This window comes from Mustela nigripes, chromosome 2, assembly GCF_022355385.1.
Source record: "Mustela nigripes isolate SB6536 chromosome 2, MUSNIG.SB6536, whole genome shotgun sequence".
NCBI lineage: Eukaryota > Metazoa > Chordata > Mammalia > Carnivora > Mustelidae > Mustela > Mustela nigripes.
In genome coordinates, this window is record NC_081558.1 from 207,208,282 (window position 1) to 207,339,931 (window position 131,650).

Genomic DNA, 131,650 nt, shown 5'->3' on the forward strand with positions numbered 1-131,650 from the left:
GGTTAACACTGTTAATATCCAGGCTACTAGTTAACTGTTAACCTTCTGCTAGAACCTGTTGCATTCATGTTTTTATTAAAATGGGATACTCAACGATTTCACAACTGAGTTCATATCCAATCACATACTGTTTAAAGGCTGGCGTCAGGAAGCATATTTCTACCCGTTTTAACTGCTGCTTTCATGTCAGCACTAGTCGTCAGTTCGCGCACTCAGTCCTTTGCTGGAGGATAGTCAGAAGTCCAAGTTTCAGCTAACATGAGAAAACAGCCCCTAAGAAAACCTCTACTCGCCTCCTTCATTCTTCCCTTAGGAGAAACGACTAGACATGAAATGACTGATCGAACCTTTTTAAAGTTCTGATGTCTTTGGCCAGAGTGCATCGCCAAAACACGAACCGAAGTGCATCCCTGCCCCATTAGCAGGGTCCGGGAATAAGCCCAAATCACAGTCCTTTAAGGCTAGATGGCGGGGAGGCCTCAGGGGAATTCTGCAGAACTTCGAGCCCTGGCAGGAGCCGGCCACAAGCAGGAAAGGCAACTCGTCCACGGGGCTGCTTCCCCAGGGCAATGTGGCTCCCCGCACCGATCCAGGCTAACGACATAGAAGGTGACCAGCACCCACGCCCTATTCTTAAATGGTCCCCGGCAGTCACTGGAGAGAGCTCAGGTCTCCCACCCTGGGGGAGGTGAGGGAAGGCTGGAGATCTGACCGCACGGGGCCACAGGGATCACGCCGTTCCTCCAACAGCTCCCAGAGCTCCGCAGGGACAGCCCCCCACCTGCAGACAGGGCTCGAGCCCAGGGGATCGTGCGGAGCGACGGCCGTGTGCTAACTGCGGGCTAGGGCTGCCACTCTGTCTTACGGAAGCTCTGGATAAAATGCAAGTGGCCCTAACAGCCTGGCTCTAGGGGGACAGCCACCAGAAAGCGGCGCAGCTGGAACTCTTTAGCTCTGTTAGCGATGTGCTGGTAACACACAGCAAAGCTCCTGAAGTCATTAACCTTTAGTTCTTCAAACGCAGTTACTGAAGAAAGCCAGGCAGCCAGGCTACGAATCTGCGCAGGGTCTGGAACCAGAAAGCCTCCTTCGTGTGGGGGAGTCTCTGAAGCCTGCATCCCTCCTTCGTTCGGACATCGCTCGGCATTCCAGAGCGCAGAGCAGGAGTCCCTGGGCCACTCCGAGCTGCACTGACAGAAGCTTCGCTGCACGTGCACCCTTCAAACTCGTGCACGCAGCAACTGCAAAAGCCGCAACCTGGGCTTTTCAACCTGGGAAAAATGCTTTGCGGGAGACTTCCCGAAACCAGTCGCAATCAGGCTTTGCTACGAGACAAAGAGGCGCACGTACCTTTCAACTCCAGCACCTGCACTATCGTGCTGTCGTCGCCGGCGATAAGAAAGGAAAGAGCGAACTGAATGTAGGCCAGCCGGACGTCGGGCACGCCCTAGGGGACGAAGGAGACCGCCAGTCACCTGTGTATCCACACGCCGTCCCCCAAGGAAGCAGGGACTTGGCGGCTCACGCACCCTTCCCATCCCCATGAGAGTGAGGCCTCCAGGCTGGTGCCATCAAAAGGCTCAGAGTCTAAAACCAGGAGTGGCCCAGTCGGTTAAACGTCTGCTTTCGGCTTGGGTCATGATCCCGGAGTCCTGGGATCGAGTCCCACACGGGCCCCCGGCTCAGAGAGGGCTCTTCTTCTCCCTCTCCCTCTCCCTCTGTGTGCTCGCACACACACCCTCTCTCTCAAATAAATAAATAAAATCGTAAAAACCAGCAGTCACCTCTCTGTGGGAACCTGGGTTTTTTTTTTTTTTTCTTTTGCTCTTTTCCCTCCACCTTCTGGTCTACTTTTCTTGCTCTTTCAAGAAGCTTCTCAATACAGAAGTATGGAGCGCCTGGGTGGCTCAGTGGGTTAAGCATCAGACTCTTGATTTGGGCTCAGGTCCCGATCTCAGGGTTGTGAGATACAGCCCTCCACTGGGTTACACAGCAGGCGTGGCAGCTGCTTAAGATTCCCTCTCTCTCCCCCCTGCTCCTCCCCCTTCTCCCTCTCTCAAGAAAGATAAATGTCAAGAAATGGGCCGAAAGTACAGAAAAAAAATTTATTGAGATGTCTATCTGAAATACCGATATTCATCCACTATGCTTAAAAGCAACAGCATAATGGCTCACTGCTTAATACACACAGAAGTATGGTTAAGTATAATTGTGTTCCCTCCCCCCGGCATACATGACCACTTGTGGTTTATGGACCACTTTGGTATAGAGCAGAAGATTCTCAGCCCATCTAGATCCCATCGACTTCACTTGCCAGTGAAATCATACACACATTTTTGAAAATCCAGAGCCAACGGAAAGACCAGTGCTGCTTTTGCTGACGCCAGTGAGGTGGTGTCTGGGTTTTATCAGGTAGTATAAATTCACACCAAACACCAAAGCCCACATGCTGCCGTATTACAAACCCAGTGTGGCCTTCCCCGGACGGCCATCTGCAGGGTCCCGCAGGATGCAGCCATGCCCCAGGCCAGTGGGCATCCTTAAGGAGGGGCCACCAGCCGTGACCACTTCCCAACACTTCAAGGGAAGTGGCAGGGGCCATCCGATCAACTCCCCCTCCCAGTAATTTTAAGACGCACTGTGTCTCGTCATGTTTTCCATCCTGCTGGACGGTCAGGCGCGCTGCTCATCCGCAGTACCAGCACCAGCTCACACACTGGGGTCCGCCACTGCTTCAAACATACTCTCCTCCCCACTTTAGTTATTTCAAAGATACCTTAATTTGCTGCCAAGAAATAAGTTAATACCACGGAGAATGACTGTCCTGGATGCCTGGGAAAGATTAAGAAGTCTGCCTTCGAGATCATTCCATCCTGGTTAGTCGTGGCAGTGTAGTGGTGGTGGTGAGGAGGAGGAGACCCATGTCATTTACTGAGCACTTACTGTATGTCAGATACCAAATCAAAGGCTGACATGTGTGACTTCATTTACTCCTTACAACAGCTTGAGGGGGAGATGCCTTCTACACCCATTTCACAGATGAGGAAACAGAGGTTTAAAAAACTCATTCAAGGTCCCATAGCTACTAAGTGAGTATGTACTAGTATCAGAAAGTATGAAACAACTGTACAAACATAGTGCTTCACGCCCAACTTTATGTCGGACTACAGAGAAGTGCTTCCTTCTCGGAGCTTCCAGGCCATTTACACCTCGCTTGTTGTCAAGATGCAAGACCACACTTGGAAGCACTTAGGCTTCCACGTAAGTATTTAATTAATTCTCTCTCATTTTGTCAGGTGTATGATTTTCAGGGAGAAGAGAAAGGCCATGGGACCCACACTCTGCCACATGCGGATGGAGGCCTGGCACACTGACGGTACTCATGGGTCCCTACCTCTGTCCACGCCCCACTGTATTTCATCAAGGCCCAAGACGCTGGCTTGTTCCAAATACAACAAGAAGTCAAAACTATCCTCCCCATTCTGGGGACTTCCCTTGTGGACCTCCTCACAATACAGAGTTTGGGTACAGTGGTCACTAAAGTCTTGAAAATGAGCTGCATTTCCTCAGAATACCAGCAGCGTCTCAAAGCCTTTAAAAACTCACCAATACAATGTTGTTCAAACACCAATTATATTCAAGATGCCATGATCACAGGCCCAGACAGGACACTAAGATATTGTCTCTGTTCTCCAGAAGCTTAAAGTAACCACTGCTCCCAAGCTATCCAGATGTCACCTCCTTGAAAGAAACAGAGGTCAACTAATTCGAGCAGTTAACCTGCTGTCCTGATCTATGGACGCCTCGTGTTTCAGAAGAATGGGGAGATGCCAAAACTTGCCAGTAAGATTAAATTAGGTTCTGTGCTTTGCTAGCTAGTTAGAAAGGTTCCACAAGTTTGGGGTTTTGTTTGTTTTTGCTTTTTTTTTTTCCCTGTCCACTTAAGTACTAGAAGTCAGGGCTCTGGAATGCAGGTCCCAGTTATGTGCCATTTGAGATCTTTCTATCCTGCTTGTACATAGCAGTTGGGATTAGATGTCCTCGAGGGTCCCTCCAGCAATGTATTTTGAACTGACATGAAATGCAGTCCTCACCTCCGGTATCCATCTTGTATATCCCAGCCAACCCCAAATTTCAGGTTCCTGATACTGTGAAAAAACCAAGACCTCAAGACAGAGCACCTGCCGCACTCCAAGCAGCCACGGCCATGCCTCCTCCCCCTCCTCCCGGCCAGACAGCTCCTCACTGTCCCCTGGGCCTCCACCCTCCATCCCCAGCAAGCTCCATCAAAGGCAAGAGGGTCACACGCCTACTCCTCATTCCTACCCCGTGACTTCACAGTGCTATTATCCAGGAAGAAAGCATCCTGAAGTCTTTACGGCTTGTTCTGCAAAACAACGGTCTAAAATAGACCAAAACATATTTGGTAAAACTGCTCTTTGGCAAACAGTATAAACAGTGCTTTCTTTGGCTGCATGAAAAAGAACCATAATCCTCTCTCTTCTTGAGGCTTTAATAATTCCCTCTAAAATGTTAAAACACACTTATTAAAAAAAAGATCCTAGATATCAATCAGCTCCTTCAAAAACTAAATGGAATGAAAAAAAAAAAAAAAGCTGGGGGGTGTGGGGACAGAAAACTCAATGATATGAAAAAATTTAAAAAGAAACAGACCCACGAAACACAATATGTAGCCCTTGTTTGGATCCCGATTTGAACGACGAAGTCTAAAGACAGGAAGTTGGGGGGAAAACTGAGACCGAGCTGGGCGTTCAGAGATATTAACAGTGATGAACGGTATCCGGTATGGGGATGGTACTGTGGTTTTGTGTTTTAGAAGGTCGCTTTCTGTTAGAGACCCACACTGAAACACGCATGAGGGAATACGGTTCTCGTGTGGGATCTGCTCTGACTGCCTCGACTGCCCCCCAAACCAACCAACACATGGCAGAGGTAACTGTGTCTGCAGCTGGACGATGGGTATGTGGGGGTTCTCTGTGCCGCTAGTTTTTAATGTCCCTAACGAATGGGACATTGTCTAAAAATCATTCCCGGGGCACCTGGGTGGCTCAGTGGTTTAAGCCTCTGCCCTCGGCTCAGGTCATGATCTCAGGATCCTGGGATCGAGCCCCACAACGGGCTCTCTGCTCAGCAAGGAGCCTGCTTCCTCCCCTCTCTCTGCCTGCCTCTCTGCCTACTTGTGACCTCTATCAAATAAATAAAATCTTTAAAATAAATAAATAAATATTCCCAACAATGAAATATTTAATGTACACCCTAAAGTAAAAATACTTTCGTCCTGACAATAATTCCCATTTTACAGACCAAGGAGACGTAATATACAACTTGCCAAGAGGACCTTGCGGTGAAGCAGGCCCGCACAGCCTACAGCCGGTGCTCCTTCCCTCGTTGTGACTCCGACGTGGGTGGTCGGGGTCCTGACATATTTTACTCGCGGGGCTGAGCTGGCTGAGGTCAAGAGAGACGGGGTGGAAGCGGAAGGGGAATCGGATGGATAAGTACTGGCAGGCCGACTGCCAAGTGAGACCAAAGACCCATGACATCTGCCCTAGTGTGCAAACAGCACGCAAATTCTTTTTATGAGGAACGCATTTAACTGTCAGCAGCCGTTCCTCAATGAACGGAATCTGTTGACACACCCATAGTGTGTAAATAACTCCTGATAATAAAGACGAGTATCCATGAGACACTAAGACCTGGAATTTTTTCCTCAGAAGAACACCTTATTTGTCGTGCCGGGAAAACCCTAACTCCAGGCCTCACAGCCTCACAGAGCCAGGAAAGTCACCCGGCATCACTAGGATTCACTTCCAGTCTAGGGCCCGGCAGAGTGGAAACTTACTAACTTCCTGGGGAGAGACGGGACAGGGCGCGGGGGTAAATCACGCTAGGGGGCTTCTCCACCTCAGCAGACAGGCTGGCCGTCGGTCGGCTGGCTGTCGGTCTGCTGTCTGTGCTGAGGAAGGGGGGGTGGGAAAGGGGGCCGGCAGCGAGGCCTGAGACAACCTGCAGCCGGCACGCGGCCCCTCCCTCCGGCTTCCGAGTCCTCAAACTTGTGCTTTCCAAACCCAAGTGGAACTTCTGGAGCTACCCAGAAACTTCTTTTGTTAACAGCTCTCCTGAAAACCATTCCCACCTCCATTCTCTTTGGCAAATTCCAGCACCCAGTCATCAGACTTACTGACGGGAGATGCGGGAAACATTAAAAAGTTATAAATGTCCTCTTGGATGATGTCACTGGTTTAAACTTTCAAGGGATTTCTCCGAAGTGAACAGAATAGGAACAGGACTGGGATGCCCCACAGGGTCTACACCACAAGCACATGGAGATGATTTCCTTTACTCCGTGAAGACGCTCACAGGCCAAGCACCGCAAGGCTGAGCCCCCAGAGACACTGTCCTGAGATGTCCCTGTCGTTCAGGCTCTGCCATACATTTCTGCACACACTGGCCTCCTACTCCACCCACGTGGGGACCAAGGCCAGAGAAAGGACGACAAACAAACCACTGTGACCCTCCAAAGGGAAAAAGAAATACCCAGGAGGTACGAGATGCTCAGAACTCCTCACCTTGGAATCCCTCTTGGACGCCAGGGTGTACAAGGTCTTTTTATTCAGATCAAAATGGCTGCAGACGTCCCTGGCAGCCTCGGGACCCTGGGTCACCATGGCAGCCATCAGGTTCAGGCAGGCTCGGGCCATCCTGCAGAGGGACAAGGAAATCAGGCATATTAGAGACAGCAGAAGCACAAAATCAGCTGTGCTCCTGGTTGTGGGGTCTGCCATGCCCAAGCCAGAAAGAGAAAGGAAAGAGACATGCAGATGTGCTTTAAAAAAACAAAACCAAAAAGACAAAATTTTTAAAAATCTCCAAATAAAGCTTAAAAGCTGGCTGACAAGAATCCAAGAATACAAAATAGGACACAAAGAAGATGGCGGTTTCTCTCTGCAGCAAATCGTCCTATAACCGGGTGCCCCGCGGCTCATCCCCGCAAAGGCAGGGTGCAGGGGAAGACTTCTCTGCAGTGCGCATCTCCAACAGCAAGCTCTCTGCGGCCTTTCCATTCCACGGCCACCCGGCATCCGTGGCTTACTGCACACCACCACACTCCAGGCACTGTTCTAGGTGGTGGAAAACTGCACCTTCTTGAACAGTCAAGGCCCCCACCTGCACGCCCCTTTTATTCGAGTGGACAGAAGCAGACAGTCAACGGACGGACATGGAGCATTATGTCAAATGTCCAGCTGCACAAACAGACCTACAAACAGACACTTCTGTCCACAAACCGGCAGACAGAAAGGGACAGTGGACGGGGGAGGTGACGAAACAAGGACTCCCGGAGACGACGCCTGCTCACTGCAAAGTCCTGAAGTGGGGAGGGAGCGAGAGATCACCACAGAGAACCACCGAGCAGAAGGACGGGCAATGGAATGTCTGCAGTCACGGGTTCCCACGACAGCAAGGGGACAGCAGGGTAGGAGGGGGACGGACGCACAGGAGGAGTCGGCGACAGCGAGGGGCCGGTTGACAGGGGCAGCAGGGGCAGAGCCACCGCCCCGAGGGCCTCAGGAACCACTCAGCTCTGCTTTCCGAGTGGAGGGAAGGTCAAGTGCACTCCGGGACAACTGAACGCAGACCGCGCCCGTGGCCAGTCCTGCCGCAGAAGGGCAACTTACCTGTAGCCCGAGGCATACAGGGACTCGCAGATGAGCTTCATGTGACTGTTCATCAGCTTCTTCACGATGTTGGTCCCCACAACGTGAAAATGGGAAAGGTCGCTTGCTGTCCGCAACAGGATGGCCTCGAAAACCTGGAATATTAGTAGCATCTGCAAAGACAGAATTGAAACACTTACCAATCAGTTCCTTTGTTTTTTGCCTCGGTACCTATGTTCCTCTTGTCTTAGCCACAGACACTTTAAAACCTTCAACAGACCCTGAGCCAGAGGCGGGAAGGTGGCAGCTTAGCGGGCGGCTCTGAAGACCCCGGGCTCTGCAATCAGTCTAGCTCCCACAGTCCAGCTAAACAGAGACTTGCTCACTTACAATTATGCCAAATGAAATGAAAAGACAAAATTTCTACTCATGGCCAGGACTCACCACTTTGGGGATATTCAGGTCTACAGCCTTACAGCAATAACCCTGAGATTGTAACAAGTCCATAAACATCCCGAATTTTGAACCTCTTTGGAACCAGAAAACCACAGTCAACTCAGTATGTGTCTGCAACCACGACACACAGTTTCTGTTCCCTCTTTGTTAAAGCAAATCACTTCAAGGGGGTACCTGACCGACTCAGTCGGTACAGCGTGTGACTCCTGATCTTGGGCCTGCCAGTTTGAGCCCCACGTTGGGTGTAGAGATAACTTAAAAACAAACAATGTCAAAACCAAGTGCATTTGGAGTAAGAATCTAGGATCCTTCCTCCTGGTATCATTCACCAATAAGAAGGGAGAGCTTTCCACTAAAATGCTTTACAAAGTCATGGTGCAAAACTGAATGTATTCCTACAGCACAGGCACAGAGCACTGTCTTCTCTAGAAAGCTGGAAACGTCCTAGAAATTTCTATCACATCTCTCTCCCTCAAGCTTAACACAATAGTGGCATGAACTTTTCTCCTCTTCAGCAAGCCAGGTAAGGAAGAACCTACTTCACTTTCGGGTCGCTTCTCCCCACTCAGGAGCTGGAACATCTCGGCACACTCGACAGAAATCTTGATGTAGCCTTCCACAACGTCATACACGTCTTCTTGCGGCAGCTTCTTGGCAGCAGCGACAAACGCTTCCAAGGCTGAAATAAGAAGAATGTTCCAATTTAACAAGGACCATCTCCTGAGCAGCAATCACAAGCCAGAGGCGGACCCCTGGCAGGAGCATCCAGGCGACTGGAACTGCCCCTTACCGGGAGGGAGAACACAGCAGCGATGTGGAGACTGGAGACGGGGACGGCGAGGGCTCGGACTCGGCCTTTTCTCTATCCCCAGTGAGGGAACAGGCAACTGCTTTAGAGCCCAACCCTTCTCGATGCAGTGATCCTCCCCTGAACCTGCCATCCATCCGCTTCCGGGCACCCTCTGGGTCTTGACCAATCTAACCCTGAAGTTCTCTCCCCACCCCCTGGGGGTAAAATCAGAGAAGAGATCAAGAAAATGTGGAATATCTAGATCTATATGTAGATCTACTTACAATGGAATGTTATTCACCCTGAAAAGGGGGGAAATTCTGCCTTTTGCAACACGTAGGGACCTTTGAGAGCACTGAGCAAAATAACTTAGAGAAAAACAGATACTGGATGTTCTACCTATATGGGGAACCTAAAAGAGCCAAACTCATAGAAAAGCCAGCAGAAGGGCACGTAGGTGGCTCAGTCAGTTAAGTATCTGCCTTCAGCTCAGGTCATGGTCCCAGGGTCCTAGGATCAAGCCCGACGCTGGGCTCCTTGCTCAGTGGGGTGTTTCTACCTCTCCCTCTGCCCCTCCTTGTGCTGGTTCTCTCTCCCTCTCTGAAATTGACAAATAAAATCTTAAAAAAAAAAAAAGAAAGAAAGAAAAAGAAAAAGAGAGCAGAACAGTGGTTGCCAGGGGCTGAGTCAAAGGGTTCAAACTTCTAGCTATAAGATGAGTTAAGTTCCGGGGCACCTGGCTGATTCAGTAGGTAGAGCGTGTGACTTTTAATCTCGGGGTTGTGAGTTTGAGCCCCACATTGGGGGTAGAGTTTACTTATAAAAATAGTAAGATGAGTAAGTTCTGGGGATCTACTGTACAGCATGGCGACTATAATTAACAGTACTGTATCACATACTAGGAAGTTATTCAGAGCGTAGATCTTGAATGCTATCGCACACAAAAAACAGTAATTATGTGAGGGGATGGAGGTGTTGACTAAGCTTATCGTGGTAATCATTTCACAGTATACGGGTGTCAGCAGCCTACTGTATACCTTAAACTTCCATCAGTTATGTCAATAATATCTCAATAAAGCTGGGAAAAGAACAACACAAAAATAACAATGGATGCAAACAAAACCCTGACATCTGTCAATTCCTCTTTTCTGATCTTTCCAACAGGAGATCTCATCATAGGAAGTTATGAGAACATATCAACAGGGAAAGAGAATCCAAGATAGAGACCAGGTTCAAAGATAAATGCAACACACCCTCATTCAAAGGATTCACCACCTGTCCCCCTCTGACTTCAGTTTTGCCCCATCTTCCAACTACTTCTTCTGTACCCATCTCCTGTCAACCTGAGTTTCCTTGGGAAACCTATTAAAATGAAGCAACCGAAGGCCACGGAGCTCTCTGAGCAAAATCATGAATATGTACACGAATACAATCTTTTAAATAATTAAGCGTGTTCTTTCTTCTGCCACAAAAGTTCCAATCCCTGTTCCTACCCCATCCTACAACTCCACCGAAAAGCCACTGCCTCTGGGAAGACTTCTTTGATCTCCCCGATTAGGTCTGAGGTGGAGGACTGGTACTGAGAACTCTTCCTATGTGATTTTTTTTTTTTTTTTAAAGATTCTATTTATTGACAGAGAGAAAGAGAGATCACAAGCAGGCAGAGAGGCAGGTGTGGGGTGGGGGGAAGCAGGCTCCCTGCTGAGCAGACAGCCAGACGCAGGGATCGATCCCAGGACTCCGAGATCACAACCTGAGCTGAAGGCAGAGCCTAACCCACTGAGCCACCCAGGCGCCCCTTCTTATGTGATTTTATTTACTGACATCCATCTTCCCTACTGCACTACTCATATACTCCATAACTGAAGCACCTGTCTGACTTTTTACTCATCATTTTATCTCTACCCAGCAAATAACAGCCCCTAGTAAATAATGAATAAATAAATGAATGAAATGTAGAATTCTGAGCTAAAGCAGGTATCATCTTCATAGCACTGGCTGCCCCTTGCAGACATCAAATATTTAAAAGCAAAATGTACGGAAGACAAGTCATTAACTGGGGCTACTCTGGCCATCAGCTTAACCTGAGAGACACGCTTACTGTCTTATTCTGACCGAGTACCAGTGTCTCCCCATACTGGCATATTCGATTGCACTTTTAGTCCCTCCTCACCTACATTACTTCCTAATGGATTACAAGAAGCTGTGAAGAAGGGTGATCACACTTTTCAAAATGCGAAATTATAGAATCGGCTCCATCTTGGTCGCTAGTCCGATCCTGGTCAACTGACAAGTCCTTGTGGGGCTTCAGGCAGTAGCTTTACTTCGTGTCATCAGATCGGCGTGAGAGCTGGACGGTCATAGCTATAGAAAACAGCGCTGACGGCCGGAGAAGTAGCAAACGGCCTCACTGAGCAGCCCCGAGCTGACTCACAGTTGCGACTCGTAAGCAGTTTTAAGGACCGTCCGTTGGTGACGGTATTTGCTTCCCAGACAACTGCAATGAGAAAAGTCTTAGGGCCTGCTGGGGGGTGCTGCCTGGCCACGGGAGGCGTGCAGTCGCGTGGAACTGTCACAACCGAGCAAGGCGGCCTCTGGCCGTCCCTGACAGCCCAGGGTAAGGAAGTACCTGCAGCGCGCGGCCCTACAGCGGCCCCGGCCCCCGGGGCTCAGGAGGCCCGAGCGCCGCGGCCTCGGTTTTCCCGTCTGCAAACCAGGAGCACATGGGAACAGGTGCACATGGGAAGGCTGAGCCTGGCACCGGGCCGCGGCCGGGACCCGCCTCGCTCGCACGTGCTCCCCGCCCCGGCTGGCCCCGCACTCACCCGGCTCCGCGCCCTTCGGGTCCCGCAGCTGAGCCTTGAAGCGCACGCCCGTGAGCTCTTCGGAGCGGGCCCGCTTGGCTGCGCCCAAGCGGGGACCCGCGCCGTCCTGGCCGCTCGGGGCCTTCCTCTTGGGGACCCCCATGGCCGAGAGCGCAACGGCGCACCGGGATCCACACACACCGCGACCCGGCAAGGGACGCGCGGAAACCGATGCAGCGCCTCCCGGGGTCCCTGTCCACACGTGCGCCGGAAGAGGCGGGCCTTACGAGGGGGGCGGTGTCAGGGGCGGGGATGCAAGGGCCGGGACAGGCGGAAGGGGCGGGTACTGGGGCGGGGCCGGGCAGGTACTGGGGCGGGGAGGGGCGGGTACTGGGGCGGGGAGGGGCGGGGCCTGAGGGAAAGCCGGAAGCGGGTTCGCCGTAAAGGAGGTGGAGGTGACGCAGCCTCTGAGCTCCCAGTTTTCTCCAGTTTCTGGAGCCTCCGCCGGCTGGCTCGCTTCCTAGGACGGGCGGACACTCCCTGGCACTCCCACCCGGCCGCGGTGAGGAGGAGCCTCCAGCCCCCGCAGCCCCCCGAGGGTTCTCGGCAGTAGAGCCCCAGGGGCCCTCCATTCCCCGAGGGCGAGAGCTCCCGGGCGTCGCGGCTGCACACCAGGACCAGTTCTTGACCTGAGGGCGCCCTGACGCTGCCGGCACAAACACTTGCTTGACACGCAGTGGGTTTGGATGCTTTGCCCATGTGAGGCCCTGCGAGTTGGCCGGGAGGGTGGATGCCCCTGGCTAGGTACCGGGCGGTCTAGGGCGGAAGATCCTCCCTCGCGCACCCGGGCCGAGGGCCGTGCGGGTGCCCCTAACTCCGACCGCGCCCTGTGTCGCAGCCCGAACCAGATGGGTTTATGGTGGGGTGCAGCCTCCATCCCAGTCTTCCTCAAATGGGTGGGAGGACGTGAACCCTTCCGGCAAGCAGGTGCGGGGGACGCTTAACTTCTGGAAAACCCTTCTTGGACAGGACAGCGGCTTCCACACCCAAGTTCCCATCCTTGAAGTGGAGCCGGCAGATCCAGCCCTACCGAGTCTCCGGGGCTGTCCCCCGGCGCCCCACCCCCGCCCTAGCTGAGAAAGTGATGCAGTGTATGAAAAACTGCTTTGATGGGAAATAAAGCCCCGTGTTTTGTCAGCTGTCGATGACTTGAGAGCCGTATTAAATGCTTTGCAATAAAATAGAGGTTTAAATGAATGAGTAAAAACAGACTGGTCCATTTCTTAATATGGTTTCATCAATACTTGGTTATGTGTTTAAATAAATCATGAACCAGCTCATTAATTGAGTGACTTGGTGATTCCTGGAATTCTCCGTGAGGTTGTCTCCTAGTCTGAGGTAATAGGGTCCTGTGTTCTATAAACAGATGTGTAATGAACATCCATTAGTGTGGCCTGCTGCGGCCTGTTGGGATTTAGAATCTCTAACAGAAAAAGCCCCCGTGTTGACCCTGAACCTCAGACCCCGCAAGGTGAGGGAACCCGTGGAAATGCCTGTGTTGAGGGCAAGTCAGATGGAGTCCCAATGGCAGATTTGAGCTGATGTGGCGGTATTAAGAGACAACGATATGCTCAAAATTCAAGCTGTAAAGGGCAACACTCTAATCAGTAAAGAGAGACTTAACTCTTAATTGTCTGCATTGGTGCTCTTCTGTGGTTAATTGCCAACCACCAACTTCGTTTGCAACCAGGGTGACCCAAAGAGGCAGCAGGGAAAGAGATAAAACAATCAGAAGCCCTATATTCAGTTTCTGCCTGTGTGACCTTGGGCAAATCATCGTCTCTCTTTACAAAGACTAAGAGAGGGTGAGGGAGCGTGCCAGTATTACCCAGCTAATAATTGTTGGAAACACTCATCCAGTTTATCCTAACTCCAGTTACTGTCCTCAGTTTAAAAGCAAAAAAAAAAAAAAAAGGTTGCCCCAGTCCAATCCAGCCTTATCCAGAGATATGCCTGGTGAGGCATGGCTCAGGAACATGGCTAGATGCTTCAGACCAGCCTGATGCTGTGAATTATTGCCACCAGTTAGCTAACCCCACTCGTTCAGATACCAGGCTTACCGAACAACCTCCAGGTAGTGACATGGCTTTCTGTATTGAAGGCCTGCATGGAAAGAAAGGGCATTACTTGCCCCAAAGAACATTCTAGTCTACTGATGATAAACACCACTGTTGTCATGAGGTACTAGGCTGGTATCTACTCAGGACTCTTTGCACTTGCTGTTTTCCCTTAAATTCTGCCCGGACCTCACATGACTCATACTTTCATCTCATGTGGGCTCTTCCTACCCATGTCTCCCCTTCTTCTTATCCTCTTCTGTTTTCCTTTATTACCTTTAATACCAGCGGTGGTCTTAGATATTCACTTGTTTGTCAAGCTCCTTTATTAAAGCATACACTCTATAATGGCACAAAACAAAGTTCTGTGTGCTACTCTCACTACCTAGGACAGATGTGGTACATCATAAGGTTCAATAAATATTTATTGAATAAGTATATGTCTTGGTTAATGTTCAGCCTATTCTAAAAGTTTGTCTCTTGGATCAAAAAGCCTCAGGCTGTAGGATTTTGAGTCTACAACCTTGTGAACTGGCCCCTGGACTGTAGTGAATTAGCCAATGGAAGCGTCTGACCTCTAACAGCCCACCAATTCATCTCTAGTCACAACACTTCTTACTCACAACTGGTGTGTGTGTGTGTGTGTGTGTGTGTGTGTGTGTGTCTTCTATTTCAATCTTAGAAGTTTAATTTCAAATTCTGGAAAGGGGTAAAAGGAGAAACTGAATCAGAGCCCCTATCAAGTTCATATTAAAGCATGTTTATTGCAGACACTCAGAAGGTGAGCAGTAGACATTGCTGTACACAAGAAAAAGTTATCAAGATAGCTTACCCTGTATTATTTCATCTGGCTAAAAGCTTGCTAATGCATTCACGTAGAGAGGAGAGATATGGAATTTCTTCATTCTGATGCAAGTTTTTCTCTCTTTGGTGATGAGTGTTTTGGTGCAGTCCTTATTGGCATCAAGACAGTTCCATCATCGGCTTGCTTAGCAGTGAGCAAAATGAAGTATTTTTTCAAAGACAGCCACTTTGTCTCAGGTGAAGGACACTGTGTACATAAGCTAGAAAAGGTAAGTAAACCTAGAGTTTTTCAATTCAAGTCAACAAAACACCAATATCCACCAATATTTGCTGTGTGCTTTGCACTATACAACCAGCTGTAATAGATTGAAAAAAAAAAAGTGTAACACAGTATACCTACCCCCAAGGGACTTAAAGTATCACCGAGAACATGACACATCTGGTAAGTTCAACAGCAATAAAGAATTCAGCCATGAGCCCAAGATGATATATTCAAGAGCCTTCTGCTAATTGCAAATGAATTATTTGACAAATAGACACGTCACATTAGTATGATCCAGGTTTTATCACTGGGGGCTTCTTACTGAAATGACAATGAAGCAGAGAAGAAAACAGGAGCATAAAATTTGCCTTCTTTTCTTCTCTAAAGCAAAATTGAAGAAAAGTAGAAGATGTTGCCTTCTTGTCCAATATGGTATAAATGAGCTCGTCTTGATAAAAAACTGATATATATGAAGTTTGTCTTCTTGAATCTCCCAAGTCCAGTCTCTGCTTGCCTGCTTCCCCATGCCTGTCTGCCCAGCACCTTCTTGCTGCCGCCGTCCCCCCCCCCCCCCAGTCTTCCTAAAGCCCCAGCTGCAGCAGCTCGCCCATAGGTCATCTCCTTGGTAAACGCCCCTCTCTAGTATTCCTTTTTTCAGCTCCCTCCCTGTGCTAGTCCACCTTCATCCCTGTCCTTCCTCCATAACCTTCACCATTAAAAGTTGGAGAATAATAGCGATTTGTAGCCAACTTGTGAAAATATTTTTATACTTTAAAAGAGGACACCTGGAGATCTCAACCTCCAAAACGAATTGCTAGTAGTTGTGACATTGAATGGGAATGCGAGTGGGGGTGGGGAGACACGAAGAGGGCATGGGCCAGGAGGAGAGGAGCTTCTGACCCTGGTGCATGAATTTGCGTGTGAACTCCAGCCGTCATCCCATATGTTACATTTTGTAATTGGGGGACATGACTCAGTTTTTAAAAATAGACTTCCAAATCCATTTAGGAAAGATGCACTGATTCTACCAGGACGATACATACAATAGTCAAGTCCTCAATAAATATGTTGGTGACAAGGGTCTTAGACCAGACCACTCAAAGTACTAGGTTATTGAATTAACAGCCCTATTCTTTGAACAGCAAAATGTAGCAAAATTCATACCCAATTTAGACGGTAAAATATCAAATGATAAACTTTAAAGATATTATGAAAACCAGCCTACCTGTATCATTACACAGAAATATGAGAAAATATAGAAAATTTGAATCACAACACACTCAAATTGATAGGTAGTAATAGAACTTTATATCTACAGAGAATATGTGTTATTTTGAAATAATATGGAAGTCATAAAAATTGACCACATTCTAGGCTAAAAAGGAGGTCCCAATAAACTAAAAAAAAAAAAAAAAATCAACATTTACAGACCATGTCCTCTGAACACCAAGCACTAAAATGTAACCTCGATAATAAGAGGATAGGTTTTTTAAAACCCCATAAGGCTGGGGGTGTGGGAGGGAACTTTTACTAAGTAATCCTTGGGAAGCATATGAGAAGTTATGAAAGATTTGGAATGTAGCAAAATGAAAACTTTATACATCAAAGTCTGTGGGGCATAGTGCTAGAAGGAAAATTTATAGCTTAAAATACTTTTATCAGAAATCAAGAACAATTGGAAACAAATGAGCTAATAATTAATAATGCATGTTCAGATCAAGAACTTTTTCCAAGAACTGGAAAAAGTAGAACAGAAACAAGCCAAAGAAATAAGAAGGGAAAAGAAGCAAAAACAAGGAGGGAAATTGATTACAAAGAGAATGAAAAAACAACAGTAACAACAACAGCTAAAGAATATCCAGACTCCAAAAGCCGTTCATTCTTGTTTTTTTTTTTAAGTTTTTAATCTATCTATCTATTTATTTATTTATTTATTTGACAGACAGAGATCACAAGGAGGCAGAGAGGCAGGCAGAGAGTGAGAGAGAGGAGGAAGCAGGCTCCCTGCGAGCAGAGAGCTTGACTCGAGGCTCGATCCCAGGACCCTGGGACCACGACCTGAGTGGAAGGCAGAAGCTTTAACCCACTGAGCCACCCAGCCACCCAGGTGCCCCTGTTCTTGTTTTTTAGGTTAAGTAAACAAACCCATGGGAGGATTTTAAATAATAAAAAAATTATAAACAACTATTCTCAAAAACTTTCAAAACAAAAAGGAACAGATATATTTCTGGAAAAGGTCAAAAATACCAAAATTGGCACAAAAGGCACCAGAAAGTTTCAATAGAATTAATTAAACTAAATTAAATGACATTAAATAAAGGAAAATGATATTAAATAAAATGAATAAATAAATAAAAGAATTAAATTAAATTAAATGACATTGAATAAAATCACATGATAATCTAATTTTTCTCAAGGTACAGAAGATTTTTCAGGTAAATGGTAGCAATCTTTTAGGAAACAGATAATCTCTGTTTTACTCAGTTTGGTCCATAAAACAAGAGAGAAGGAAAGCATCCTAACATCTTGTATGAGGCTAATACAACTTAAATGCAATACTAGCTAAAGATAATACAGAGTAAGAAAATGATGGGCTTATTTCCCTTAGGGACATAAATGTGTGTAAATAAAATATTAGCTAACTGGAACCAACCCTGTTCTTTAAAAAAAACAAGAAATACAAGGATGGCTCTATGTCATTTACCACATTAATGAATTAAGGCAGAAAAGCCAATTATTATCTCAATAGATGGAAAAAACATTCGAAGGGTGCCTGGGTGGCTCAGTCAGTTAGGCATCTGCCTTCGGCTCAGGTCATGATCCTGGGGTCCTGAGATTGAGCCCTGTGCCGGGCTCCCCACTCATTGACGAGACTGCTTCTCCCTCTCCCTCTTTCCCTACCTCCCACTTCCCACTCGTGTTCTCTCTTTCTCTGAAATAACTAAATAAAATCTTTTAAAAAATACATTTGAAAAAACTCTATGATTTTTAAAATCCCCATAAAACTAGGAATAGAAAAATCTTCCTTAACTTGATAATCACTGTATGTACAGTAAGCCTGCAGCAACCATCATGTGTAATAGAAAAACTGTTGGTACACTTGAACTGTGACCGAGAACAATAGAAAAGCCGGGGATGCCCATGATCTGCGCTGCTATCTATTACTAAAGGTCTTGGGTAATGAGATGAGGTAAGAACAACCACAAAAATATGAAAGAATTAACAGAGATAAAACTGTCATCTACTTAGAAAATTCAACAGAAACACTAACTAGAATTGCACAAGGTTGTCAGAAGTGAGATCAAATTACCACCTCAGTGTCATCCCCTCTATTTTAGCAATAGCTATTGAAAAGTATAGTAGATGAATCACTAAACTCTACCTCTGAAACTAATAAGACACTACCTGCGAATTAATTGAATTTAAATGACAAATAAATGAAAATGCTCTTTAAAAAAAAAAAAACTAGTAGAAAACAGGACACCATTCACAAAGAGGGCAAAAACCACGGAATTATCTCAGAATTAAACTAAAAAAAACCACACAGCATGGTCAAGGAGAACACTGTGAAAGACTATCTAACTGAATGAAGAGCCATAATATGTTTATAGAAGAATGTCTTCACGTTATAAATCTTTAACTCTTCCTAAATTAAGCTATAAAACCTCTGCCATTTCAGTCAAATTAAGAAACTCAAAAAATCCTGATAACTTTGTATGGAAAAATAAAAGTCTGTGAATGATTAAGTCGAAAAGAATAATAGGGTCTTCCTTATCACGCACGAAGGTTTTAATGATCAAGGTTTTAATGATCAAATTATACTGGTGATGGTAACAGACCTGACAAATAGCCCAGGGGAACAGAAGACAGACTCAAAGAGCCATGTTATGGCAGTATAGATTAACAACTCCCAGACTGCTTTATGCACAACCTGGGGTTGAACAAATACGTAAATGGACGAGGGATAATGCAGGCCAGGCTTCCCACCGTTGGAGAGGAAAGTTACATACAACCAGGAAGGCTGGGGTAAAAAGAACCCTGTGGGACTGGATTGGAATTAGAGACATCAGTATGATCTCATGTTTAGCTGAGTATGAACAGAGATGGATAGATACAGATGTACGTGAACACATGTATTCTACCTCGGTTGGTTGGTACATATGCATACATTTCTTAGCTCTCTTCACTGATGGGACCTAAATGTAGGGGCACTCCAGTAGTAATTACCACACCTGGTGCCCAGATCTTGTTTTTTTGTTTTTGTTTTTGTTTTAAAGATTTTATTTATTTTTGCAAGAGAGAGAAGGAGAGAGAGGGTGCACACATGTGCACATGCACGCGCATGAGGGGGAGAGGCAGAGGGAGAAGCAGATACCTTTCACCCCCTACCCCAGCATTGAGCAGGGAGCCTGACATGGGACTGGATTCCAGGACCCCAGGATCACGACCTGAGCCAAAGGCAGATGCTCAACCGACTGAGCCACCCAGGTGCCCCTGATCTTGGTTTTTAATATCATTAGCAAATAAAAGGAGCCAGGACTCCCTGGAGAAGTGGCTGATTCTATGGCTGGGAGAGAGAGCACATGAAATGAGCCTGGAGCATCTCATAGCATCATAAAGTACAAAACACGGGAGAAAAAAATGGAGGGGAGGGGAGGAATAAATCAAAGGGACACAGGAACCAACCTGAAATAATTCCTAGTGGAATAATCTAAGTGACAAAATAATGAACATAGTATTAGATTATCATCTATGGTATAAAACAACTATACCTAAGTCTATACTGATATAAAAAATGATCGAATAAAGAAATGGGGGAGAAAATCTTCCTTACAAAGTAAGTTTCCTTACAAATCCTTCTTACAAAAATAATCCAAATAATATGTGTAGGTATTCCCTGCTCCAAGAAAGGGAGCTTAATTCATACACACAGCCCCACCAGTGGAGACTTAGTGCATAACTCCCAAAGATTAGATTAGGATAGAGGGAAATTGGTGAGTCATAGTGGAGAAACATGGCCAACACTACCTTAACTGAGTGGTCAAGTTTAACATCACCAGTGATAAGTTCCATTGCTATCATGTACCCTTGATGTGATAAATGAGAAGGACATCACCTTTGTAGTATCCTTTCCCCAAACCCTTAAGCTCAGCCCAATCACACGAAAGATGTCAGACAAACCCAAATTGAAGGACAGTCTAAAAAAATACATCACCTCTACCTTAAAACTGTCAAGATCATGACAAACAAAGAAAGACTTGGAAACTGTCACAGATCAGTTAAGACAGGGGAGACATGGCAATACAAAGCACTTCGATACCCTGGACTGGATCCTGGAACAGAAAAAGGACCTCGGGGCAAAAGCTGGTGAACTGCGAATCCAGCCTGGGCTTTACTTAGTAACAGAGTACCAATGAGATTTCTTAGTTTTAACAAATGTACCATATGAGCATGCAAAGTACAGATATTACAGGAAACTGGGTGATGATGTACAGAATCCCTCTCTTTTTTACTTTTTTGTAAGTCTGGAATATTCCATCCTAAAAAGTTTATTTGAAATGAAGATCTCTGCCTATATAGCAACTTGACGCACAAGAAACATGGCACTGCTATTTTGCGATGGGTTTGCCATCAGAACATGGGTGTTGTGAAAACCACTGCTGAAGCTAAGCCAGATGGGACAGGAAAGGTTCCTATCAACACCATCATCACTAGACACATAGATCAGGCAAGTCCACCCTACCAGTCATCTGATCGACATGTGAGGTAGGATCCACAAGAGAAGCATTGAAGAATTAAAGAGAGGCTTCTGAGATGGGAAAGGGGCCCTTCAAGGATGCCCTGGGGCTTGGGTATGCTTAAAGTTGAACAATAAGCTGGTATCACCATTGATATCTCTCCGTGGAAATTGGAGACCAGCAAGTATTACGTGACCAGCATTGATGCCCCAGGACATGGAGGCTTTATCAAAAACGTGATCATAGCACCTCTCAAGCTGGCTGTACTGTCCTAATTGTTGCTGCTGGCGTCGGTGCCTTTGAAGCAGGTATCTCGAGAATGGGCAGACCCAGGAGAACACCCTCTGGCTCGTACACACAACTAATTACTGATATTAACAAGAGGAATTTCTTCAGCCAGAAGAGGTATGTGGAAATCGTTAAGGAAGTCAGCACCTACATTTTAAAAAGTTGGCTACAACCCCGACACATTTTGTGCCAATTTCTGGTTGGAATGGTGACAACGTGCTGGAGCCAAGTGCTAGCACGCCTTGGTTCGAGGGATGGAAAGTCACCCGTAAAGATTGCAATGCCAGTGGGACCATGCTATGTGAAAATCCGCATGACATTCTGCCACGTCTCATCCAACCGGCAAGCCCTTTGGTCTGGCCCTCTGGGACATCCACAAAATTAGAGGTATTGGTGCTGTCCCTGTGGGCCAAGTGGCACCTGGTGTTCTCAGACCTGGCGTCATGGTCACCTTTGCTCCAGTCAACGTTATAACTGAAGTCAAGCGTGTTGAAATGTACCATGAAGTCCTGAGAGACTCTCCAGCTTTTCCTGGGGACACCGTGGGCTTCAATGCCAAGAATGCCCCCGTCAAAAATGTTCATCATGGCAACCTGTCTGGTGAGAGCAAAAATGACCCACCAAGGTAAGCAGCTGGTTGCATGGTTCAGGGGATTATCCAGAACCATCCAGACCAAATCAGTGCTGGCTATGCACCTGTGCTGGATTCTCACACAGCTCACACTGCTTGCCAAGTGTGCTGGGCTGAAAGAGATTGATTGCTGTCAGAGTGGGTGCGGGGCAGGCGGGGTGGCAAACTGGAAGATGGTCCCACTTTCTCGGAATCTGGTGATGCAGCCATTGTTAATATAGTTGCTGACAAACCCATGTGGGTTGAGCATTTCTCTGACTATTCTCCTCTGTGTTATTTTGCTGTTCCTGACGCGAGATAGAGAGTTGTTGTGGGTGTCATAGGAGCAGTGGCCAAGAAGGCTACAGGAACTGGTTAAGGTCACCAAGTCTGCCTAGAACACTCGGGAGGCTAAATAAATACTATCCCCGAATACTTACACAGCACTGCCCCACCCCTGTCCTAGTCAGTGGCGGAAGAATGGTCTCAATTAGCCATTTAAATTTAATTGTAGAAGACTGTTTAGTGATAATAATGTACCATAAAACCTCCAGAAGGAAGGGAGACTGTTTTGTGGACTGTGTGTGTGTGTGTATATGAGAGAGACAGCGGGAGAAGGAGAGGGAGTTTTAAGTAGTTTTTACAATCACTACTTTTTTTTTATTATTTTTTTAAGATTTCACCTATTTGCTTGACACAGAGAGAGAGAGCCCAAGTAGGCAGAGTGGCAGGCAGAGGGCAAGGGAGAAGCAAGCTCCTCACTGGGCAGGGAGCCTGATGCTGGGATCATGACTTGAGCCAAAGGCAGACACTTAATCGACTGAGTCACTCATGAACCCCTAGAATCAGCTCTCTTTAATGGAAACAACTGGACCAAAAATCTGTCACAGAATAAGGGGCACCAAAAAGCAAAAGGAAAAAGATGCTGCGGTAGATTGCAGAATATGGCCACAAATCCCTCCCGGCCCTGGTATGTATGCCCTTAGCAATGTGACTTTGTGCTTCCTCCCTCAGGAGGTGGAGGCATTTCTTCACATGCCCAGCAGGCTTCGGGATTTTGAAGTCTCCCAGCAGCTCAGTGCTGCAACACTGTCATCTCCTCCGCTCACACCCCCTCTCAGAGCATCCCTGGCTTGCTGGTTTAAATTGTGACAATGTTGCCCATTGGCATTATTTCCTTTACTGTCATTCGTCTTTATGTTTCAGTTTACCTCTTTTTGCATTTGTTAACATTGAATTACATCCCCAATGCCATTTAGGGATGTAATGTCATCCTCATTCCTGGATCACTAATTTCCAACCTAACTGTATTTTCAGAGGGGCTTATTTTGGGCAAATCACCCAGAGTGCAGGAAGATGGAATAGAATGACAAGCTAGTCACCATGAGTGCTCTGAAGATACCTATAGTGGGTCATGGTGATTCACGTGGACGGAGAAGGGCAGATGCTGAAAGATTAGGGAGAAGAACCATGGCAACCCATGAAGAAAGAACATTCTAGGTAGGAGCTACAGAAAATGCAAAGGCCCTGAGGCGGGAGGGTGATCAGAGAGCTCCAGAAACAGCACAGGGGCTGGTGTGCGTGCAATCAAGGTCAGCTGGAGAGTCAGGTGGGAACCACTCATGGAACCCTTGAACTAGCAAGGGGAGGTCTTCACTGTATTTGAATCCTCTGGGTTTGCAGTTCCCAAACTGGGGTTCCAAAGGACTGAGAACGCCACAGGAGACTCACGAGTTGGAATATTTTTATAAGTTAAAGGAAGTACAGCAATTCCTGACATCTGTTGCAAACTACTAACTCAAGGTAGCTCATGGTTTCAACATTAGGCTGTATTGCTTGTTTCCAAAATTCCTCAGAGACTTAGTCTCTCCCTAAACTCCTCCCAACTTGCAAGTATATCATGGGCCACTCTGCATGACCCCAGTGCAGCTCTTTCTGCCCGCAGGTCCTGTCCCCATGCTTTCATAAAACCATCTTTTTGCATCAAAGACGTCTCAAGAATTCTTCCTGGCTGTCGGCTTCAAACCCTAACATCTCTCCTACACCAGTTACATAAGAATACATTTAAAATACTTCCTTTCAGTAAACACATATTGTCTCCCAAACAATAAATTGTTGGAGCATAAATACTTTTTATTGAGTTTGGCTCTAGCTATTTAATCAACAGAGCAGTTCAGGCTTTTGTTCTTGTTTTTGTTTTGACACAGGGGTTCTGTGAAAAACCAATGAGGCATTAAGGGCACCATGAGCCAAGTTCTGCGACCTCTGCTCTGTGTCCTTAATCGGAACTCACTTTTGTTGATCCTGCATTCCTAACGACGGACTTTGAATTTTTTTTTCCTTTTGGTACACTCTCTCTTGGGAATGACCATTTAAATTTAAAAAAGTTTTTTTTTGGCGTACACCTGTATTCATAGAGACATTATTCGCCATAGCCAAGAGATGAAAGGGACCCAAGTGTCCATGGATAGACGGTGGGATAAACGAAATGTGATATATCCACTCAGTAGAATATCGTTCAACATCAGGAAGGAGGGACATTCTGACACCTGCTACGGCATAGCTGAATGTTGAGGACACTATTCTAAGTGAAATAAGCCAGTTACAAAAGGACAAATATTGTATGATTCCACTCATGGGAGGTACCGAGAGTCGACAAAGTCATAGACACGGAAGGTAGAATGGTGGTTGCCGGGGACCGAGCGGAGGGGAAATGGGGGGTTAGTGCTTAACATGTTTGAGGATGACAAAGTTCTGGAGGTGGATGGACGGAATGGTTGCATAACCATACAGGTGTGCTGAAGACCACTTAAGTCTGTGCTTAAAAATGGCTAGAATGGTAAATTTTACCTTATACATATTTGACCACAATAAAAAATTATTTTTGAAATTCATGGGCTCCTGTCACCATTACTGACCTAAGTTGAGATTCTCACCTACAGAGGGCGCCATTTGATAGATCCTCGGGGCATCTCCTGGCCTGGTGTGCAGGAGCTGGACCTTGGGAAGCTGTAGTGTTTCCCTTCCCCAGCGCCTCTGCAACAGTCCTGGGTCCCCCAGCCGAGCACTCACCTTCCTGAGGTTTTTGATGAAGGGTTTTTACCGCTGCTGACCAAAGGGAAACCATCTGAGCATGTGCGTGACCATTCCCTTTTCTTCTTTAGGAGAGAGACGAAGTCCCTAGAGGGGGTAAGGTAATGCGTACATACAACGGGCGGAATGTTACTCGGCCTTGAAAAAGAAGGAGACTCTGACACGTGCCACAACACGGATGCATCTTGAGGACGTTATGCTACGTGAAACAGGCCAGCCACAAAAGGACAGCTACACGGGCACGTAAGGTAGTCAAACTCATAAAGACAGAAAGTAGAATAGTGTTCGTGAGGTCCTGGAAGGAGGGGTGACTGGACAGCTCGTGTTTCAGTTTTGCAAGATGAAAAAGTTCTGGAGGTTGGCGTGGGGTTTGGCTGCCATTTTGGAGGAAAGCCAGGTGTCAAGAACTCGGGTGTATCACCGTGGGTTGGGGGACAGGGACCATTCTGGGCAGAGGGAGAGGGGGAGGAGGTGAGCCAGCTCTGAGGAGACTGACAAAGTGGAAAAGAGGTGGGGAGAAAAGAAGAATATTCAAGAACCAGGATCAGAGACGATGTTCTAGCCAGTTCACAGGAGAAAGAAAACAAAATATGGTATTAAAACCCATTCCAGTGTCCCATGAGGGGACCAGGGCCACTGTCATTGAGATGGATACGTTGGAAACTACTTTCATCCTTACCTAAGAAAGGAAAGTGTATTTGGTCACAGGGACAGTCCCAGTGGTTCAAATGGAAATCAAACACTGTCTTAGGCTTAATAAAAATAATACACTAACTCTCCCATGAAATGGCTATATTTATTTTCATGGCTCCCACCGATGAGGCTTCTACTCTGACTAGTCTTTTGGCTATATTAGCTCTAAACGGCACCACTATCCACACATAAGAGCTGGGATTCGAACAGCTGTGCCTGAGGTTAGACCGTGGGACCCATACAACTAGCCTTTGCCCTACGCTCTGCCAACCTGCAGGGCAAGCTTGGTTTTCAGAGCTATGCATGCTTCTTTCCAACATAGTACAGAGCTTCCTTCCATCAGCATGCTTTCCTTTCTGATAGCAGAGCTCTGGGTAGGAAGGGCGCCTGGGGCCCCCAGGGAAGGGACGAGAAGACAAGAGGGTGGGGAGGAGGGTGGGGGTCTCTGGTGCAAACTCGGGTCTCTCTCAGGCAGACCCAGCTTCCTGCAGTGTCTGCTGAAGGCAGCAGGGAGCAACCTTAGAGCTTCTGTGGGGACCCAGCACCTTCTAGTCTTGAGACGGAAGCGTGTACTCGCTTTCAGAAACAGAGCTCTGGGAATTTTCACTCTGGAATCTCCCATGGCTCAGAACTCAGTCATTCCCTGTGCTCCCAGAACCCACAGAAGCTTGCTTGCATTGCATTCTTCCTTTAGAAAGAGAAAGATATGGTTGGCATTGAAACAGACTGGTAGTCTATACATAAATGAATGAAACAATGCATTTGAGAGAACATCAAGGAAGGTCAAGGACTCGTATAGATTTAGCCCAATTTCCTGAAATCCTACATCTAATTTAAATAGGTCATGGACTTTTGGAGCCCAAAACGGACTTTACAGCCCAAGCTTTTCATTTTGCATGTGCAGAAACTGAGGGCAGGGAGGTCAAATGCTTCTGCGTGTGGCAGAGTGGACACTATTGCTGTTGATGCCTTTGACCTTGGACGGACTGCCATACAGACATCAGTCGGCATATTCTTAAAGTCCTCCTTCCATAGCCTTCAGGGCCAACATCCCCCACACAACCTTCCTAGTGCCTCCCCAGCCTTCAGTCCTCAGTGAGCAGGCTCTTTGCTTTTGATGTCACTCTTTGGTGCCAGCTCTATAAACAAACCACCGTTTGTTGCTTTCTAAAAATAAGCCTTTTTAGCTCTGGACAACATTCGGCTTCACTCTCATGGGCTGAAAGGTTGGTTTCTTTGAGGCTGACAAACGGTGACTTGTGTCTTCTGAGAATGGCTGCCGCCTGTCTTCGCTGAAAGGCCAGAACTTTACCTTGATGGCGTAGGAGACAGAGGTGAGGTGCAGGGCTGGAGTCCGAGCACGCAGCACAAAACACAGCCTCCAATACAGGCTTGGCTCTGCGGAAAGGGAAGGAGTCAGGGTCTCAAAAATGGAGGCGAAGAGGCAGGTCCCTTAGAGCTGGAAAGAATGGACAGGATTGCTTCAAAAGAGGACGGGGGAGGGGAAAAAGCATGGGATCAACCATGTCCTGCAAAGGATGTTTCTTACACAGAATGGGGGTGGCCAGTACAGAGGCACTTCTCACACCTGTGTGCAAGGACCACACAATGGTGCCACCCCACAGAAAAGAACGCTTTTACTCCATACCAGCAGCCCACTGGATTTCTTTGTCTTCGTTGTTTAAGAAAGCTTCAGATTCTGCCCCAAATGATGTGCAGGAGTTCGTGTGGTCAGTTTCCACGTCTGAGGTCTAGAGACAATTGTAGCATCACGGCCAGCTTCACGGGGACGTGAGCTTTGCCGTTGCTCCAGACCACATGCTCGAAGAGCCCACACTTGGCTCACAGGCTCTGCCGTCGCTCTCTTGAAATTCTTCATAATTTTTGGACAAGAAACCCCAAGTTTTTATGTTGCACTAGGCCAGCGAGAATGATGTAGCTGGATCCTAGGTAGTACCTGTCTCAAAGGGCCGCTGTGAAGAGTGACATTTCAGGAGCCCTCTTGCCGGACTTGGTGGGAAAGGTCATTCCTCTTCTGGACTCCACACTTCCAAGTCCCTTGGGTCCCCAACAAAGGAAAACCACTTACTGCCTATGCCCTCATTCCTCCCTCTCTAAATATTATAGTCAAACACCTCAACTCTGCGGCACCATAAAAACTCTATGGACAGGAAATGACCTACAGGAAATGAATACTACATTATAAATTTTCTGAAGTTGTAAAAACCTATAGAATTTGCCATTTTAAGGGTACAATTCAGTGGTGTTAATTACTTTCACCATGTTGGGCAACCATCTCCACTATCTATTTCCAGAACTTTTTCATTACCACAAACAACAGCTCTGGACCCATTAGGCACTAATTCTCCATTCTCCCTTCTTTTAGTAACCTCCAATTCACTTTTCATTTCCATGAATTTGCCTTTTCTAGATAGTTCATGTAAGTGGAATCATACGTGTTTATCATCTTGTGTCTGGCTTGTCCCACCTTGTACAATGTTTGGAGGAATCAGAAATCATTCCTGTTTATGGCTGAATACTAGTCCACATTTTGTTCATCTACTCATTGCCAATGGGTACTGGGGTTGCTCCTACCTTTGGGCTCTTGTGGAAAATGCTGCAGAAAATATTGTCTGACAAGTATCTGTTTGAGTCCCTGCTTTCACTTCTTTTGGGGATAAAATCCTGGACCCATATTTGACCCCTCCAGTCCAGGGACACTCAGCGGCCAGGCCAATCTTTCACCAACACACACCTGATCGCCTCACTCATCTCCTAACAACCTTTTGGTGGCTTAGGATAAAGATAGGAATGCTCCCAAGGACTTAGGGTAAGGATGCAAGTGCTCACCAAAGTCTCTGGATCCCTGAGCGCTGGCTGCCAACCTCTCCACCTCAGCATGTCCTGCCCTTTGATTTCTGCCCTGCCTACTCTAGACTTCTTTTTTATTTTAAGTAGGCTCCAAAGCAGGGCTTGAACTCAAGACCCTGAGATGGAGACCTGAGCTGAGATCAAGAGTCAGATGCTTAAACGGACTGAGACACCCAGGTGCCCCACAGGTGCCTTTCTCTACAATGTTCACCCTCCCAAACCCCTAGGTTTGGCTAGCTTTTTCTTGGCAAACTGTTCCCATATTTCCTATCCATCTTGCCTTGGAAACAAAACAAAATAACAAATGAAGAAACTAAAAATCAGAAACAGACTCATAAATACGGAGAACAAATTCGTGGTGGCCGGAAGAGAGGGGGCTGAGAGGATGAGGGAAGTAGGTGAAGGGGAGCTCAGTGGAGGGCTCAGTCAGCAGGGTGTCTGCCTTCGGTTCAGGTCACGATCCCTGGAACCGGGGATGGAGTCTCACAGTGGGCTCCTTGCTCAGCGGGGAGCCTGCTTCTCCCTCTGCCGGCTGCTCCCCCGGCTTGTGTGCTCGCTCTCTCTCTCTCTCTGACAAATAAATAAATAAAATCTTATTTTAAAAGATTTTATTTATTTATTTGACAGACAGAGATCACAAGTAGGCAGAGGCAGGCTAAGAGAGAGAGGGTATCAGGGCAGGGAGCCCGATGCGGGGCTCGATCCCAGGACCCTGAGATCAGGACCTGAGCTGAAAGCAGAGGCTTAACCCACTGAGCCACCGAGGTGCCCCTAAATAAAATCTTTAAAAAAATAAATAAAAGGTATAGACTTACAGTTATAAAATAAATCAGTCGTGGAGATGAAAAGGACAGTATGGGGAATATAGTCAATAATACTGTGACCACATGTGGTGACAGATGGGACTATACTTATTGTGACAAGCATTTGGTAATACAGAGAATTGTCCCATCGCTATGTTGTGCACCTGAAAATAACAAAACATAGTATGTCAACTATAAGCCAATAAAACAATTTTTACTATCGCTCAGCTCCCCCTCTCTTCTGCTCTGTGTCCCCTTTTAGTTTATGATTCTCCAGTCACTGTCCTCCTGTCTGTATTAATGACTAATATTTTTAAAAAGATTTTATTTATTTGACAGAGAGAGACAGCAAGAGAGAGAGAACACAAGCAGGGGGAGAGGGAGAGAGAGAAGCAGGCTTCCCACTGAGGGGTGAGCACAAGTAGGCAGAGAGGCAGGCAGAGAGAGAGAGGAGGAAACAGGCTCCCCGCTGAGCAGGGAGCCCAATGCGGGGCTCAATCCCAGGACCCTGGGATCATGACTTGAGCTGGAGGCAGAGGCTTAACGACTGAGCCACCCAGGTGCCCAATAATGACTAATATTGACCAAGCATTTACCAGCTCCAGACCTTGTCCTGGTCACGTGTATTAACTAAAGAGTCGCAAGCCTGAGACTTTATAGAGAAGGAAACCATGGGTGTGCATGGTCAGCAACAGAGCCCACACTGGCGCCTGGAAACAAGTTCATGCCTACACAACCTTAGCAGGAGGCCCCCTCCGGCCCCCAACCATGTGGGAGCCAGTTTCCCTGACTGCGCAAGCCCCCACATCCCCTAGCACTTACCAGTTCACACTGAAACCAGACAAGTGAATGGCTGGGACCCCAGCTACACCCGGGACCCGAGTTTTGAGCAAACAATACTTACTTACTCAGTGGCTCCTAGTGCTAGGCATCCTTACCTACATTCCCAGCCTCAGTTTCCCCAACCTAGAAAGTGCATACTAATACTTATGTCCAAAAGTAATTGAGAAGGTTGAGGGTTTTTTTTTTTTTTAAGATTAAAAAAATTAATATTCTCTACACCCAACATGGGCGGAAATTCACAACCTGGAAATCAAGAGTTGCACGTTCTACCAGCTGAGCCGGCCAGGCACCCGGAGAAGGTTGAGTATTTTTTTTTTAAAGATTTTATTTATTTGACAGACAGAGATCACAAGTAGGCAGAGAAGCAGGCAGAGAGAGAGGGGGAAGCAGGATCCCTGCTGAGCAGAGAGTCCGCTGCAGGGCTCAATCCCTGAGATCATGACCTGAACCAAAGGAAGAGGCTTAACCCACTGCACCACCCAAGCGCCCCAAGCTTGAGTATTTTAACACAGATTCTAAATCACTGTGCCCGGTAGAATGGGTCCCACTGAACAAGGACTGAGGTTTAGCCCTTGCCACCCCACCTGCAGACTGGGAGGAAGGGGACAGAAATACCAGTTCCTCCGACGGAGCGCCTGCTGCCGCACTGTGGGGTTCCAAGCGATCCAGCCCTCCTGGATCCTTGCGGCGCATCTCCTCGACGTTCCCACAGGTAGATCGGCGCGTCCGGGTTTTCCTGTCCCCACGCCTCCCGGCCGCCGCACTGTGCGGCGCTGGCAGTGCAGTTGGGAGCCGGCTGGGGCAGTGCGCCTGGTCCCGCCCTTGGGCCTCATTATCTACGTTTCCGCGTCAGGCCCGCCGAGAACTTGGCAGGGCCTCCCCGCGGTGTTCGGGAACACTTTGTGCCGAGCGCCCGCCGGCCCAGCCCTCCTCCCTGCCGCCGGCGCCGCCCGGCCGGGACGCTCGCGCAGTCCGCGGGGTTTGGGTCGCTGGGGCCCCCAGGTTCCCGCACCCCCGGGCTCAGCTACGAGCCCCCACGCGCTCCCACGCATTTGTCCTCTGTGTCCCCGAGCCCCGGCCACGTAGTCCGCTCCTCGCCCACGGGCTGGGCCTAGGTCACACCGCGCGTAATTGAGAGGTTTAGAAAGATGCGGTGGCCCATTTTAAAACAAAGCCCAATTATTAGCGCTCGGTGCTATTTATGCCGGGCCAGTGTCAAATCCTCCGAGCGCTGCTGGACAACCAGTACCCAAAGGAAACGTAGGAAGAGAAAGAAGAAAGAAACCGGCCCTGGAGCCATCTGACCCGCTTTGGAATCCCCCTCCCCAAACCCTTCTCCTTCCCGTCCTGGCTGCGTTAGCTTGGGCAAAGCTCGGGGCCTCAGTCTCTTCCTCCGTGAAATGGGGTAACTGCGTGCTTGGTGATTCTACACGAGGAGCGACGCAGGTCGCAGGGACGTCAGTGCTGGGGTCCTACACCTCCAGGACCCCACCTTCCCACGGCCCCTACCTCCGCCCGGCCCCGGGGGCTCTTGGGCTCAACGCGCGGCGCTGGCTCCAAAGTGCGTCACGGGCACCGGCCGCGCTCCTCCCGCAGCCAGGGCGAGGCTGGCGCCCGGCCAGCGCGGGCCGGGCCAGGGGTGCCGGGCCGTCTCCGGGGCGGGGACCCAGGAGTGAAAGGCGCTCAAGTTGCGCGGTCCTTGGTGCGCTGTTGGGGGCGCCCTCCGAGGCGGGCAGCTCGCCAGGGACCGGCCCCCGCAGCCGCCCGGCGCGCGAAGGCTGCACTTTCCCTTCGGCCCCCCTCGTTTCCTCTCGCGGGGAGGCAGCGGAGATTTCCTCTCGGGGAAACTACGCGGATCCTTCCCGGGGCTCCTCGCCCCGCCCCACTTCTCCGCCCCCTCCCCTTTGCTGGGGAGCCGGGGCTGGCCTGCACTGGGAAAAGGCTCTGGCAGCCTGAGCCGGGAGGTGGCGGGGGGCCGCGGAGCCGCAGGCCAACGACTCGCCCCGCCATGTGACGCTGCCCTCTGCCCAGGGACCCCCATCGCGCCCCGGGCCCGCGCCCGCTCTAGGTCGCGCCCGGCACCATGCTTCTGCCTGGACACGCGCGCCCGCCGCCCGCGCCGCAGCCCGCGCAGCATCCTGGACCCCGCAGGCAGGTAGAACCTCCCGGGCAGCTCCTGCGCCTCTTCTACTGCACTGTCCTGGTGTGTTCCAAAGAGATCGCTGCGCTCACGGACTTCTCCGGTAAGAAGCAACCTCCCTCGCCTTGCGTCCCGGGCGCCACAGTGCGCCCAGGTGAGCCCTCGGCTGGCGGCAGCCACCCGAGGGGGCACAGCCGGGTTGGACTGATATTGAGGCACGCTTATAGCCAGTTTTCTTGCCTGGTGTGAGCCTTTGGCATAGAGGTGGCTGCGTGTGGAGTGATGGCACAGGAGGTCCTCCCCTCCCCAAGGACGGGTGGGTAACCTATTGGGAGTTTCTCGCCCTGCTGTTTACCTCGTCAATTTCCCATCATCGGCTCCTGGCATCAGGGACCCGACTCTGACGGATACGTGTCCCCTGGAGGCTCCTAAACCCGGAGCCGCGCCCAGCGCTGTCCATTACACGTGCTGGTCCGCGGAGTTGCACTTGGTTTGCCACGCGCATGGTCCGGGTGCGCCCCAGCCAGCCTCCCGGGTGCCCATGTATGGAGACTAGCCCGAGGGACGTCTGACCTGAAGTCTGCGCCGGCAGGCAGGGAGGGCAGCCGGCCGGCAGGTCCGTGTGCCAGATGAGCAGAAGTTTGCAGAACAGAGACTGGGCGTGGGGGAGGGTCTTGACTTTACCGCCAAAAGGTACCAGCGCCCCCCTTCCCCCTCCAGTCCCAGTCTCCTTTACATAAAATAATGACTCCCTCCTCCCAGTAAGCGGTGAGGCTTTCCTTTGGGGAGAGAAACTCACACCAAAGCTCCCGTAGCTGATCTCAGTTCTGGGGTAGTAGGTGTGGCTCCACGAAGTGAGAGAAGTTTCTGGGTTGATGATGGCTGGAGGAGCCACATTCTTGTTTTAGCGCTGCACTTGCTTAACAGACCTGGGTCTCCCTCTGGTGAAGTTGGAGGCCTTCACCCTTTCCCAGCCCCTGCCCAGCCCAGGGGGCAACTCTGAACCCCACTCACCCCCTTCTCCAGGGATCTTCTGCCAAGCCCGAGCTTTTGCGGGCAGGGTCCTTTGCAATCTAATCATGGTAAATGGAGTCACTTCTCCCCCTGCTCTGCAGTAGACTGGTACGTGGCAGAGAACACTGGCAAACCAGGAGCTGAGCTGGGTTTCTAGTTTACTTACAGAGAATGTCATTGTTAGCTGAGAGTCCTTAGGTCAGAGGTTCTTTGCTTTGAATATTTAATATCAAGGCAGTGTTTCTACCTAGCAAAGGGAGCCAAGATATGCCTATTTGGCAAGCAAACTGCGGTCCTTAAAATTGAACACTGTGGGGTCAGAATGCTGCAGTAAATGTCCTAGGGAAATGCTTTTCAAGTGCTATTGACTTTTTTTTTTTTTTTTTTTGTAACAGAACTTTCTTGGCTGTTAGAAAAGTTCCATATTTGCTGATTTAAGCTATGGAAAGCAGTCCTGAATCTGCCACCCTCTAGCTCTGAATATTGTGGAGATAGCATTGAAAGCTGACAAACATTTTTTTTTTTTTCCAGTGACATCACTGCAACTGAACAAATATTGCTTTAGGTAAATTGCAGTGTAACCATTAGATTGTTTTCACAGATTATAGGCGCTTGGAGTTTGTTTCTTTAGTGAAACAGTTGCAGTGTTTGCTGCTCTCTGTAGGTTACCACCCAAGTTTGGAATTATCTGTATGTAGCGACTGTTCTAGAAGACGTGTTGGGGCTATCCAATAGGGATGCCACATCCTAAGCGAAATGGATATTTTGATACATGTTCTTCTAAATGACAGTAAATGATAAAAAGAGGTATTTTCTTCTGCTTTCTGTGTGAACCTGAATTCCCGGGTTTAAAACTCCCTGCACTGCTGGGAAATGGTGATTTGGCCAAGTTGTCCACAAGCAGCCTCCATTTTAATTCTGATCAGCCTTTCTCCTCAGGGATCTGAGGGCTAGGGAGAGAGTGTCAGGGAGCCTTTTTGGGAGAAGAAATAAAAAAAAATTTACATCCTCCCAAAGCACAGCCACGTTCAGGTTTAAATCTAAATGCTATATTGTGTGACATCGGGGAAACATTAGAGAAGGTTCAGAGAGAAAGATAGAGTCTTTTGAAGTTGATTGGTTTGACTCGAAACCTTTAAGGACCCCCTAACTCTGTGATATACAGCATTGAGAAAAATCCCCAAACTCCAGAGGTGACCATCTGAGGGTTCATTCGACTGCTTTAGTCAAAGCAGTGGATACTCATCATGTAATTCCAAAATCCCCTCCACCCGGCACCCTGGGGGCCTTAAAAACCCTGATGCTTGCTTTCCTGGGGACAGGTGGTCCTGCTCTTTTTTACAAACTGGGAGGCATTAGAAACCAGAGGTCTGTAAGGAGATAGTGCCCCCCGTTTCCCCACAGAGCCTTACAAGAATTGCCCAGCACTGGGGAGCAACCTTTGACAATGCAGATAGCACTTGTTTCCTCTAAACAAGGGAAACATCAAAAACTGAAGCTGGGAGGTTGGGGTGGGGGGAGCCCTTTGCCCTGGGAAGTAGGGGATGGAAGAAGGATGGTGTTTCCACATGAAAGAAAGTACCAGAATGTCAGGGGTCCCAGCCATTGTGTGTACAGTATAGGGCCTCCCAGATTAACAGAGCAGAGTTTTGGAAAGTTACTTCAGCCTTTCTCTTCTTTGCAACTCTTCCTTGAGCCTTTTCCTGGGGCTGTCAGCTGGTGTAGTTTTCCTGGGTCATTGATTTTTTTTTTTTTTTTTTTTTGCTTTGAGGATTCCAGCATCAGATCTCACTCTTAATAAGCCAGGGGCTGCATGGTGGCCTCCTCCTCCCCCTCCACGCTCGTGACTTGTGCTAATCACCTCCAAGCCTGCTGGGAAAAAGGCTTCCCAAACACCCCCTTCCCTCTCATCCCTGGAGATACTGAGATGCTGCCAGCAGCCACTGGAAGGCTATCATCACTGCATTAAAAACATATCCCAGGAAGACAAGAACAGTTCATGCAAAACCAGTGCCTATGATCCTTAATCCCATACTCAAATACACTTGGCTTTCAAAGGTTTTCCTTCTTGGGATGGAGTTCTGGTTTTTTGTTTTTTGTTTTTGTTTTTTTGTTTTTTGTTTTTACTTCATTCCCAAATCAGGGATTTGGCCAGAGAGGTCCAAATTGATCATTGATTTTTTTTTTTTTCAAACACAAGTGTAATGTCAGCATCATCTTTGTGCAAAGAAGAAGGCAGGGATGAGGTCCGAGAGGCGGGAGGGATGCCCTCTTGGTTTCCGGCCATAGAAAGCAAAGGAACTTCCACATTTTGTCCTGCTTTGAAGAGCCATGTTCCAGTGTGTCTCTCAGACTTATTTTGCTGAGTTCGGTTTCTCAGGTCTTGTTCATTTTGTTTTTTCTTGGTGACTTTTCTCCCCACGTCTCTCTGCTGAAGGCCGGCAGCAGCAGCGCTTGTCTCCTTGTGGAACCCCTTTCTTCCTTTTCTTTCTTCTCAAAGAAGTTCAGAGAGGTTGATGGGCTTGTTGAGAGGGACGGAGGGAGGGAAGGGGTGGAAAATTGTTCTAGCAGGCATAAGCCAATGTCCACACATTTGGTTTCACCCTGGGGCACACAATGGTGAATGTGGGAAGCAGAAGGGAAGGGAAATGAGACACCAGAAGAGCGGGACAGCCTTTAAGGTCTTCCTTGTACCAAACTGTCCCCAGACCTCGAAGATGGAAGGGGTTGTCTGGGCCGATGTCCTGCTCCCTCCCGAAGCAAACCAGTAACCCAAGCCAACAAGAAGTGGTGTTTGTTACCAGATCATTTGCAGCCCAGCAAATAAACCCAATCCTAGCTCCTTATTTCACTGGCCAAGAATTTTGGAATGTAGAAAAATGGTAAGTCAATCGCTCTTGAAGCCTCAGGGGTGGGAACCAGGTCCTGATGGAGGGGACACAGTTGTTCATTTAGGAGAGAACGAACCTTCCCGTTCTGCTCAGATAAGCAGTGGCTCTCCACCCTGGCAGCACAGGAGAATGGCTTCAGTCTGAACAAATGTGGGGAGGCTCAATCAGCACCCCAGGGCTTCTCGCGTAACCAGTCTGTGGGGGCCAGGCACTGGCATCATTTTGAAAGCTCCCAGGCAACTCAGGACAGCCAGAGTTGAGAACCACTGCTCTTATGTTCAGAGGGCAGGACTACCTCCCACGTGCATGGGTTCATTCAGGGTGTGCAGGCGTGACTGGGTGTCCCTCCACCCCTCCCCCAAGGCTCCCTACCAGGGAGACTGGGACTGTATTTTCCCAGCCACTCATATGTCTCTGCACCCCAGCACACACATACAGAGTTCAGCATTTGCTCGTGCCTTCGTCACATCGCCCTTTTGTTCAGGGACTATCTTTACTTGTCACCGATTTTATGGGATGAAAAGCCGGCTCATAACCAAAGAAAAACAAGCCCAATGTCTGAAGGGGTTGCCCAGCTGTCACAGAAGAAGAGAGATGAAGAGAGGCATCTGAAACTGCTAGTCTGTTTCCATGGGAAGTAACTACATTTGAAAAGTGTTCTGCAGGCTCTTTCCGTAGCAGGGAAGAGGAGTCTGGGCTTGCGTGTGACTCCATTATTGATGACTCTGCTCTCGCAGGCACTTTATTGGAAAGGGCAGCCTAACAGCAGTTTCGGGGAAGGGACAGAAAGGCAGGGAGTAAAAGTTAATTGAACACTGTGTTATCTGATTTCCAACTCATTGCAACCCCACGAAGTGAACATTAGCCTCACTTTCCAGATGGGAACCAAGCCCCAGAGGCGTTAGCTGACCTGCCCAAGACCACCCGGCTGGGACACAGAGCAGAGGCAGACTCTGACATGAACCTGGGGGAGGGGATGGCTTGGCTTGTGCGGGTGCTGGGTGGGGAGCAAGCCGGGGAGGGGGGCAGGTGTCACAGTCTGCCTACACTTTCTAGATAGTTCATGGAGTGATCACAGCTGCATCAGTTGCCCACTGAGTAGACTGACCTTGCCCCATTCTGCCCTTCAGTACCTCTTCCACCCAGTCCATCCAAAGTGGCTGCACACGAGGTGATCCAGCAGATGTAGGAGAAAAACTTCTGTTCATTCATACTGGCTTCTTTTCAATCTTAAAAAAAAAAAAAAGTCACATAAAAATCCACATTTGAACAGTACACAGTTTGTACATCTGTTGGAGATGTAGTCCCAAAATTTTTCTGCTAATGGCGTTCATGATATTAAGGATTTGGAGGTCACTGGTCTTAGGCAACCTGTTGACATCTTTAAAATTCTTGAAAAGGCACCACTTGGGGGTAATATGCTCTCCCATTACCTATCCCTGCTCCCTATCTTGCTGCCTATCCCAGCTCTACGCCTGCTAGTAAAATTGAGAGGCAGGATTTGAACCAACTAACTGGTTTCCAAAATCCATATGCTTGTCATTCCAGCTGAGTAATGGACCTAAAAGCTGAGGCGAGGGCTTTCTGAAGTTTTATGATACAAAGTCATTATTCTAATGAGGCTGGTGTGTTTTTATCATTCTGGAAGGAAACAGCTTTTCTTAGCAATACAAACCCTGCAGTCACCAAGATTTTAGTATTTGGTCGCCAGAATTTAGAAGGACTATCTCAGAGGGGAAGGGTGGCTGACCACGTGACTCTAGTCTGTTCTCTGAGTCTCTCCTCCTCGCTGGGGGTGCCTAATTCTGGAACCCATTAGCTGACCCCGATGTGTGCACCATCTCACTTAAGACTCTGGTCCAGCTGGGTGTGGCTTGCCTTAGCACAAGTGAGAGAAGTTGGTGAGTTGAAAATTCTATTAGTGTATCAAACACATTACAGCACCATGTGCCAGACACTGTTCTAAGAACTTTATGTTTATTATCCCATTTGATCCTCACCATCTGTGAAATGGATGCTATGATAATAAATTGAAGAAACTGATGCAAAGGAAAGTGAAGTAATTTAGGGAGATTTGAACCCAGGCAGCTCCTCTAATACAAAACAACATACAGTAGTTTAAAGCAATGCCATTTCTGTAATGTTTGTCTCCTAATCCACCAGACCCAAGTTTTTGCCAGGATATGTGGAAAATACCTATAAAGGTATTGTCCATGCCACATCCTTTCTAAAGGTTTTACTATACAGTCCCAAGGAACTGAATACAGAATAAGATCTGTAATCCATTTCTGGAAATATGATAGAACTGTTGATCTGTAATTATTTCTCCAGCAAAACATCTAGAGCTGCTGAGTGAAATATAACAGACAGCCTTTAAATGTTTGAGTGACTATATATAGGGGATACGCAGGGAACAAACATGAAGAGGGATCAGAGACCTGGAGAAGTTAGCTGGCACTGCCCCTGTGCTTACACTGGGACCTTCTGATCATCTTTACAACCAGTATTTAACAGGTGCATGAAGGCAAGAGATGTGGCATTAGACCAACGTAAAGTGAGAAGTTGGAATAAAGATCTTCCTATAAAACTGGGACCTGGAAGGGTTAAACATTCATTTAAAAAGTGGATGAGAAACAAATCAGTTTTCTTGCAAAGAAAACCAGCAAGAAAACTTGTCTCAGCCTGGGCTAAGGTTCGGAGAAAAAAATTAATCTCCCTCAAGAATATGTAATCACAAGTCTGCCTTTTCAAGAGTCTGGGTTTTAAGCTCACATTATCTTTACCAAGAAACCTCATTTGAGAATCTAACAAAATTGTCCAAGATTTGTTGTGCCTCAGGATACTTGGCAAAACACATACACACACACACACACACACACACACACACACACACACATCCTCCCTGCATAAAGACATCATCACAAGCTCCAGGAGATTCCAACTGATAAAATATTGCTGATTATGAATACACAATCCAAAATTACATTCTCTGAGCAACAGTCAGCAGTAAAAAGAATAGAGTTCTTAATAAATAACAGAGGAGAACTAAAACAGAAGAACAAATAAAAGAGCAAGTCTAAAACATGACTAAAGAATGAAAGGCTATAAATATTTGAAAAAGAAGAAAATATATCTGTTAGCTCTACTAATACTACTATACTAATGAAAATGTATTCATTGAAATTAAAGCTTAATGGATAGATCATATATTGCTGAAGAGAGAAACAATGAACTGGAACATAAAGCTGGGGAAATTATCTAGAATGCAGCAAAAAAGGTGAAGACATGGAAAACATGGAATGAATGTTCAACATACATTGGATCAGTATTCCAGAGAGAATAGGGAAATGAGGGAGTGGCAACACTCAAAGTGATAATATCTTGGAATCTGTTTTCAAGAATTAATGAAAGATTCAGATTGAAGCATCCCAAGCAAGATAAATAAAAATAAAATTATACCTATCATATTTAAACTATAAAATACTAAGACAAAAGTGACAGTCTTGGAAAAAATCATAGAAAGAGAGAGAGAGAAAATGTCATCTATAAAGTCTTTGCAACAACAATAGTGAAATCCAGAAGCCAAGGAAATATTTTTCCAGGTTTTGGAAAAACAAAACAGAACAGAACAAGTTGTCAGAGCAGAACTATATACCCAGCTAAACTATCAAGACAGAGTGTAGAGATTATAAAACATAAATTAAAAAAAGAAGAGCATGAAATCAGGCTGTGTTTACCACTGATAAACACTTACTGAAAGAACTCCCAGAGGATGTACTTTGTGGAGAAGGACACTGAGTCTAGAAGGAAGGACTGAGTTATAAAGAAAAAAATTGGTACAAAGGTTGGCACTTTACCTATATACCTTGCTCTGTCTTCCTTCTTGGAGAGTGCCATCTTCTTGCCTGGAGAGAGATTTCTCAAAGATATCTTGTCCTTTGAGCAGCCAAAGCCAAGGGACAGATTTTTTACTCAATTGATCTCTTCCACTGTCTTAGGACTTCCAGTCTGAGGTACCCAAGCTTGGTGCTCACGTGGCCATCAGTTCCACAGTGACTATACAACAGGAGTTTTCTGTCAAAGAACAGGAAATGTGCAAGTCTTTCCAGTACCAGATGCTGTGTGAGGTATGACACAGAGCTACCCTAAAGAGTCAGCCCTGTCCTGGGGAAGCTTCCTTCAGTGGGTTCATGCACAGAAAGGAACAAATAGCTTGAAGGGTGAATGGTAGATTCGGCAGGTGGCATTCTCCAAATGGTACCCACACTGCAGAGCATGGAACTGAGGATTTAGCTGTGTGCTCTTGAACCTACCAGACAATTCTGCCTGGGCATAAATTTTTCATTTCCATACCTGTATTTCTGGATACAGGTATCCAGAAATCCTATACCACTCGCTCACTCAGGCTCCCCCCTCCCCACCAAACTGAATTTCTCCTGGATTTATAAGCTAGGGAATGAAGTGATGTTTGGGGTTAGTTTTGACCGGAGGGCCAAGTTTTCCACACACAGAGAACCAGGCAACATTTAAATTCAAAACTCAGGCCACTGAATCTGAAATGTATGTTTGCAAACTGTCTGATTTCATGTCTGCCTCAGATGTCTCGTGAATACAAATCGCCTCATTTGGGGTCGGAGGAGCAGGGAGAAGGAAACCTAAGAATGATCTCCAAAACAAATCTTTAATTCGGATGAGTATAATAGAATGTAATCCCGTTTCAAGTCTGTCAGCATTCCTTTGATGATTACAAATGAGTCCCTTTTCCCCTGCAATGTGGGGGAATAATCTGGATAAAATAACCCTTTTTGTCTGCAAGAGCCAGTGTGATGCACACTCGTGACAGCCTACAGAGCAGCGTTTCAGGGTCTGGGAAGAGCACTGTGCCACCAAGTTCTTCCTTTCTTTCTCTGGGCTCAGAAGATTTTTCACTCTTTTTATGTGTACCAGCATCTGAAGTTCTCAGGTGTAGAAATCATAAACCATCCTAGTGTCCTCTGGGACAGAAGAGATCTGGGTCCCCAGCCCTGTCCCCTCTGCCTGTTTGTTGGGAAGCAGGTGGAAATGAGAAGACACCATCTCATCGAGAAGGCCAGCTTGTACGGCTTTTGAGAGATATGCTTTAGGGAACGCACACCATTTTATAGGCCCTTTTCTACTGGGAAAAAATAATGTACCTCAACCCCAGATCAGACTTACACACTTCTTTTTGTCAATTTATTAGTGACATTAAGGGGTAGGTGTTTTTAAAGACTCCTTCCTTCATTCTCCAAGGCCTGAACCACACAACACACCTTCCAGAGGTAGCAGGTGCTTTTTGGGCAGGTGAGACAGAATGCAAAGACGGCCCCGTCTGCAGCCTCAGGATGAAAAGTGGTCTCAATGGCCCAGAGCTATAGGACCCACTCTGTGGAACTGGTTATGGCACGCTGTGGAGAATTCCACTGGGCAGGTCTCGAGTGATTGTTCTGCGTCTTTAACTCCTGGAGTTCAAGTGTGAGCGCCTGTCTTCTGATTTACTTTTTTTTTTTTTTTTTTTTTTTTTAAAGCTAGATCCCCAGGATTTTATTTCTCCATAATTCTGTCTGTCTATCTATCTATCCATCTATGCATCTATCTGTCTGTCTATCTAGAAAGGGGGAGAGGTGATGGAGGGAGAGGAAGAAAGAGAATTTTAAGAATCTGAAGAGGGAGAGAGAGAATCTTAAGCACTGGGCTCGATCTCAGGACCCTGGGATCATGACCTGAGCCGAAATCAAGAGTCAGATGCTTAGCAGACTGAGCCACGCAGGCGCCCCCTCTCCAGAATTCTCTTTAAATAGTCATGACTCCCTATAGCCGTAAATCAGTGCTTTGAGCTAAAAGGCCTGCCCGTCTCAGACTTCTGAGTTAGTCTCTGGTTGGTTCAGGCATGTTATCTGGGGTTGTCAACCTTGACCCCCAATGCCATCTGGTCCTTCTAGTAGATGACTGTCTTTACCTGGTGAACACTCAGCTTGCCCTAATGTCTCCTCTAAACCAGCAGCTCTCGGTCCAGGGAGATTTCATCCCCTCCCTCCCAGGGATACTTGGCAATGTCTGGAGGTAATTTTATTTGCCACAACTAGTGGTGCTACCCGCATCTAGTGACGGGAGCCAGGGATGTTACTAAACTTCCCAGGACACTCAGACAGCCCCCCCCTACAAGGAATGACCCCGTCCTCATGCTGGACTTAAGGAACACGGGGCTGCACCAGCTGGTATGTCCCCATTTTATTTTCTACACATTCAGAATCTGATAAGGGTGGGGAAAATTCGTAGTAACTGAAGGTGAGTCTGGAAATCCTAGAAACACCTCTTTGGCACTCTTCTTCAAGGCCAGCTTGCCTCCTGCAGCCACCAAGAAGAGTCCAGTTCTTGAAAGCCAAGGAAATGGACATCCAGGCGCTGTGAGGGTCTCTCACAGCGGCCCGTGGCTCCCCAACCCTACCTCTAGGGAACTTGCCTGTGCCCCTGGCCCTTCTGCCCTCCTGATTTCCAGCTCACACATTGGCTATCATTACTGTCAAATTCAGTATCACTCGGGGGAGGTGTTCGGACTTGAAGTCGGCTGCTCACTCGCAGTACGGGGATGCGTTTGCAGCGCCTCCCAATTATTTCACCACTCAGCGGAGCAATCATGGGGGGTGGGGGGCACAGTCTGACTTGAATTTTTAAAAGAGAGAGTGAAAGTCGTGAAAACTGCTTTTGCTCGGCACCTCCCAGTGCCTCCTCCTCTTTTCCTCCTCCCCCACCCCTGCCCCCTCTCTCTCCCAGTGCTACCCTCACCCCTACCCTCCACTGCCCACCGGGTTCAGGAGGCTCCTGGCACATTCATACCCAAAGGACGTGTCTGTGAAACATTGTGTCCACGTCTCTGTGCTGCCTGTTACAATGTGTTACAGTGTTTCGAGATGTTTCTAAGAGCACTAATTGGGTGAGCAGTGTTATTCCAGAGCAACCCTGCTCAGTGCCGGTGCTGAATGTCATACCCTTCGCCGGGAGCACGTGAAGCCATGTGGACGTGGGGCTGAGCACCGCAGCAGCGCCCACGTGGGGTAGGAGGAACACCAGCAGATCTTTCTGAAATGACAACTGTCACTGCGGCTCAGAGGCCACCAGATCAAAGGTCACCCACTTTCAGACCTGACCCTCCCAGTCACTCCTCTTTCAGACAGGTTGGAACTCAAATCAAAATATCTTTCCTTCTGCCAAACACAGAAGATGTGGTAGAGTTTCCGAAAGGGTGAACGGGACCCCAGCAGGAATGGGTGTGCTGTATTTGTACAGTTTGGTGACTCAGTACATCTGAATCTCCAGGCATTTTAAGAGCTTTGTCCAAAAAAAAAAAAAAAAAAAAAGGTCTATTGTGTAGCTGTTGGCACTGAAGAAAATAGCAGGCCTGTCAGAACTCTGTTTCAGATTTAATTTTAAAGTGGGTGATGTAAGAACACTACTGTCCAACGGGAGGGCTTTGCTTTTTTCCTCCTTCCTACCTGTTTGTTGCGGTAGAACTAGAGTTTTTGAGAATCAGTTCACGTATGAAAATCAAAGCCCCTCCCCTTGACACCCTTTTTATAAAAAGGCATCATGTTCTGAAGCAAAGACCGGTATGTTTTTTAAATGAATATGGCTTCTTGCAATGAAAGTAAAAACATATTTGTGTTTATATATACATAGACACACCTGTACATACTTATATATGTGAAAGATTTTGACTATCCACCTAACTCTTTATGGGCATATGTGTTTTTTTTTTTTTCAGAGTATCCTCTTACAAGATCTTACTTTTCTTTTTTTCAATACAATTTTTGAAATGTAAGTCTAGAGTCATTATTGGTTTTCCCAAATGCCTCATGCATTTGATATTTACTTCTGGGTATTGATGTTACAAAAATAAGCAGGAAAACTATTAGGAAAAAGCTTTTTCCTAGTTGTTTCCTTCCCAGGACACTAAACAATGAATAGTAATTTTTATTAAAAAATACATATGTATTTTAACATAGAGGACATGTTTCATTCTCTCTCTCCCTGCCTTCTCTTGGCCATAGGGATCATATACTATATGTTAAAAAAAAAAAAAAGACAGAACCAAAGTATCATATTCAGCCCCAAGATTCACCTGAACAATGAATAGGTTGTAATTTTCTGAGCTCGGAAAGTTTTTCACAATGTTCTCAAGCATTCCCACCCATGTTATGGGAATGACTTTGTGTCCATATCAGTCTCTTGGGTCCTATACCCAGAACCACCAGACCTCAGCAAAAAGTCTGTTTTTTTCTTGCTGGTTTCCAGAAAAGTCCCTTCGGGACTTAGGGACCCGAAAAATCACTAAATTTAAGGGGTTTTTGTTTGTTTGTTTGTTTTCATTTTAAAACATGGAATTGTACACAACATGGATTGTACCAGACTGAGTCCAGGATAAAATCAGACCACGGAGAAGAAGACCCATCTCTGGAAACAGAACACAGATGCACCCACCTCAGCACTCCATGGCCCGAGGCCTGTGAGTGTGAGGAAGTCTTGAGCAGAGGGAATGTCTTAATTAATTACTGCTGTCCGTGTAGCTAAAACACATGCACACAGAAGCGAAGGGACTCTTATCCTTAGAAGGCAGTCGGTCAGTGACATGCAAACCAAACCCAAATGGAAGGGTTCCCTGGAATCTTGTGGAACCTTCTGGAATGCAGACTTGAGTTTTCTCTGTACTATTTATCTTTAGCACCTACATCTTCTCTTTCTGTAAGAAGCTAAAGCATGAGTGGGTGTGCACAAGATCCAATGAATTAATAGAAAGCTTTACTTTAAGGTGTCAAATTAAAAAAAGAATGCCAGATGTTTGTGGTTCAGTCTCATAGATTGGGCTAAAATCACAGTGTTGAGTGTTAGGACGTAAATTAATATAATTATCAATTTGTAGTTCAAGCCTCTGCGAGGAATGGACGTTACCTGACAGTATCTGTGCTTCAGTGGACTGTGCGGGCGAATCGGCTGGAATCACTGAATCCTGAGAACCACAGGGAAAAGTTTTAGCGGTTCTCACTGCGTGGCTTTTGGGGTCTGGGGCTGACGCTATCACGTACCAAACCCTTCCTCCTTTAGACCATCGTATAATTCTACCAGGATGACCCGTTGCAAAGGACAATAGAGAGATGTCAGAACAGAGCTGTGCAAGACAAGTATGGTGCGATACCCACATGTAATTCTAAATATTCTAGTAGCCATATTGGAAATAGTGAGAGAAAGAAGTGAAATGAATTTCTGTAGTAAATTGTTTTTAACCCAAAGTATCCAAAGCATCATCATTTCAACATTAGTAAATGTGTTACCAAAATTTTTTTTCCTACATTTATTTATTTGAGAGAGAGTGTGAGAGCACACAAGAGCGAGCCCAAGCAGGGGGAGAGGCAGAGAGAGAGGGAGAGGGAGAAGCAGACTCCCTGCTGAACCCACCCACCCGCTGACCTTGAGGCTCTGTCCTAGGACCCTGAGATCATGGCCTGAGCTGAAGGCAGATGCTTAACCGACGGAAACACCCAGATGCCCCAATACGTTCAAAATTGTTAATGAAACTTTCACAGTTCTTTTTGGCTCCTAAACACTTGGAAATCTGATGTGCCTATGACATAGCACATCTCAGTTCTGACCCTCGACGTCTCAAGTGCTCGGTAGCCGTGTGTGGCCAGGGCCGCCATCCTGAGCAGAGCAGTATTAGAAGGGCGCGGGTCTAGAGCAGGGCAGAGGTTGAGATCTGGGATCAGGACAGAACCTCAGGCCTTTCTTAGCACCTTCTTCCCATAGAGCCTCAGTCTGGCCTGCCTCATGAAAGGGCCGGTGTCGGGTGCCCAGGTGTCCTTTGGGAGCCCGGCCTCTCCCGCTTGCTCCCTGTCACTTGGCGGAGGACTAGTGTCCTCCTGCCTCCTCCAGCACCTTTCCTGAGAACCCTCTCAGACTCCAGTCCTTGCAAAGGGGGTGGGGAACTGGCAGGGAGTCACGAAAACTGTGATGGAACCTGCCAGCAATGCCAGAAGTCGGTCAACCCTCCTTACCCATTTCTTTTCCTGCCACCTGGATGTCGCAAGGATTTGGGTAAGCCCGCCTCAGGTCACTGGGGACCAGAGAGGCGAGTGTCATTGAATCATTTTGCCTCGAGGCAGCTGTTGGTCAAGTCTCATCCAGAAGGGAGAAAATGCAGGTCGAGCACCAGTAAGGGACTGGCCAGGATGCTTCCCAGCTTATTGGTGGCAGGACCAAGACTGCACCCAGGACCCTGCTCTGGTTTTGAATCACTGAGTTGCTCCCAGGATCAGCTCTCAGGGCACGCAGAGCTGAGGGGGCTCAGAGGAACCTCAGCTCAGAGCCCACACACCCCCATCTGACAATACCACAGGCTGTTGGTCATTCCTCTGGGCTGCTAGTGTCACCCTGGGGGCACTTTTCTGATGTATGAATGTCTGGAGCTTCGCCCCAGGCTGAATGAACGCACATCTCTGAGCTGGAACCTGGGCATCAATATTTTTAAATCTCCTGAGATGCCTCTGATGTATAGCCAAGGCGGAGACCGATGGGGAAGCACTGCACACTTTTTAATCCGTGTGTTTATTAAAGGTCAATTCCTTATTGTTATTTTTCCAGACACAGAACATTTGTGAGAATGGGACAGGGCCTTCCTTTACATTCTTCACTCAGATTCCCCAAATGTTGCCATTTTATCACCGTTGTTTTATTCCTTTCTATGTCACAAGCAAGATGTCCTTTACTCTTAAACCCTTCTGTGTGTCCCACAGGAACAGGGACTTACCTAACCGAGAACAGCGATCAAAATCAGGAGATGAAACCAACGAAATACTGTTTTCTAATCTACAGACTCATTCGGGTTTCACTGGTCGTCCCCATAACGTACGTTAGAGCAAAAGAAAATCCCAGCTCACTGCTCTTTTCAGCTGTCACGTCTCTATAGTGTCCTTGCGACCTGGGAACAGTCCTTCAGTCTTAATCTATCCCGATGCTAACGTTTGTGAAGATTCCAAGACAGTTCCGTTATAGGATGTCCTGAGTTTGGATCTGTCTGATGTTTCCTCTTGGTTTTATTCGCATGCATTTGTGCTGGACCGTCACCACTGTGACCTTGTGCTCCTAGGGCATCACACAGGGAGGAATGTGGTGTCCCGTCACTCACGATTCCGGAGTGAGCTTTGATGTCCGGTGGAGGTGGGCGTGGCGCTCTTGTAGATTACACATGCCCGCATCAGCCATACTCACACGGGTTCCTGGATCTTTCCATAGGCAGTGTGTCTAGCAAAGCTGTGGGGGTCTTCCGTGCAGGATAAGCAGGTCTTAGAGCAGGAGAAGGGGAAGACGGAAAGGTTCTGGAACCTGGAGCTTTGCCAAGGGGAAGAGCTCTAGAGAAGGCGGTGTGTCTCCTGGCATTGGGATGAGGTGATAGGACAGCATGGGGCAGGGAGGGGGGTTTGGATTAGGGAGGGAGGCACAGAGGAGAGACTGCTTGCCCCTGGCTTTGCTGAGAGCTGCCCTGTTGCCCCACAGATGACTTCCACGATTCCCTTCCCAACCCCCTGCCGATGTCAGAGTGCCGCTCACTCGCTTTCTAAGCTTTGACTCACCTCCGGCTCCCTCTGTCTTTTCCTTTGGGGTTGATGACTTCGAGATTCGTCCTAGAAATACCTTCTAGGAAGGTGATACCCAGCTTGACACCTCCAGTGACTCACTCTGTTACTACCTGTTGCTTATCTCGAGATCAGATGCAGGGACTCTCACCGCTTCTAAGAACATCAGCACTTGGTTAGTAGAAGTGCTTCACTTGGCAGCTGGCTCAGAAGACCTTTTTACTCCGCAGATAACACCTATTATTTATATAAATAAATTATCAAAATCTGGTTTTCTTTCTATGCACCTGTAGAGAACAGTGTATCGCCTGAAGTCGAGAGGGGCTGGTGTTTATTTCTGTCCACCTATGTCCCTGTCCCCCTGGGCAGTGCTGGGTGAGCCACGACAGTGAGTGACCTTCCCTCTCTGCTTTGTTGTGATTGTTTCTGCCCAGGGTTGTCTTTGGCTCATTACCAGAATGTGTCGTTCCTTTTTCTTTGTTCCCCCTCCTTGTTTCACATATTTACCTTCCCCGGGCAGCTGCGTGCTGCTCCAGAGACGTCACGTTGTCATGGAGATCGTGGCCACAACACGTGTGGGTTCCCCAAACTCAAGCTGCCCCTCGTTGGTCTCTTCCTCATAACTTTGAATAGAACAAGAACGAATGGAAGCAATTATGGTAAAGGGGAATGTTTGTGTAGCGTTGACTCTGGGGAGAGCACTCGGGGGCTGAATCATGTCCTCTCGCCCCTGCCCCTGGGAAGATGTGTCCGAGTCCTAACCCTGCTACCTCAGAACGGGACCTCCCTGGTAGAGAGTCTTTGTGGAAGTAATGGAGTTAAGACAAGGTTATGGGGGTGGGGGGGAGGCGATCTAATATGACCAGTGTCCTTGGAAAGAGGAAATCCAGAGATAGAGACATGAGCAAGGAGAATCCCATGTGAAGGTTACAGTGATGCCCCCCACAGGTCGAGGAAGGACTAGAAGCTGGGAGCACTTACTGAGCACTCCTCATAAGCGATCACTTCTGGGATCACTTCTCATGACCCTCATTGTATATGTGCCCTCCTGAGGCAAGGAGAGACTGGGCACTTGGCTCACAGCCACTCGAGCTAACAGAACCCCACTTGGGTCAACTCTCTAATATTTGCCCCTCCCCCACAGCCACCCTGAGCCTTTCCCTTCCTTCTGTGGCCCTTTCTGTCAGACTCCTTTCTGGAGCCTTCTTTGTTGCCTCACCTCTTGAATTCTTGAATGTCTGCGTGCCCCCTTCCCCCCACCCCCAACCACTGGCCCCTGCCCACGGTTCTTCTACCAGCCATTACCTGTGGCGTCAGCCACCACCTCCAGGGACCCTCCAGGAGTGTCCGCTCCGGGGCCCTCGGCCGGATGCCCATGGGTGCTGTGGAAAGACCCGCAGAGCCTGCATTCCAGAGCTGAGTTTCCCGGATGGACGTACCACCAGTTCCAAGCCTGGACTCATCGTCATGTCTTCCCTGTCCCTCATGCCACACACACACACACCCCAGGCTCCTCTTTCCTTGTCACCTGCCCCCACTCAATCTAGGACCAAAATCACTGTCGTTTCAGTCTGGACAAGCTGCATAGTTTGCAGGGCCTGGTGCAAAATGAACACGGGGGCCCCTTGCTCAGAAATCAGGGCGGATGTGCTAAAGGCACTGAAAGAGGAAGTCTTCTCCTTCCTTCTGTGGTCTCTCTCCTAACTTGTCATGGTGTTTGTATTTGCTCTCCACGCTGTCCTGAGGAAAGAAAATGAGCATTTGAAGTTATTAGTATGGATTTGCTGTTCATCTTCATGTGGGGTGAGGGAGGTTTTTTAAAAAGGTTTTTTATGTATTTTTAGAGAGACAGCTAGGTGGAGAGGGGTAGAGGGAGAGAGGGCGTCTCCAGCAGACTCTGCACTGAGCGTGGAGCCCGATATGGGGCTCGATCATACAACCCTGAGATCGTGATCTGAGCCGAAACCGAGAGTCAGACACTCAACCATCTGAGCCCCCTAGGTGCCGCAGGTGATGCCAGTTTTAAGCGCAGATCTAGGAGCACTGAGAGTATCTATGGAATTACAGAAATGACCCAACTCCTACCGCGCTCATGCACTGCACAGTCATTACCACTCTCTACCTTTGTCATATGGATGCAGAGGAAGGATTGAAAGGCCTCCCTACTTTCCCGGCCCTTCCCCCTCTCATCTCCAGCACAGGCGGTGAGCTCACACAGGAGGTAACACAAAGAAGGATGCATGTGACGGGGCTCCCTGGCCGTTCCTCATTCTCCCAGCGCCCTTGCCTCGTTCTTGGTTCAAAGCCAATTCTGATTCTCGCCGATGCTGTAGTGGCTCCCTGCTTGCCGTCCGCATCTCTGTTTACCACCCTAGGTGGCGTATGCCTTTCTGATGCTCCCCTTGGGTTTCCTGGCTGCATCACCATCGTGGGTCCACCAGAATTCTATGCTCAGGGCATTTCAATCACCACGAGAACGAGGCACAAAGGCACGGTGGCAGCTCATAGTGTGGCTCCTTTGCCCACGCATGTGCCCCATTGCCCTACGAAGCTTCGCTTACAAAACACAAGTTCAAAGGTTAAATTGTGAAGAATTTCAAGATGGTGACAGCGGAGTGTTAAACCAAGTGGGGAGCCCTTCTGAGCGTGGGGCTGTATGCAATGCTCGGGTTGTGCACCCGTGATGTTGACTCTGGTCTCAGCTGTTCTCACCCCATCTCCAAGACTTGCATTAATGCTCCCCGGCAGGATTGCAACCACCCTAATTTCATCATGGGTCTCTCCAATCCATCTAGCACAGACTTCTAGAAGGATTTCTCTGAACTATAGATCTGACCAGCATCACTCCTTTGCATCCAAGTCCGCAGTAGCTCCCGTCTGCCTTTAGGTGGAAGTTCAGACTCATTAGCAAGGCACCGCTTCCTTCTCCAGCCTTTGCCCTTGACCTCATACCCTGCACGCTGGTCGCTGGTCAGCTGTGCAGAATGTCTCCACAAGCCCTCTGAGCCTTCGCACATCTGCCCCTGGTGCCTGAGGCTTATGTTCACTTGGTTGGTTCCTGCTCTCTCTGCAGGTGTCACCTCCCACTTGGAAGCCTTCTGTCACCTGCTGGTTTTATTGCCCCTCTTTCTGCCCCCGGTGTTTTAAACACTCCCTGTGCTTCCTCTACCCCAGGATTAAGCATAATATTACAACAAAGTGTAGAGGGAGAAGTGGCAAGCAGTTCTTCCTTCATTCAGAGTCCTGGATTCAGGTTTAGTGGGGAGTCCCTTGGACCCAGAGAAGAGATTCCGGACCAGGAATTGGAGTGAAGCCTTATTCTGGCCCCATTACCAGCTGGCTGTGCCACCTCTTTGCACAGCCAGAAAAAAAAAAAACACTTCCCTGGCATCTCTGAGAGCCGGTATCAGGGTCATAAGAGCCAGGAGATGACAAGGATTTTTTTTTAAAGGTTGAAGATTTTTATAAAAACAGCAGGAATGAATATAATTATATTCTTTTAGAAATCAAAGACAAAGTCCTGCCACACTGAGATATGCTCTGAAGGCAATCCCAGAAAGTGATTCTGCATGTTTGAATTATACATGAACAGGAACCACTTGGGAGGCTAGCAATCACGTGGATATACAACTTTACTGTATCTCATGTATAAGATTGATTCATTTATTTGTGTGTGTGTGAGAGAGAGAGAGAGCATGCAAAAGCAGGGGGAGGGGCAGGCAGAGGAAGAGGGGGAAGGAGACCCCCACTGAACAAGGAGCCCGATGCGGAACTCGATCCCAGGACCCTGGGATCATGACCTGAGCTGAAGGTAGATGTTTAATGGACTGAGCCACCCAGGTGCCCCAGGACACTTGTGTTTTGTTTTTGTTTTTGTTTTAAAGATTTTGTTCATTTATTTGACAGAGATCACAAGTAGGCAGAGAGGCAGACAGAGAGAGAGGGGGAAGCAGGCTCCCTGTTGAGCAAAGAGCATGATGCGGGGCTCGATCCCAGGACCCCAAAATCATGACCTGAGCCAAAGGCAGAGGCTTAACCCACTGAGCCACCCAGGTGCCCCTAGGACACTTGTTTTTGATAAGAGAACTAAACCCAGAAGGCAAAGTGTCACCTCATGCTTCCTCAGCTGGGATGGTGCCTCTTGGGGACAAAAACGTTTTGAGCTGGGGAAGCGCTGCAACTGTTATTCTGGGAGTTACAAATAAATGTTAGTGTGTAGGTGAATTTGCAAATATGGAATCTGTGAATAATGAGGATCGGCTGCCTATACCACAGACCAGAGTCAGATTTGTCTTCAACCTAACCATCCAGAAGACGGCTAGGAGCCAACCACTAGGGAAGGACTCTGGGGGTGGGTAGAGAATAAAGGAGACCAGATGGGGCTCACAAGTGAGAGGCGTCCTCACTCAGCAGGTGCCTAAATGATTGTTTACAAAATTAGGTAACAGATTAAGAAGAGCAAAGCATACCAAGATGAGGACAGTCAGAAAAAATATATATGCAAAGGAGGGAGACAGAAGAGTGAATAAGCAGCTCCTGGCGGAATTAAGGAAATGTGGGCCCCCAGGGCGGTCTGGTGCTGGAGCCTGCTGGGGAGGTTTTAAACCTGCCCCAGGGAGGGGGAGTGGAGGGGGGAGCGTGCCAGGGACTCAATTAAGGATAAATACCAAGAGCAAGGCCAGGCGAGCCCAATTACTGTGTGGGCGCCCGTATTTCTTTGCAATTGTCCAGCCTCCCCTGTGTCTGTGAAATACAAAGGGAGAAATATGGTTACCTCCCCTGATTCTAAGGCGAAAGAAAGGGGAAGCCAAACGATCCTCTGAGATCCTCCACTGGTCCAGTGAGGAGGCTGTGAGGGACGGAGGGGTCACCCAGCCTGTTCCCAAACGCAGCGTCTGTGATACGCTGTTTACGTTGGTTTCAACTTTTAGAAACTTGCCTGCTCTGGTTTTGTTCCAGGGAACCAAACCCATTCACCAACCAACCCAAACAGCAAACCTGTTTTGCTTCTACATCTAATCGTTACAACCTTCCAAATGGCTTTCTGAGGTTCACAGCGCTACTCACCAAACACCATCACTTCTAAGGTGTAAGGGGGAAAAAAAGTTTCATTATTACAAGCAGTGAAATCACTCTATAATTTTCCAATTAACTGAATGAAGCACAAAATGCGTGCCCTGGAGTCTTTCCCTCGCCCTTGAACGGATCCCACGTCCCTTGATCGTCCTACACATTTCGGCAGTGGGCGGACAGGGGCTAGGCAATCTCAAGTTGAAAGACTCTTTACCAGACGGCAGGGAGGCAGCACCTGTCCATCCCCACGGCCGTGGGCTGGGTTGTGTGGGACGTTCTGGTTGGTCAGCTTCCCTGAGTATTTCTGAGAGCCTTTTGTTGTCCCTGGGGATAGAGCCGCTAATTTGGCCAATTCGGAGCAGGAAAGATCAAGTGTCGATTTCATATCTGAGTTTCAAGTGCTGGTTAAAGAGTTGCATTAAGTTATCAAATGCACTGCAGTCCCCCGCCTTAATCAGCAAGGAGCTCTGTCGTTTGGGGGTTCCTCTGCACCCCAAAGAAAAGGAAAACTATTCCGGTGCTTGAGGCCAGTGGGGGTCCATCCTAATCCAGACGGTCGCTCATTGGATAGCTTTCTGAGTTTAGTTCCTGGTTTCCAAAAAAGGCGTTCCTTTTTGTAGGATGTGAAACCTTTGGTGGAAAGCAGGAAGGAGCTCCTACCAGACCTGTTCAAAATAAAATAGTGAATGTAATCATAAGATTGTAATTCAAGTCCAACACAGCATGCTTGGAGTCATTTTTAATCAGTTGATTTGTACCCTTCTCTCTCTGTGTATATGTATATAAATATGTATGTGTATTATTGTCTATATATGCTATATGTATGCATATATGTATATATAATATAGTATATTACTGTGTTGTAAACTCAGGAGTAAGTTCTCCAGGGATCACTCCATCATGGTCATGGAAATTATATTTGGGAAGGCATATGAAATTAAAGGGTTTATTATACTCACGGGTCTTCCAGGAAAAAGGCATCGCGCCCCACAGGGAGCCACATGGGAGCAGTGCCCAGGGAGCAGCTCAACCAAGCCGGTGGGGAGCTGAGAGAGAGAGGACTTGAAGGCAAGTGCCTTTATTGTGGGTTAGTTGGAGTACATAAACAAAGACACGAGGCTTTTATCGATGTGTTTGAATGTGACTAGGTCATGGTCCTTTCCACACAGAAAAATCCACTTAAAAATATGTATATGATTCTAAAGGGGAAAGTCTGGGGCTTGATAAGTCACAGGGTAGGTGTGTAGAAAGAGAAAACAAAGGGGAATTAGGAGAGAAAATAATAAGATAGGAGATACTTGGGTAAGTGACTCCCAGAAACTAGCATTGGAAACAAGAATTCCAAGTCCCAGGACAACGCGAAAGTGGTCTGTGTATGTAGAAGCTGGTGACTGGGTGCCATGTGGCTCTCCTGTAAGACACAGGATGTTATTTCTCAAAGCAGAAAAGTCACCGAGCGAGCCAGGGAACATTGTCAATTTCCTCAACAAAAGTTCGCAGTCAGCTTCCAGATTTAATTTTTTCCCATATCTGATTAGAAATTTGAGAACATTTTAGTCAATACAATTTGAGATTCCTCTAAATGCTCTTGGAACAATAGCAAACAAGGGAAGTTTGTAGGTTCGATGTTTTCGAAAATAGTACTTTAGTTGGCTTTAAGAAAACCAAGCAGTGTTGTTCTCAAAGAGAATCACTCACTTTGTTGAGAAAAAAATTGTCAGAGACTGGATTTCAAGAATTTGTAGGCTGAGAAGTGGCTTATCAGAAGCCAGCAAATTTACCCAAATTAGCACTTAGCTGGCCCTTTTCAGGGATTGTTGCACTCATTTCTGCCAAAAATGCTTCCACAGCACCCTGAAACCTGAGGACCAGTAATTGATGGCATGAGAATCAATTGTTGAGCTCCTCCTTGGGGGCAATTTTATAGACTATGAAAGCAAACACTTTCTACTCTTTTACCAGATGTCTTTGTCCCAAGACCAAACCAAGATGGAGTTGGGAAGAAATGGATTTGGAGTACTCCTTGTCTTTGCCTTCTTTGGGGTCTCTCTTCCAGAGATTGGACTGTCTGTCTCTTTTCCTTCTGGTACACGCACGCTCTCCTCTGGGAAGAGAAATGACATGTTGACAACAATATAAGGTGACCTACTTATGCTGACTCTCATTACTTGGGCATCAACCCTCTAAAGTATGCATAACTCTCTGGTTTTAGAGCTAAGGTCTAAAGAGGTTCTACTCAACATCCTCAAGGAAGCATCTGATGTGAGCAGGTTCAGAGCCTGAATTCCTCTTGTCGTAGCCTGTGGCCACCACCTCTGTGCTTTGGAGCTTCTGATCCAGGCCCAGCACTCTCTGGAGTGGAGAACACACACCACCCCATGTGTGCACAGCCCCACACCCTTTCCCACCCCCATCAGTATATAGAAACAAGTATACTACCTGTCTGAGAACATTCCATCCAAGCCTACTAGTCTCTTCTCTCCACTTTTGCTAATGCAGTTTTTAGAAGTCAGTGGCATTGTGGGATGTGGTGACTAACTAATGAGACCTCTAGTCCCTTTTAACTCGTTAGTAATTTAACTCATTTTGATTGTAGCAAGGTCTTAACTCAGATGACTTCCCAGATGAGAACTGGAGGCCATGCGGAATGTTGTCAACAATACACATCACAAGCCAATGAGGTGTGTTTGGTGAAAGTTTTTGGTACTTCTCAAAGTCCTGCCAGCTTTCTACTTAACATAATACCAATTGAGAAAATGCTGGAGTATGAGACCAAGTAGTCTAGCTGCTAAAATAAACAATTTCCAAATCTTAGGGGACTAACGAAATAAAGGGTTAGTTCTTACTCGTGCTGTGCTCCAGTGTAATTTGGAAAAAGGGGAAGGCTATGCTCCATGCGGTCATTCAGGGACCCGATGCCTTCCATCTTGTGCCTCCCCCATCTTTTCTGGGTCCTCAGAGCTGTCCTTGTCCCTTCTGTCTTCCATATGTGACAGCAGATGGGGAGAGAGGGAGTAGAGGTCACACAATCTCAAGGGCCAGATCTGAAAGTGACAAACATCACTTCTGCCGCCTTTCCATTGGCCAGAACGTTCCACTGGCCCACACGATGGTAAGTGCGAGTGAGAAATATGCCCCTCCCCCATGCTCAGGAGAAAATATATGGTCCCTACCCCATCTAGACCCTCAGTTCACCTTCTGTCCTGCTCTATTCTCTTTTGGGACCAGGATCTAAGCTCATCACTTAAGTTCAGAGAGCTACCTTTGGAGGTCCCTAGCCTTTGTGATTCCCCCTCAAACACCCAAGACACACACTGATGGCTCTTGTTGTCTTCATAATTAACCTCCAGGTTCAACTTTCCTGTGCAAACCTGAGCCTAGAGAAACGAATTAAAGTGACTTTACTTTTTGATCTTAATGCTCTTGGGTGTGTGGTGCCCAGTCATGAGCCCTTCATCCATTGTGGGGCCTTTCCTGCACTCTTCAAGACTCTGACTCACTGCCCTAAAGCCTCGTGGACTGCCCCCTTGTTCCTGCTTTTGCCAATTCTCTAAACACACTCACAAACACAAAAGAAAAAAAAAAACTTTTCTGGAAAAGAACTTCAAACATGTAGAAACACCTTTGAATATTTGTGAATAAAAGGGTGTTGTCTCTTATCTAAAGCATTAATGGATTGGAGGGTTCTGCTCTATTAAGCAAGTGGAGGAGGGTAGCAGGGCCAGCAGAATTGAATTCTACCCTCTTCCCAGAAGGAAGATGGGGAAATTGGCCTCTCGTGATTAGGGGACTTTAGCATACGGATGTTGGGCCAGCAACTGATGTACTTGTATCCTGTGCTTAGAGTGACTCAGCATCAGCCCCTGGGAAACCTGGACTCTCGCGGAAGGGCTCTGACTTCAGAAAGGAAAGGAGGAAGAATTTGCAGCTTCTTTGGCCTGTTCTAAATCTTAGTAATATTGTAAACCTTAATTATTCTTTCAAGGTTTTGTTTTTGAGTAATCTTTACACCTCATGTGGGGCTCAGGCTTTGAGCCACGAGATCAAGAATCTCATGCTCCACTGACCGAGCCAGCCAGGTGTCCCATAAACCTTAATTATTTTGAAAAAGGAAAGAGAGAAGAAGAAGAGAGGAAGAGGTAGAAAGTAAGGGAAGGAAGGAAGATTTTCCTTTCTCCTCAAGCTGAGCAGTGACATTTCTGGACCATGAGGGTAGCTACTGGGCTATGTACTTGTCTCTGAATTGATTGTCTTACCATCACTGCTCAGAGCAGACAAGGCTGACAGGGAATACGGTTTGATTTGCAAGCCACCAAAGAGTTCTGTGTAAATTTGTGTTCTTCAATGTTTGCAGCACAATAACAATCCCCTCAGCTGGTGCTGTGGGTTATGGCTGATAAAAATGCTGGGCCGTTATATCATTTGATCGTCACCATAAAACACGAGGACACCAATGCTGAGAGGGGGTGGCAGTCACACACCTTAATCCCACTATGAGCCCTGTGCTTGGGCATCTCATTCTCTGCTCTGAGCCCCTCCCTCCTGTCCCCCAACCCTGCAGGATGATTCTGAAACCATATGGGATTCTGAAGTGCCTTCTGAAATCATGCAACTTAAATGCAGCTGTCAGCACTGACTGTGGTATATGAAACTCTGTTTCCTTAAGAATGATGTGCTTGGCTGGGTGGCTCAGTTGGTTAAGCAGCTGCCTTCAGCTCAGGTCATGATCCCAGGGTCCTGGGATCGAGTCCCACATCGGGCTCCTTGCTCAGCAGGGAGCCTGCTTCTCCCTCTGCCTCTGCCTGCCTCTCTGTCTGCCTGTGCTCGCTCGCTCTCTCTCCCTCTGTCTCTGACAAATAAATAAAATCTTTAAAAAAAAAAAAGAATGATGTGCTTGAGGAAGCCTGGGTGGTGCAGTCAGTTAAACACCTGACAGTTGGTTTTTGGCTCAGGTTGTGACCTCAGGGCCATGAACTCAGGGTCGTAAGATCGAGCCCCACATCAGGATCCATGCTCAGTGTGGAGTCTGCTTGGGATTCTCTCCCTCCCTCTCCCTCTTCCCCTCCTGCTGTGCTCTTTCAAATAAATAAATCTTAAAAAAAGAATGATGTGCTTAACAATAACACTCAGATGATTCATGCAAAAGAATAAGAAGGGAGGGCTGGTCAATTATGAGTCAGGGAATCTACCTCTCGTTTTTGATGTTTGACAGCTGCTGTACACATTGGCGTATCCAAAGTCCTACAGGGAAAGAACTGTGTTTGCCTTGTTTTAACCCATACACCCCAAGCTCATTTTGCTATAACATCTCCTTTCTCCCCTGCATAATGTTTCTTCCTCTTGTAGAACACTTCGGGAGACACATCCATGATTCCTTGAAAATCAGTCATTTACATTCTGGTCATTCTCAGGTCACTGGAATATTTCTGGATAAATGGGTTTTCCTTGTAAAGGTGATGGGGACAAGAATCTTAAGAGCGACTTCCCCTTGTCTTTCTGAAGACAGAGGAGAGCTGCTGTCACTCTTAGGAAGACTCCTTCCACATGAAATATCCATCCACATTTTATTTATTTATTTATTATTTATTTGACAGACAGAGATCACAAGTAGGCAGAGAGGCAGGCAGAGAGAGAGGAAGCAGGCTCCCTGCTGAGCAGAGAGCCCGATGCAGGGCTCGATCTCAGGACCCTGGGATCATGACCTGAGCTGAAGGCAGAGGCTTTAACCCACTGAGCCACCCAGGTGCCCCTATCCATATACATTTTAAAAAAGGAAAACATAAAGCCTTTATCTAAACTATTCTAAGATCTGCCCAATCCAACCAGGCCTTTCAAGATGATCTTTGAGGAAAGTCCTAGCCATAGCCATTGCTGTGGGAAATTCTGCTGGTACACAGAGTGGGGATTCATCAGGAGAGGATCTTGGAGTTAAACATAAGTTGCACCATGGCCCCTCAACCATGTGACGCTAACAAGGATCCACAGAATGAATGAATGAATGAATGAATGAAATTTTTTTTTTTTAAAAGGGATCCACAGAGCATTTCCAGCCCAAACCAGGCTTTAAGGACTGATTTCTTATCAGTTTGCTCTTCTGCCGTCCTTCAGGGCAGGAAATACTGGCCCACACATATAAAGTGTGACCCAGAGCCCTGGCTGAACCTAATAAGAAATTGAAATTAAGCATTTTTGACTGATCCAGCATGATGCAGCGTTTGATTGAGAGAGAACCATGAACAGGAAGCTACACTGATAGTCATTCTTTAAAAGGGATCTCATTTGAACCAGCCAAGAAACCAAGGTGTGCTAAGCGCTAGAGTCTGAATGTTAGTCTGAATTTTGGAGTCCCTCCAAAGTTCGTAGGCTGAGATCCTAACACCCAAAGATGATGCTATTAGGTGATTAGGTCATTGGGGTGGGGTCTTTATGAATGAGATTCCCTCATCCCATAATGTCTTATAAAAGATGTGCCACAGAGTTCCCTAGCCCCTGTGCCATGTGAGGACAAGGCAAGATGGCCCTAGCTCTGAACCAGGAAGAGGGACCTAACTAAAATGCAATCATGCTGGTACCTTGATCTTGGGCTTTCTGCCTCTAGAACTATGAGAAATGAATCTCCGTTGTTTATAAGCCACCTGATCTGTGGTGACTTGTTACAGCAGCTTGAGTGGACTAAAACACTAAGTAATGTATTGACTCTGCCCGACGCAATGGAAAGAGTATGTGCTCACAGCACACTTGAAAGATTGGGAGAGGGTCTTCTGTCATCTGCCTCTTGTTAGAGGTCAACCTTGGCGGACGGCTCCTGCTCCATCCCAGCTCCTGCCTTTATCCAGGGAGATGCCTGTTCCAGAGGTCGCCCTCATTTCCAGCAACCTTCCTTTCCATCCACTTCTCACACTCTCTTCCATGGCCATCTCTTGGACATTTCCATTGTCTGCAACTGCTCCACCTTGAAATCACTTGGGGCACAAGATCTTACCTCTCCAGCCTGCTGGGTTAGTTGCACCCAATCTCACCTTGTTGGGTCTCAGCACACCTCGATTCCCTTGGGCCTCCCCAGTACTCATTTCCTAGCTTGGAGCCCACACTCCAATACTGCAACCACCATCTTGCTAAGAGCACTTTTGAATGTGTTCAACATCAACTTACAGTAACAAATATAATTTACAAATGACATAGGGCTCATCTACATATGTATTTACACACAGAGATGCAAAGCTAGGTCTCTCCTAGCTTTAACTCGATCATAGTTACTTAAAAATCTGATCCCAGACATCAGTTCTTATAACTTTAGCCCCGTGTCTCTTCTCATCTTTACCAAGATGTCGCAAGAGTCTTCTGTATAAACTGTGCTGTTTCCTAGGGCTGCTGTGACAGATCACCACACACTTGGTGGCTCAAAACAGCAGAGATTTAGTTTCTTACAGCTCTGGAAATCAGAGATCTAAAATCAGGGTTCCCTTGTCTTTTTCATTTTCTGGAAACCACCTACATTCTTGGGCTCATAGCTGCATCACTCCCACCTCTGTTTCCACTGCCACATCTTTTTATCAACTTTGACCTTTTTAGGAGGACTTTGGTAACTATATGGAGCCTTTCAGATCCTCCAGGATCACCTTCCCATTTCCAGATTTCTAACTGAATCACAACCTCAGAGTCCCAGATTTCTTTTTTTTTTTTTTAAAGATTTATTTATTGGGGCGCCTGGGTGGCTCAGTGGGTTAAGCTGCTGCCTTCGGCTCAGGTCATGATCTCGGGGTCCTGGGATCGAGTCCCGCATCGGGCTCTCTGCTCGGCAGGGAGCCTGCTTCCCTCTCTCTCTCTCTCTGCCTGCCTCTCCATCTACTTGTGATTTCTCTCTGTCAAATAAATAAATAAAATCTTAAAAAAAAAAAAAGATTTATTTATTTATTTGACCGAGAGAGAGAGAGAGGGAGAGAGACAGAGATTACAAGTAGGACCCTGAGATCATGACCTGAGCTGAAGGCAGAGGCTTAACCCACTGAGCCACCCAGGCGCCCCCCCTTTCCAGATTTCTAACTTAATCACCACCTCAGAGTCCCTTTTACAATGAAAAGAAACATGTTTCTAGGCTCTAGGGATGGGGATCTGGGGACATCGGTGGGAGGGCACTATTCTGTCTACCTCAAGAGCCATCTGGGATTTCCTCAATTTCTACTTGCTTTTCAACATTTTCCAACCTGGCTAGTGTCCCGACTCAGCATCCCAAGTGTCTCTCAAAAGGCTCTTGATGTCGTCTGTGTTGCTGAAAACCAGGGGTAGTTCCAATTTGTCCTTCTTCCTGATGTCTTAGTAGCTTCTGACATTGTGGGCCAATCAGAATGAGGTGTGGGAGGCACCCTGAGGTATGAGGGCAAGTGGCCCGTCTTCATGAGGGCATCTTCCACCATTACTCTAGCGTACACCTGGCGTGGATGTGATCAGCTGTAGAACATGCTCCCACCACTGCCCTTGACCTATCAATCCTCCATAGGCTGCACAGTGTCTGGACTTTCTTCATTGGTTAAAAAGCTTTGGTCAGATAACTGTAGGTAAAGGGTTTTTTTCTAAACAGTTTTATTTACCCACCAAAAAGTGCACCTATCACAAACGTGTAGCTAGGTGAACTTTCACAAAGTAAAACATGTATCCACCCTTCGGATCGAAAAAAAGTTTTGCCAGCTCATCCTCCTGTCCCCTCCCTGTCACGAACCCCTCTCCTCCCAAAGGTAACACTCTTCTGGGGAAGCCTGGTGGTTTTTTTTCTTTTAAATAGACTTTCATTTGTCGAATAGTTTTAGGTGCATGACAAAATTGAATGGAAGATACAGAAAATTCCCAAATACCTGTAGTCCCTATGCAGGCACAGCCTCCCCCCTGCCCCCCTGCTCCACCCCTGCTATCAACATTCCCCATCAGAGTGGTAGCTGTATTACAATGGATGAACCTGCATTGACACATCATAACATGGACCGAAGTCCATAGTTCACCGTGGGCTCCCTCTTGGTGCTGTGTGTTCTGTAGGTTTTGACAATGTGTCATGACTTGTGTCCATCCCCAGAGGATTGTGCAGACTAGTTCTCTTGCCCTGAAGTCCTCTGTGCTCCCCCTGCTCATCCCTCCCTTCCCTCAATCCTCTGACCACCCCTGTCCTTTTTTTCACCATCACCATAGTTTTGCCTTTTCCGCAATGTCATGTCGCTGGACTTGTACGGTCTATAGCCTTCTCAGGCTGGCTTCTTTCACTTAATAATATGCATCGACATTTCCTCTGTGTCTTTTTTGCAGCTTCATAGCTACTTTTGTTTTAGTGTTGAGTAATATTCCATTGTCTGGACAAACACATAGGAACTGGACTGACTCTAGGGCAGATTTTACTGGCGGGCTATCTTCTTTGTACTTCCTGGTGTTAGAACTGACACACTGGCAGAAGAGCCCGGGAGGCCTCCAGAGGCCGTTCTCTGCAGTGAGCTTCTGCCTCCAGAACGTCGCTCTCAGAATACCAGTATGGCGCGCAGTGGGGCTCAGGTCACTGCAATGCACTCAGTCTTGTTTTGATGTAAATGACCCCGGGGAGATCAAGTTCTGCTCACAGGGGACAGACTGCATGACAAATAGAAGAAAAACAATGGCCCAAACAGCACAGGTTTCTTTTCCACCCATGTAACAGATTGTGGAGAAAGCTCAGAGAATCTTGTCCCTGAATCTGGAACCCAGGCCCCTTCAGTCTTGTGCCTCTGACACCCCCACAGCCTTCTCATTTCCTTCATCTAGTTAGAGTAGACTAGACTGTTGGACAAGCCATGACGCCGAAGTCATGCTCCCAGGATTAATTTAACATCTTAGTCGGCAGGTCACCCGGCGTGGTCCTGGTGAAGGATGTGGTAATGGATGGATGAGAAAGTTTTACTGATGAGTTTGAAGAGGTCCAGGGGTGGGGGTACCAGCCTGGGGAGTTTTGGGGTGGGTGCTGGCCTGGGGCAGCATCAGGGCGACTCTGAGTTCCTGGTGTGGCTCATAAAGGAGGCTGGAACTTTCGCAACTCATGGCTTTATCAAGGTCCGCCCGTGTGTCCTGCAGGAAGTTGCTGACCTGCCATCGGACCACCTAGGGGTCTCTGCCCAGCCTTTCTCAGTGGCTGGCGGGGAGCACGTTGAGAGTGAGGACATCGTTCCAACAAGCAGGACCCTGACTTACAGCCCCAGGGCCTGATGTCAGTTCTGCTGCTTGAGCTAGGGTCCACTTTTCCCAGGGAAACCAACTTCAGGGTAGCTGACTTCTTGCCTTCTTTCAAGGGTGGGAAGGAAAAAGGGAGTTGTGGTGAGAGACCTCGGGTCTGGGTTACATGTAGAGTAGGCACTCCCACTTTTCGTCTTCAAGTGGGCAAGTGTGACCATCCTATGGCAGATGTCACAGTCCCTTTCACTGTGACTTCCGGGCAAGGTCAGGGAGCTGCAGTGGGTGCCCTTTGCAGAAAAGCATGGTCAGAGAGGATTTTGAAAGTTCGTCAGGGAGGACTTCAGCGCAGGCCGTCTGTGTGGGAATAGGGGAGTTCTGAAATTGCCTTCCTCGGCAACCCCTCCACCCCCTCAGAGGCCACGGGCTGCCAAAGCTGGCTCCCACACACCTCACCAGAAAGTCCCTGGCTCTCTTCCCAGCTGCCTTGCAACTGACCTCATGAGGTGTGAGAAGGCGGAAAGGAATCTACATTTCAGATGAACCTTCCTTCCTCCTTTCTGAGAAGGGGTCCATGCCGCCAGAACCTGCCAGGCCACGCACACAGCTCCTCACAGCCCAAGGCTCTGTAGCTTGTCCAGCCTGCATGAGAAGTGGCCCGGGACCCTGGGATGAGGAGCTTGTGTTGGTTTTTTCAGGGCTGCTGTAACAAAGAACTGCAGGCTGGGATGGTTGAAAATAGCAGAAATTCACTCCCTGAGAGCTCTGGAGGTGAGGAGCCTCAGATAAAGGTGTGCCAGGGCCAGGCTGCCTCCGGAAGGTTCTACAGAAGAACATTTCCTTGCCTTTTCCAGCTCATGGTGGCTGCTAGCAATCCTGGGGTTCCTTGGCTTTTAGATGACTCCAGCCTTTACACGGCTGTCTTCCCTCTGTCTCTTCTCTTCCTGTAAGGACATCATCACACCTGTCAAGGACCAGCCTGCTCCATTATGACCCCATCTTAACTAATCACAACTGCAAGGATCCTATTTCCAAATAAGGGGGCACCTGAGGTTCCCAGTGAACATGAACTTGTGGTGGGACATCGTTCAACCGGTGACAGAGCCCCACCATCCACCCCTTCCCCTCCCTTCAGAGCAGGCCTTTAGCTTGTGCAGGCTACCCTGCCTTGCTTTTCTTTCCAGGGCCCAGGAGTGATGACCCCAAAATAAAATGGCATCCTGTCCTTCCGGGAAGGCACGGCCTAGCTAGAGGGAGATCAGAGAACCCAAATCTCTTCAGGGACAGGCATCTCCACGTCCAAGGGATACCCACTTGGGATTTTTTCCAGCTGCGTAGAAATGGTTCAGGATTTCTTGGCTCCTGGACAATCCCAAAGGGACCGAGACTTCTGAGCCTTCCTATGGGCCATTCCAGACCCAAGGTTTACAACCCAGATGGGAAAATTGGCTCCCTCTCCTTCAGCTTCACTTCGAGCCCGCTTTGGGGTCTTCTCCCTGGGAGCTGCTAAGGAAGCTCCGTCCCCCATCTTCCTGACTGACCAACCCCTTCTCTGGGGGGAGCCGAGGTCCTCCTTTTCAGAAAGCTGGGAAGGAGGGGTGAGTTCCTGGGCCTCTAGTAACCCAGCTGAATATTTTCCAGGTTATCTAACCAAACTCCTGCAAAACCACACCGCCTATGCCTGTGATGGGGACCATTTGAATCTACAGTGCCCTCGGCATTCTACGATAAGTGTCCAATCGGCATTTTATGGGCAAGATTATCAAATGTGTAGTGCCCAGCAGCCTGCCTCCCAGAGGGAAGACCACGTGGCCTGTGTGGCTCCCACCACATTGCAGGTACCGCCCTTTGTAGATGCTTTAAGATGATGCAACGGTTCTCTCTCCCTCCCTCTCCTCCTCCCGCCCTCCGTCTCCCCATCACTCTCTCTCTTTCTCTGTATAGATGCTTGTGATTACATAGTTCACTCACAGCAAACCTGATCCACGAAAACCTCAGTTCATACGAATCATCAATTTCACGGGTGAGCTATTTGCTTCTCAAAAGGATTCGTCACCAGACAAGTCTCAATGGAATTCCTCCTTCCTGGAGAGCTCCCTTAGCGCACGTGCAGCATGAATTAATCCAGAGGCATAGTCCCTACTGCGGTAAAGCCAAGTACAGTCCAGTTGGGCTTTGACCTCTGGGACCACCCTTCCCGGGGATCCCCCAGCAGAGAGGGAAAGCTGGGGATGCTTTAGTGGGAACCACAGGTCCCCGTGAGGCTGACGGCCAAGGTCATATCAACTTCTAGGAGAAGCACTGGAGGAAGGGAAACCTCAGTCACGGTCGTTCTTCACAAAATGGTCTTCTTCTCCAGTTGTAGATGAGGATGTTATTCTGGTTTTAAGCTACTTTGGGCAGCCTCTGCTGATTTGTTCTTCTGTTGGAGAGTACCAGGAATTTGCAGAGAGCACCTAACCTCCTCTTTCTCTTTCTTTCTTTCTTTCTTTCTTTCTTGTTGGCATTAAGGGAAAGATCTGGTATAGGAGGAGGTCAGAGCCAATATTTCAGTGGAGATTTTAGACTCCTCCTGGCTCTTTGATTTTTTTCAGCCACAAGAAATGTGGGCGAAAATAAATTGTTGAGGAAGACTAAGGAATAATGGAATTAGCATAAGGCTGTGTAGCTCTCCTTAAGGCCCAAAGAGAAGCCCAAAGAGTATGATAATGTAAGGATTTTTTTTATTTCTCCCACCACTTGTTGCTTCCATTCCAAGCATCTTAGTATCTGGGCAGTCATGTGGTTGGTAAAGGCACCTGCTGAGTAGCCAAAAGAATGTGTCTGAGTGACTTCCCAGAGGCCACATGTTGTTTCCGGAGACGAAGTTACTTTCCGTGTGTCCCCCACCACATTCTGTAGCCCTCGTGGCCTGTGCCCAGTCTTTACCCAACTTCCCTGCCCGCCCTGCCCTGGCGCCCGGGCCATCTGCTGCTCGCCCAGGTGCAGAAGACGAGCACTGGGACGGGGGTGCCTGTTCTGTGACGGAGCGACCTCCTGGCACCCTGAGCTCCCACGCACAGGCGCCGCCCTCCCCGCCCAGCATGGGTGCCTGGCTCTGCCAGGCAGGCCCGGGGGAAGAGGATGTTTCCAGAGCCAAGCAGACAAGTTAGCATTTGTGAACCCGGTTCTGATGTTGTGCAGAAGGTTTGTCTGCCAGAGGCGTCCCCGTGTGCTGCTCTTTCATCCGGAGATCAAGAGAGCCTCTATGTCGTGTCTTTTGACTGGGGCCTCGGAGCTGTGGCAAGGGGCTTCCTCTCCCTCGGAGGGAGGGTGCCCGATGTGGGAGACAACAGGTATCAACGTCCACCCAGAAGCCCCTCAGCGGATCTGGCCCATGGCTGAAGGTCACCAGGAAGGTTCCCCCCACCCCAATGCGGTTTTTAGCCAGGACACAGTTCGGGAACAGTCCTGCCTTGAGTCCCGCGCTGTGGCTGTGATACGGACACTGGAGACCCCCAGGGGCTGAGTCATTTCATGATGACCCTCGGCCACGAGAACGCGTCCCGTCGTCTGAGGGTCCCCAGGGTTTCCCCTGGACGTGTTTTCTGATTTCATACACGTCCGCTGGACCCCTTGAGGGACTACCTGGTAGGGCCGGCCTTCCCCACGGAGCTGCGCCATGCGCTACGAGGAGAGCACGGCGACTCAGACAGCCTCGTGACTGCGCCAAACTCAGTCCAATGGGAATAAGGAAATTCTTGGGAAATGTTCGCCGGACTTGGTGTCCTTTTAACAGACCCCGAGTGGAAGTCTTCTGTGACTGTCGTGGGCTCCGTTTGGAAATGGAAAAGGGACAGCGAGGTGCTAGGCTCCTCTGGGACCCCGTGAACGGTCCTCGGCGAGCTTCTCTGGACCAGGTTCATTCACAAAGGAGTGAGCTGCCCAGAAAAAAATTGAGAGCAAGAGACAGTTGAGGGAAAACGTCTAAGCCCAATGCTCACCAGCAACGCCTGAGCATTCCACAGAGAAAATCGCTCCAAAGGGAACACGTGGGGCCTGTGTCCTTGTCGTTGGCAAGGCTGGGAATCTGCTTTTCAGTTTTCCTCAGTTGGCCCGTGTTTGGGTTGGGTCTCCAAGGCGTCCCCCAAACACTGAGTAGTTCTCTGTGGTCTGTGCCCGGCTGTTTTCTGCGGCTGGAGAGCTCTGGCTGTGATTCCTGACCCCCACAGCGCTCTCGCAGCCCGCCTGGGGCGGGGGGGGGGGCCTCCGAGGCCCGTCTCACCCGCTCACTGAGCTTCTCAGATCCTGCCCACGTTTCCTGGGATCTCCGTGATGCGGCACTTTTGCCGAAACCGTGCACAGCACTTCCAGCGGAGACAGATGGGGGGGCTGGTCTTCCGATGGGGTCTGCCACGGGTGGGTCAGGTGTCTTGTTCTGGGAAGGACAGGGAGACGGGGAGCAGACCTGATCATGCCCGTAGGCAAGCTCTCGGCTTAGACCCAGCTCCGCGCAGCTCGAAGGTTCTTTGGGTGGACACCCAGGCCGGACAGACGGAGCCGAGAGCCGCCCGGGGGTGGGATCTCCCAGACACTGTGTGTGGTTTTCAAGCCTATCCCTTTTCTACCCCCTCCTTTTAGAAGGTGCTGGATGAATGCCAGAACCAGCGGGCCTGCCACCTCCTGGTCAATAGCCGTGTTTTCGGACCTGACCTTTGTCCAGGAAGCAGTAAATACCTCCTGGTCTCCTTTAAATGCCAGCCTAGTAAGTAACGTCTGAGGGGCACAGTGCGTTTCGGGTGTGGCTTCCCTGTTTCAGTCACAGCCTTCACAGGGGATCTCTGCCAGAGGGTGGTAGTCCCGCTTAGAGACTTGTTAATAGAGATGTCCTACCTGTTTTTGTAAGTTTATGTGTATTTGTGTGTGTGTGTGTGTGTGTGTGTGTGTGTGTGCACCCATATATCCACATGCATTCTTACAAACCCCTGAGTTTAAAAAATCCTTCTTGGTGTGGAAACCCCAGTTGTACCGTGCTACAGCTATCAGGGGTGGCAAGAGGCCTTCCCCCCAAACGAAGAGCCACTTCTCCTTTTCAGAGGAAGCCCACCGCCAGCTGCGGGACCCCTTGCTCTCACGAGAGGACACAGCTGCCCCCAGGCCCCTGGTTCCAGATCTCTATGAACTCGCCTCTTTGCTTTCACTAAAGCAGGGGCTCCGTACCCAGTGTCTCTTCCTCAAGGAGAAAGAATTTGGAAAGGTCTCTGGGGGGAGCAGCCTCCTCCACTCTGATTCTCGCCTTTCTCTCTCTGGTGACTTGTATCACCTGTAACGCATGTTAGTTTTGTGATCAACCCATTGCCAGACAAAAGGAACGGCTTTCTGGGGCGCAGGTCACACTTAGGGGCATGGCGGGTCAGCCCGAGAGAGGTCACAGGCAACGGCAGGGTTAGAGGCTCCCAGGAATCCTTGAAAAAACTTGTTGAAAAGAAAGCAACAGCGTTTCACTAAAGAATTATATACATGGCCATCCCAACACATCTTTTTTGGGTTTTTTGCCTTTTGTTCTCTGTGGGTTTCTGCCTCTGGAGCCCAGCAGCTTCCCATTGGCAGCCAGGGTGCCGGGGATCAGTGAGGCTTCGGGTCACACGTGTGTCGTGTGTGGTCTCCAGTGCGCACTTGCAGAGAAAGCAGGAGATCCTCTCAGCAAATATCCAGCTTTGCGTCTTTAACCCTTTCCTTGCTGGGGCGCGGACACCCCTGAAAGGCCCCTCTGGCTCTTCCCCCATACTGGGTGTTCAAACGCACGTTCACGCTCAGACACACATACACATCACCACACACTTATAGGGTACGCACAGTCGCTCGTACATACACAATAGCACACCTGTGTATACTGTCACATGCATAGACACTGTCGCACACATACTCGTGATCACGAAGACCCAAAGCAGACCCCAACTTTGCACTCCGACCGGCGTCTCCCCGGGAAGTCAGGAAGTCATGGCAACTCCTGCCTCACTCGGACACATCCCTTCTAGATCTCTGTGTCCTCAGCCATGTCCTTCCCATGGCTAAGTCTCCAAAGCAGCTGTCCTCGTCCTCCTTCCGTGGTGGGGAAGACAACCCCCTTTTAAAGTGGCCCTTGTTCACAATGTCAAGGATTGGAGAATCTGGGTGGTGGGAATATGCCCGTCTATTGTGATATTCTCTCACATTTTCTATACTTTGGAAGTTTTTTGTAATCAAAAGGTCCTTTTGGAGGACCAGCCTCTAAAAGAGGTAAAAAGGCCCTCGTGAGATTGGCAGAACTTTGACTCTAAGTCAGTGCCGGACCACAGCCTTATTCCCGCACCGAGCAAGTAGGTCTGATCGCTGATTTTGTTTCAGCAAAACACTTGCGGAGCCTCTGCTGTGCACAGGTGTCAGGCCAGCTGCTGGGTGGGAAGACTGCTCTCGGGTTTTGCAGAAGTTTCTTGGATGGGGTTCCGTGTGGGACAGCTCCCAACCTTCCTTCGTGTGGCACCATTTACTGCATCTTCACACAACTGCTTCCTTGTTGTCCTTTAGTTTCTAGCAACCGTCACCTTTCTCGGGAAAGACCAGACCTGTCTAAAAAACATCTCAGCGGGAGCCCTGCTGTCTTGGTACTGGGCAGGTCCATCTGGGGGAGTTGACCCCAGCAGGGGTGCAGAGAAGGCATTCCTGCACCTGGCAGGTGATGGTGGGGCTGAGGACGGCGGGTTGAGGGGCGAGCATAGAAGGAGCGCTCCCCGTGGAAGCCTGTGGCCAGAAGAAGCAGTGGGGGGGGGCAAGCAGGAGCACTGGCCGGGGAGCCATTGCAGGATCCCCGGGGCCCTGATGGCCAAGGAAGGAGGTGGATTCTTTCTTTAAACAGGGATGGTGTGCGGGTGCGGTTTTAAAATGGCCTCTGGTTGGCCTGTGTGGTAATAGATTAGGGGCAGAGCCCTTGTGTCTTAGTCTGTTCGAGCTAGTGTAACAAAATGCTGTAAACCGGAAGGCTTATAATCAACGGAAGTTCATTTCTTGTTGTTCTGGGGGCTGTGAAGACCAAGATCGAAGTGCTGGCCGATTTGGTATCTGCCGAGGGCCCCTTTCCTCCACCAGTGGTTGTCTTTTTGCTCTAACTACCTTGGCAGAAGGGATGAGAAATCTCTCTGGGGTCTCTCTCATGAAGGACACTAATCCCCTCGTGACCTAAGCCCCTCCCAAAGGCCCCACCCCCTAACACCGTCAAGTTGGGCATTAGGATTTCAACTTGAGTTGAAAGGGGACGCAGCGGTTCGGACCAGAGGACTTTGGGTAACGGAGACATCGGTGACCCGAGGTCCTGCAGGTTAGGAGACGCCCCTGCTGCTGCTGTGAGTGGGGAAGGAGGAAGAGAAGGGCCCCCACATGCTCCAGACTCTTTTTCTGCCACCCTCCTAGCCCGGAGGCCCTTTGTCTCTGGTGCCAGCCCGAACGTGACACGGACTGTTCGAAGGGGTACCCGGCTGCACCCGGGGCTGCGGGGACCCAGCCCTCATCCCAAGTGCCAACTATGTGCATCTCTCCCCGGCCCTGCCTGTGGGCAGTGAAACCTGCCACCGTGGGAGCCTTTACGCCGGGGAGCTGGGCCAACACCGCCTACCGGGGCTGGCCTGTTGGCTGGTCTGGGAGCTGTTTTACAGGGACACTGGCTTCATGAATCAAATGTCAAGTGAGGATAATGTACTGCCCGCACGGGGGTAAGGAGTGTGTGAGTACAGTGCTGTGTAGACGAAAACTACAGTGCGGCTTGTAAGAGGCTGAGCCTGGGCTTGTCATGCGGGTGCCCTCAGGGACCAGCGACCGTCATTCCAGGGGGCAGATTAAGTCCTTGCTGAGGATGGGAGTATCTGGAAGGCAGTGAGACACCAGGTGTTGGGGGCTGGGCTGGGGTCTGCCCCAGGTGCGGGCAAGAGCAGGACATACTGCCTGTAGAGAATTTAAAAACACATACACACACACACACACACACACATTAGAAGTGACTAAATCTCTGTATGTTGAGAACATCACCACGCGTGACCGTCCTAAGGAACATCAGTGATCGCACAGGTGACGCTGCTCACCCGCTTTGAAGGGCCCTGCGGATATGCAGGTGCATATCTGTGTTATTAAGGAGAACCTGCCTAGCCCCTGCTTGGCAGAATTGGGGGGGGTGGTGTCTTGCTACTGTTGTCCTTGAAGAAGAGTCCTGGCGGTTCTTCTGCCTGGGCTCCTGTCACTCTCCCCATCCACACCCATGAGGAAGCTTCTGGAAGGCTCCCCACCCACCCCCACCCCTGCCCCACCCCACCTTGTCTAATTTGAGGCCATCGAGCACTCTCACCCAGCTCTAAAACAAATTCTCTTTCTCTACCCAAAGTAGCAATTTGTAGCGGTCTCATTGTTTTTAGGACCCAGAAGTGTCACTCTTAGGTGACAGTGAATCAGCACATTCCTAAGGAACCCAGTGACTCAACATCACACAGGCTAACCCCAAGCTTGTAATGTGACACTCACAGGCCCCTCCATTCCAGGAGATGATTGGCCCGTAATCTGGGGACAGTATCACCAGAGGCCTTAGAGTAGGGGTGTTGTGTTTCTCTGGGTGAGTCTGGCCCGCGTGGAGAAACTCCGTTAGTGAATGGGCCTTAGTACTTCCGAGAGGCGGTGGCTGAGAAGTACACATCATGACAAGCCTTGAAAAATCTCTTCTAATTTTTAAAAATTCTGAGAAAGTGAGGAAGGAAGGGGGGAAGGAAAAGCAAAGCAAAGGACAAGAAAAAAGAAAAGAAAAGAAGCCAATCCTGTTGAAAAGGAAAGCTTCCAATTTGCTAGATTAGGCTTGGTTTTCATCCTTTTGGGCGAGCTTTGCCCCTGGAAGGCATTCTTAACATTCTTCAGTATTCTCCCAGGCAGATGGGGGCTTGGGCTCTCTTGGTGTGTCTACCCCGCGCCCTCTGTTCTGCATCAAAGGCCATCGTTCATTCTGGGCCTTTGAAGTAAGGCAGTATTTTGGTGTTGGTGGGATTTAGCATTTACTCGCCAAAAACACTGAAAACCTCACCCCAGTGCGGATGTGACTCACCAGAATCAAACCCTCCGATGTCAGGGTCAGACTCAGTGTCTTTTCTGTTTAGCAAAAGAAAACAAAGCTTTTCTTGGCTTTAGGTCCAGGGACCGGGTGAAGGGCATTCTAGACATCGCTTCGTCACCACTTAGATTTTCCCTCCTCTGTTAGTTCCTCGTGTGTTCAACCACAAGCATCAGCAACCCGGTTTCTGTTTCATGCCTTTCATTAATCTTGAGTGTTCCATCACCACAGATTAAGGGACTGTGCCACAATTTATCAACTGATGGTGTACTGAGATCCTGAATTTCCAATCTCAATCTGAAGTGAGATTTCCTCACTGTTCTTCTCCTCTTGGTGTAGAAAGGTGTGGGAATTCACACATTACAGAAAAAGGTAGACTTTACATTTGGGGATTATTTTCTTTCGTGTTTTAAGTTTGGGGCTTGAGCATCAGCGATGCCAGGATATGAAGTCCCATGGCCAGGCCACCGTTGCCCTAGTGTTTACCCCTTCTGACTTCCTGGAAGGCTTCTTGGGGGGTGATTTCAAATTGATTTGATTACAAGGCATAGTAAGGAAAAATTTCACATTTTGGCCCAGCACAACACACACACAACTCAAAAGATTTTTTTTTTAAATTATAAAATAGTGTTATTCCTTGTTTGCATGATGAACTTTGATGCTTTCTAAACTCTTCTTTGTTTTTTTTAAATTGCAGGTCACAAATGACTAAACTGATATCCTGAATAGAATAGAATAGAATAGGCCTCAAATCAGTTTGAAAAACTTTTGCTTGAGGTGTTTGAGGGATCTGGGTGGGAATGGCCTGCACCTTCCATCCAAAAACATGAGTGAGTCAGAGAAGTGACAGTGGGGGTTGGGGAGTGGTCATGGGGGGTAGTCATGGGGGATAGTCTTTGGGGGTGGCCATGGTAGTAGTGGTCATCGGGGTGGTCATGGGGATTGGTCATAGGGGTGGGAATGGAAAATGGCCACGGAGGGTGGTCATGAAGGAAGGTCATCGGGGTGGTCATGGGGCGTGGTCTTTGGGGGGTGGTCACAGTGGGAGTGGTCATGGGAGTGGTCATGGGGGATGGTCATGGAGATGGTCATGGGGGGTGGTCAAGGAGATGGTCATGGGGGTGGTCATGGGGAATGGCCATAAGAGGGGTAGCATTGGGCGGGACAGTCGCGGGAGAGTAGATATGGGGGCTGCTAGTTTTCTTTCCTCTTGACACTTTCTTCTTCCCCATCCCAGACAGTCCACGGCAGCCCGAGTAGCTCCTACGATTTAGCTCCTGTTGGCTTGTTTGGCTCCAAAATGTTCCCATTTGCTCTGCAGTTGCCATTTCAAAGTAGAAGAATCTAGGAGTAATAATACAGGATCTTTTCTTTTCCCTTACAAAATGTTAGGGAGGTGAGGAGAGGAGACCCACACGTGCAAACAAATGACCATGGTCTCCTTTGTGTTCTGCTTTGTTTTGATTTTGCAAAGTTTAAGGTAAGTGGCAGACTAGGAAAAGATACTCGTAATACCTAATAGAGGAAAGTTAGCATCCAGAACATACGAATCACTGCTGCAGCGTCTAAAAATCCAAAACACAACACACCAAGGATATGAAGAGGGGGTTTCCAAGAGAGTTGTTCTGAAGATTAGATTCACTGATACATTTAAAGATCTTAGAACAGGGCTTAATCCATAGGAGGAGCTCAGTAAATAGTAGCTTTTGTAATTTTTGAAATATCTTTATTGAGGTACGATTTACATAGCATAAATTTCACTGATGATAAGTGTGCCATTCAGTGATTTTCAGCAAATGGGCTAAGTCATGCCACCATCACCACGGTCCAGCTGTAGAACATTTTCATCATCTCAAAAATGTCCTGTGTTCATTGTTGTTGTTTCCCTGTGATCCCAAACCTCAGCCCCAATAGAACCACTCACCTACATTCTGTCTCTATGGCTTTGCCTTTCTGGAGATCTCAACAAAATAGAGTCATACAATACCTGATCCTTGGTGTCTGGAGTGTTAACAATGATTGCTTTTAAAAACCAAATCATCATGAAACAAGGTTATTAATGGAATGCTTTTCCAGTATGGTCTTTTAAAAAAAAACAATCAACTATATTTTCATCAGCAGTGCATGTACCATGTGAATGCTGTGTGACATTGCAAAGAGAAATGTTTCTGTGGTCGGTGAATGACACAGATGCACAGACCTTTCCCTAAATTCTTTGGGAACAAACCTGGTGTGGGTTGTCATATGGTAGCACAGACCACAGCAGCCAAGCCTCGTTTGCTCCTGGATCACCAGACTGGGGGCTGGAAGAAGGAACTCTTCATAAGACACATGCCCTGTTCTTTCCCTCTCCAAGCCAAGGAAATCATTTACTTTTACAACCTCTCTCTTTTTATATATGGAAATGGGGGTGCTAGGATATTAGGAAATCTGGTGGTGAGGTTTAATTGGGCTCTCTCCTGAAGTTTAATCTGCAATCAGGTAATTCCTGATCTTTACTCATGTGGGTCTAAGTCAACATTTGAGGAAAGGCTCCCTTCCATTAAGGAATGTGTGACCTCAAGTGGAGAGAGAGAGAGACATCCTTTATGGCCAGGCCCATCCCCAAACCGAGCCCAACGCGGCCAGTGAGCCCTGTCTTCCCCTATACTTGGCTCCTGTCTCCTCTGCCTTCCTCTTCCTGTCATTCCCACCTCTTCCTGCAGAGGGCTCTTATTCCAGGGTCAGACCCCACCCCCGGTGGGGCTGTTCCCACTGGCCTTCCCAGGAAGCAGCTCCAGGGGGTGGATGAGTGGCCAGGGGTTGGGCAGAACTCCCCCATTCCTCCTGAGAGAAGCTGATGGTGCCGTTAATTTTTTTTCTGCTTCAGATGAATTAAAAAACAAAACCATATGTGAAGACCAAGAGCTGAAACTGCACTGTCACCCTTCCAAGTTTCTCAACATCTACTCTGCGAGCTACGGCAGGAGGACCCAGGAGAGGGACACCTGCGCCTCCGAAGCAGAGTGGCTCCCCCCCTTTGGTATGTGGCTTCATGGGGCTATCTCATTCGGTGCCAAGGGGATTGGGACTCTGGCCAGTACCTGGATTAGAGGGAAAGCCAAGGGCAGGGAGGAACCCCAGGGGTGCCACCTCCTTCTGCCCCACATTCCCAAATTTGTCCATCGTTTAGTCATTTCACATCAAGTAGTTATTGAGTACCGACTGTATGCAGGGTCCTGTTCTATGGGTGGAAGAGTTGTCAGTGACCAACACAGGGTCTTCATGGAACCTCATGGAATTTCCAGCTGTGCACAAAGTGGTCGTGAGAGAATGAGCAAATGAAAGGAGTTCACTTGTTGTATTTCAGGTGCACTCAAGTGCTAAGGGGTAAAGCACACTGTGGAGGGGACATAGGGGAGGCCGGGGTGTGCTTCAGAGAGGCCCGGCATTGCAGGGTCACTGGTATGCTGAGCAGAGACTTAAAAGAGGAGGCCTGCGGATACCTGGGGATGGCATTTGGGTAGGGAGAAGAGCCTGGACCATAACTGGTTGTGTAGGGTTGTAGCAAGCTCAGGGAGTCATTCTTCTTAGGGGTCTGCAGTCTAGAGCCAAGAGGTGATGGCCGGGATGTGGGGCTGGAAGCTGCCCCCATCGAAGTCACCCGATGTTATGATTAGTCAGGGCTTCCCAGAGAAACAGAACCAACAGGACAGACATGCATACATTTGGAGAGATTGATGCTAAGGAATTGGCTTACATAGTGGTGGTGCTTGGCAGATCCAAAACCTGTACAGTGGGTTGGCAGTCTGGGAACCCAGGTAAGACTTGGTGTTCAGTCTTGAGTCTGAATTCTGTGAGATGGTAGGCTGGAAGCAGGCAGATTTTCTGTACTGCAGCCTGGAGGGAAATTCATTTTTCAGAAAACCTGTCTTTGCCCTTCAGGCCTTCAACTAATTGGTTGAGGCCCACCCCCATCAGGAAGAATAATCTGCTTTACTCAGAGTCTACTTTGCATATGAAATGTTAGTCCTATCTTTAAAATATCTTCACGACCACATCTAGACTGGTGATTCATCATAGCATCGCTGAACTGAGACATAAAATTAACCATCGTATATCCCAGTCTCCAGCAGAGAAGCAACCTGATCTCTACCCTCCATATTACCCAGGAGAACAGGCCCCAAGGGGACATAGCACAGAGAGCTGCACTTGATTCATCAAAATCTAAAGTGAGCTCCAAGGAGAGCACATGATGTGATGAGCACTGGGTGTTACATGCAACTAATAAATCATTAAACACTACCCCCAAAACTAATGATGTCCTATACGTTGGCCAATTGAATTTAAATTAAAAAAATAATAATAATAAATGAAAATAAAATGAGCTCCAAAATGTATTAAACTGCTATATTCACATGTGAAATTAAACATTAATTTTAAAAAGAAATTCGTATAAAACCAATATCTCAGATCTGGGAGGCGGGCGGTGGAGAACATAAAGTGACTGACTGTCCAGGCAAACTCTCACGCAAGACTAGAGAGAGAACAAAAACCAGTTCAAGAGGAACATGTGCCCCCGCCCCCGCCAAGGCCCCCAGCCCAGTGTTCTGGGAAGAAAGGCCCCTCGGCGGCTGATGGCAGAGGGTCCTCTAAGGGCAAAGAGAGGCCGAAGTGGGCATCTAGCTGCACTTGATTAGCTCTGGGCAGAGGATTCCTATTTAACGGGCTTGGCTGCCAAATGGGGCAGTGAGGTCCTTGTGGGCGTGGCTTCCCATTGTATGTCCTGGCACCACCCCACGCCCAACACCCTGGTGAATGACCTGGGAGTTCCTGACACTCCAGTCTCCCTCGCATGTAACCCTTGCGTGTTTTCAGAACATCTTCACCCACTCCTGCCTTGGTCCCACTACTGCATCAGCTCAGAGACCACTGCCTGGTCACTGCAGTCTCCCTGCTCCCCGGCTGGCCTTCCCCTCACCCCCAGGTGGCCAGAGGCATCCTTCTAAAGGGCTAGTGTGATCCCTGTTCTTCCAAACATCCTGCAAGGACACTTCTTATGATCTGGTCTCCTCGGCTGGGTAAGGGGCCCTTGGTGATCTGACCTATTTCTGCAAAAAAGGGGCTCTCCTTCTTGATACTGGGGTGGGGCGGCCCATTTCTCAAGCTTGTGAAATCTAACTGAGCCACCTGTGTTTGGGGAGGCGGCCCTAAGCCCCAACAGTTTCAGCCGTTGTTTTGAACAGAAGTCGGTCATCAAAGCAGACGGACAGGTACGCAGGCTGATTTATGTACCGTGGGTCGCGCTGCCTTAGGTTCCTGAGAAGCTGGGAGTGGGGCTGAGAGGGAAACGTAACCAGCCAAAGAAAATGTTAGCAGACATCATGGCTAAAGCGCAGGTTTCCATAGAGACTTCGAGGAATCCTTCGGTCAGCCAGCTGTGCCCGTGCCACGAATAACCCTTGTGGACGCGGGAAAGGTCTCTGAATGGAAGACCATGCCCCTTGCTCAGGGGTTCAGTTTGAAACGTCTGAGCCCCGGCAAAGTCTCCCGGCAGAAACCACCTGCTCGTCCCGCCCCCATCCCCTCGCATCCCTCAAGGTCAAGGGCTCCCGTCCCTCGCCCGTGGACTACGCGTAAGGCTGAGGGACAGGCTGTTCTCTGCATTCAGGAACGGCTGCCAAATGCCGGAGGGCGTCCTGCCCCTGTGCTCTGCAGGGGAGAGGCTTGCAGAGAAGAGGAGAGGCCCTTGGGAGGGCTTCTCATCCTCCGCTCACCCCCAGCCTCACGCGGAGGCCTGGACTGTGCCCGCCTTCCAGGTCAACATCAAGGCCAGACCCTTGCACGTGTGCCTACAGACCACTGGCTGCCCGTGCGGACGTATCCCCCCCATCTCGCCGAGTGCTGAAAACTCATTCCCTCCTCGGCCCCAGGGAGACTCTCCATAAGGTTTCAACCTGTGCTGAGCGTGTTCTGCCCCCCGAGCTCCCTTTCATCCCCCTCCTGTGAACACTTTACCATTACCTGCCTTTTGCCCAGCCGCCTCCTGCTGACTCGCCCGCACTGAGTACCTCTCACCGGCAGCTCTGGGCATCTCTAACCCGGACCACCCAGACCAGCCTGGCTGCTCAGCCTCCCTTCTCCCCGATTCCCTCCCTCAGTCCCTTCCTCACTTAGCAGCCGGAGAGAGATTATTAAAATAAGTCAGATCACAGCACCTGCGCGCCGTAACTAGAATCCACCCATTCTCCCACCTGCGGGTGTGTCCTCCCTTGGATGGGGCACTGCACACTCACTCATAGCCTGGGGTCTTTGCACAAGCTCTTCCCTTGGCCTGGAATGTTCTCACCCCACCATGCAGGAATCAAGTCAGGCATCCTTCTCAGACGGGGTTCCCGGGGCTCCCTGCCAGCGTGGGACCTTGTCTCTGCAGTGCCAAGCGGCACCCCTGTTGGAGTGTCTTCATATCACGGAAACCATCACTTACCTGCCTCGGGTCTCTTTCCCCAGGGGAGGGCAAGCGCTCATAGAGACGGTGTCTGTCTGCTCCCCGCAGAATTCCCAGCATCCCGAGCTGTGCCTGGCCCAGAGTGGGTGTCCACGTGAACCCTGACGTGCGTGAATGAATCAGAGCCCCTCCTAAGGGAAGTGTCCACACAGGGCTCCCACAGGTGCCAACCTGGTGTCGTCATGGCTTCCAACCCCACATGAGATGCTGGAAATCCGGACTCTTTTTTTTTTTTTTTTCTTTTAATGTGAAATGTTCCAACTTTTAAAACACTGTGTGAGCCAAACAAAACATGCCTCCGGGCCACATCCGGTCCCTGGGCTGCCAGTTACTAAGTTACTATGGCTTGGCCACATTCGCTTTGAAGAAGAGAAAAATTCATTCTCAACCCTGGGACCTGACATGCGCTTGGTGGGATGACCATCTAGGGCCGGGTGGTCAGGCCTCACCGCGGCCTCTGGAAGGTGATGGGTGTACCTTTCCTCGGGGATAAGCCGCCGTCTGGTGGAACTGAGAATTCTCCAGCCTCCACGCCTCCCTGGCAACACGCGTGGTGAGAGCCGGCTGGGCCCCAGCGAGGTCAGGAAGCACTGCTGAGCTGGGCTTTTGTTCCCAAATACGGAGAGGTCATTTCCAGTTCTTTCCTAAAGGTGACTAGTGGGATCCCTGTTAGTGTCCTGCACCAGAGCCCTAAGGACATTTAAGGGACATAAGAAGACAGTGCAGCCATAAATGTTACCCATCAAATGAGGAGCTTTTGCCTTCTCAGGGTCTCCTCCAAGTCCTGATGTCTGAGCGTAGGATTGTTTTTACATAATGGAAATTCTAATTCAAATGTATTCTAAGATACATTTGATTCACTTGATACATTTGATTCATACATCCATTTGATTCATACATTTGAAATGTAACTTTATACCCTGGGTGGTCTCCCACATGTCCAACCAAATGCCAACAATGCCAGTCATTTCTTCATATCTTGTTGAAGGGATGTAGCATAGCACGTAATTAACCATACCTCAGTGGCTGGCGTATTTTACTGCTTCTGATCTTCAAATATGCTAAGTGGTGTATGATGAACTTGTGCTCGTAGCATTTTCTTTCCTCCGGGTTGTTTCCTTGGGATAAATTCCCAGAAGTTTTATACTGAAAGAGGGTGTGGGCATGTTTACAATTCTTTAAGTGTATCCCCAGACTTCTTTCCAAAAACTTCTTGTTCCAATTCATGTGTGTAAACAGCGACGTACACTCCTGGGTTTCCTTGCAACTCTGGTAGAGGCATGTATGATTTTTCTTTGTGGTTCCAATTTAATAGATGTAAAACAGTCTTCTTATTTGCCTTTCTTTGTCTATGAATGGCTTTGAACATTTCCCATGTTTTTGTGGCTCTTGTATTTACACTCGCTCCCACTATCTCTCTAGCCTTTGTCCTTTTTTTTTTCCCCACTGGTGGGACCCTTATTATTATTTTTTTTCATAAATTTTAACATGACAGAGGAAAGATGTTAATCCTTGACATGCTTTTTCCTGCTGCCCGTCTCCCACCCCACAATATATTTTTTCCTGGACTTACAGTTTGGTTTTGTTATAGGCTGGTTTGTTGCTTTTTTGATTCTGTGTGCTTTGTACCCCGTCGGATGGGATCAAGAGGAAGGGGCTTCATGGCAGTGGGGAGGAAGACATCCCTGGTGGGGGTCAGGGCATCTGCACTTAACCTCACACCCGACTGTCATGTGTGACATCATCACGATCCCATGAGCTGCTTCAGGGCTGCCCTTGGCCTGACTGACGGTACCTACCCTAGTGGGACCCGAGCTCATGCCAGACATCCCAAAAGATATAAGGGGCCTCATTCCTGTCTGCAGCAAAGGCTTTGAGACCCCACCTGAAGGAGGGCGAGCAGAGCCTCCATTCTGTGCACAGTGCCCTAAGCTGGTCCCGTCTGGAATGCACCAGGCAGGCAAGGCCATGGTGAGACATTGGCTACATGCTACACGATGACCTTGGACTGTGCTTCCCAGCCTTTTCCTTCAGAAAATTCTATTTACATGGCACAGTGGCATGAAGGACGGCACTGCCCAACTCCAAATCCAATAGCTGGGGGGCATCGGGGGGCCTGAGGGAAATATCCAGCATACTTGCGCTCATTTACTTTGAAGTTGGGAAGTTCTACTCTGAGATGCACTTGGCCTCTGGGTGCAAAGCTAACCAACGCTGGGCTTCTCCTCAAGGCCTTCGACTCTCATTAACACTTTCCTCAAGGTCCTCTCAACGTATGCTCGAAGTTCACCCACATTTTGAGGAACTCTTTGTATGCCAGAAACTCACTTTTAAGTGTGAAAATATGCACTTGTTTTCTGTTGCTGTGGCAATATACCCTGAAATTTAATAGCTTAAAATATAAACAAATATTTATTCCCTCACAGTTTCTATGAAGCAGGAATTCTGGGGTGGTTTGGGTGGTGTTTATGACTTAGGGTCGCACGTGTTCTGGTGAGGTCTCAGATGGGACACTGGCTGGGGTGACAGTCACCTGAAGGCTGAGCTTCCAAGGTGGGTCTCTTATATGGCAGACTGAGTCGGTATTGTTGTTGGCGGAGATGGGGTCACATGGACTGGTTCACTGTGGGAGGAGGGTACACAAGGGCTATGAGTTCCAGAAACTGGTGATGACTAGGGATCATCTTGAAGGCTGTTAGGGGCTGAGTTCTGTGTCCCTAAATTTTATAGGCTAAAGTCCTAAACCCCAGCACCCCAAAATGCAACTGCATTTAAGGAGAGGGTCTTTAAAGAGGTGTTTAAGTCAGATTAAGGTCTGATGGGTGCTAATCCAATATAACTTGTGTCCTTATAAGAAGAGGAGGTTAGGACACAGACATACACAGAGGAAGACCATGTGAGGACACATGGTCTTGCCATCTGCAAGCCAAGGAGAAAGGCCTCAGAAGGTACAACCCTACTGTCATCTCAGGCTTCTGGCTTCCAGAACGGAATGGAAATACACTTCTGCTGTTTAAGCTCCCAAGGGGTGGTACTTGTTACAGCAGCTGTAGGAAACTAATACTTTGCAATAACCCTGAACTATGAAATAAAGGGGAAGACATGAAAGACCAATGACTAAGCTAGCTGTGAAGCCATCTTCAAAAAAGTGGTATCTTTTGGCCACATGAATTCAAACAAAGCTATATCTGCAGTCTTGTCTTGAGGGTGCTGACCCTTCAAAGACATGCCTGAAAGAGCTTCCAGCAGGTCAGTTCTATCAGAATCTATGTCTTGTCAAGTGTAAGGGAAAGGAATGTGTGAAAGTGACTGATCGCTGTTGGTCCCACATGGACACCAGTGAAACTACATCTTAACACAGGGCAGGGTGAGCCTTCCCACAGACCTGGGCATGAACTTCGGGGAGGTCTCCTGCCTGGGCGTCCATTGTGACGTGTCATTTCCTGCTGCAGTTACGTTTTCTGGGTGGGCTCCAGGGATCCTGCTGTTTCCTGAGAAACCACCCAGTGGGCCTCAAGGTCTGGGCTAAGGCCATCCCAAGGCCAAGTGTGGGTGGACCTCGACTTTCCAGCCAAAGATTAAGGTGCCAGGGGACCCGTGCTGCCAAGAGCAGCCTAATTATCCAAATAAACAGACGTTGTAAAGATTAATTAACTTCAGTTTCAGTGTTGAACAATAGCTTAAAAAAATAATTAAAGGGTGGAATATCATGTTATCAGATGGGTTGGGGGCGGAGGATGATTTGCCAGGAAGAGAGGGTGCAAATAAAATCAGCCTGAGAGGGAGATAATCACTTGCAAAGAAAGTCCTGGAAACAACCCAGAGCTCAGTGTCAACAAGGATATGGTCAGACCTAAGTCAGACCTGAATTACCTTGGGCCTCTTCCTGAAAACACACTGTGGGTTTCACTCTGACCAAGATAAACTCTTTTGCTTCCAGCGAACTCTAAGAGTGCAGAAGCACACCTCTCTAAATCACGCTCGCCGAAAGACCTCCTGGGTCAAAGAGGGTTGTGGGCTTATAGATGAAAAGGGTTTCTTTTTCCTTCCTCTGTTAGCCTGAAAGAATATGGTCAGGCACACATCCTAAGAAAATATAAGTTTTCTAGGGCAGTCATACAATTCTGCCGGGAGTATGAATCAGAAATTTTCTGGGTAACAGTTGGGCGGTGTGTATCAAAAGCCTTAATATTTTAAGCAGTCTTTGACAAAGCAATGTACTTCCAGGAATTCCTGTGGAAACTATCGTGCTCATGTGCAAATATTTAGCTCTAAGGATGCTCCACAAAGAACTGTTTCTATTTATTTATTTGAGAGAAAGAGAGCACGAGTTTGGGCGGGGGAGAGGCAGAAGGAGAGAGAGATCCTCCAATGGACTCCCCACTGAGCGTGGGCTCCACTTCAGGACCCTGAGATCAGGATACAAGCCAAAATCAAGAGTCAGATGCCTAACTGACCGAGTCACCCAGGTGCCCCACACCGAACTGCTTCTAATGTTCAAAACCGGAAATTATTTGAACAATGATTGCATTGTGTATTGTAAATAGAGCTGGCACATTCGTACAATGAAAAACTATGCAATTCTTTAAAATTATGTTCATGTTAAAATTTTGCAGATATACTAAATGGGAAAAAATAGCCTACAAAGTGATAAGTATATGACACCACTGAGGGGGAAGGACCTTCCCACACAGAAAAGTGGTGGAAGGAGGTTCCTTAAAGATTGATAGTTTTGTTTTGTTTTGTTTTGTTTCCGGATTTATAGGCATTTTTATTTTTCTAGTTTTGGCTTATCTGTGATTTTTGAGATTTGAACTACAAACACATATTTCCTTTGTAATAGAATAAACAATAGTTACATCAGACTTCTAAGAAAAATTTCATAATTCAGACCGTTACCTCTTCCCAATGCAGAAATCGTACATCCCATTCTCGGATCTCTTGACTGTGAATTCTGAAGGGTTTAGGGAAAGGCTAGGGGACCCTATAGACTTTTGGAAATGAAACGGCTGAGTCCCAAGATGTGAAATGTGTCAACTTAAAAGATGCCGGTGTATGCTCCACAGTTTACACTCTCCCAGCTGTGCTCAAGAGTTTCCATTGATCTGTGTCTTCTTCAACACTTGGGATAGTCAGTCTTCTTAATCTTCAACACTTGGGATAGTCAGTCTTAAGTTTTGCTGATCTATAAAGTGCAAAATATTATTTTCATCATGGTCTTAATCTGTATTTCCCTGATTTATATATCATATAAGCAAACTATTATATATAACTTATTGTAACATATCACATATATGATGAACAACCTGTGTCCCAGCAAAGCTTTGGGGACACCCCATCAGTTGATAGGCAAGTGTTGAGAACAGCCTGTCATGTTAGCTGTTGTTGTAAGTGAACGGAACTTTGTAAGGACTCTAAAATTCTCTCCTCTGTTCTCTGCTCTCCAAGTTCTAAATTCCTCCCCTTGTGTATTATTTTTTAAAGATTTTATTTATCTATTTATTTATTTGGTGGGGGAGGGGCAGAGGGAGAAGGAGACTCCCCGCTGACTCCCCGCTGAGCAATGAGCCCCACACTGGGCTCAGTCTTAGGACTCTGAGATCACGACCAGAGCCAAAAACCAAGAGTCAGAAACTCAACCAACTGAGCCCCCTGGCACCCCACCCCATATGTATTATTAAAATTGCTTCCAAGCTGAGTTTGGTTCCCTTCTGCTCCCGGGGCTTCCCATACACTGTCCCTAAAGGACAACAGCACGAGGCCATTTCTCTAGGCTGCGTGTCACTAGCAGAATAAAGTCTGCCTTTGGCTAAGCGTTCACAGGCAAACTCAGTCTCTCTCCAGGTTCCTTTTCCCTGCTCGTTCTCTGTGGCTTCCCCGTCCACATACCACTATTCCAGCTCATGGTCAGCCCCCTGGACTCCCCTTAAGTGACGCTACTTTGGTGTTTATGCCTTTCTGTCTTGCTCGTTTCTACCCAGTTACACACCTTCTCCCGTGACCAAGTCTCTCTAACCCCAGCGAGCCCGTCATCACCGTGAAGGTCCACACTCCTCTCTCCCGACACGGACCCTAGCACCCCTGTCCTCGCCTTGCACTGGCGACACTCACGCCCTGTTTCACGTGGCTGGACATCAGGTCCCACGTGTGGGTTTTGTCTGCAGCTCCAGCACACTCTGTGAAAGCAAGGTAGACTTCTTCTGACTTGTTTCTTATACAGCACTTAGCGCCTCTGCACCTCACCTCTGTACGTGTGAAATTCATATTGAATAATTGTGTTGGCGTTGTGCCAGGTGCTGAAGAACCTATCCTCGTGTTTATTTAGTTCATTTCATTCATCCATTCTTCAGTTATTTACTGGGTTTCTACACTGGGCCAGGATGTGGGCATTGATTACAAACCAGACAGAAAGAGTCGCTGTCCTCTCGGAGCTTGTGTTCACGCAGAGGAGATGCCTTCTCAAAGTAGACAAATAGGGGTGCCGGGGGGGCTCAGTTGGTTAAGGGTCTGACTCTTGATTTCAGGTCACGATCTCAGGGTCTTGAAATCAAGCCCCATATCTAGCTCTGCTCTGAGTGGGGATCCTGCTTAAGATTCTCTCTCTTCCTCAGGGCACCTGGGTGGCTCAGTCAGTTAAGCGTCTGCTTCTGAACTCAGGTCATGATCCCAGGGCCCTAGGATCAAGCCCGGCGTCAGGCTCCTGGCTCAGCGGGAAACCTGTTTCTCCCTCTCCCTTGGCTCCTCCCCTTACTCATGCTCTGTCTCATGCTCTCTCTCTAATAAATTAAAAAAAAAAATCTTAAAAAAGAAAAAGAGAGACTCTCTCTCTTCCTCTCCTTCTTACCATTTCCCTGCCCACTCATTCTATAAAAAAAAAAAAAAAAAAAAAAAAAGCAAATGAAGTATTTCAAGGCATGGTAAGGGGCATAAAAGAAATAGTCTTCATTCAGCGTTTTACATATTTACAAGGCCAGTTACATTATTTGCAGGGATTGGTACAAAATGAAAATGTAGGACCCCTTGCTCCAAAATATGTAAGAATTTCAAGACAGTAAGACCAGAGTGTCACAGCAAGCTCACGGCCCTGCTAGCACCTGTCCAGAAGCCCGCTCTGCCTATAGAGGACTTAGCCCATATGACTTATATGGCAAAGCATCCCGGGGACATTAATGAGACAGAAAATTTTCCGAGAAACTATGTCCATGAACTTGAAATCCAGCTCAGTGTATTTCCTTAACAGAAAATAGCAGAAGCCCCGTGGTTAGCCAGATACGGATGCAACCTGAAATTCTTGTTGGTGTTCCCTGCCTTTCAGACTGCCTGTCTTACTGGGCTTTGCAAGTATTATCCAGGAGGTGCTATGGGAAGCAGAGATGCAAAATCATGGTCAACGATCACCATTTCGGGAGCCCCTGTCCGCCAAGAGTGAAAAAATACCTCACTGTCACCTATGCCTGTGGTAAGAATATACACCCCCCCCTAACCTGCTCTAAGACCCACGTCTTTGGGAGGTGGTGATCATGGGAAAAGGCGTTTTCATGCAACAAACCATACTCCTGAAACAGTGTTGTCACCCCAGATATTCCAGAGTACTTTTTTTTCATCCTTTATTCCTGTCTAGGATGTTCACATTAAATAAGCAATACAAGTTCTTTGGTCACAGTTCGTTTTGAAAGCACTTTCAGCGATCAGATCGGCCACAAATGGGAAGAGGACAGAAAGTGCAAGCACATGGGAGAAGAGTGATTTTAATCTGGGTGCTTAGGAGGCTCTGAAATTTATGGGTATATGACGCAAGCTCGCAGAAGTATTGTTTGGCTCTCGCTTACCCTTGCAGTCTTGGTTTCAGGCTCTAAATGACTAACTCTCTATGCCGCCAACAGCCATATTATCTGCATACCCACCGCGGTGAGTCAACAGATCAAATGCTCACCCGAAAACAATTAAAAGTGTTACATGACAGCAGACTTGGTTTTCCCAGCATCTTCAAACAAGAAAATGCAACGCCTGGTCCATTAGAGTCCAATTTTACAGAGCTGCCTGAAAGTGAAAGGGCAGTACTGATTCTCGGAGGGTAGGGCAGGTTTCTGGTTTGTCAGCCTGACACGTTCGTTTTGAAATGATCATGGGAGCCAAGGGAGGGCGAAGAGAACCGTATCTGCAAAACCTGATGTGTGTGCTCCTGGAAACCCCTTCTCCCGCCAGATCTCCCCACCTTGTTCTTTGTGTAACAGCTTGAATGAGATATAATTCACAGGTCATCTGGTTCTCCTCCTAAGGCACACGAATCAGTGGTTTTAGAATTTTAGTTTATTCTCGGGATTTAATTTTGTTCACAGAATCATGCAACCATCGCCACAATTAACTTATGAACATTCTCATTATCCCCCAAAGAAACTCTGCCCCCTTAACTGTCACCCCCCCAATGCACCCCCGCTGCCCCACCCCAGGCCACCACCGATCTACTTTCTGTCTTGATGGATTTGCCTCTTGTACCTCTCATATAAATGGCATCATGCAGGAGGTAAGGGTTTTCTTTATTGTTTCGTTTTGTTTTTTTCGTGATTGGCGCCTCTTTACCTAGCGTGTTTGCAAGGTTCATCCATGCTGTGATCTAATCATCCTTTTTGTGATCTAATAATATTTCAGTGCATTCCCCAGCCTTTTATATGCTGAGACAAACATGTCCTCTGCGGTGTCAAAGCCGTAATTGGTACAATAAGGTGGCGGCATGAATGCATTTCCTCACTAACAGCAGCCACATGTGGACCGCAGGGAATGTGATGTGACTTTCCCTCTCAGCCTGTATTCCTGCTCCCATGCCGGAGCAGCTCTGGGGTTCCTCCAAGAAGCCACACAGAGCACCCTGCAGGTCTAGGAGCGTCTGGCCTCTCCAGCTGAGTGTTGAAGGAGGGTAGCCTGCAAACGAGGTGAATTTCCTGCTGTGCCTTCAAGGAGGAGCTCACAGCTCCCAGGGTGGAGGCTTTTCTTAGTGGAGAGAAAGTGGGCTCTTGGGGCCTGGAGGTCCTGCTCCGGTTCAAGCTGCTTCTCCCACGCCCATTCATTCAGTGCACTGAGGGCATGTGCTCAGCGTCCGTGGCACCTGGTGCCAAGAATTGGGTAGTTAAAAAAAAAAAAAAAAAGGGAGTATGGTTCTTGTCCTTGGCATTATCAGTTGAGGGCTAGAGAGGGCCACTTAAAAAATGAGGAGGTAAATCCGGGCAGCCCATGACAAGTCCCAAGTGGGGGGGGGGGGGGCGCGGAGCTGGTGAGGTCAAGGTGGCGTGAAATCGCCCAGGAGCAGCCAGGACCCGGTCCTGTGGGGTCCTGGGGGAAGGTGCCAGTGGAGGGCTCGCGGTGGGGGAGTCAGACCGCCGTGATGACTGGACTTTTAAGAGACCAGTCTGTGGGGCGTGGGGTGGGGAGCAGGCTGGAGTGGGCTGGGGGTGGGTGCCAGCTGGAACAAGAGCGAGTAAAAACCGGATGGATTTGATAAATAAATAAAATCTTTAAAAAAAAAAAAAAAGATGGATTTGAGAAAGGTTTGGAAAGCGGGAAATGCAGGAGACGCTGAGGACACCTGCCTGGGGGAAAGACTGGGGGCAGTGGGACGGGGGTGAAGGATGTTCAGTCTCGGGGCCTGTCTTCTCTGGCACGAGATGAGGTCCTCAGCCCCGAGGACGGGGAAGGGAAGGGGGTTTGAGAAGACAAGAGAAGGTATAAAGGAAGGGCTGCGGGGGGCGGAGGCTACTGCCAGAGTTCTCCGGGACACTGGTCCGCCTGCTGGTGTGGTTCTTCCCAGTGCGGCCAGCTGCTTGAGGGGTCCTCGAGGCTCACTGGTCAATGACAAGGAAGGGGGAGCATCGGGGTGCCCCCAGCTGAGTGATCACAGTGGTGGATAGAGGAATCCGAGCTGCAGCTAGGAGGGGCTTCGGGAAGAAGGGAGAGTGGGAGGGTCAGTGGAGGGTCCGGGTGAGGTTGAGGATGGCAGACGGAAGCACCGGCAAGTGTCAGTTGAGGACTGAAGGCTGAGGTCAGGAAGAGGGCTTGCAACTTGGTTTTGGGTGTGGGGCTGTGGAGGAAATGGGGCATGACAGTGTTCTCCCATCCCCCTAGGACAACGCCCCTTTGTCCAACAGTGTGGCCCCCAGGACTTATTCCAAAGAGGGGGCGGGTGCCTGGGACTGTGAGGCAAGTTCGTGCCTATCCGCCCCCACCCTCAACCCCCGTAGATGCTTTCTAATCACCTTCTAAGTGGTTGGCATTTTAAAAATATACTCTCCCCCTTAGGGGCGCCTGGGTGGCTCAGTGGGTTAAAGCCTCTGCTTTTGGCTCAGGCCATGATCCCACGGTCCTAGGATCAAGCCCCGCATCGGGCTCTCTGCTCCATGGAGAGCCTGCTTCCTCCTCTTTCTCTCTGCCTGCCTCTCTGCCTACTTGTGATCTCTGTCAAATAAATAGATAAAATCTTTAAAAATATATATATACTCTCCTCCACCCCCTGCCAGATGGCTCTTTACTCTGCAACCTGAATCATTAAAAAATGATTTGTAATGTCTGAATATTTTATAGGTCACCAAATGGGAATGCAGGGTTTTACATTTTTAAAAAATGTCTCCCAACCGATGTGGAAGTTGATATGAAGTCCGAGGTTGTCAATAATTCGTTTCTAAGCAAGTCAGTCTTAGTTAGCACTCTTTGGATATGAGTGTAAGAGCCAGTGTGAGCTAATTTAAGCCAAAAGGAGGTGGAGGGGGGTAGGGTCAAGCCATGGGAGCCAGGGCACAGAAGCAAGGCTTCAGCCTGAAGCTCCAAGGTCATGGTAAACCTCTGGCATCCCTCTTCTCTGCTTCTCCTGGCACTTCTGCTCCCTTATTCTCTCTCTTACTCTCGATCTTTCTCCTCCCGCACCCAGCCTCCCCGTGAGCCTGCTGGATGGCACATGGCCACTCCCACAGCCTCAGTGATTTTTATGTCCTGTTTCCAACGATTATGGAGACCTGCAGTCTGAAATCTTACTTCCAAATTTCTAACAAAAAGATACTTAATCGGCCCGGCTGGGGTCCGGTAGCCCTCCTCCCTTGATCAGCCCTGGGCAGAGACCATGTGATGTGATTATAGAGATGGCTTCCTAGGGAGGGGCCCGGCCAAACCCCCAAGTCAAGATGCTCTTACATAAGAGGCTCAGGAAAGATCACCCCAGAGACGTCTGTTCTAATACTCTGCTTCCTACTGCAGCGTCTGACCTGGATTTGCTCTTCCACCCAGAGACCTTGCTGTGCCCACACAGGGGTCAGGACACCCCACTCCATGGAGGGGAGGGAAGAGGGGCATTAGGGACAAGTACTGAACATCAAGCCCTGGACCCTCATTTCTATAGAAACACAGGCCACCCATCTCCAACATGACCCAGGCAGTGGGGCAGAGATGCCTCACCCTTAGGAACCCTGACTGCACCCTTTGCCAGGGGGTAGGGAAATGAGAGTGAGCAGTATGATCTCTGCTCGGAGACTTGAGGGACCAGGAGGGCTTCCTGGGGGAGGTGGCATTCGAGGCAAGTGAGACCAGTTGTGTAGGAGTCAGGAAACTGAAGGTGGGGGGAGGGAAGGCAGGCAGAAGGAACAGCACAGGCAAAGGGACGAGGTGAGCACCGCAGTAGGACTGGAGAGACCTACTCTCTCCAGTGAACGTAGGTCTTTCCAGGGGATGGGAGTTTAGGCTAGGCTTTTACCCAAGGGCGGGGAGCCCCTGGCAAGCTGTCTCAGGGGACATAATCAATTTGCATTTTAAAAAGAACACTCCTCCCTATTTTATAGAGCTTCGTTTAATCCTGGCTCTCTTCCCTGTGGGGTTTAGGCTGGGCAGAGAATTTCACCTCTCTGTGGAGCCCTGGGGTATGTTTCAGGCTGCGGGCCTTCTGCTCTTGGAACTGTAGGCAGCACATCTGGCTAATGTCGGACCACTCGGCCCAGAGCCCTTTGATGGGGCTGGGATGCTTTCCTTCGGTATTTATTAGTGCATTGCTAAATGAGGTCCCTCTCTGTGTTCCCTCCGAGTTTAACCCTTAGCCTCACTTCTTGATCATGCTGGATTTCAGATTTTCCTCCTCATAGGAGAAGCCAGACCTGGAAAACTCAGCCACTGTCCCCCTCACATGTGCAGGGAGGACTCGTCTCTGTGTCCGTAGCCACTAGCACTCAAGGGTCACCGGGACAGAGGCACAGCCAGCATTCCCACACCGATAATGCCTGAGAGGCAAGAGAGACGTGTGGACCTCCGCCTAGGGCCCTCACAGCTCCTCCCAGAAGCTGGGGCAGGCAGGCGGGTGCCAGGATGTGGGGACAGGCGGGATGGTGGCTCCAAGATTAGGGGCAAAGGGAGTAGGTGCCAGGATTAGGGGGCAGTGGGGAAGGGGGGTTATTAGGATTGGGGGCAGGAGGGAAGGGAGGTACCACAATTGGGGGACAGGAGGGATAGAAAATGTTAGAATTAGGGGTGGGAGGAGTAGGTGATGCAGGGTTTGGGGACAGCAAGATAGGGGTGTGCCTGGACTTACCAGCGCTGATGCAGTCTGGGCTCCTACTGAGCAGGAGGGCAAGTTAAGTAGAGATACCGTGTTTGTCTCTGACACGCAGAATCTTTTTGAGCCCTAAGTTCGACTTCTGGAGACTTCTTTCTTAAAGTCTGCCCTGACCCAACCTTGACACAGAAGATTTATTCAGGGGGGGAGGAAAAGAAGTCGAAGTGGGTACCCTGCCCAAAATTAGCGAATTGTGTTCTGTGGTTTTCCCTAAATAGACTCACAGGGATTGTCCAGGCGGAAATCATTTTGCCATCTTTATAATCCTTTATCCGGCTTCCAGAGGCTGAGTGTCCCTGGACAGCACAGCATCAGGGAAAGATCAAGGGCACCTGTGCACAAGACCAGGCATTGAGAGGCTACCCCTTCCGAGGGGATGGTCATCTCGGAGGCTCAGTTGTCCCATCTGCAGGAATGGGAATGATACACAGCTTCACGGGGCACCGGGGACCCTGCACAAGACACACTGTTTAAACGTGAGCCCAGGGTCCGATGTATTAAGAGCTCCATGAAGAATGGAGTGCTGGTGTTTTTATGATGTATCTAAAATGGAGAGAGGCGGGTTTGAAGGGCAGCCGTACGTAAGTCACACCCCACACCATCTTCATTCTTGAAACAAGGACACGCTAGAATCCGACAGGTGCATCGACACCTGTTATTTTCAAGTTCCTAAAGAGTCTCCCACTAGCAGGGCCATTTTCATGTAGGAAATGGGCAAGTTTCCTGATGTGAGCCTGTATCACACACGGCAGTTTAATGTCTTATAAGGGCCTGGTTGTTCCGCAAAGCTCGTCTAGACTGTCCTTCCTGTCTGAGCTCTTATTCCTTCCCGAACTGTAAAACCTCTAGCATTTGCAGTGAGCCCCCCTGTCTAAGGCTGTGTCTTGACAACAAGCCAAGAGACAGATGTCCAAGACATGCCACTCCTGCTAGGGAGGACTTACTCCTGCCAAGGAATCAGGGGCAAAATTCTCAGGGTGCAGCATGACCAAGAGGCTGTTTCATCAGAAAGCATTTTGTTGCAACACGGTTCAGCAATCTGGGGCACTCCTCTGCTCCCAGAATCAGCGGTGTGCCCACCATCAGCTGAGGGGCCCTCCTCAGGGTGCTTGGACAGCCTCCACTGCCTCCTGTCATCATCACCTTACAGCCCTGGATGTGACTCTCACTGCCAATGGGCACCAAGGCGCCAGGGTGTCCTGCGCACAGAAAAAGCACAATTGAGGAATGCTCTCTGGTTGTCGGTCCTGGGACATCCCTAAAAGAATTTAGTTGAACACTTTGAGAAAGAAAATGAGGTGTTCTTGCTGTGGAAGATGTCTTACCAGCTCTTTAAAAAAAAAAAAAAAAATCAGTGCAGTTGAACTTGCACAGTTTATGTTGGCTCCCTTCTGTTTCCTGTTGCCACTTCTCCCAGATACCAGCTGAGCCAAAGAACAAACAAAAATAAGCAATATTCTGCAGCAAAAATATTTGGTTTCCTCTCCCTTCTCCGGGCCTCGCTTGGCCCTCTGTGCGCTACCATCCTGTCCGCTCTCCCTGGGGCGTCTTGAGATGGGATGGTTTATTCTGAGGGTCAGTTCTGCAGACTCTCTGACCACCTTCCAACACAGTCTGTTATACTGCTCTCCTCTCGTGTTCCTCCTTCCCTTAAAATACTTAGAGCCGCATTCTTTCGTTCTTGCGTGCAGTCTTAGAATTCCCTTCAGGCTCATTAAGGAGGCAAGGACTCAGAGCGGTAGGTGAAAAGCAGAGTTGGAACCAGGCAAAGAGGTCTGTGGTGGATTCTGAGTCCATTGCAGACATTCTGCTTCACTACATGGAAGGGAAGTTCATGTTCAGAGCTACAGTGTAGTTTTTAATTTTTTTTTTTTTTTTTTTTGAGAGAGAGAGAGAGAGAGAAAGAGATCATGAGTGAGGGGGAAGACCAGAGGGGGAATGAATCCCAAGCTCCGACCCCGATGGGGGCTCGATCTCGTGACCCTGAGATCATAACCTGAGCCCATACCAAGAGTCAGGACTCCACCAACTGTGCCACCCAGGTGTCCCCCAAATTATCAGTGTTATTGAGCTGTGATTTCCATGCTCTAAGAATCACCCCCCCCTTTTTTTTGAATATCAAGCTTCCCACTCAGCAGGGAGCCCGACATGGGACTTGATCCCAGGACTGGGATCAAGACCTGAGCCAAAGGCAGATGCTTAAGCATCTGAGCCACCCAGGCGCCCCTAAGATTCACCCATTTTAAGCAAAAACGATTCAAGGAGTTCTAGTAAATTTACAGAGCTAGCCGCACGACAATCACCGTGCTCCAATTTTAAAACACATCCATGATCCCCAAAGTTCCCTGACACCCATTTGCAGTCAGTTCCCATCTCCACCCCTGATCCTTGGTAAGGTAAGGTAATAGAACTTACTTTCTATCTCTGTGCATTCACCTGTTCTGGATATTTCCTATTAATGGGATCATACCATGTGTCGTCTATTGTGTCTGGCTCCTTCGGCTGGTCATCAGGTTTTTGAGGCCCACCCAGGTTGTAGCAGATGTTAGGACTTTGGTTTTTGTTATGGCTAACTATTCTCTTGGGTATATACACCATAGCTTGTTTACTTGTTCTCCAAAATTTACCTTTCTGGGACATTTGATGGTCACATTGGTACCATTGGTATAGGTGTGTGAGTGTCTCTGACAAGTAGAGTGAGTAATTTATGTATTGATTTGAAAATGGATTTTTTTTTTTTGGTAACTTATCCACATGGCAGTTAAAAAGTTATATTAAGTGTACGAAGTTTTTAAAATATTTATTTTCTGGTTTTTAGTTCCCAAGAACATACTCTCAGCGATTGATCCAGCCGTCGCTAACGTAAAACCTTCTTTGAAGCAGAAAGATGGTGAACATGGTAATTTTTATGGCTTACTACCAGCATTTCTCTTTAAGTAAAGGTAAACAGCCCCATGTGACCATAGTTGGTTGCACACTGGTTGGAATGAAAGGGTATGTCAGGAGGTGAGCTGGAGTTCCCAGCTCTGACAATGGCAACTTGTCTCAGTGGATTGCAAATGGTGGCCAATATCTTGTTTTGTTTTACAAATTATAAGTGGATTAAATCTTCCTTCCATTCCCCTCTTATTTCGCAAGTGAAATATCACTTGAAAAAAAGAGATCGGCTCAGAAACAAATTTGGGGTTCCTGGATTCTATGATGAGCTTGTTGGAAAGATGACTCGAACCAGGAACCAAGCTGGACCTGAGGGTTTCCAACACATGCCCCCTCTGCCCTTGGGTTTTCACTGGGCTGTTGTGAGCAGGAGGGGGATGAACACTTTCATTTTCTTATCAAGTCTAAAATGGAATCAGATTCTTGGGGCTTCTGATGGAAACTGCAAAGTTTCTGTAGAACATCTAAGATATTATACTTTGTGTGTTCAAAGTTTGTTTTGCATTACTTTTATTACATTTGTGAGGTCTTTTGCTTCTAAGTATAAAAGTAAAGTATGCCTGACGTGGAAAATAGGAAAATAGCAAGAAAAAGAACTTGCCCCTAGACTCAAAGCTTAAACATAAGTATTGTTAATGTTCTGTTCTTCTAGTTCCCCCATACCTGCTCTCTCTCTCTGCCAGGCTCTGCATCTTCCAACCCCACTGCTCTTTCTAACAGGGCTCCCCCGGACCCCATTGTGTCCTGGCCCCCCGGCAGCGGAGACCCGAGAGCTCAGTGCCACCCTTCCTCCGACCTGTCTGACATCCCGTAGGGTCCCCAAAGCTCTGAGGCTGCACATCACAAGCTCCCTAAGCTCTATCACAACAATGTAACCAGGCATCTGAAACCAGACCTGCCCTGCATTTTGCTGACATTTCCAAAAAAAAGTAGCCCCACACAATCTCCCTCCATAACCTCCCTCCCTTCTTATCTATGGTCAACAGTGCAGACAGCAGCTCTGTGATTAGATAAGCCATTATTAAGCCTCCCAGAGGCAGGACGAATGGGAAAATCCATTGTCCCCTTCTGGACTGGAGTGGATGAGTGGCTCCTGAAGTTTGAACCAGCACATTTTAGAATTTCTAAATGCCTCTTATCACTTAATATTTTCAGACTATTTAGTAAATGCTCCTCCTGGCTTGGTCTTCTATAATTCAGTCAGAGGCCCACTTATTTGATTTCTATGACTTTTTATTTATTATAGCAGTCCTGGGTTGGGAGCAGAAGGCATACTGTGAACAGCTATGATTAATCGGTTTTGAATTTTTTTATGAAACAGGTGTAAACTTTGACCCAAGCAAACCGAGGGTTCTGAGGAAAGACGGCATTATTGTTAGCAACTCTCTGGCAGCATTTGCTTACATTAGAGGTAGGTCAATGAATCGAAGCTTCCTAGAATGCTAACGGCTTTACGGAAGTCTCACTAACAGATGCAACATTTAATTATAACACTCAGCTTGAAGAAAAATGACTTTAAGTTTGGCTCAGCACCTGCAGTCTTGCTATGATTTGGATACACAGAGGCTTGACCTCAGGTGCAGGGCCATCCAGACTACCCACAAGAGGACCATGTGGGGAGGAGGTGAACAGATAAAGTCACGCTGTTCAGGAGTTGGGCTCCATGAGTATTTACCATTTTTGAAAAGCAGGGACCCGAGGAATGCGCATTCCCCAGCTCTAAAATCTGGGAAGGGCAGAGGATTAGTGAATCCCACTCTTGGCTGGAAAAAAATGGAGTTTAAGGATCACCTAGCAAAGAAAACAGGTCAAGCCCTGTGAAGGCAGAGTCCCTTCCTGAGTCACCCCGTGGTACTTCTCACAGTTGCCAAGTTCTCCCTGATAATCTTCCCCTCGAGGATCAGTGGGACTCAGCCCTCCCTACCTGGCAGAGCAGAAACTCTCATCAGGGAGGGGATGGTGCCTGTCGTCTCTCATCACCCCCGTCTGCTCACCTTATGTTGACCGTATTTTGAAATATAGACTCTGCAAGTATCAGCAGTGCCCCCTGACTGTTCAGGAAGCCCCAGATCTCTGAGGCCTTTGGTTAAATTTGTATTAATATACGGCATTACGGTGTTACTCTTCAAGGCCTGCCGGGGCTGGGCTCTTTCAAGTAAGCCTTCCTCAGACGAAAATAAAGCTGGAAGGAAACAACCCAACACACGAGATACAGAGAACAGTCTTGGGATCCTGCACGGGTCCCTCGTGTTCCATCGTCTTGCTGCATCCATCGTCCTCCTGAATGTTTGTTGTATGCTTGTTAGTTTCCTCTAAGAATCTTCTGTCTCCAAACTACCCTCCCACTTCCACGTCTGGCTCTTCCTAATAATATGTATGAAGTCTTTCCCTCCCTTACATATAGAAGAAGAATGTGCTTGAAGTGGAAAACAGAGGAAAGAACCAAGAAATAGGACTCGCCCGTAGTCTCAAAGCTTAAACATAACTATTGTTAATATTCTGTTCTTCTGGTTCCCCCATACCTGCTCTCTCTCTGCCAGGCTCTGCATCTCCCAAGACCACTGCTCTTTCTAACAGGGCTCTGCCCAGCTCCCATGCATATCCTGGTCCCCCAGCAGTGGAGGCCCGAGAGCTCTTGTGCCACAGTTGTCAGAGTTAAGAGATGTAAGCATTTCTATTGTCGAAAATATCCCCATATTTTCAAAGTCCCTGGAGAGCCCCCTGGAGGACAGGCATCATGAAAATCCTTCAGGGAAATAATGATTAACTGGAGGCAATGATGACTTTGCTCGCTGGTCCGTGGCCATGATGGGCCTCATCACTTCCTCTCGACAACTGGGTTGGTCAGCTCCGGCCATCATGACAAGACACTAGGCTGGCATCTGGTAGCTTCAACAGCCGAAATTCATTTTCTCACAGTTCTGGAGGCTGGAAGTCCAAGGTCAAGATACTAGCAGCGTCTGTTTCTAGTGAGAGTTCTCTTCTCGGCTTGGAGACAGTTGCCTTCTCAAATGAGAGGGAGAAAGAAAGAGAAAGAGAGAGAGATTGATGGAGGAAGGGAGAGAGAGAGGAAGAGAGAAGGAGGAAGGAGGGGAGGGAGGAAAGGAGAGGGAGAGAAAAAGAATGTTCTCTGGCATCCCTTCTTATAAAGACATGGATCCTGTTGGATTAGGGCCCCACCCTTAATGACCTCATTCAACCTTAATTACTTCCTTCTAAGTCCTATCACCACATATTTTGGGGTAAGCCTCCAACACATGAGTCTGGGGGTGGGGGGGACACAATTTAGTCCATAGCAAAGACCCTGAACGAGAGGACTCTGATCCCCCATCTTGCACACAGGGAAGCGAAGGTTCAGAGGAACTGAGCCATTTGCCTGAGGCCACAGCATGGATATCAGCTGAGTCATGATCAGATTCAACAGATACAAGACCTCTGCTCTGGTTTCTCTGCACAGGAAGGATGCCCTTCAGGATGGTGAAGGACGGATGTTATCTGAATTACTCCCTTCCATCCTTGTCTACCATTTTGTACACTCATTACTCCCGGAAATCAAGGGATTTATTCATTAGCACCCATCTCTCTGCTGAACCTTAAGCATCATAGGAGCAGGTGTTTTTCCTCTTGTTGTCATGCCCCAGGGCCCAGGAGAGGCTGGCGCAGGACACACGCTCAGTTAGTAACTGACAAATGAGCAGATGATGAATCTTCATGTGGTGTCACAAGCTGTCCGGCTCCTTATTACTACCTCATATTTGCTATTTCTAGGCCCTCAATTTTAAAGAAATGTAAGGATGTTGTGGCCTTTATTTAGTTTTATTGAGGGTTGTTTAGGCACATCCATCCCCAAAAGGCACAGGGAGGAGGCCTGTTTGAAGGAGAAGTCACCAGTAGGAGCAGCTGGAGCTGCGAGTGAGGGGGGCAGCTTCTAGAAAATTCCACCGTATACTCTGTAGATTGGGTGACTCCAAAAGCACCTTCCCCCAGATCAAGCTGCAAGTGGCTTTGACACATTGGCACAGACCTATACACACAGGGCACAAGTCAGCTGGAAACCAAAACCCAGGGTCTTGTCCTGGGATGTTGGAGCACGGTATTGGTGGAACGGACGTGAGAATGTCCAGGAGTCCCTGATGAATGGTTTCTTTTTTGGCCATTTAACCGATCTATGAACCCTTCCCCAACAGTGAGGTTGGGACATAGTTTTAGGCATGTTTGGACTTTACTCTTCTCCTAACGGTATACACCTTGATCATTCTAGAATCTAGATCATGGGTTTGAAGAAGCCCATAGAAAAATTCTGAAATTAGAGAAACAGAAAGGGTGTGTGTGTGTGTGTGTGTGTGTGTGTGTGTGTGTGTTGGAGGTTTTAAGAAAGCAGTTTATTAGCTGGCTTAGCCATTGGGCCCCAGTAGACTGTGCCCAAGGAGCCTCATCTAGACAACCTTGCTCAGAAGCTGACTCTCGCTTCACCTAACTAGCATTTCAACGATATCTGCTTGTGTGTGCCCCACATCTGCTGGCAGGCATGCTTTTGGTGCCCAAATATTTACATTGCTTGCCTCTACTTCTGTCTTCAGCCCTCTGGAAGAGCTTGCTGTGGTCTGTCCGGGGCTAGGGTATCTGGGGTAACTGGGGTAGCTGGGGTCACACGTCAGGAAGCAGAGCTTCTCCTGAGATGTGGAGGCATCATTGTTCTCTATGGAAGGAATCCTAGGCGACCAGACGAACCCACACTGAAATAGAAGGATACTAGCACGTTCCAAAGTCAGAGTTACATGATCCCCTGTCAGGGAACATGACTGGAAATCAGCACCGCCTTGTCACATAGGTGTGGATTCTGCTGTGTTCCCACGGTCTCTAATCTTTGGTTCTCTCAGAAAGTTATTATTGCATCCGTAAGTGCTGTCGGACCAGAGTCCGGTCTCCTTTGTGCTCTCACCCAACAGCAGCAGGCCCCCAGGTGGTGGAACCCTGGCCCCGGCCTCTCGGTGTCTTATTTGGACCCGGTAAGCTGGAGCTGGAGCTTGTGCTGGCTCTAGACCAGAGATCTGAGGGTCAGAGGGCCTTAAAGGCTTTAGGCCATTGCGGAGAGACTCTTGCAGGCTTTTGTGCTAAAAGGCAGAGTAGAATAGTTGCCACACACACTGTACGACCCACAGAGCCTAAGGTACTCTGTACCTGGTCCTTTCCAGAGAAAGTCTGCCAGCTCCTGTTTTATATTTTGAGGGAGTTTGCTGGATTATTGTTTTCCAAAGAGGGAATGCTTAACCCCTCAAGGGTACATAACTAAAAAACGGGGAGAGTGATAGTCCTTTCTACGTAGGGTTAATGTAAGGATTAAACCAATTAAAGATTTAGACAAGAATATGTAGTACAAATTAGCATTGTTTGTATTTATATTATTATTTTCCTACAATCATTTGGATATTGGAAAATGTACCAGAACTTTTATTCATATTTAGTTTTTAATCTAAAGAAATTAAGTTTTGTTAACATCTACTGTTATTAGTACTTACATTCGTATGTATATATATATATTTTATATATGTTAATTTTTCATAATTTACTCCCAATAGTAAACAGCTTTATTGAGCATTTACTATGTGTCAGCGAAAGTTCCAAGAGCGTTACTGGAATTAACTATATAGCAGGAAGGTGTTATCAGCCCCATTTTACAGATGGGGAAACTGGAGCACAGAGGGGTTATGTAACTTGCCAAAAATCACACAGCTAATGAGTAGCAGATCAGAGTTTGCACTCAGCTTCTGAGTCCCCCTGCTATGTGTCCTCTCATGTGCATACCTATATTAACTATATATGCTCAAAAACTTTTTTTTCCTTAACCAAGGAGAGCACAGGATCAGTTAGGTGAGGATGGTCTCCAAGATCCCGCCTGGCAATGGCATTCTGCTTTAGCTGCCAGTTTGGGCAGACATCTGCTTCTGTGGGACTTTGGATTGGTGAAGACTGACAGCTCTTCCTGGGTCCTGACTTGTCCTTTCCCCCACAGCCCACCCAGAGAGAGCCGCGCTGCTGTTCGTGTCCAGCATCTGCATTGGTCTGGCACTCACATTGTGCGCCTTGGTCGTCAAAGTGTCCTGCACCAAGGACTTCAGGGAGCTGCAGCTGGCGAGGGAGCATCTGGTGCCAGAAAGTGACAAGGCTGAGGAAGACAGTGAGGATGAGGACGGGGAGGAGGACTCCTCTGACTCCGATTTTCCAGGAGAACGGTCTGGGTTCTGTAGGACTTCGTATCCTGTCTACAGTTCCATAGAGGCTGCAGAGCTGGCAGAAAGGATTGAGCGCAGGGAACAAATCATCCAGGAAATATGGATGAACAGTGGTTTGGACACTTCACTCCCAAGAAACATGGGCCAGTTCTACTGAGAAAGAGACGCGTCTTCATGTGACCACACTTTCTGAAGAGGGAAGGATCCAAAATGCCCCTCCAGTTCTGTTTCACTTGTACCTTCTATGAAGGAGTATTTGTCGTGTCATCCAATACTGGTGAAGCCAGAAGCCATTAAAGGGACATATCAAACAGTTTACAGCACATTTCAAAATAAAATAGGAGGGAAGTCTCTGTTTTCTGTATTTATTTACATTCATCTTTATACATTAACATACAGAGCACATCTACTGAGTGCTTAAAATGCCACAGGCTGCTCTAGCTGCTTTTTCTTGTATTAAGTCATTTAATCCCCACAACAGCGTCATGAGATAGCGCTGTCATCCCCATTTTACAGATGAGTACAAAGGAGGTCCCCTACACCCATAAAAAAAAGTGGACTGACATACAGGACAGCAGGCCTGAGTCTGGTGGTGGATTTTAACCACTCACATTATTTGTTTAGAACAGGGGTCAGCAAAGTTTTTCTTTAGGGGCAAGATAATATTTTAGGCAATGTGGTTCATGCCATGACTGCTCGACTCTGCCACTGCAGCTCACAGGTTGCCATCCACAGCTAATCCATTGTGAACGAACGGAGCTGTGTTTCAATAAAGCTTTATTGATAGACACTGGAATTTTGAATTTGAATTTCATTTTCATGTGTCGCATATTATTCTTTGTTTTTTATCCATCACTTCAAAATATAAAAACCTTTCTTGGCTCACAAAAATGGGGAGCAGGCATTTGCCTGATTTTGTAAATAATGTGTGGTCCACAAGGCCTAAAATACTCTCTTGCCCTTTAGAGAAAAAGTTTGCCAACTCCTGATTTAGAATTTAAAGCTGCAGAGCTTCTAGTGGTAAAAGTGATCAACCAGATCACCCAGCAATCCTTTGATCCAATGGAGTTATTTTCCTTTCAAACCACATCAGGGGAGAAGGGGGAAAAAAGGTAAGGAAACGGATTCCTAATGGGAAGACTGGTGAGGGGGTCCTTTGGACAGCTCCCCCTGATGGACAGGAGGCTTATAGCTGTGGAGTGGAATAAGATTTTTTCTTCTTTGTCCCAGTGAGACTCAGAGCATAAAAATGATGGTGTTATATCCATCTCACATGTCCGCTGTGAATGAACTCTTTGCCTTCTCTTATTTCTCCCGAAGGCCCTAGCTCTAAGCACCATCCCATTAGGCATTAGGGTTTGACATACGGGATTGGGAGAATACAAACATTAAGCATATAGCAGAGTTGAAATTCCCATAAAGTAAAACTAACCATCTCGAAGTGTACCGCCCAGTGACATACAGCATATTCACCATGCTGTGCAACCCCAGATTCTAGTTCCAAACCGTTTCAGCTCCTGAAAGTAAAAGCCCCTACCCTAAGGTGTCACTCCTCATCCTTCCCTCCCTCCAGCACTCCCCGTCCCCAGCAAATACCAATCTGCCTTTTGTCTGGCTTGACTTATTCTGAAAAGTTCATATAAATGGAATCACAGACTATGTAGCCTTTAGTGGCTGGCTTCTTTCGCTTAGCATCATGTCTTCAAGATTGGTGCATGTTGTAGTGTTTGTCAGCTCTCCATGCCTTCTCATGGCGGAGTAATACTCCATTGTATGAAGAGACTGCCTTCATGCATCTGGGTTGTGTCCACTCTTGGCTGCCGTGACTATGTGGCTATAAACATCCCTGTGCCGTATTTTATTTTATTTAAAGATTTTATTTGTTTGTTTGACAGAGATCACAAGCAGGCAGAGAGGCAGGCGGGATGGTGGGGGAGCAGGGTGCCCACCGAGCAGAGGGTCCGATGCAGGGCTCGATCCCAGGACCCTGAGATCATGACCTGAGCCGAAGGCAGAGGCTTTAACTCACTGAGCCACCCGGGTGCCCCTGGGTGCCCTATTTTAACAACAGTGAGTCTGCACACAAATTGAGTACCGCAGACTTGTCAAGAAATCCCATAGTTTCCACCCAACAGAGGGAAGGGAGGGGGAGTGAGTCAGAGTGACATCCCCTCTCTTACCCTCTACTTCTGCTAATTTCAAAATGAACCTCCCTGGGGCGCCTGGGTGGCTCAGTGGGTTAAGCCTCTGCCTTCGGCTCAGGTCATGATCCCATGGTTCCGGGATCGAGCCTGGCATCGGGCTCTCTGCTCAGCAAGAAGCCTGCTTTTTTATCTCTTTCTCTGCCTGCCTCTCTGCCTATTTGTGATCTCTGACAAATAAATAAATAAATAAAATCTTGAAAAAAAAAAAAAAAAAAAAGAACCTCCCTTACACTGACCCCCAAGAAGTGGGAGACTAGGGATTTTGGTCAAGAGAGGTATCTATGTACAGGTTGTGATGGTTTGGGCAGAGGCTAAAACTCCTTGGGATTTCCAGGTAACTGAGTCTTCTGTAATATAGGGTCCTGGGAGAGGTCCACAGGGCTGGGAGTGACATGTCTTAAATCTGTCATTAGAGAGAAATCTCTTCTAGGTCATGGCGGGGAATGAAATGAACACACGGCCTCACTGTCTAACTTTTTCACGAGAATTTTGTTCTGATCAGAGAGAACCCTGGTCCTTTCAGTTCACTGAGCCCAGCAAGGAACACTTTGGTATTGTCCCAGCTCTTGGAGCAGCCTGTCCCCACTGTCTCTGTATCTAGCTTTCAAGCAGCCCATCTTCTCTGGCTCCCTGAACGTAAACACTGTCCCTCTGATGATGGTCTTCTTGGGACTGTAGAGAGATGGCCACTGATGGTTTTTACTTTGCAGTTGGCGAAAGAGTTTTGCCCACGTGGACCTCAGTCGTAAAGCTTGGGTTGAATGACACAATGGGTTTTCCATTATCTGAGTCTTCCCCAACTCCCAGTCCTCACACATGTGCACACTCCTCCCAGGACCCCTGAGGAGGTATTGGAGGGCAGGCCCACAAAGGCGAGGGCCAATCTTTGGCCTGTGCAAATGTGGTGAGCTGTTTATTTGAATTTTCTGAGCCTCACAGAAGAATGCCATGTTCTTCTCATGGACAGAGCCTGAAGGATCCTGCTGAGAAAGTGTTTGGATGGGCACTGAGCCCAGGAGGAAGAGGACCAGACCAGATTTGGATGAAGGGTTGCTGATGAAGCATGGTGGTGGAGAAAGCTCCAGATTGGAAGTCACCCAGCGAGTGTGGGACGCACACGGCTGCCCCTCTTCGGCTTTGTGCATCTCTGGGCAACAGACATCCCTCTGTTTCCAAGCTGTGGGGTCCCAGAAGTCCCATGACAAGAAGCCAGCCCTCTGTGGGAGGTTTGCCCATGTCACTACCTCGGTTACTTGCTGCAAACACTGACTCTCCAGACATGAGCTGCCTGCTAGAAAATTCGGCCCTCCTGGATTTAGGGAGCTTCTTAGCAGGACCGCTGGTACGTTGTAGGTGCCAAGCATTTGGGGCCACTTCGGGGAGAAGCAGCACACACCCTGGCCCCAAGCAAGCACAGGGAAGCCCCGAAATCTGTCCCACAGCTGAGCCCACAAATGTGCAGTGCACAACGCTGTGCCTGCCCAGATCCCTGCACCAGGCAGCTCACAGTCGCCCTTTTCAGCAGAGAACTGGCCCTCATCATTTTTGTCTTAGTCTACTCAGGCTGCTATAACAAAATGCCAGAGGTGGGCAGCATAGAAACAACAGAAATTTCTCTCTCACAGTACTGGAGGCTGGAGCTCCACGCTCTGGGAGCCAGCATGGTCGGGTGGGGCCCCCTTCCTGGCTCAGGGCCAGCACCTTCTCACACGGGGGAAGGTCCAGGGGAACTCTCTGGAGCCCCTTTCATAAGGGCACAAATCCCATTTTTGAGAGCTCTATCCTCATGGCCTAATCACCACCCAAAGGCCTCCCCTCCTAATTCCACCATATCTGGGGGTTAGGATTTCTGCAAATGATTTATGGTTGTGGGGGAGACCCATTCATTCTGGATGGAGTGATTTCTTACGAGAATTTCTCCTGAGAGCACGCTTTTAACAAATCACTCACACAAGAATCTCCATCTCGGGAAACTGACCCCACTGCCCAGGGGTGCGTGGGGTGCGTGGGGCTCCTGTCCGTCCACACCGCAGTGTCACCAGCAGTGTCGGCAGGAACCAGGCCCAAAGGGTCATCAGGAACCCTTCCCGCAATCAGGTGTTGCCAGGAAAAGAGCCAGCCTCATATCTGGTAAGTCTTGGAAGGGGACCCTCATGGGAGCACTCTCTCACTCTGCCCCTGGCCTTCTGTGTGGACCTCAGAGACCAGCTTAGGCTCCAGGTTACCTGGGGAACCAAAGCCTGAGGCTGAGTCCTCCCTGGCGGGTGGGGGAGTGGAGTGAGTGCTCCTGCCCACACTGCCCACTGGGGACCTCCTGGAAAGCTCAGCTGCCCTGAAGCTTTCCCCCGACTCCCTGCCCTCACCTGGACACCAAAACACAGAGGCCAACCATAGTGGGCATGACTCTGTCCCAGATTCAGGGGTCCCCTCCTGCCCTTTTGCCTCCCAGCTTCTACTTTGATTTGGTCCTAGTTTGATCTCAGGGTGCCTCAGTTTCTTCATCCATAAAATGGCCATAATAACAACACCTCCTTCCTAGTGGTGTTGAGGGCTTCACGTGCTTCACATCCAGTAAGAAGAACAGTGAAGGTAAGTTTTTATCATTAATTACTCTTCCTCCTGAGTGGCAGCATCCAGTCCGGCCACGGCCGTGTCACTTAGCACTTAGGGGATCTGAGAGAATTCAAGGGCAAAGTAAGACCAAGTTGCTGAGGGAGAGGACCAGGCAACCCCCTTCAACCCTGCTACCGAGAAGACTTTCTAGAGGAGGGACAACTATCTGCAGACTCGGAGGAAGGTGTTCAGGCCAGAGCTTCCTTGGGTTCTCTGCCCAAGCCCACGGTGAAGGCTTCCATGCATGGACTTAAAAGGCCATGCCTGGTTCTGGCAGGGTAGTTATGAACCCGGAACTATAGTCATTGGGTTTTAAGAAGCCCATTGTAAGCCTGACCACCAGTGCAGAGTTGGCCAAACTCCATCCCAAGACTGGACGGTAGCCCAGGAGATTAAATCCTAAATAAATATTCCAACTAAATGCCTTGCCGACTGAAAGCCATACTGGTCTATAGTTGGAAATAAGGCAAGAAAGAGCCATGATAACATCAACCACACAAGGGAGAATTCAGGAAGTCTGCTAATAACCCGAGGTCACCACATCCTTTTTAGGAATTTCAAATCAGCAGGCACCTCCCGGGAAGGGGGGGGGGGCGTGTGCTTGCTCCCTGGGGAGTAAAGGAACTGGTGTCTAATCGCATTGCAGGTGTGGACCATCCAAGGCAATACTGTCCAGTATAGAGCCACTGGCCACACGTAGTTACGTAAGTTTAAATTTGAACCAGTTGATGAAATATAAAAGTCAGCTTTTCAGTTACACCAGTCATATTCTCAAGTGCTCAGGAGCCACGTGGCTCATGGCTACTGTCTTGGACAGTGTGGACCGTAGTGTTGGACGATGCTGAACGAGTAGGTCATTCAGAAACAGACACGAGCCCAACTCACAGCAATGAATGGAACATGTGTTTCCCTGAGCCTCACTGACCATGGGTGTCATCAGATCAAAATCCCAAGCACAGACATGTGGGATCCAAGGACCACCTATCCCACCCCCACTCACCTTCTGGAGATGACCCTACATCATCCCTGGTCTGCAGGCCTGAAGCCTCTGTTGCCCTGGTGTGCCTTGATGCACAAGCCCACAGCTGGAGCTCCAGCCCAACCATTGTGAGCTCCCACCACTGCAGAGCCACAGCCTCAGGCACGCTGGCCACCTCCCCTGCCCTGGCTACTTATCCTGGGACAGCTGCTGCCACCAGCACTTCCTTTGGGGACCATGGCTGCTACCAATTCCCCTTCCTCTGTCCCTTGGAAAGAATGGGGCTTGCCTAGCAGAGTGACCACCCCCGCCCCCATCCAGCAACCTCTCAGCACCGCCTAGGAACAGTCCAGAGAAATGTCAGGCCAGGCCTTTGAACCCTGTCCCCACTCCCCAGACCTTCCTGCAGGGTCACCATGACTCCACCACCTTCCGTCCCTCCTCTTCCTCTTGCTTCAGTATCTCACACCTCCACTGAACCCAGGAACAGAGCCGGCTCTTTCCTTTACGCTTCGGATGTCCTGGCTTCTCAAGACAGGGAGTAAGAATGACAGTAAGTGATCACAACAGAAGGGGTGGGAGCAAAGAGAGGATGGCGGAGGTGCTCAGCCTGGTCCTTAAAGAAGGAGCAGAACTTTGAAAGGTGAATCAAGGGGGGGAGGAGCAGAGATGAGCAGCAGTGATGGGCCAGGAGGTGGGGGCCAGAAGGGCATGTTTGGAAATGGAGAATAGTCAGAGCGGGGTCGGGCCGTGGGAAAACAGGCGAAAGGTGCAGGACACCCGGGGCTGGGTCTGTGCTCCAGACCAAGGGACTTGTTTGACACCTGGATGGCGTCACCTTCTCTGGGCAGCACCCTCCCCCTCCACCTCCCAGTGCAGAGAAGGGACTTGTCTCTTCAGCCCACACTCAGCCGGCGGGGCCTGGCCTCAGACCTTGGCCTTCTGACTCTTGGAACTGCAATTGCTCCTGATTTTAATGATCACTATTCAGTTACTTATAATATCGCCGAAAATACAAACGGCAGCTTAATTCTCTTGGAGAAATGAAAATGAACACACTTAGAACGCGAGCCTGGTGACGGACTCACGCGGGTGCTTTAAGATGTAATTAGTATCAAGCACCCGACAGATTATTCTCGTGGAGCCCCTTTTCGAAAGGTTTCCAATCTTTGCTTGAAGACTGCTCACAGCCTAATTGCATTTCAGCGTGGTCCAACAGAAAATCCAACTGCGCATTTATCTTGAGGTGAACAGGCCGCCTTCCTGCCTTTAAGCAAACTCTCTGGGATATCGTGAGCTCAGCCCACAGGACTCGGCAGAACAAAGAGAGGAAAGTTGGTCACTTCCTATTGGGGGTACATATGCATTCCCCGTACTTTCTCTGTTCCAACTCAGGACTCCATGGATTGAGTCCTTTCAAGAAAAGAAAAATAGACCTTGTCATTTCCTATTGTTTCAAAGACAGAATCCAGCCTGGGAAAGATTAAGGCAAGAGGAAGGGGGACTCATGTCCAGATGACTAAACACCAATCTGACCTGGAAAATGCTCGATTCGTTTCTGAGGAAGGGAGGGAGCTGCAATCAGAGGCTTGTGTAAAATCATGACGTGACTTCACTAAAAGAGAAAAAGGAAAGCGCTCCCGACTCGCTCACAATGAACGAGCAAGAGAATGTGTTACGAATCGATGAGGAATGTGCAGACCCAGTGAGTTGCCTCCCAGGTCTGAGCTCCCAAACTTCCTTCCTTAGACACTGACCTCTGACTGGAAACCCTCCGGACCCTGGGAGCGTGAGGTGTGTGCCGCCAGCGCAGGGCGGGTTGCGGGAACAAGCCAGGCTTGTCTCCGCGGAGGTTCCTGTTCCATCCGTCTTGCCTACATCTCTGTGCACATGAGCAAAGCTTCTTTTCTTACTGAAGATGTCTTGGGAAGAATTCCAGCTGTTCTGGGGAGAGGAATAATAAAGATGCATTGTATTGGGTGTTCAGACGAAGTGGATAGATCTCTATGTAGTGACACAAAAAATACTTGAAGTCCTATTATTAAGTGAAAAGGGCAAATTGTGAACAACAAAATAAAAAACATACATCATGGTTTTTACGTAAAAGACTCAAAATAAGACTGGTTTTTCTATATATGAGTAGAAATCAGTAGGTCTGTCCCTAACATTTGCAGGGTCTGAGAGAAGAAATCACATACCATAAAGCCAAATATTAAAATCAAGACAAAGAAGAAAACTTACATAAAATATGTAACTTCTTGGGGCGCCTGGGTGGCTCAGTGCGTTAAGCCTCTGCCTTCAGCTCTGGTCATGATGTCAGGATCCTGGGATTGAGCCCCGCATCGGGCTCTCTGCTCAGTGGGGAGCCTGCTTCCTCTCTCTCTCTTTCTCTCTGCCTACTTGTGATCTGTCTCTGTCAAATAAATAAATAAAATCTTTTTTTAAAAATATGCAACTTTTTCTACTTTGACAAATATACCTTTATAAGAATCTTGAAGACCAGATTCGAACTTAAAGTACTCAAACTCTTCAACGTTTGGTGTAGACAGGAGGTGGCCACACAGCGTCGGGCAGGGGGGTGGTAAACAGCCTTTGGCCCCTGGCCCAGCTTTCTCTTCACACCCCACCCCTGTTCCTCTCTGCGAAGGGCCTCACATGTGCATCCACCCATCCCCCCAAATAGCCACCACCACTTGACATGGCATGGGACCAGTGACATGCACGCCAGCATCAAGGACAGACTCTGAGAGATAGCTTTGTGGGCCCTGGAAGCAATGTTTTGCCCTGGACAGATGGATAATTGCCTTTCCTGTCCATCATCAAAGCAATTTTTAAATAATCTTAAATTGTTGGAGTACCCAGGTGGCTCAGTTAAGCATCTGCCTTTGGCTGAGGTCATGACCCCAGGGTCCTCGGATCATGTCCCACATCAGGCTCCTTGCTCAGCAGGGGGTCTGCTTCTCCCTCTGCCTGCTGCTTCCTTGCTTGTGGTCTCTCCCTCTCTCTGACAAATAAATAAGTAAAATACTTTTTTTAAAAAATGCAATTTTTAATATTCTTAAATTGTTGGGGTGCCTAGGTGGCTTAGTCAGTTAAGCATCTGCCATCAGCTCAGGTCATGATCTTGGGGTCCTGGGATCAAGCCCTGCATCAGGCTCCCTGCTTGGCAGAGAGTCTGCTTCTCCCTCTCCCTCTGCCCCTCTGCCCTGCTCATACTCTCTCTCTCTCTTTCAAATAAATAAGCATTATTTTCTCTCTACCTCTCTTGGAACATTAGCCAGGCACCAAGCCGGACACTTGGAATATAAAGAATAAGACAGATTCCTTCCCTTGGGAAGCTCACCATCCAGCAAGAGATGGTAGGTAAGTGTAACATAACATTTGAAAAATATGTGATAGAAAAATAATAATGATATAGGATGACCTTTCTTGGGTACTTACTCAGTACCAGGCACTGAGCTCAGCATTATACAGTGTTGTTCACCATTGAACCCTTCTGGGCTTGGGCTTTTTTTTTTTTTTTAAGATTTTATTTATTTATTTGACAGAGATCCTAAGTAGGCAGAGAGGCAGGCAGAGAGAAAGAGAGAGAGGAGGAGGCAGGCTCCCTGCTGAGCAGAGAGCCCGATGCGGGGCTCCATCCCAGGACCCTGGGATCATGATCTGAACTGAAGGCAGAGGCTTAACCCACTGAGCCACCCAGGAGCCCCTGGGCTTGGGCTTTTTGTGGAATTCTTAAATCACTAACTCAATGTCTTTACCCAAAATCTATTCAGATTTTCTATTTCTTTTTGAGTCAGTTTTAGTAGTTTGTGTCTTTGTTCAGTTCACCTAGGTTACCTCATTTGTTATGGTTTTGGTTTGCATGGTGTATCTTTTTTCATCTCTTACTTTTAATCTTTGTATCATTGAATAAAAAGTGTCTCCTGCAGACGGTATAGAATTAGATCATAGATTTTTTTTTTCCAGTCTGTCAGTCTCTGCCTTTTGGTTAAATGGTTTAATCCGTTCCCGTTTAATGTTATTAATGTGGTCGGATGCCCGCCGTTCTGCTTTATTTACGTTTTCTCTGTAGCTTCTAACTACTTTGTCACTCTCTTCCTCCTTCATACCTCTCGTCTTAAGTGGATATTTTCTACTGTACAGCTTTCATTTCCTTAATGAATTTAACTTTTGTTTTTGTTTTCTAAGTCCATTCCATGCCCAGGATGGAGCCCAACGTGGGCCTTGAACTCATGACCTGAGATCAAGACTTGAGCTGAGATCAAGTGTCAGAGGATTGACTGACTGAGCCATCCAGCCACCCCGTGCTTTCCCTAATGCATTCGCTGTGTATTTCTCACAATACACATCTTAACTTACCACAATCCACCTCATATTTACACGGACTTAACCCCACAAGGTTACAGAAAATGAATTCCATCCCCTACTCTCTTTCTGTGCTATCATTGTTACCCATATCACGTCTATATACACCCAACAATATATTGTTAAGTGTAATGTTATAAACCCAACTATACAGTATTATGGTCATTGCTTTATATACAATTAAGTCTTTTAAAAGACTAACGGAATAGGGGCGCCTGGGTGGCTCAGTGGGTTGGGCCTCTGCCTTCAGCTCAGGTCGTGATCTCAGGCTCCTAGGATCAAGTCCCACATCAGGCTCTCTGCTCAGTGGGGAGCCTGCTTCCTCCTCTCTCTCTCTCTCTGCCTACTTGTGATCTCTCTGTCAAATAAATAAATGAAATCTTAAAAAAAAAAAAAAAGGACTAATGGAATAAAGAATACAAATGCATTCACCAAGTTTTCTTAAGTGTTAACCTTCTTAATTACCATTTTTAATTGTCTTTATTTCTTCCTGTGGATTCAAGTTACAATCTGATGTCGCTTCCTTATTCCAAATATAGCTTCACTCCCACCTCCCTCTTTTATGTTTCTATTTACTTCTTTGCCCAGCATGTGGCCACCAAGGGGCTGAAAACTTGAAGGGGCCTAACCCTAACATGATGAGCTCAAAGACTTAGTAGCTCTTCCCCAGATTTCTACTGGTCTAAGTCAAGACTCAAGTGGAACTCAGAGACTCACCATGTCCAGTCAGCTTAATGGTTGGCACTAGAGAAAAGGAGGAAAGAAAATGAAATGTCTCTACTCTCTTGCAAAGAGATTTAGAAATCACCAGCCCACGGAAGTTTTTTCAGCCCATCATATGCAACATTTATAAGTATGAACTTCCTCTTCGCTCTCTCTCCTCCTCTGCTCGGCCCGTAGCACTTAATTCCAGAAGCACGTGTATTTACATTCTATGTTTCTAACATCGTGAGTCCTGAGGAGCCTAGCAAGGAGAGAGACCGAAAAGAATGTTGCTGCTTTATTGTAAGAGAGTTGTTGTCCATGGATGACCTGGGGTTATTTCCGGACAGTTAAATGGAAATCAGACAGGGACCCACCATCTGGCTATAATGGTTAATGAAAATATCAAGTTACTTTGCTTTAGGCTAGAATGATCTCAACCTAATGATCTCATACTGATAAGAAAGGCAATCAAAGAGTTACAGATGGCTTTAGTTAATAAAAAATATGCAAATAGGTAGATTACTCCTAACATTATTTGCCGAACTAACACTTTCAAAGTGTGGGGTCTATGGACAAGAGGAGAAATTAATAAGAAGGGTCCTGGTGATGAAGAAGTTGGGCACCCCTGACTGGTTTGTGTAAATCCTACCCCTGCACCCCACTTCTCTATCCCTCCATGACTACTTTTCACCTCTAGGCTCTGGGATCAAAGCTTACCTCCATGTTAATTTAAACTGACAAAAGATTTTTGTCATGACCAATTTTGGATCAGGAAGCATCTGCCATTCCCAGATTGTATGAAAGCCTCACAGCTCTGCAAAAGGTACTAAGCCCCCTGCTCTCCCAGACCCAGGACAGGGTGGCCTCTTTCTCATTCCTTCTTCCTTTGCCTGAGGCTGTGTCCACCTACCCTTCTATCAGTTCCTTCTTGGTTCATTCATTCTACAAATGTCCTGTACTTGGCCCAGGGCACTGTGGAAAGCCCTGGAAACACAGTGGTGATCAAAGTGTGGTGTCTGCCTTTAGGGAGTCCACGTTCTGGTCAGGGAGACAGACATTACACAAACAGACGCTATAAAAAAAATACAACTCCCAACTGTGAAGAGAAGATGCACACTAGGAGAGGGGTGTAGAGAGATGCCCCCCCCCCCCCAGGGAAAGCATCCTGAAGAGAACATTTGAACCGGGCTCAATTCCAACCCCTACCCATCCACATGACTCGGTTAAGGGAGTCTGGCCCTCCACCAGCTCAGAGAGGAAAGTCACCCTCTGCTCTGAACCTCAGCTCTCCATAGGAAGGAAGGCACAGCTCATATAGAGGTCAGAGTCTGATCCTGGGCTCCTGGCCTTGGAAGCTGATTCCCTCCTGAAGAGTTGCAGAGTCTACAGCCCCAGCCCAGCACGGCCGCACTGATTAACTGATTAATCACTCCAGATCCTCACTGGGAGACCACACACGCGCAGGCTGGGGAGGGGGCCCGCAGTGGGATCGGAGCTGGAGATTCACCTGCAACCAGGGAAGGCAGCCCGGGGAAGTGAGGTTTAGACCTGGTCCACTCAGCCTGGGCTCCTTTCAAGCTGGGGCCTCAGGACGTCATGGGAGTGGTGGTGGGGGGGACCAGAGCTGTCCCCCTCGCCAGCAGCACGTGGCTCTTCTGTTTCACATCAGGTTGACTTAGGAAGGTTGGCACTGTCCTTCTGGGCCTATCAGTCATGTTCATCTGTCAGGCCTGGTTACCTGCTCCCGTCGTTAAAGCCCAGGCAACGCCCTGTGCCCTGGGGTTCCCTCCCTCCTGTTCACTCCTCGGTAAAGGGGCCCTCCTGAAGGGTTCCAAAGTGAACGTGCCTTCTGCTTCCTGTCGGGGCCCCAATGTCCCAGTGCCTGGGGATTCATCCCCATCCCGTGCCCACTTCCCAGTACTGGGATTGTGCTGGGCTCCTCCTTCAAGGCCAGGGGGTTCCCCAGAGAGGAAGGGAACACGTCCTTAAATTCTGAATCCTAGGTGCCTCTCTCGTCTTCCCTTAGCCTTAGCCTTGTTTTCCCTCTCTGTCCCACCTGTCTGGGGCCCTGTCCCAAGTCCCTGCTGACCGACGGGCTCCCCTGTTGATGCCCGGATCTCCCGGCTCGTCCCTTGCTGCTCCGTCCTGTGCACCTGTGCTTCCGGCCCTTGTGCGTCCGTTGCGGCTGGGTGTTCGTGCCATCGGCCTGATGAAATGTGCTCCTTTCCCGGACTTCTAATCCTGGGGTTTGTGAACTCTTGGGAAAACCATGTGGCTCTTCCAGAGGTCCACAAACCCCCTGAAAGCCCAAACAAAAGTTTGTGGATCTGAAAGCGTGCCTCTTTCTGGCTTTCTCCAGGACTGAAATAGGCATCGAAGGAGATCATAGAAAGGGCATCTTTGACCATTGACAATGGCCGTGCCACCTGCTAAGTGCTCCACAAAGACGAGGTATCATCATCACAGCAGGTTGGGAGAAGTTAAAGTGTGTCTCTCTGTGTGAACAGTGTTTGGGAAACTCTTCTTGGGGTGGGCCACGAGGTGGGTGTGGCATGTGTGTGGGCACTGAGCCAGGGCTCTAATCGTTAGAATAAGGGGGGACTCTAGCTTCTGGGAGGTCACAGGGAACGGGCCGTCCTTAGAGGTGCGAGTCTGGTTAGAGAATGGTGTCGTTTCTGGAAGAGAGTGTACATGGGTGCAACCGGGGGAAAAAAAGAAGAGACCCACAAGGTTGAGGATGTGAATATAAGAGAATATTTGCTCTTATCCAGGAAGCAACCATAAAAGCAAAATAGAAACATTTGCCGTGAGGGGCCTTTTTGTTCATTGGTCACAATTGGCGTCAAGCCGTCTTTGAGACTTTTCTTCACCACATGAGAGGGAAAGCACTGCCTGTGGTTCCTACTGTAGGGATTTGGTGGTGAGTTAAACAGTGTCCCTTCGGGGTGCCTGGGTGGCTCAGTCAGTTAAGCGTCTGCTTTTGGCTCGGGTCATGATCCCAGAGTCCTGGGACTGAGCCCCATGTCAGGGTCCCTGCTAGGCGGGGAGCCTGCTTCTCCCTCTGCATCTTCTTCTACCATTCCCCTTCCTCCTTGTGCTCTCTGGCTCGCTCTGTCTCTGCCAAATAAATAAAAATAAAATCTTTGAAAAATAAAAATAAACAGTGTCCCTTTCTTCCACTCCTGACCACCTGGAACCTCAGAAGGTGAACTTATTTGGAAACAGGGTCTTTGTGGATACAATTAATTAAGATGAGGTCATACTGGATTAGGGTGGGTTCTAGGGTTGGGACGCCAGTGACTGGGGTCTTTCTGAGAAGAGAAGATATAGAGAAGTACGTAGGGGGAGAAAGGCCATGTGAAGGCGGAGACAGGCCCTGGAGTGCTGTACTTATAAACCAAGAAATGCCAAGGATTTCCGGGAGCCAAGAAGCAAGGAAGGGTTCTCCCCATCAACCTTTGGAGGGATTTGGCCTGCCAGCACCTCGATTGCAGACTTCTGGCTCCTAGAACAGTGAGAGAATGGATTTGTTGTTTTAAGCCATCCAGTTTGTGTTAATTTGTTACAGTGGCTGCTGGAGGCTAATACGGATTGATTCCACAGCAGCTCAAGGGGAACTAATGTAGACCAAGCAAGACTAGTCACCGGCAGGAAGCAGATGGGACATTCAAGCTGGGATAACTCCAGGAAGTTTACTTACAAAGGGTGAGCAGCTGAGCCCTGTTCTGTGCCACGCACCATGCTGGGCTGGGGTACACAACCAGTGATCAGGTAGAAAAAGTCCTGATTTGTAGCATTTGTAGATGTCCATGGTATAAATACTCCCTCTATGGCCAACGCAAGCTGCCAGTGTAGGATCCCCGGCACAGTGGGGAAGACAGGCTCCACAGCACCCCGCCATCCTGCTTTCCCCTCCCAGACACGGCAGGGGTAAATTACATCAAGAGTATGGATAATGATAAAGTAAGGTGAAATGACTAGGAAGTGATACATTTGGATGTTACCATCTTTGCGTCTAACCTAATCTATTGAACAGTTAGCTGACATGATTTAATCTTTAATGGTGGCTGTGTTTAACAACCAGCTTGCAACATTGCTGAAATGTTTAACAGTTAGCTCTCACAAGCAGGTGTCTGCACGCAGCTGGCTGGAAGGAGACCAGCTGTGGAAGAGACACTCAACAAATATAACCGCCCCATTGTGGGGCTTGCCATGAGGCAATCTGGCCCTGTTGGACTTGGGAAGATCCTCTTGGAACATCTCCAGTTCTGGTGGCCGCAAAGTGGCCTGAAGAAGAGAGATCACAGAGCACTCTTGGGATTCAGTTCCGAACTAGACCAGGGCAGCAGGGTCAGTGAAGGATGGTATGTCAGTGATGCGCAGCCACACCAGCTTGTGTCTGGGATCTCTCGGGATGCCTGCTGATCCTCAGGGGCGGGGGGCTAGCACAGGAGACAGGAGAAGGTGAGGGTTGGACAGTCTCCAAAATAATTGTCCAGGAGACACCAGCCAGGACTTACACGTGGGTAAAGGACTGGGTTGGGGAGGGGATGAGGACACACTCTAGGGTCACCACCTGTGGCAGTCAGCATTTCCCTGCTCCAAGCTTAGCACTGGGGGAGATTGGGGGGACTGTGGAGGCTGGTTATGCTGGGCACCAGCCTTGCCTCCTGACATCTCTCTCTCATTCTCCCCCAGGCGGGCATACACATGCTCCTCTTCATGCCTTTGCCATGACAGTTCTGTCCAGTGCAAGAGCCACTGATTCATTGGGTCATTGGAAGGAGACCATCACTAGTTGAGGTCATTCCTCAGGAAGGAGGCCATCACTAGGAATATTAACATGACGAAGGCAGAGTCTGCCGTCCAGCTGCCTACCCTTGTCTAGCATGAGGCCTGCATCCTCTGTCTAATTCTGGGACTCACTGAAGCCTTTGTTGTCACACAGCTCTGCCCTGGTTCCCACTCACTGCTTTATCTGTCCTGAAGGTGACAGGTGATTCTCGGTTCTAGAACCCAGGCTGGGACCTGAGGCCTTATCTCTTGAGGCTTCTAAAATCCCTGCACTTGGCATTGCATACAGTTCTTGATGTCAATGTTGCCTCTTGATACAGGGGCATGATGACATTGAATTGACAGGGACGCTGGGTCATCTGGGCTGGGTTGAGTAGGGTTATATGAGCACTTCTTTTATCTACAGAAATCTCAACTCGGGGGACCAACCACCCCAGTTCCTTGTGGGGATGGAGGGGTTTTCTGCAACACGGGACTCTCAGTGCTAAAACCAGGGTGCAGGCTGGCACCCGGGATGGGTGGTCCCCTGCATTTGCCCCCCTTCTGACCATGCAGGGTTGAATCCTGAGGCCAGCGAGGATAGAAATCTCAGATCACTATAAACAGCCACCGGGTTCTAAATCTCACTTTCCCTAAATCCGTGTCCCTGAGAAATATTATAGCATTTTATAAGAGATGTTGAAAAATAGCCATTCATTTCTAAATCCTTCTTTTCAGTCACTTTTAATATTCTTTTTTTTAAAGAAAGAAAGAGAAAAGGCTTTTGGGGACTAAAACATCACCTACTTGGATGAAACCCAAAGGTGAATAGTTATTTCAGCAAAATTCATTCAGGGTCTTGAAAGTCAAGTGTGTGAATATAAAATACACCTGTTGAGTCTCAAATAATGCCCTTTTCTGCTCTTGGATGGCTGAACTGCCAAATGTCAGGTTGACATATTCAGTGCTCCCAGGAATGTGACTCTGGGCGGTGGGGCGGGGGGAGCGTGGTGGTTATAGAGCCAGCAGGCTCCTCGGGGTCTGGTCAGCCAAACGGGGGTTCCAAGAGGGTTCAGTCCATTGGCCTCACCCTGTTGAGGCTCCCATATTATTCCATGGGGCTCTTCCCGCTCATGGGGGTCTGCTGAAACTCTCCTGCCCAGCGATGGTTACCCTTTGAGCCTGCCCTGATCCTAACAGGGGGACCTCACAAGATGCTTCCATGGGGTGGGAGTGGAGGTAGGGAGGGTCTATCAACACCTTCAAATACCGGCCGTCAATGCTCAACCAGAGCACCGTGTCCTCCCTCCCACAGACGTTATCCTGCTCAGAGCTGCAGAAACCGTGCTGGGGAGTGAGTGAGGGGAAGAGGAGAGCTGGGGAACCAGCCCTGAGCTTCCCGACATTTCCAGGTGGGATGGCCAAGCCCAGCAAGGCAGGACTCTTGTGCAGGTGACTGACCCCAACGCAGGGCTTCTCTCCTACACTGTGGACAAGAGCCCCACCAGAGCAGGTTCAAGAGAAAACGGGAGGGACGGCAGGTGTGGACAACTCTCTACAGCAGTAAAGGATGGCACTGAAGGGAGGCAAGAGTTAGAGAGGATGGCAAGTCAAGAAAGGATTATTTAGGGGCGCCTGGGTGGCTCAGTGGGTTAAAGCCTTGGCCTTTGGCTTAGGTCATGATCCCAGGGTCCTGGGATCGAGCCCCACATCCGGCTCTCTCCTCCATGGGGAGCCTGCTTCCTCCTCTCTCTCTCTCTGCCTGCCTCTCTCTGCCTACTTGTGATCTCTGTCTGTCAAATAAATAAATAAAATCTTTTTTTTAAAAAAAGGATTTTTTAATGTGACATTTATTTATTTACTATGTAAATGAGATCATATTTACATATTTTTGGCAAGCAATTTTCTTTGGGCAACCAAATGCTGCAACTGTCTTCCCATTTTATTTACCATACTACTACAACTGAGTTTTAAACTTTTTTCCTTCTTTTAAAACACACACGACAGGGAAATTTGCCATTTTAAGCATTTTCTAGTGTACAGTTCGGTGGCATAAAGTATATTCCCATTGTTGTGCAAACGTCACCACCATCCATCTCCAGGACTCTTCTCATCTTGCAAAACTGGAACTCCGTCCACATCAAACAGTCTCCCTTCCTCAGTCCCTGACAGTGACCATCCTGCTTTCTGTCTCTGATTTCAACTACCATAAATACCTCACATGAGTGGAATTGTACAATGTTTGTCCTTCTGTGACTGGCTTATTTCACTGAGCATGATGTGGTTAGGGTCCGTCTGTGTAAGTAGCAAGTGTCCAAGTCCCCCGCCTTCCAAGGCTGAGCAACATTCCATTGTCTGCATAGACCACATTTTGTTTACCCAGTCATCTGTCAGAGGGCATTTCTGTTGCCTGCCACCTTTTGGCTACATTGTGAATCATGGGTGTATGTGTATCACTGTGTATCAGCTGGTTCTGTGTTTTAGGAAGAAGGGACTTCAAAAGGTACAAGAGAGCCTGCAGGGAAAGCAGGACAACATCCCACCCCTGCCTCCCTCTAGTTTGAACCTCACGTGGCCACTATTAACAGTGTCTAGCGAACCTTCCACAAACGTTCTTTGATATATAAGCATACGTGTATTTCTTTCTTTTGAAATAAACAGAAGAGTACAGACACTGTTTTATACCTGAGTTTTTCTCTGAGTCGGTACATAGATTGTGGCCTCTCTCCTCTTAACGGTTGCAGGGAATCCCACTGTGCAGGTGGACAGTAGTTCACTCATCCGGTCTTTTTTGATGGACGTTCAAGATGTCACCAGCATCTCATCATCACAGTGTTGCCCAGCATGGCAGACTGAGTGGTGTCCACCCAGATGTCAGAGATCCTGTTTCCTGGAACCTGAGAATATTACTCGATATGGGGGAAAGTTCTTGTGGGTGTGATTAGATTAGGCTTCTTGAGACTGGGAGAGAGTGCTGGTTTCTCTGGGTGTGATCACAAACGTACTTAGAAGGACACATACAGAAGAGAAAGCCTACACATGGCGAAAGGGATATGGAGATGGAGGAAAGGGCTGGAATGCCAGCAGCCCCCAGAGGCTGCAAGAGGCGCAGAAGGATTCCCTCCAGAGCCTTCACGTGGCCCTGCCGACCCCTTGCAGCAGGTCCACCGATGCTAATTTTGGACTTCTGGCCTCCAGAACTGAGAGAGAATAAATTTCTGTTGTCAAAGTCAGTAAGTTTGTGGTCATTTGAATCCACAGCCAGGGGAAGTCAATATATGAGATATGTCCTTAAAATGTAAATACACGTATTTGTGAATATAACCACAATAAAAATTGCTAGAAGTGAGGTTATGAGGTCAAAGGGTACACAATCTTGTTAAATGGGATAGATTGTTAGTAGGATGCCCTCGATTCCATTGTCCTACTTCTCGCTCCCGCTGCTACAAACAAGATTGCCCGCCCCTGTGTCCTCCTCTGGGGGCTGCTGCCCGTTCCCCTCCTGGGCTCACATGCATCCTGCAGACAAGTGAAGTCCCAAGTCTAGCTCAGGCCTACAGAATGTGAACAGAAGTGAAGTGCGTCACATTCAGAGTAATTTAGTAAAGGGTGTGTACCCCCTCTTTTTTTTTTTTTTTTTTGCCAGCTGGAAGCCAGTTTCCAGGTCCCACGGAACTCCAGAGACCACAGGAGGGAGGGAAGCTGAGCCCCTGAATCACCAAACAGAGCAATACTGTCCACCCTCCAGAAACATCCGTATAGGACTCTTACACAAGGCAGAAATATCTTCCTACGGTAATAAACCTCTGAAATGTTGGTGTTTGTTACATTACCCTAACTCATACACCATGACACCATTTTTTACATAAAACACCAGATCTGTTTTTCCTGAGCACACACTTGGCAAGTGTTGCTCACAGACCTCAGACTTGAGTATGACATTAGCTGCTCTTTATTCCTTATCATGCTGAGAAGGTATCCTTCATTTCATGGGTTACCAAGAGCTGTTTTTGTTTCTTTTATCAAGAATGGGTATCAATTTATCAAATTCCCTTATAGTATTTGTGGAATTAATAAGCTTTTCCCCCTTTGACCTATTAAGACACTATATCCCATTACTATTTCCTAAGGTTGAAATAGCCACACGTTCCTAAAAGCCATGAATATGGCTACGGAAATACCATGGATATGGTAGTTTTTACAGGCTGCTGAATGCAAAAGAATCATCAGAACAAAACAATAGATTGGCGAATTCTTTAAACATGACTTTTTAATTTGTAAATTTTAAATTTCAGTTGAGGGAGCAAAAAGACAGAGGAGAACTTCTGACAGTCAATTTCATTATGTGAAGCAAGAGGATTTGTTTGAAGAGGGGACAATTGCTCCATGTTTATTTATGAATGGGACAATGCTGTGGGAGAGGAAGCTGGAAGCAGTGTGTCCTTGCAGGGGACAGAACTACATGAACAGGGCCCAAGATGGCCTTGGCTGGAGCCTGGGCAGCTTGTCCCTGAAATGGGGGACAGGTGCCCAGTGGTTGGGGGGGGCAACGTGCAGCATCTCTGAGACTGGCCAGTCTCCTGTTTGCTCGGTGAGTCAGGAAGCAGGGGAGCATGGGGGGCGGACTGGAGATCTGGTGACAGTTGGCTTGATGCTGGTGTTGAAGAGAAAAGCTCCAGGACCAGGGGTGTCTGGCCCTCTCCCCATGACCTTGATTGTGGGGTTCTGTCCACCATGCTAAGCTGGAATGTTGTTCTAACGATGCTTGGGGTTTTGCTAATCGCATCTGCCAAACACAATGCCGTTTGGGAGCTGACTGGGCCCGTGGGTGGTTTAGAGGTATTCCGAGGTCGATAAGGCGTGACCCAGATAAGGGGACAGCAAAAAACTTCACTTCTTGTGAAGTTCCTCATTCGACAACTTTCTACTGAAATTTAACCTTGTGGCAGGAATGTTGAGACCCCAGCCAGACCCAGGTTTCAGGATCGAGGCCGTGATATGCCTCGTCCGTCATTTCCCTACATTCAGGAAAGCTCAGCTGCCACTGGGCTTCTGAAGGGTTTGACGATGTTCAAATGAGGTCTCCGTAAGCTGTGAATAGTAACAGGAATGTTCGGAACTCTTTCTCTGTGATGCGCTAAATGTTTTTTTAAGATTATTTATTTATTTATTTATTTGATAGAAATCACAAGTAGGCAGAGAGGCAGGCAGAGGGGGAGGGGGAAGCAGGCTCCCCGCTGAGCAGAGAGCCCGATGCGGGACTCGATCCCAGGGCCCTGAGATCATGACCAGAGCCAAAGGCAGAGGCTTTAACCCACTGAGCCACCCAGGCGCCCCTACTAAATGCTTTTATAAGGAGTATTTCGTTTCATCTACATAACAACCTCATTTTACAGATGAGGAAACTCAGGCCCACAGAGTTAAATTAACTGGCTCAGATCTCACAGCTGCCTGTTGGTTGCATCGGGATTTGAACACGAGTCTATAGTCCCTAGTCTTCATCCAAAGCACCAAAAATGCTTAAACTGACTCAGGTTTGGTGCATAAGGGGTGCTGTTCAAGGCCCCAACTCCAGAGCTTCAAAGACTTTTTCTTAGATTCAGGAATTCCTCCCTAACCCCCCTCCCACCAGAGGAAGCGTTGGGCCACCAGCCCCTCCTCCTCTGCTCCTCTCTCAGGGCTAAAGGGTTGGCTGATGCTGGCAGTGGCAATGGATCATTTCAAGACAGGCCCCAGAAAGTACTCAGTAGAGGAAAAAGAGAAGGTTGCCAGATGAGATGTTGATTCGGGAACAATAAGTGATTCCCACATTTGTCAATCGGACGGTCTGGCACCACGGCCTCTGGCTCATTTCTCCTTTAAAGAGTGGAACTCAGGAAGACACTCAGAAGTGTTCCCTGGTTTTTCTCTGGCAGGCGGGGGCCCTTCAGGCTGTTGACATCCCGGCTCAAGGCATGGGCTCAGTCCCTCAATCCCCTGTGGATTGTCCACAGCCCTAGGCAACTTTATCAACTCTGATTTTGCTTTTTCTTCTTTACACTGTTGGGCATTGCAGAAATGGGGCGTAATTGCCGTGAGAGAACATGTGTATCACCACACCAATTACACTGGGTTCATCTCTAAGTAGCCCAGGCCCGAAATAGTATCTCAACCAGTAGAATAACATACACAGGCAGTCCTGAGTTGTATGGGGGCCCATGGTCTCACGGACCCAGACTCCTTTTTCTTTTCTTTTCTTTTCTTTTATTTATTTATTTATTTATTTATTTATTTTTGCAGGGAGGGGAAGAGGGAGAGGGAGAACGAGCCTCAAGCAGACTCTTCACTGAGCATGAAGCCCAAGGCAGGGCTCAATCTCATGACCCTGAGATCATGACCTGAACCAAAGCCAAGAGCAGGATGCTTAACTGACTGCACCATCCAGGTGCCCCGACCCAGGCTCCTTCTATCTTGTTGCTCTGCCACATGTAGCTTTCTTTTACAAGGTCATCTCATAGTCCAACATGACTGCTGGAGTCCAGCCATTACATATGCCTTCCGGGAGTCAGAAAGGAGAAAAGAGAAGAGGAAGCAGTCACTTTAAAAGAGATGTCCCAGGGGCGCCTGGGTGACTCAGTTAGTTAAGCGTCTGACTCTTGATTTCAGCACAGGTCATAATACCAGGGTTGTAAGATTGAGCCCTGTGTCAAGCTCCACACTGGGCTCTGCTCCTCCACTCCCCCTCCAACAGACAGATGGATAGATAGATAGAAAGACAGACAGACAGGTAACAGAGATGTCCCGGGATTACTCTCCTCCTTTTACTTTAATGTCCTTGTCCAGGGTTTGATCCTGTGGCTCCCCCTAGCTGTAATATAGGCTAGGAATGTGGTGTTTTAGTTAGTAGCCCTGTGTTCAGCTTTTCAACTCAGGGAAGGGAAAGAATCACTATTTGGAGGCCGGTAGATGGCTTTGTTATGGTCATCCTACTGAATTGTAACAAAGAAGGTCCAGAACCCTCAGCAGTGACGGCCACAGGGAAGACGGGCAGTTCCATGGGGTACATCCTTCAAGGGAAGGATGGAGCTCTCCATGTCACCGAGGTGTGGCACCGAGTAATGGCTACCTGGCCCAGGTCACTCAGCGGATGGGGTTTGAGCACCTGCTGTGACCCAGGCCTGGCCTTTCCCACCAGATGAGGAGCTTGAACCGAACTGTGAAGTCAGGGGGAGCCCAAGAGATGCCCCCGACGCGTGGGGCTCATGGCGGGATGTAGACAGAACTGCAGTGGAGAGAAATGATGGCGGCTGTCCACTCTGGAGACCACGACATACAATAAGACCCAAGTTGCCTTCTCAGTCACCCAAAACAAATGATACTTAGTACAGTTTTCAGTGACTGGTGTGCTTTATTACCATTCTTTAAACATTGGCATTTGAGTGACAGTAGATCCAGAGTGAGTATAATATTTGATTACGGGAGCCCTTTGAGGGGTGCCTGGAGATCCCAGGTGGTTGAGCATCTGACTCTTGATTTTGGCTCAGGTCGATCTCAGGGTCGTGGAATCGAGCCCCATGTCAGGCTCCGTGCTGGGCGTGGAGCCTGCTTAAGATTCTCTCTCTCCCTCTGTCCTCAGGCACCTGTATGGGGAATGTCTTTGGTTGGGATCCCTAGAAGCAGAATCTCAGAAACCCCCGCCTCCGTCCCTCTCCCTCTCTTAAAAAATAGAGGGGCCCCTTGAGACTTCTATGCTTCTCCACTGCTGGTCCCCTGCCTTGATGCAGCCCAGGGAGGGACACCCAGGGGAGCCCAGCAGATAAGCTGGTGTGAGATGGAAGCCTCACCTCTGACCCCAGTTTGATCACTTCTGGGGGAGCTACTCCTCTGGAGTAGGTGGTTCTCCAAATCCAAGGACCCCCGGGTCGGCCCAGAACAGGCTTCTGTCCCCTCCGATGTCGCTCAGCTCACACATATTCTTGAGAGTCAGCTGGTCTCCAGGGATCGAATGTCTGTCACTGAGACAAAATCCTGAGACACTGCTTAACGGGGCTGTGTTTGTATCCAAGGAAGTGCTACATTTCCCACAGCTTTATATAAACTTCCTCTCATTAGAACAGCCCAGAACGCATCTGCATCTGCGTTCACAGGCTGTGAGCGCTGCTTTGAGATTCTAAACTTAGCAGCATCTTCTCTCCTTGGTTCCCCAAATATGGGTTCAGACAGAGGCTGTGCTCTGGGAGGCAGAATGTCTAGTCACTGCGCGCCAGGCTTCCCTCCCCGCCCCCAGCAGTGTGACCAGGAGGAGGGGTGTGGGCGGGGCCGTGGGGCAGGGCTCAGGTCCCGCTGTGGGGAATGGCATCCAAGAAGCGCCCCCCCCCAATGCCAGGGGAGGGACAGGTGTGCAGGCATCCCCCCACGAATCCCGTCCTGAGGGAGAGGATGTGCCCTTCAGCACTGGGCAGAGGCAGGGAGCAGATCTGAGGCCCACGATCTCGCCGGGACCCCCCAGAGCGCCACTGTTCTCCAGCGGCCTGCACCTTCCTATACTTTTCTTCCATCCTCTTGCCTTAAAAGGTAGGCTTTAAGACGACGAGGGGGCAGTGAGGCCATTGGATCAGGAGACAACGACCACTGAGGAGCTTGTGACTCAGTTCCCCGGAGGAGGGGACACCCAGGCGCCACGCAGGGCCACTCGGGAAGCAGAGGGGCTGGGCAGGAGGCAGAGGAAGTCAGAGGAAAGGCAGGCAAGAGCCTTCACCATGGTTTAGCAGGAAGGTATGGGGGTGAGGGGGCAGGCAGTCTGCGGGCTGGTTTGGGGAACTTGAGCAGGTACCAATGTATAGGGCTGTCCCCGGGCATGGTTAGGACAGGGGACAAGTGGCCTGGAGTGTCAGAAGCCAGTAAAGGAGGCAGTTGGGGCGTGAGCTCTGGACTGGCTGGTTTGCCTAGAAAAGGTGGGCTCCCAGCTGTGTTGTTGGCTCTCTCTGGGAATCGGCTCCTCCTGGCAGGGCCCCTCCCTCTGTGGTGGGCGAGGCCCACATGTCAAAGTGTCAGAAACGCAGGGAGGCACCAAATTTCAATTTTGACCGGGTCAGATCTGGATCCAGTGCTCCTTCCTTCCACGGAGGCAGCAATCACGGTTTTGCACACCTGCTGTCCGTGGACCTCGGGTGTTGGATAAGAGACCGTGTTCCATGCTATCACTGCCCCTACTGGTTTGTCTTGCTTCAAGACCAGCACCCTCGGCAGCCCGGAGGTTGGGGACGGCAAGCGTGAAGATGTCCGATGTCTGTGCCCCCTCTCCTCCTTACCAGCAGAACTCCAGTTTCGTCCAAGGTGGCGGTTTTCCCGGCTGAAACACTGACCCCTCCGCCCTCCTTCCCAGCTGACGTGCATGAAGCAATCGGTCCCCAACGATGAGACTCGAAGGAAAGTCGCCCGGGGGGGTGGTAGGAGGGGCACACACCAGGGGCGCCCACGCTGTGGCCTCTTGCCTTTTCTCTCTCCTCCGTCCTTCTGCTGGAGACACAAGTGCGGTCCTCCGAGGCACAACAGCCATCTTGCACCACGAAGGAGACAGCTGCAGGCCACTGGTGGCGGCGATGGCGCGGGAAAGCCAGGAGGAGCCTGGGTCCGCGGTGGGTCATGCTGTCCTAGCGGACGAGGTGGGCAATGCTGTTAGACCCATTGCACAGAGCAGCAAACTGAGGCTTGTCGGGTTAATAAACGACCCAAGATCTTGCAGATCTTAGATGACAGAGCCTGCTGCGGGCTGAACTGTGCGCTCTCCGAATTCAGACATGGAAACCCCCGCCCTCCTAGTACCTTTGACTGGGAGCGCGTTTGGAAATAAGATCAACTGAGGTCGCTGGGGTGGGCCGGTCTCCTCAGCCCATCAGTACCCCGTGCTGTGGTTGGACAAGCCCTCATGGCTCGGACTACGATTGCAAGATGTCTTTGGGCAGCGCTCATCGGAAAACTTGGAAATAAAGGTTTATTGCTTACAGGACCTGGAATTTTCACATCGCCCCTGGGGACCACGCAGTGAGGTCTCAGGGAGAGATCAAGTGAGCGAGGTCGAGCACAGGCCTGGGGATCTGCTTTTAGTGGGGGTGAGGGGAGAGGCTGGGGTTTTGAGAGTTCATTCTCTACGGGTGATTATAAGAGCGGGAATTTAAATATATACATGTATTATATAAATATATATTATGTAAATATGTAATATTTAAAAATATATTTACATAGAGTATAAGTATAAATATAAAATGCAAGAGTGGGAATTTAAAGGGTGGAAAGAGAAAAAAACCAAGAGGCGCCAATGGTCAGTCATCTTCATCAACCCAGATCTCGAAAGCAAAGGAGGCCAGCGGGTGGGAAGGGGGCTCTGGAGCTCGTCCGCGGCCCCCGGGTGTGTACGGAGAGGCCCCTTGGAAGTAGGCGTCTCCGTGATCAAGTCGTAAGTCCGGCATTTGCGATGCAAACAGGAGAAAGCCCTGGTGCTGAGGGCGGGGCTCTAACCCAACGGGACCCTCGTCCTTGTCAGAACAGGAAGGGACCCCAGGGATGGGTGAACAGGGAGGGAAGGTGGCCAGGGGCGAGCCAGTGAGAGAGGCCGCAGGGGGAACCCCTCAGCTGACACCTGGATCTCGGACCCTGGGCCTCCAGAACCGTTGAGAACGTAAATGTTGAAGCCCCTGCCTCGGTGCCATTTTGTTATGGCCGCTGGAGCCGGTGACCCTGGCGTCCCAATTCACGCTCTGATCTGAAGCCGTGCTCAGGTGGTCCCCGCCGCCACCCGGCTTCTTGGGTTTCCTGCCATCTGTGCCCCGGGCTCCTCTGCAACCCCCTGGTCGGAGAGGGGAGGGGATGTGTGTCCCCCCACTTGCTGTGGCCCTTGGCTGGGGTGGAAACCACCTTGGTCTTCCCTCAAGAGATCTGTGGGGTTTTGACTCCCCTTGAGCTACTCAAGTGAGGCCCCCCCCTGCTTCCTTGTCTGAACTTAACTCCTCAACCACATCCTTCAAATCCAACCTTGCCAAGAACAGAACCATCCCAGGGGTGTTTCTGGAAGCATATCTATGATGCCAGAGAAACGTGGCAGGATGCAAATCCTCTGGATGTAGGGGTTTGCGGTTTACAGTGAGTTTACAGTGAGCATCAATAGGAAGTTGAATTTTGTCAAATGTCTTCTTAGAGTTTGTGGCCATGATCATGTGATTTCTCTCCCAGTTTCCCATGTCTGGAAATAAAACCCATTTGGCCATGATATCTTTGACATGCTCGGGGATTCGCTTTTGCTTCTTTTTTACTCAAAAATGTTTGCATCCATATTTATGGGTGACAGACGACGGTCTTTGTCAGTTCTGCTATCATATTATATTAGCTCCACAGAAGTAACTCAGAAGCTCTCCTTCCTTTTCTGTGTTCTGGGGTGGTTCATGAGGTTTTGTGATTCACTGGTCTTTAAAGTTTTCCTAGCGTCCCTTGGTGATTTTTGTGTGTGCAGATTTTGAGTTTTCTGTCTTTGTTCTATGAAAGTTCTCTGCATATACATTCTATCTCGGCTTGGGTTGATTTTGGTACACTTTACTTTCCTAGAAGTGTATCCATCCCATCCAAGTTTTTAGATTTATTTGCTTAAACTAGTGCAAAATATTATCTTTTGGGGGGCGAGGCTACATTCAAAGCAACCTCAGTCAGTCCCCTGACTCCATGTGCAAAGCCGAGCACGTGCCCCACAGGGCGGTGCCCCTTTGCACACCTGATGACTCCTGGCCTCGAGCTCTGGCTCAACCACTCACAAGGCTTCAGTCTCAAGTTTGAGCCTTGACCATTGCGACAAGGGGAGATGCTCGGGGCCCAGGGGCGGGAAATGCGAAGATAAAAGGAAATGTCATCAGGTCAACGTCCAACAGAACAAACCTCCCACAGCCAGGCCTGAACTAGCAGCAAGGGAATCGCCGCGAACACGGGAGCGGGCAGAAGTGACCTGTCATCTCGTTTTCAAAAATTCTTCTGTTTAATTCTTTTTCTCTTGTCACTTTCTTACTTTATGTATGGGGGGGGTGTGTTTTATTTTTTATTTATTTATTTTTAGTTATGTCAGCTAATAGTTTTCTAGTTTTGTTGATTTTTCAAATTATCAGTTTTAATGATTTAGCATTCTTTTTCAACTCATTACATTTCTGCTTCGACCTCCATTAATTCCTGCCTTCTGCTTTCTTTGTTTACTTTGTCGATCTTCTGGTAGTTCTTTATTTAGATGTTTAATTGATTGACTTTTATGTTTATGGTTTCTGATATTTAGTGCTAGACATTCTTCTAGATCCTATTGTAGTGCAATCACAGAAGTTCTGTTCTGTTCCTCTTTCATATCATTATTTTCTAGAAACTGTACAGCTTTGGAATATCTCTTTTCTCCCAAGAGAGTAGCTTAATGTATGTGTTTGATTTCCAGGAAGAAGGGCCTATCAGTGGGTGGGATGTTAGTGTGAATTTCTAGTTTGTTTGCACTATGATCAGAGAATATTGTTTGTAGTATTTATATTTTGGGGTTTTTTTTTTTTTTTTGATGTTTTCTTTGTGATTCTTCTATGTGCAAAGCTGCTAACTTTTTAAAAAAGATTTTATTTATTGATTTGAGAGAGACAGCACACGAGCAGGGGCAGGAGCAAACAGATTTTGCTGTTTGCAGAGGGAGAGGGACAAACAGACTTTGCACTGAGCACAGAGCCTGACATGGGGCTCGATCCCCTGACCCCGAGATCATGACCCGAGCAGAAATCAAGAGCCGGATGCTTAACCAACTGAGCCACCCAGGTGGCCCTGTTAAAACTTTTTTTTATAAAAAAAAAAGTTACAGATGAAGTGAAGTGATCACTGAGAATTTCTTTAGAAGACTTCAGTGTGGGCCACTGGAAGGACAGAGTGCAAAGCACTGATTCGCAAAGCTCTGAGTTTTTGGAGTTGAGTGGGGGGTACTTGATAGTTCACCATGGTTTTTTGTTTTTTGTTTTTTTTGTTTTTTTGTACTTTCCCAATAAATTTCAATTTTCATGATAAAAAAATATAATACCCTCTCCCTGAAGGATGGTTTTTTGGTAAAGACTTTATTTATTTATTTGACAGAGAGAGACACAGCGAGAGAGGGAACACAAGCAGGGGTAGGGGCAGAGGGAGAAGCAGACTCCCTGCCAAGCAGGTGCCCAATGTGGGCCTTGATCCCAGGAGGGCAAGGCTGTGGGGTCTAACAGGCGACTATGCCCAGATGCGCGGTCAGTGAGGGGCCTTAGGAAGACAGGACCGGAACTCAGCGGGAGGGAGGGGTGGTCTAAAGGCACAATTATCATGCAGCACGTTGAACGTTGCAGGGTCCAAAGGGGGCTCCAGGGCCCCAGACTTTCTCAGGTGGAGGGTGCCCCATCCCGCAGTTGGGAGATACATTCCTGGGGTTGGGGTGGGGTGGGGGCTACACACCCAGCTCCAGACGCCCCGCCAGAAGCTTCCCAGGGACACTTCTCTTTTCCTTTTTCCTTTACCTGCCAGGTTTGTACAAAGTCTGCTTGCTCTTCTATTTGGTAGAATTTCTGTGGCCCTTTTGAGACCCACAAAACCGTGCAGAAGCCTCCCAGAAGAGGAAGAATGTGCGTGCCACACTGGGAGCCGTGCTGGGTGGCGCGGCTTCAGTATGATGCTGCTTGTCCTCTTAAAAACGTCGATGATCTCTTAGGGTGTGCTCTGTGTTGGAGCAGAATTTCCCCGACTCTGCCCATGGTTCCCCTCCTAACATGAACTTCGGATCGTGTGACTGCCTCCCCAGTCAAGAAGCCTTTGCGAGTGGCCTTCTCTGAGGAAGTCCACAGGCCCCAAGTCAGGCTGTAACAGTGGCAGACACACTGGGCCATAAACGTCTGGCCCTCCGTGAGGCCCAGAGCCTGACCAGGATCTCCATCCTGCAACGGGAAATCCCACGTTCAGCCAGAGTGTGTGGAAGCAGGTGCACCCCTCAGGCAAAACCAGCCCCCAATCGGTGCTGACCCTTAGAGCCTTGTCACTGACCGTGAGGCACAAACGTGTTAAGAATTAGCATCCCCGTCCCCTGACTCCCGGCCCAGTGCTCCCTGTATCCATGAGGGTAAAGGCAAAGCCGCGCTCAGATGAAGAGAGAAGGCACTGTCCCTCCGTGTGTCCTCACTGACATCATCTTTAGGAAGTGTCACGATACTTGCCTCTGGGGGGTGGGGGGAGCACTAAAATCCGACTAAAACAGTGCCTTGCCTCCCAAGCTCCTGCCCTGCTACTGTGATGAGCAGCAGTCCCAGCGGGGGATGGTGTGGCCCCGGGCAGGGACATCGCGGAGTAGAGACAGAAGCCATGTCTCAGCCTCACTTGGGCCGAGGAAGTGAGGGGACAATTGGAAAGTTGTGTTATGTAACCGATGCTTCAACTGAGAAAAATATGATACATTGCAAATATTTAAATCTATCATTTAAAAAAATTTTTTTCTATACTGCCTTTGTTAACTGTGGTATGTGAGACACATTTGAATTTTGGCTCCCAAGGGAAAACCCGCAGGCTGGCTGTCAGCCTCACGGATATTACCTTCTCAGGTTGCTGTGAGAGCACCGAGAGCCTGGGCTAAATGTGGGGTTCCCTGGAAGGGGTTTTGGTGACAATAACTTTCTTCTTTTGGAAAAAGAGCAGCCTCTCCTTTAAAGAAATGCTCCCTACCTGAAGATTTTTTAAGTAGGCTCCACACCCAATGTGGGGCTCGAACTCACAACCCTGAGATCAAGCATCGCATGTTCTATTGACTGAGCCAGCCAGGCCCCCCACCTTACTTGAAGATTTTACTTTAAAAAAAAAAAAAAAATATATATATATATATATATATATATATAAAATTTAAAGTTTTAAAAATCCCGAACATGTTAGCATTCTAATAGTGTTTTTTGATTTTATAAATTATATAAAATCAACCTTATTTAGTATTTAAATTTATATTTTAACCGTGGCAGTACATTCTGAGGCATTCCCCGAAATGTAGTCCACTTTGAAAGAAAGAAAAGATGCCTGACACCTCAGTCTAGGTTTCTAAGTGTTTCTGCAGGGACAGGGATACACACGCTCTGAAATGCTGTTTTTTCCAAACACGAGGCTTTAAGCCGGGTAGCTTTCCTGTCCTTCCCCTCTATCTCAGCTCAGGGCGAATCTTCCCGTGTAGACAGCTTAGGTGAAATTTTCACAGGCCAAATCAGCTTTGCTAATTGTCAGTTCGTGACATTGCTTTTCTACCTATGTTCGCCAATAGGGGCCAGGGGCGTTCCTATAGCATAAAGCTATTAATATCCTATATTCAATAATGTAAATCTTATTTACTTCTCCAGGCAAAATCAAGAGCTATCCCACTCAGAAACTCTCATCAGTTCAATGTAAATTGCCTCTAGAAACGCCCAGAGTTTTCCAGCCTGGACACAGTTGCCAGAAAAGGTGGACATCTGCTCCTGTGAGCTGAGTTCATTTTGTGAAGGTCTAGTAGTTAAACTCAAAGCAGCCCTCCGGTTTGCAGTTTTGCTTTGCATATCAATGCCTTTGATTGTTTTATCTTCCTCTCTTTTATTTTACAACATAAGTGATTTAGTCATACCACAGCATTTGGAGGGAAAGGAGCTGAGGGTACTCTGTATTTTGCAAATTTGTCGCTAAACCCACAGTTGCTCTGAGCCTGTGGGATCCATTCCAGCACAATGCAAATGGGATAACAAGACATGAGAACCCACAAGAATAATGCCGCTATTGTGTCTGCCCACTGTGTGTGGGGGACGTGGGGGGTGGTGGACGTTGGGGGGCCGCAGGCAGGCAGGGAGGGGGAAAGAGGCCCGTGGGCGTGTATCAGACCGTAGTCCTGT

The 131,650-nt window shown here is 48.4% G+C and overlaps 3 protein-coding genes across 13 annotated transcripts in view; 1 reads left to right on the top strand and 2 right to left on the bottom strand.

Moving 5' to 3' along the window:
• The window catches only part of URB1 (URB1 ribosome biogenesis homolog), a 68,190-nt gene extending 56,203 nt beyond the window's left edge, over positions 1–11,987 (bottom strand). The window contains exons 1-5 of the mRNA XM_059392258.1: positions 11,748–11,987; positions 8,672–8,811; positions 7,698–7,849; positions 6,591–6,723; positions 1,351–1,447 (exon numbers count right to left, since the gene is read on the bottom strand). Coding sequence (XP_059248241.1) covers positions 1,351–1,447; positions 6,591–6,723; positions 7,698–7,849; positions 8,672–8,811; positions 11,748–11,889 — 664 coding nt within the window. The 5' untranslated portion in view covers positions 11,890–11,987. The remainder of the gene's footprint in view (positions 1–1,350; positions 1,448–6,590; positions 6,724–7,697; positions 7,850–8,671; positions 8,812–11,747) is intronic.
• Positions 11,988–14,582: 2,595 nt separating this feature from the next.
• On the bottom strand, positions 14,583–31,452 carry LOC132012353 (uncharacterized). 10 transcript variants are annotated; one of them, XR_009402594.1, is made up of 5 exons: positions 31,358–31,439; positions 26,644–26,729; positions 24,618–24,725; positions 15,048–15,230; positions 14,583–14,907 (listed from the first exon to the last, which is right to left on the bottom strand). XR_009402594.1 is itself a non-coding variant. In XM_059392262.1 (4 exons), the coding sequence occupies exons 1-4, from the start codon at positions 30,679–30,681 to the stop codon at positions 14,745–14,747; spliced, it is 606 nt and encodes a 201-aa protein (XP_059248245.1). In that variant the 5' UTR covers positions 30,682–31,367; the 3' UTR covers positions 14,583–14,744. The 10 variants fall into 10 exon arrangements, 1 of the variants encoding a protein (XP_059248245.1); XR_009402597.1 differs by having other exon boundaries at positions 14,583–14,894; positions 30,464–31,367; XR_009402590.1 differs by having other exon boundaries at positions 30,464–31,367.
• A 53-nt stretch (positions 31,453–31,505) lies between these two features.
• On the top strand, positions 31,506–100,474 carry EVA1C (eva-1 homolog C). Of its 2 annotated transcripts, XM_059392259.1 has the most exons (8): positions 31,506–32,091; positions 64,429–64,625; positions 67,408–67,531; positions 74,754–74,906; positions 85,687–85,830; positions 93,770–93,850; positions 95,210–95,299; positions 99,902–100,474. In XM_059392259.1, exons 1-8 carry the CDS (start codon positions 31,932–31,934, stop codon positions 100,276–100,278), a joined length of 1,326 nt encoding a protein of 441 aa, XP_059248242.1. In that variant the 5' UTR covers positions 31,506–31,931; the 3' UTR covers positions 100,279–100,474. The 2 variants fall into 2 exon arrangements, with proteins under 2 accessions (XP_059248242.1, XP_059248243.1); XM_059392260.1 differs by lacking the exons at positions 64,429–64,625; positions 67,408–67,531 and having other exon boundaries at positions 31,508–32,091.
• Positions 100,475–131,650: the final 31,176 nt, after the last annotated feature.

Excerpts from the sequence above, each read along its gene's own strand:
- LOC132012353 (XM_059392262.1), bottom strand. The coding sequence starts at position 30,681 with ATGAGGCCCAAGGGCGGGACCAGGCGCACTGCCCCAGCCGGCTCCCAA. Across the intron at positions 26,730-30,432 it reads CCCTTCCTCCCAGTCTGCAG|AGCCAAGCCTGTATTGGAGG; the intron begins GTGGGGTGGCAA and ends CCCTTTCCGCAG. Across the intron at positions 24,726-26,643 it reads CTGTCTCCTACGCCATCAAG|GGACTTCGTCTCTCTCCTAA; the intron begins GTAAAGTTCTGG and ends TACCCCCTCTAG.
- EVA1C (XM_059392259.1), top strand. The coding sequence starts at position 31,932 with ATGCTTCTGCCTGGACACGCGCGCCCGCCGCCCGCGCCGCAGCCCGCG. Across the intron at positions 85,831-93,769 it reads CACTGTCACCTATGCCTGTG|TTCCCAAGAACATACTCTCA; the intron begins GTAAGAATATAC and ends TCTGGTTTTTAG. Across the intron at positions 93,851-95,209 it reads GCAGAAAGATGGTGAACATG|GTGTAAACTTTGACCCAAGC; the intron begins GTAATTTTTATG and ends TTTATGAAACAG.